This window comes from Schistocerca nitens, chromosome 1, assembly GCF_023898315.1.
Source record: "Schistocerca nitens isolate TAMUIC-IGC-003100 chromosome 1, iqSchNite1.1, whole genome shotgun sequence".
Taxonomy (NCBI): Eukaryota; Metazoa; Arthropoda; class Insecta; order Orthoptera; family Acrididae; genus Schistocerca; species Schistocerca nitens.
The window spans coordinates 877540019-877684197 of record NC_064614.1 but is presented as its reverse complement, the minus strand read 5'-3'; the positions used below and the strand labels follow the sequence as shown (position 1 = coordinate 877684197).

The following is a 144179-nucleotide window of genomic DNA, read 5'->3' as shown; positions in this document are numbered from 1 at the left end:
GGACGTATGCTCTATTTCGAATGTTTTCCGAGATAGAACACTTTTAATGTACTTCTCTCTTTATTTTCTGTATTATTCATTGTCATTGTTTATAACGTACCAGAGTAATATAGAGGAGGTTGAGACGAACATTTTAATACAGGACGTTTGAGGTCTATCAAGTCGGAAAACTACCTCAAACTGGCATACAAGAAGTACCTAAGCTAAAGCGCACGCGCGTCGCGTGAGACTTTCAATATTCCCGCGTTCTCTCGGTGCAAACTGTTAATCCTAGACAAAAAATAAATAGGACCTATTTTGTAGCAAATTTAATTTAGTTTAATTTCGTTGGAGTGCGCGGTTTTCGAGTTATTGTCCACCCCGATAGCTGAGTGGTCACCGCGGCAGAATGCCACGCAAGGGGCCCGGGTTTGATATTTTCTCCGCTCAGGTACTGGGTGTTGTGTTGTCTTCATCATCCTATCATCCCCATCGACACGCAAGTCGTTGAAGTGGCGTCTACTAAAAAGACTTGCACTGGGCGACAGGTCTACAGACATCTCATCTCTCTTCGAGATATTAAAGAAAAACGTACAAAAGTGATACTAAACGTGTTCTATCTCGGAAACCATTCGAAATAGGGCATATGTCCATATGAAGTTTTTTGTTAAGAATTACTAATACTATCGCGTCTCAAAGAATGTACCTTTCCTCCTGGCTCGCCCTGTATGTTATGCGTATGTGAAACTCGAATAAAATTGGGGAGGGACCTTATTTAAATTTTTTGAAATAAGTTTAATTAATATATAGTGCAGCAGCTTCAAAGAAACAGGAAATGATCACGAAACTGAACATAGCTCGTTCTGGTTTCTGGTGCTATGAGACTAGCAACAAGAACGTACAGGAACGTACAGTAAGGTGACGACCGATGTCAAACATCATAAAGTCGTTGTAAGAGATATTAAATAGAACGTTATCCCTAACCGACTAACGGAAACTAGTAGAAAAATACAGAGATATGACACGCCATACTGGCGATGTCCACGTCGAGACTTTCTGACGTGTTTTCCTGCTGTTTGACTTCGTTAGTCACACAACACTGTGGTATGGTTTTCAACTCTATAACGTATTTTCGGAGAAATAAATAAAACACCCCGACATATTACAATGCCGCTTCTAAAAACGAAGCAAATATTTCAGGCGACGAACACAGTACCTCTTAATTACACGATTTCGTGTACGTATACATTTTCTTCTTGACACTGACAAACGTTATATTGAGAAATTTTAACGTGTCACGGTTCTTTCCATATCGATTGGATGAAGAATATGATTTTAAACTAATTGTATCCATTGTGTATGGCGAAGTAAAATTATGGTGTAAATTAGAGGTTTGTGTAGGTATGAATGCAACCAACAGCTCTTTACATTTTACACGAATTATTGCACTATTCACTAGTTTTCAGATCACTGCAGGTTCCTCGTTAGGTGAAGGTATTATATGTACATTATTTCTGGACCACGTGCAGTTAAACGACAAGGTCGTGGCTTTGGGTAAAATGACGGACACTGAAGCATGTGTTAATGAAATATGTACGAAACGGAAATATCGTTTTCTTTTAGACTTACAATGTACATTTTAGCCAGGTGTCTAAAAAAAACGCACACACAATATTATGTGCACTTCGTTTTACAGCAAAGAAAATTGAATATAGGCGCTAGATCTTCACTAATACACTTTTCCCCCAAAGCGATATTTGACATGAGGTGCATTTAATTTAGAGGATAATGTAATTACAGCATAAATATTGGACGCAAGTGAATACTGAAATCTACAGTGAATCTACAGCTTGCACATCACATGCGTCCATTATTTATGTTTGTAAATATTGAATTCTTTAAAACTATTGCGAAACTTTCTGAAATAATCAGTCCGAAGTTCAGTTATACAATCGTCCGAGCTATAAGCCCAACGGCATACTTTACGGAAGCGCTGTGCGATTTCATCCACGTTCCAAAGTAGCATAGAGGAAAACATCTACCAAGATGCAAAATATTCCTAAAGAAAGAACGCTTAGGCTTAACGTACAGTCGATAACGAGTTCATTACAGACCGAACAGAAGTTTAGGGAAGAAAATTGACCATATCCTTTTCAGAGGAAGCATCTCGTAAGTTGCTTTAATGGATTTAGCGAAAGCACAGGGCGGCTGGTCGATGGTTTGAACGCTACCTCCCGAATGGGAGACCAGCGCCTGTCTTGTCTCGGTGGGTAAAGTGTTCTGACTACAATCGGTAGGGGTTGCTGGACTGAATCATTTATAACGCAAGAACTCCGGCAGCACCTGCGTCTCTCCATTCCCGCGATGAGAAACTGATGGTTTCCCAGATCAATATTGCAGACCGCTCCCTCCAGTTAGATGTTTATGACGGATATGTCGAATCCATGTTTCACAATTGTCCGAAACACAGCGCAAGTCACGTTCTGGAGCTATCAAGAAGAAGCGCGTCGCCTCTGTTGGCAAAGTAATTGATTTCTGCAGCTGCTAAATACAAGATCACATTAAATTGTGTATTGCTGTTTTTTGTTTCAAAAATTCGCCTTGCTGTGTGATTCGGCAATTATTCTTACATCCGATTGTATAAATTACTTGAGCTTAAATTAGCACAAAAAACTAACTCGGAACAAGATGAACTCAGAAATCTGCATTGTATAAACCTTAATATCAGATTATTTAGCCCTAATTTGGATCAGCTTTGGCCAAAACATTTCGCAGATCAAGTCATGATCAATTGCAATCATTAGTTCATTATCAGTTCACCACCTTGCTACACTAAAAAGAACGGATTTCGGTTTGCGTAAATACAACTTGAGAAGAAGTAAATAATAAATTCGTTAATACTCCCACACTGCTGAAGTTTGCAACATTTCTTCGATCTGTAAGGTTAGGTTAAGGAGAATATTAGCGATGAATGTACATAATAATCGCTCTCTAAGAATTCTCGTTGCAGATTCATAATTAATATGAGAAAGTTAAAAGTATAAATGCATTTCCTAGACTCTTACTGGAAGAGTAAGTGAGGAAAATTCGAACTATTTGCAGTGACCAGTTAAGTGTTTTAGAGTTCAATAGCAGCCAGTAAGGACTGTATACCTCTTACAAAAATACTTATAGCATTCAATAGAAGTAACTACATAATTTTTTCAATTTTTTTGACTATTCTTAAACTTCTATGACAAATGCACATGTTCATGAACAGAAATAGTATTCATTTGTAAGTCAGTCAGCTCGGTCATATTTAAAGGCAAGTAGGTAAAAGAAATTGTGTCTTGGCCGCTCAGTGGCTATGTGTTCGGACTGTAGTATTCAACTCTGGCATTCAGTATCACTTTTTACTTATCAGTTCTTTCGTTCTGACAACTTCTACATCTACATTCATCTACATTCATACTGCGCAAGCCACCTAACGGTGTGTGGCGGAGGGCACTTTACGTGCCACTGTCATTACCTCCCTTTCCTGTTCCAGTCGCGTATGGTTCGCGGGAAGAACGACTGTCTGAAAGCCTCCGTGCGCGCTCTAATCTCTCTAATTTTACATTCGTGATCTCCTCGGGAGTTATAAGTAGGGGGAAGCAATATACTCGATACCTCATCCAGAAACGCACCCTCTCGAAACCTGGTGAGCAAGCTACACCGCGATGCAGAGCGCCTCTCTTGCAGAGTCTGCCACTTGAGTTTATTAAACATCTCCGTAACCCTAGCACGGTTACCAAATAACCCTGTGACGAAACGCGCCGCTCTTCTTTGGATCTTCTCTATCTCCCCCGTCAACCCGATCTGGTACGGATCCCACACTGATGAGCAATACTCAAGTATAGGTCGAACGAGTGTTTTGTAAGCCACCTCCTTTGTTGATGGACTACATTTTCTAAGCACTCGCCCAATGAATCTCAACCTGGTACCCGCCTTACCAACAATTAATTTTATATGATCATTCCACTTCAAATCGTTCCGCACGCATACTCCCAGATATTTTACAGAAGTAACTGCTACCAGTGTTTGTTCCGCTATCATATAATCATACAATAAAGGATCCTTCTTTCTATGTATTCGCAATACATTACATTTGTCTATGTTAAGGGACAGTTGCCACTCCCTGCACCAAGTGCCTATCCGCTGCAGATCTTCCTGCATTTCGCTACAATTTTCTAATGCTGCAACTTCTCTGTATACTACAGCATCATCCGCGAAAAGCCGCATGGAACTTCCGACACTATCTACTAGGTCATTTATAAATATTGTGAAAAGCAATGGTCCCATAACACTCCCCTGTGGCACGCCAGAGGTTACTTTAACGTCTGTAGACGTCTCTCCATTGATAACAACATGCTGTGTTCTGTTTGCTAAAAACTCTTCAATCCAGCCACACAGCTGGTCTGATATTCCGTAGGCTCTTACTTTGTTTATCAGGCGACAGTGCGGAACTGTATCGAACGCCTTCCGGAAGTCAAGAAAAATAGCATCTACCTGGGAACCTGTATCTAATATTTTCTGTGTCTCATGAACAAATAACGCGAGTTGGGTCTCACACGATCGCTGTTTCCGGAATCCATGTTGATTCCTACATAGTAGATTCTGGGTTTCCAAAAACGACATGATACTCGAGCAAAAAACATGTTCTAAAATTCTACAACAGATCGACGTCAGAGATATAGGTCTATAGTTTTGCGCATCTGCTCGACGACCCTTCTTGAAGACTGGGACTACCTGTGCTCTTTTCCAGTCATTTGGAACCCTCCGTTCCTCTAGAGACTTGCGGTACACGGCTGTTAGAAGGGGGGCAAGTTCTTTCGCGTACTCTGTGTAGAATCGAATTGGTATCCCGTCAGGTCCAGCGGACTTTCCTCTGTTTAGTGATTCCAGTTGCTTTTCTATTCCTTGGACACTTATTTCGATGTCAGCCATTTTTTCGTTTGTGCGAGGATTTAGAGAAGGAACTGCAGTGCGGTCTTCCTCTGTGAAACAGCTTTGGAAAAAGGTGGTTAGTATTTCAGCTTTACATCTACATCTACATCTACATCTATACTCCGCGAGCCACCTTACGGTGTGTGGCGGTGGGTACTTATTGTACCACTATCTGATCCCCCCTTCCCTGTTCCATTCACGAATTGTGCGTGGGAAGAACGACTGCTTGTAAGTCTCCGTATTTGCTCTAATTTCTCGGATCTTTTCGTTGTGATCATTACGCGAGATATATGTGGGCGGTAGTAATATGTTGCCCATCTCTTCCCGGAATGTGCTCTCTCGTAATTTCGATAATAAACCTCTCCGTATTGCGTAACGCCTTTCTTGAAGTGTCCGCCACTGGAGCTTGTTCAGCATCTCCGTAACGCTCTCGCGCTGACTAAATGTCCCCATGACGAATCGCGCTGCTTTTCGCTGGATCATGTCTATCTCTTCTATTAATCCAACCTGGTAAGGGTCCCATACTGATGAGCAATACTCAAGAATCGGACGAACAAGCGTTTTGTAAGCTACTTCTTTCGTCGATGAGTCACATTTTCTTAGAATTCTTCCTATGAATCTCAACCTGGCGCCTGCTTTTCCCACTATTTGTTTTATGTGATCATTCCACTTCAGATCGCTCCGGATAGTAACTCCTAAGTATTTTACGGTCGTTACCGCTTCCAATGATTTACCACCTATGGCATAATCGTACTGGAATGGATTTCTGCCCCTATGTATGCGCATTATATTACATTTATCTACGTTTAGGGAAAGCTGCCAGCTGTCGCACCATTCATTAATCCTCTGCAGGTCTTCCTGGAGTACGTACGAGTCTTCTGATGTTGCTACTTTCTTGTAGACAACCGTGTCATCTGCAAATAGCCTCACGGAGCTACCGATGTTGTCAACTAAGTCATTTATGTATATTGTAAACAATAAAGGTCCTATCACGCTTCCTTGCGGTACTCCCGAAATTACCTCTACATCTGCAGATTTTGAACCGTTAAGAATGACATGTTGTGTTCTTTCTTCTAGGAAATCCTGAATCCAATCACAAACCTGGTCCGGTATTCCGTAAGCTCGTATTTTTTTCACTAAACGTAAGTGCGGAACCGTATCAAATGCCTTCCTGAAGTCCAGGAATACGGCATCAATCTGCTCGCCAGTGTCTACGGCACTGTGAATTTCTTGGACAAATAGGGCGAGCTGAGTTTCACATGATCTCTGTTTGCGGAATCCATGTTGGTTATGATGAAGGAGATTTGTATTATCTAAGAACGTCATAATACGAGAACATAAAACATGTTCCATTATTCTACAACAGATTGACGTAAGCGAAATAGGCCTATAATTATTCGCATCTGATTTATGACCCTTCTTGAAAATGGGAACGACCTGCGCTTTCTTCCAGTCGCTAGGTACTTTACGTTCTTCCAGAGATCTACGATAAATTGCTGATAGAAAGGGGGCAAGTTCTTTAGCATAATCACTGTAGAATCTTACGGGTATCTCGTCTGGTCCGGATGCTTTTCCGCTACTAAGTGATAGCAGTTGTTTTTCAATTCCGATATCGTTTATTTCAATATTTTCCATTTTGGCGTCCGTGCGACGGCTGAAGTCAGGGACCGTGTTACGATTTTCCGCAGTGAAACAGTTTCGGAACACTGAATTCAGTATTTCTGCCTTTCTTCGGTCGTCCTCTGTTTCGGTGCCATCGTGGTCAACGAGTGACTGAATAGGGGATTTAGATCCGCTTACCGATTTTACATATGACCAAAACTTTTTAGGGTTCTTGTTTAGATTGTTTGCCAATGTTTTATGTTCGAATTCGTTGAATGCTTCTCTCATTGCTCTCTTTACGCTCTTTTTCGCTTCGTTCAGCTTTTCCTTATCAGCTATGATTCGACTACTCTTAAACCTATGATGAAGCTTTCTTTGTTTCCGTAGTACCTTTCGTACATGATTGTTATACCACGGTGGATCTTTCCCCTCGCTTTGGACCTTAGTCGGTACGAACTTATCTAAGGCGTACTGGACGATGTTTCTGAATTTTTTCCATTTTTGTTCCACATCCTCTTCCTCAGAAATGAACGTTTGACGGTGGTCACTCAGATATTCTGCGATTTGTGCCCTATCACTCTTGTTAAGCAAATATATTTTCCTTCCTTTCTTGGCATTTCTTATTACACTTGTAGTCATTGATGCAACCACTGACTTATGATCACTGATACCCTCTTCTACATTCACGGAGTCGAAAAGTTCCGGTCTATTTGTTGCTATGAGGTCTAAAACGTTAGCTTCACGAGTTGGTTCTCTAACTATCTGCTCGAAGTAATTCTCGGACAAGGCAGTCAGGATAATGTCACAAGAGTCTCTGTCCCTGGCTCCAGTTCTGATTGTGTGACTATCCCATTCTATACCTGGTAGATTGAAGTCTCCCCCTATTACAATAGTATGATCACGAAACTTCTTCACGACGTTCTGCAGGTTCTCTCTGAGGCGCTCAACTACTACGGTTGCTGATGCAGGTGGTCTATAGAAGCATCCGACTATCATATCTGACCCACCTTTGATACTTAACTTAACCCAGATTATTTCACATTCGCATTCGCTAATAACTTCACTGGATATTATTGAATTCTTTACTGCTATAAATACTCCTCCACCATTGGCGTTTATCCTATCCTTGCGGTATATATTCCATTCTGTGTCTAGGATTTCGTTACTGTGCACTTCCGGTTTTAACCAACTTTCCGTTCCTAATACTATATGCGCACTATTTCCTTCAATAAGCGATACTAATTCAGGAACCTTGCCCTGGATACTCCTGCAGTTTACCAATATTACGTTAACTTTTCCTGTTTTTGGTCTCTGAGGACGGACGTTCTTTATCAACGATGCTGATGTTCTCTCTGGTAAGCCGTCAGGTATTTTATCGTTTCGCCCAAGGGGGGGGGGGGGGTCCCTCTAACCTAAAAAACCCCCGTGTGCACGCCACACGTACTCTGCTACCCTAGTAGCTGCTTCCGGTGTGTAGTGCGCGCCTGACCTGTCTAGGGGGGCCCTACAGTTCTCCACCCAATAACGGAGGTCGATGAATTTGCAACCATTATAGTCGCAGAGTCGTCTGAGCCTCTGGTTTAGACCCTCCACACGGCTCCAAACCAGAGGACCGCGATCGACTCTGGGCACTATGCTGCAGATATTAAGCTCAGCTTGCACTCCGCGTGCGATGCTGGTTGTCTTCACCAAATCAGCCAGCCGCCGGAAGGAACCAAGGATGGCCTCAGAACCCAAGCGGCAGGCGTCATTCGTTCCGACATGTGCTACTATCTGCAGCCGGTCACACCCAGTGCGTTCAATAGCTGCCGGAAGGGCCTCCTCCACATTACGGACGAGACCCCCCGGCAAGCACACCGAGTGCACACTGGCATTCTTCCCCGACCTACCCGCTATTTTCCTGAGGGGCTCCATAACCCGCCTAACGTTGGAGCTCCCTATAACTAATAGGCCCGCCCTCTGTGACTGTCGGGACCTTGCCGGAGAATCGGCCACTGGCCCAACAGGCGAGGCATCCTGTGGTGGCTCGGAAACGATGTCATCACCACTAGGAAGCACCCCGTACCTGTTGGAAAGGGGTAAGGCAGCTGCCACGCGGCCAGATCCCACCTTCGCCTTTCGGCCAGGCACACGCGAGCCCACCACTGTCCGCCATTCACCCTGGAGTGATGGCTGACCGGTAAGATGCTCACTGCCGGAAGACGCAGCGACATCAGGGGTTCCATGTGATTCCAAGGCCACCGAAGTAGGCATAGGTCTCACCACAGTTGCCCCAACGCCACTACGAGCCGACGCCTGCACCTCGAGCTCGATGAGCCTAACAGACAAAGCCTCCACCTGCCCCCGAAGAGTGGCCAATTCTCCTTGCGTCCGCTCACAACAACCACAGTCCCTACACATGACTATGTTTACCCTACTCTATACGGTGACAAATTCCCAAGATAATCTTCTGATGAGCTACTCTGATAATTAAGAAACACTCACTGAAATACGAGACGCGAAAACTACGCGTGTCATCCTCTGTTTCAATGCCATCATCATCCCGGAGTGTCTGGATATGCTGTTTCGAGCCACTTACTGATTTAACGTAAGACCAGAACTTCCTAGGATTTTCTGTCAAGTCGGTACATAGAATTTTACTTTCGAATTCACTGAACGCTTCTCGCATAGCCCTCCTTACGCTAACTTTGACATCGCTTAGCTTCTGTTTGTCTGAGAGGTTTTGGCTGCGTTTAAACTTGGAGTGAAGCTCTCTTTGCTTTCGCAGTAGTTTCCTAACTTTGTTGTTGTACCACGGTGGGTTTTTCCCGTCCCTCGCAGTTTTACTCGGCACGTACCTGTCTAAAACGCATTTTACGATTGCCTTGAACTTTTTCCATAAACACTCAACATTGTCAGTGTCGGAACAGAAATTTTCGTTTTGATCTGTTAGGTAGTCTGAAATCTGCCTTCTATTACTCTTGCTAAACAGATAAACCTTCCTCCCTTTTTTTATATTCCTATTAACTTCCATATTCAGGGATGCTGCAACGGCCTTATGATCACTGATTCCCTGTTCTGCACTTACAGAGTCGAAAAGTTCGGGTCTGTTTGTTATCAGTAGGTCCAAGATGTTATCTCCACGAGTCGGTTCTCTGTTTAATTGCTCGAGGTAATTTTCGGATAGTGCACTCAGTATAATGTCACTCGATGCTCTGTCCCTACCACCCGTCCTAAACATCTGAGTGTCCCAGTCTATATCTGGTAAATTGAAATCTCCAGCTAAGACTATAACATGCTGAGAAAATTTATGTGAAATGTATTCCAAATTTTCTCTCAGTTGCTCTGCCACTAACGCTGCTGAGTCGGGAGGTCGGTAAAAGGAGCCAATTATTAACCCAGCTCGGTTGTTGAGTGTAACCTCCACCCATAATAATTCACAGGAACTATCCACTTCTACTTCACTACAGGATAAACTACTACTAACAGCGACGAACACTCCACCACCGGTTGCATGCAATCTATCCTTCCTAAACACCGTCTGTACCTTTGTAAAAATTTCGGCAGAATTTATCTCTGGCTTAAGCCAGCTTTCTGTACCTATAACGATTTCAGCTTCGGTGCTTTCTATCAGCGCTTGAAGTTCCGGTACTTTACCAACGCAGCTTCGACAGTTGACAATTACAATACCGATTGCTGCTTGGTCCCCGCATGTCCTGACTTTGCCCCGCACCCGTTGAGGCTGTTGCCCTTTCTGTACTTGCCCAAGGCCATCTAACCTAAAAAACCGCCCAGCCCACGCCACACAACCCCTGCTACCCGTGTAGCCGCTTGTTGCGTGTAGTGGACTCCTGACCTATCCAGCGGAACCCGAAACCCCACCACCCTATGGCGCAAGTCGAGGAATCTGCAGCCCACATGGTCGCAGAACCGTCTCAGCCTCTGATTCAGACCCTCCACTCGGCTCTGTACCAAAGGTCCGCAGTCAGTCCTGTCGACGATGCTGCAGATGGTGAGCTCTGCTTTCATCCCGCTAGCGAGACTGGCAGTCTTCACCAAATCAGATAGCCGCCGGAAGCCAGAGAGGATTTCCTCCGATCCATAGCGACACACATCATTGGTGCCGACATGAGCGACCTCCTGCAGATGGGTGCACCCTGTACCCTTCATGGCATCCGGAAGGACCCTTTCCACATCTGGAATGACTCCCCCCGGTATGCACACGGAGTGCACATTGGTTTTCTTCCCCTCTCTTGCTGCCATTTCCCTAAGGGGCCCCATTACGCGCCTGACGTTGGAGCTCCCAACTACCAGTAAGCCCACCCTCTGCGACCGCCCGGATCTTGCAGACTGAGGGGCAACCTCTGGAACAGGACAAGCAGCCATGTCAGGCCGAAGATCAGTATCAGCCTGAGACAGAGCCTGAAACCGGTTCGTCAGACAAACTGGAGAGGCCTTCCGTTCAGCCCTCCGGAATGTCTTTCGCCCCCTGCCACACCTTGAGACGACCTCCCACTCTACCACAGGTGAGGGATCAGCCTCAATGCGGGCAGTATCCCGGGCAACCACAGTCGTAGTCCGATCGGGGGATGCGTGGGACGAGCTGGCCGTCCCCGACAAACCCCCATCCGGACCCCCACAGTGATGCCCATTGGCAACAGCCTCAAGCTGTGTGACCGAAGCCAACACTGCCTGAAGCTAGGAGCGAAGGGATGCCAACTCAGCCTGCATCCGAACACAGCAGTCGCAGTCCCTATCCATGCTAAAAACTGTTTTGCAAAGAACGTCTGAACTAATCTACAGAGAGCGCAAACAAATCGACAAAATTTAAACGGTTATTAAAATACAAGATTGCCTAGTAAATGCAGTAATGCTGCTACTTGCGCACTGCTGACACACTGCTCGGCAGCGGAAGGAGACTAAGCGATTTTACACTATTCAGGTACTAAAACGCGATGCTACAACTCTCAAATACTATAATACGCCCGAAATTTACGTATCAAACAATGCAAGTACCAAAAACACGCAAAGAAATTAAGAATTAAACTATGTAAGAAATGAGTGAGCTAGGAGTATACGACTTGCTGCTGCAGCTGCTTATCCAACGGCGGCAGGGAGCACACTTAATGTGAAAAATGCCGACTTCACCCGTGGTTCACAGTCCATATTAAACCGTAGATCCCCTTATATTTGGATGACTAAGTTGTTCAAAGGTCTCAAGAAGGCAAGGGTGTATCACCTCCAAAAGGAGGTGGCAGAGTCAACCTTCAGGTTGATGACAGCTCTAACTAAGCAGACAATTCTAATGTGTAGCTCTGCCACTTTCTTCGTTTATAGTTTCTTCGGGGTTCAATGACCATTGTCGTAGCGGACCCTTATCAGATAGGGGATCCACACAACAGACAAGCTAGATGGGCGGACGACCTCCCTTCAAGAGCTCAAATCGAAACATCGGCAGTGGATGTAAACAATAACGGCTTTCCGCATAAACACGTAACTAATTCGTGAAAACCTATGTGACAATGATTCACCAATTCACAAGAGTTGTGCTTCTTGTCGTTCTTGTGTTTGGAAATTAGTGCAGGTCAAGAATGCTTTTTTTATCATAATAAAGTGTGTTCAAACTTGATTGTTAGTTATTTCCTGCCAACCGCAGGACCAAACAGTTATGGGGACGAGGATGAAACTTTCATTTTCGAACGAAATGGCCTCTTCAGAGGAACTTCTTCAGTCCTTGGTGGAAATTCTAAAGCAGATTCAGGCAGCGCTCACAAGGTCAGAACTTCGCCAACACTCCCCAGCGTTGCAAAAGGTAGCTCATAGAAATGATTCCATCGCTTTTTTTTTTTTTTAAAAAAAAGGCACACTCGGTCCCCTTTACTCTCCGAGACATGGTCCAGGTGGAACTTCGCTGCTTACAGGAGTAAGGCATCCTTCATCCTGTCAACAATACTCGAGAAGCCGACCGGTTCTTTACACATCTATGGCGATTTTAAGTTCACGGAAAATTCTCAGTCTGTCGTCGATGCATATACTGTCCCATCGCTGGATGACATACTCTCACTTCTTACAGGCTCAACCATTTTCGCCAAAATTGATTTGCACTATGCTTATTTGAAGCTGCTGTTGGACAAGGAATCGCAGCAGATCCTACTCATAAATGCCCCCTGTGGCCTTTTGGCATTACCAGCGCACCCGCCATTTTCCAACGTTATTTGGTTCAAAAATGGTTCAAATGGCTCTGAGCACTATGGGACTTAACATCTGTGGTCATCAGTCCCCTAGAACTTAGAACTACTTAAACCTAACTAACCTAAAGACATCACACACATCCATGCCTGAGGCAGGATTCGAACCTGCGACCGTAGCAGTCGCGCGGTTCCGGACTCAGCGCCTGGAACCGCTGGACCACCGCGACCGGCAACGTTATTTGGAACGCATCATAAGTCAGGTGCCCGGTGCGGCAAATTATCTGGATGATGTCATCGTCGGTGGCTCGTCCGCAGTGGACATCGCGGACGAGCTGCATAGGCTGTTTCAGGTTTTTTCCCGGGGCTAACCTGCGTTGCTAGAAAGAAAAGTGCGATTTTTTTTTCATGACACGGTTATGTCGGTGATTCTAAACCTGCCTCCTCCAACCAACGTGAAGCAACTGCAATCCGTCCTCAGTCAAATCAACTAACACCGTTTTATACCCCACACCGCCGAGATTTCGGCACCTCTGATCGGGTTATTGCGCAAGGGTGCACGTTGGGTTTGGGACACGGTGTATGAGCAGGCTTTCACAAGTCTTAATTCGGCTCTCTCCCACCTCCTTGTCTCGTTGCTTACGACCCTTTCCTGCCCCTTATCGTCGCCGCCGATGCATTGGACTTTGGCCTGGGTGGGGTCCTCTCGCAAGCGATTTACGGCGTTGAGCGGCCGGTGGCTTTTGCAACCAAAAAATTTACCGACGCTCAAACCGTATATAGTCAAATTGAGAAGGAAGCTTTGGCGCTGGTTTTCGGCCTGACGAAATTCTTCAATTTTGCGTATGGTCGTCATTTCACTCAGCAGACCGACCAAAAACCTTTGGTTCTTTGTTTGACCCAGGTGCTGCAGTGCCCGCCAAGACAGCACACCGCCTCCACCGTTGGGTGCTCTTCCTGGCGATGTTCGACTTAGATGTCTATTGTACCTCTGAACGGCACGCGAACGCAGCTGCCTGCCAGGGCGGAACTTGAGTTTGACGCCTCCCCCTCGGTTTGCGTCCATGTGGAACCGGACGTGGCCGCAGCTCTGGACGTGCTTCCGTGGGATGCCGATGCGGTCCAGCGGGCCACCACTCAGTATTGGACACTGCAAGCTCTCTGCCGTCAATTCGCTGCTGGTCGACTGACCAGCTGTCGTAGCGTGAGCGATGCAGAGGTCCAGGATTTTTGGAATCTTCGACATAGTCTCTTTTCTTCCACAGTGGTGTCATTCTTTTCCATAGTGATTCAGATGTTCTCCAGGTGGTCGTGCCTCATGCATTGCGCCGCCGTGTCCTCGATCTCCTCCACGCTGGCCATAGGTGCATTGTCCTCACCAAACAGCTGGCCTGCCACCATGTTTATTGGCGCGGTTTGGATAGAGACATTGCCTCCCTCGTGTCAGCCTGCACTGTGTGCCAAACACGCCAGCCAGCACCTGCTGCGCCAGTATTTTTCGTGGCCGGAACCAGCTGCTCCATGGGAATGTCTCCATTTGGATTTTGCAGGGCCGTTTCATGGTTCCCAGTGGCTTATACTGATCGAATCTGAGTCGGGATACCCTTACATCTCCCACATGATGAACACCACTTCTGCTGAGACTATCAAAATTCTCCGGCGCCTCTTTGCTGTCGAAGGACTCTACAAAACGATCGTTATGGACAACAGTCCACAGTTTACTTCGACTGAGTTTACACAATTCTGTACTGCCAATGGGATTTCCCTCGGCCATACTGCCCGCTTTCGTCCTGCGTCAAACGACTGGGCAGAACGTTCTGTGAGGACGTTCAAGACCCAGCTCAATAAGCTGCTGAGCCATCACCCACTGGAGGAGGCTGTGCTTCTGTTGTTAGGTATATACCGCGCCGCCCCCCATGCCGGTAAAAGTCCAGCAGAAATACTTCACGGTCGACCATTCCGCTCTCCCTTATCTGTCCTTGTTCCCAAGACTTCTCACTCTACCACCCGCCCCCGGCGTACTACTTCTGCATTGGGCAAGATCTTCTCTCTGCCGTCATCACCAAGCTCTCTGGTTAAGCGATGTCGCCTCTCCGTTGGGCCGCGGTTCTGCCGCTAGCTGTATCTCAACCAGCTCTGTCCCCGTCTGGTGGACCATGACGCTCTGGGGAACTGCCAGTGCCTATCACCGGCCGCCCAGTGATGGAACCTCTGCTTCCGCTTCCGCTTCCGCCTCCGCCGCTGTCTGTGCCGCCAGCTACCCCTGCTGCGTCGCCACCTACCACCCTTGCTAGCCACGAACTCACGGACGTCGATCAGGATGCCCCTACTCCTATGGACGTTTGTGGTGCGTTCTTTTTATCATAGTAAAGTGTGTTCAAACTTCATAGTTAATTCTTTCCTGCCGATCCTACGACAGTACAACTGTGGCTTTAAAATCTGCGAAGTATTGAAACTCGTCCACACAGAAATCAGCATAAATCAATGGTCAACTATCGGTAATATGTATGTTTTCATAAACCTCAGAACTCATCTGAAAGCCTGACATATATATTTTCGTCTACAGGTTGTGTTACCAATTTGTGTTAGCAGTTAATTCGGCCGCGCCACATAAAGGCCAATGGCCAGTGGCCATGATGTATCAGGTACCAAACGATGTATTCTCTGCGATATTGGTTATAAAGATAATTATGACAACACTGAGTTTTAAAACCATACTGGCTGAAAATGCCAATAATCGTTTTCCTAATGTTCTGCATTCATAAACCTTAATCTCTGAGAATTATATTATTTCTTGCCATTTACTTTATGGATATCTCTGACTTATATTGTTTCTTGTCATTTGCTTATGGACATCTATTTCGATGTTTCTCAGCTGTGAAAAAAATTTCTTGAATAAGTTTGAGAAATTTCTTACACTGATTTTGTTCCATATTTATATCGTGAATCCTTCAATAACAAATACTGTGTACATACGGTCGAAGCACGATAGTTGTCTCGGCAGCTTATTTAGTGGTGTTGCCAACCATGTCTGTTGTTAATTTAGATTAATACTGCTGAAGCAAGTTTGGTGTTACACAATGAAGCAAATTCATGAAGCAAGTTCATTTTGCGAACTGAGATAAAAATTTATACAATTTGCCCTTCATGTTACACAATTCGTGTCATATGTTTATGAGCAAAGAATTGTTGATTACAGTAGTCTTGTTTACAAATGAAAGGGTCAGCGGATGAAACTGCTAATCTTAAGTTCGGTGAACACCTTGTCTGATGTTTCTGAATGCTTGTAACAAGCAGTTCCTTATGTACCGCTAGGAAACTCTGCGAGATGCTGGGGTGGAGACGATTTTGTACCTCTTTAATTCTGGCGAATTTTGCATGAGAAATAGACATGTACTCGACCCCCTCCTTACCTACCACCTAATTGATTATGTGCACAACAGTAACGAAAGGAACAGATGGTGGACCCTGCTAGTTGGTGAAATAAGGAGTGAAGAGTCACAATAATTTAATAAAAATCATAATCTACTCAGTAAAAAAAAGGAAATTTTACTATAATAAACGACAGTAAATGGGTTTCTGCATATATCTACGAAATGATATGCGGTTTAAATATTACAGTGAGATCTATTATAACTTTGAACATAAAGGTACTTCATTGTCGGGGAAACAGTAGACTAAAGTATAGGGTATACTGAACTATTATGAGAATAAGAGTTGGCTCGAGAACTATGTGTGATGCAATAGATTGACAATAATGACTGGAGGTCCTTATGAATCAAATATTACTCCCCCAACTATAATGCAGTATCGCGATTAGTAGTGAGAGCTCAAATGAAGAAACAAACAAGGTAGACTTGTAGCAAAACGAGCGCTCGTGCTGCTGAGGACTTAAGTATAAAAATGATAGGTCCTACAATGCCGAAGCCGCAAAATACTTTACCAGTCCTGAAACCTGCAGCACGTCGTTGGTAGGTAGCATTCTGATTATATAGGCGCTGACTCCTGCTGTGCAGCAACTCTGTTTCAACCCGTCGCCTTCAATGTTGTCCGAGAATTCTAAGTTCTGCTCACATGGCCGAAGCAGGAAAACTCCTGGATGCATGAGGATGTATCATTAGGAAGAAGCACAGCAAAACCGCCTAAACTCGCCCTGTCGGTGCATGTGCGAAAACACAGAGTAAGAATCTGGGTCTTAAGTCGCAGAATGAAACTGGAGTATGACCGAAGTCATGCTCCTAAACGATTCCAAAAAGCTGGTCGGTGTGGCCGAGCGGTTCTAGGCGCTACAGTCTGGAACCGCGCGACCGCTACGGTCGCAGGTTCGAATCCTGCCTCGGGCATGGATGTGTATGATGTCCTTAGGTTAGTTAGGTTTAAGTTGTTCTAAGTTCTAGGGGACTGATGACCTCAGAAGTCAAGTCCCATAGTGCTCAAAGCCATTTGAATCATTTGATTCCAAAAAAGTGTGAGACCGTCCGATTCCTATGAAGATCAGATCCTGAATGCCATGCAGCCGTGCGACGCAAGAGTGAAGCCAAAGTTACTCCTCCCCACTACCCTCGAAAAGCTGCGAATCCACATTCAGTGCTGATTCCAAAATTCCCCCACACTATCTCGGAACATAATCCACGCCAATAGCGATCGTTCCCTCAAGTTTTATGCTGGAATTTTACGACGTCAACTCGCCTCAGTTTAAGTTGACCAATCATGCCTCTGCTATTTAGCTGGGGGCACTGAACTTGCTGTCTGACCGGCTTCAAATACAGCATGCCTACACCACCACAAGCATTCTCAGAATCATGAACAGCGCCTGCAGTATTCGTTCCAGACGTGCCAGAACCGTAAACACATAGATTGCCGCCACACTCAGACGGATCATAGGTCGTTTCAGCCTCCTTACAATAGGCGAAATTCGACCGAGGCCAGTGGCTCCGTCAGGCGGTCAAGCCCATTGATGTACGGCCCTCTCCGTATTCGCGGAAGTGCAGCCCCCCATGAGAACGCAGTGTGTCGCATCCTGCGGTGCTTGCCTCGCAACAATCCACCTAGGGAAATAACAGAGAAAACTAAAAGCAAGAAAACATATGGTCTCCAACATACATAGCAATCAAGTGAAAAGTAATTTGAGCTGTCAGTACATATACTCTCATCAGAATAACCTTATTCGGCCCATTCCCACCGTGAAATGATATAAAACATTAATAAAATTGATGAAAATGAGAGGCGACATACAAAAAAAGGCATGGAACCTCTCAACTCTGTCTAATGTAAAAACTGTTTTGTCTCACTATTTATGTTTTTATCTTTGAATTTAATTGATAATATAACATCCAGTACCTGAAAATACGCTCTGTGTTTACAGATGCCCAGACGCGCGTACTGTTAGAGCGACTACAGCACGCATATGGGATTGCAACTCGCGCCGGACATTTTTCTACTGGTCCCCTTCAATTCCCTCCCTTCTAGTGCAACGTTACAAGAAAGGTCTGTATGTACATCAGATATCTCATGTGTCGCCACAGGGAAAAAGATCGCTCGGCATCAGATCTAACAACTGTGGAAGTCATTTTATTATCATGTCTCCTTCTAGTGCACCTGTTACCAATCGCCTATTCAGGTAGTATGTGCATGCATTTCACAGTGAAAATAACGCTCACCTCTTTTCTAATGGAGGTAGAAGGAATTGCAATCCAATTTGCTCCTTCAACCATTATCGCAGCATGACTAAGTACATATGAACGCGGAATGAAGTACTGTACTGTGAAAAATGCGACGTAACAATGCACAGACAGCGCATGCCTTTGGCAAAAAGCGGCGCCTGTCCTTCATTCGACAGTAACCTGATTCATAAATTATTATAAAACATCGTTTCATTTTTTTTAAAAAAAACTGAGCGATTCGCGGGCTAATCAGCAGCCTCCAGCCAAGAAAGACCAAAGATGAGGATCTTATCTATAGTATCATTGCCACAAATACTACTACAACGGCGCGCCAACGTAAGGTTGGCAGCCCGTCGTCTGCCGAGCACAGCGCACTCTAGCGGGCTGTGCAGCTCGACGGAACTGGAGTATGCCTCGTTCACTTCTTAGCTAGATTTCAACCTAGGCAGACACACTTTCATAATCGGCCCTCAGCCAGTTCTGTTTGCATTGAGTCTCTGAGGTGGGCCCATCAGGCTTAGTCCCTGAGAATATGTTGTATTAGTTCATGGTATTCCATGTTACGAGACTGTCAGTTCATAGCCGCAGCTACAGTCCTACAAACTACTGAAGATAAGTAATTTCATTGTACTATGTGTTTCTTGAATAATAATCCTTCTCTCTAACAGTCTGCCGTACCGCATATTATTGCAACCTGGACTCCTTCAGCTCCTATCAACTCGGACTCCTACTTATTTGCATTTACTAACGAGCTGAAAACACCCACGCGTTTTGTGCCTCTAAACAGTGAGACACAATATTATCTTCGTTGTCATTATTGGCATACACATCTGCTACAGTAAGGAAGGTTTCTATAGACTGTTTCGTCCATAGAATAATCTACTAACAGGTCCGTGGGAGCATTTTGATGGATGACGCACTGATTTTCGCAGTGAACTGTAGATGTCTCTATCATAGACTCTTCACTCGTAATGGAACGCAAACGTGTCACCTCCACGCACAACTTACTTCATGGTTGGAATGTCTCTCAACGCCGGCCGGAGTGGCCGTGCGGTTCTAGGCGCTGCAGTCTGGAGCCGAGCGACCGCTACGGTCGCAGGTTCGAATCCTGCCTCGGGCATGGATGTGTGTGATGTCCTTAGGTTAGTTAGGTTTAAGTAGTTCTAAGTTCTGGGCGACTGATGACCTCAGAAGTTAACTCGCATAGTGCTCAGAGCCATTTGAATCATTTTTTTGTCTCTCTACATTTCGAGCTACTTTTTTGTGACATCTGCAACACACTTGCTTTTATCAAATTCCAATATACAGGCACTATAATTACATTCACTGTGTCTATACCAATGCTGAGTACCACCAGATGCGAAAATTGACAAAACTTGCGAACTTCCGGCGTTTCTTTTCAGTTTCATCATACTACGTAGTGCCTTATACGCCTTACTTGGCGTTTCTTCTGGAATGACATTATTTTAATTATTAACACTCTGTGCTCTTGTTCAAGTCTGTAGCAAAACGAATATTTAACGATATTTTGGAATGCTAGTACAATTTTCCCTCCCCTGTTGGTTACTGTTGTCGACTGCCATCTTAAATGGTAAAATATGACACTTGCTCAACAGAAGGTAATGTTTTGTTTTCTTCTTATTTACATTGTTTGAATTATTGCTGTTACAAATTTTTTCCCTTTCGACGGCATTTCTTAATAGCTTTGTTAAATTACGCATATTCGTCATATCCGTATTTTACCCGTCCAGATAACCATGCGTGCTGAAGCGCCGATTCCGGTATGGGGAGGTGCTCCAGCCACAGCTCAGGGTGGTGTGCCGACCAGCCCTGGCGTGGTCTGTAGTCGGTTTCCCACATCCCACTAAGTGAATACTGGACTGGTACACAAGACCCGCCTCAATTAATGATTAGCCGGCCGAAGTGGCCGTGCGGTTAAAGGCGCTGCAGTCTGGAACCGCAAGACCGCTACGGTCGCAGGTTCGAATCCTGCCTCGGGCATGGATGTTTGTGATGTCCTTAGGTTAGTTAGGTTTAACTAGTTCTAAGTTCTAGGGGACTAATGACCTCAGCAGTTGAGTCCCATAGTGCTCAGAGCCAATTAATGATTCGCAAACATTTATAAAACTTCCGCTCACTTTCAGCTGAGCAACACTACACGTAAACATTTGGTGTACACATATTCTATCCTGGTGGGTAACAGGTGGCGACAGTAAGTGCATCTCGTCACCCCTTCAGCCAACCACACCAAATCCGTTAATAACCATAACCATGCCGACCCTGCGCCGATGCGGGACAGCGGCACAGGAAACGGAAGAAGACTTGTCGTACCCGTATTTTCATTTCTTGAAAATCACATCAGCAGTCTTTCACTGGAGATTTTCCGTTCTCTTGACGTCTTCTAACCAGAAAAATGTTTTTCTAATTGCTTTACCATCTTTCTTAGCTGGCTGGACCTCTGTGTATGTCCATATAAACTTCGTTATCCAATATTCTAAACTTGTTGATTAATTTAATGTGGTTTACCTCCCTATTCTTAAAAAATACCATACTCTACATTTACGACTTTCTGCTTGGTAAATCTAATTCGCTCTAGTTTCGTGTTAAATTAAAAACATCAAAAGACTTTTAAGTAATTATGACTAAAAAATTAATCTCTAGAGCACAGATGTGGTCATGTGAAATATGAATTACCTCTGAGTTGGTGACGACGTTGTGCTCTTTCCCCGTGAAATGGAAGAAGTGGTAGATGATCTGCAAAGAGAAAGCAGAAGAGGTAACAAACACCCATAAATCTTCCTAAACAAGAGATACATGGCGAACAGTACATACAGATATACAAAATGTCTTTCAGAACGCCTTCTTCCAGTGCTTATAGCATTTTCATCATGAAATTAGAAAAAAAAACTGTCCAGCGGTTCAGTGAGACGGCAAAGAGAAAGACCCTCAAAACACTGACATTCATACCTCGGTCCTGCAGTGCGTCTTAAGACATGCCGATTCTGTATTTCGTTCATTACACAGTAATGAATATAAAGCGTCACAAGCTACTTGGCTTCGTGCTCTGCTGTGTACCTGCTCTTACAGCTGTAAAGTAAAGCACAAATAAATCCTCGTTCTACAGCAGTAAGTTTTATGACATTCATTAACGTTCTCTATTGGCCTAGTGTAACATCAAAATAATCATTTACACTTAAAAACGAAAAAAAAAATCTATAAACACCATACCAGTCAAAATTTAATGCAGTAATTTCGTTCAACAAGGTTTCATGCCGCATATTAAGGAACATTTTTGTACGTAAATTAATTTTTTTGTTAGAACGAAGTTATTATAATACGCTATACGTTCCAAAAATTATATCTCAGATGTTTATTACGTCGTGGTTACAAATGAATTGTATTAATTAAACGAAACACTTTTTAGCCTTGTTTCACGAATTTGATTAATATTGTACGACGTAGTTTTAGGTTTATAAGTCCATTTTCTAGTACATAACTGATTCCAGAAACAAGCTCCAAACAAAGATAAACATGTCAACTTCTTAATCTATCAATTCTAGGCTTAAACTGTAAAAGTTATCTCTGTTTGTAATTTTGATACAATTGCATGTGGATTTACAAAATTTATGGGGTTGTAACACTGTCTAAAAGGGGTGAACAATTTAACTGAGTTTGTTCATTCACTAATAAATGTGAGGAAACCATCATCTCTTTCTTAATTTTGTAATATTACTGAGTGAGCTTTGCACCCTTTTCACCTGTGTGTAGAACGTCTACATCCATTATGCTTGATGTTTTTTCGTTTAAACAATGTTCAGAAAAAGATTAATCTTACTTAAACTTCGTTTTTGGACACTTAGTGACCTTCCAGGAATAATATTGTTATGTAATGAGGAAAATAACTACTGTTCCGCAATTTTTCTAGCGATCATCCGGCACATCATCTCTTCCTCTTTCCATATGGAGGCTGTGAACCTACTGCCATTTTTAACGCGAGTCGACGAAAAACTGTGAAAGTTTGCTTAATTTACCTGATGATACGCAAAAATTACGTGACTCGAAGCAATAAAGGAAAAGTCAATACACAAGCGCCACTAATAACGAAGATGGCACAACAGCGCTAAGCACAGATAAAATTTTGAAGCGCTGAGCGTTAAAGACACACACACACACACACAGAGCCATTCGGGTAGCTGCGAAATTCAGAAAGTTAGTGAACCAGGTAGTGTATTGTTCGGAGTCATGGCAAGTGGCAGAGCAACCGGTTACGAAAGCTGAGAACAAAAATTCATGTGACAGCGAAAATGTGAAACTAGGTGTTACTTTGCAGATGGTATTCTAGCCCTCTTGAAAAGCTCAATAATCAAGTTAAAGCAATTTTAAGCTTATTGCTTTTCCTAATCGAGCTTGTACGTCAGTAGAACTTTTTGTGTATAGAGGTAAAGGCAATAAGGGCAGTCAAGTGAACATATGTACAATATTTTGCATGATATGATTGTTGGTCCAGTTCTTTTTCTCTGGCCGTACTATCAAATCTGAAATGAACCTTACAACTGCTTGATTTTCTTTAATTGATTATCACCTGTTGTTAATTTTTGAAGAATACAATACATAGCTTCATTCGGTTGTAAAAGTGTATGGCTATCTTCATACAATATTTCCGGAACTATATGTTCTTCTTAGCCTCTATTCGATCCTGATGCAGCACCATTAGATTTTTTCCTATGGTGCTACATCAGAGACAAACAAAACTACTATTCAAGGTTCTAAATCCTGAAATAACGAGTATTCAAATTCATTACATCAATTCCTCCTTGGATGTTAACTTATGCGTGGAACTGAAATCGCGTATCGTTTACTTACTACAGTGTTACTTTTTTTCCCAATACACGTTAATGACAACATTACGAAACCAACCTCTCTCATGAATATGTGTGATGTCCTTAGGTTAGTTAGGTTTAAGTAGTTCTAGGAGGGCAGCGTGGAGGGTAAAAATCGTAGAGGGAGACCAAGGGATGAGTACAGTAAACAGATTCAGAAGGATGTAGGTTGCAGTAGATACTGGGAGATGAAGAAGCTTGCACAGGATAGAGTAGCATGGAGAGCTGCATCAAACCAGTCTGTGGACTGAAGACAACAACAACAACAACAAGTTCTAGGGGACTGATGACCTCAGATGTTAAGTCTCATAGTGCTCAGAGCCATTTGAACCAACCTCTCTGTAGCGTACTAGTCAAAAATAAATAACCGTAAATAAATAAACACAACTTAACCAGCCACTAAACTTTAATTGCTCTATTTAAATACGTTGTGGAGGCTTTCCTCCATCATCAGGTAACAGTTCCGCTGATAAGCTCAGTAGCATTGTTTAGAAAATCGAAGAAGTCGAAATATCTGCAGGCTCGTGTATCTGAGTTGTGTATTTGTCTCGAGAACTCTTCACATACGTTCTACGAGTCGTAATTGAATAATTAAAGTTTAGTGACTGGTTACGTTGTGGTTTATTTATCGTTCAGACGCACATTGACAGATGCAGCCTATAAATAAGTGTGTGTGTGTGTGTGTGTGTGTGTGTGTGTGTGTGTGTGTGTAGAAATGAATCAAGCTTGCAACTGAAGACACGCTTTTTCCGACATCTTGTTGCGTACTGCGCAGGACGCTAAACGCTGCTGGGAGCACAACACTCACGGTTCGGAGTAACTCACGCCGTGTCTGCCATTTCTACACAGGCTGCTGTGTGTGACCAGCAGTTTGCACATTTGGTGCTAAGCAGAAAGCAAGTTAGCCCTTACACAAGGACTCCATACACCCAGCACATCGTTAGTACGCTACAGCCAGTTCACAAGAAGCTCTTCCGGTTTGATGAGAAAGTATACGTATGTATTATTGCCAAAGAGTACAAGGCTTTAAAAAATTGAAACTCTTTTTCTATTTCTTATCACAGTTACGATCATCCAATGTACATCTACATTGTATTTCAGTGCTTGGCCGGAGGAATACGGAAAAGAGACACACTAAACAATCGGAAGACTGCAACTGTGCACAGCGATTCCATCGGCTTTCTAAAATGCGTTATTTTAAAACAAATAATATATTTTTATTATTTATATCGTTTCCGAATACAAAAACCGTAATCTTAAAATAGGAGGTTCTTCAGAAAGAAGAAAGCTAATTGAAAACTTATTTCTTACAAGCTAGAACGGGTACAACTATAACGTTCAAGGACAGAGAAGGGTTCAGATTTCAAGATTCAAACGGTTATGCATTCATTGTGTGCACTATTTGTAACACGGCAAACATAAAAATGGTAGCGCATTTCTTCCCAGAAATTATTCAGCCGGTCCGTATTTGTCGGATTCATAGCGTCAACAATTCGATGTCGCAGATTTGGAAGAGTAACTGTCGACCCATGTGGCCGAGCCGTTCTAGGCGCTTAAGTCCGGAACCGCGCTGTTGCTACGGTCGCAAGTTCGAATCCTGCCTCGGGCATGGATGTGTGTGATGTCTTTAGGTTAGTTAGGTTTAAGCAGTTCTAAGTCTAGGGGACTGCTGACCTCGGATGTTAAGTCCCATAGTGCTCAGAGCCATTTGAACCATTTTTTGAAGAGTAACTGGCACAGGTGGAGGAAAATACAGTCTTTCATGTAACCCCACAGATAAAAATCGCAAGAGGTTAGGTCTGGAGACGTGGGAGGCCACCGACGATGAAACTGATCTTCTGCTCCTTTTCCAATCCAACTTCCTGCAATGCTGTTATTCAGGTAACGTCGAACGTGACTGGAGAAGTGAGGCGGGGAGTCATATTGCTTGAAGATGTAGTTAAATGAATCACTTTGAAGTCGGGTAAACAGCCAGTTTTGTAACATGTCCAGATGCGAGATTCCCGTTATAAATTTCTCATCAAAATGAATGGTCCATAAACCTTGTTTAAAGAAATGGCGCAGATTGTGTTAACTTCAGCGAGTCGCTTTCGTAATGAATAACTACCACATGATTTTCACTCGCCCAAACCTAACATTAAGGCAATTAAGTATAGCAGTAGGATGAAAAACGCCTTCGTTCGAAAAAAAAATCAATCTTTCAGAAAAACTGTCCTCTTCCACGCCCTCTGAATTTCACTGTAAAATTCGTAGCTTTTGGCGTTGTCGTCCGGATGTAACGCTTGCGGTAACTACAGTTTGTTATGGTTTCTGACGCAGACGGTGTTACGGAACCCTCCATACTTTTGGTTGAGGGGTTTTAAGCTCATAAATTGCTCGTGTTGTAGAATTTCTTGAGCTCCTTTCGTAAATGCACAGATATGCTTGGACCATCTGAGAGGAGTTCAAACGCCAGAAAAGACTGCTGGAGTGTGGGAAAGCCTGAAGAAAAATCGACGAAATCTCAGTGCCATTTATCTGAGCTAGTGGGAATTAACAGACCGCCGTGTCGAAAAACTATCATAAAGGACTTTCACCTGCATCCTTACAAATTTAGTGATGTGCATGAGTTGCAGCATCGAGACGAACTCAGAGTGTTGAGTTCTGCCAGTCTCTGAGTGAAGTGAAATCAGGACTTTTGGATTTCCAGTTTCTCAGTTCTTCAGATACGGCCTGGTTCAGCGTGACAGGGTATGCGCTATTAGGCATCAGAAAATCTCCATGAGAACTCTGAAATTATGTTGCATGATCTCTAGATTGAAAGATCAGATAATCCTCATACAGCTCGAAGGGCTACAGCAGTATACTGAAAACGCCATTGTTGCTGCCTCTCAGGCAGAGCTGCATCGATGTTGGTGATGGCCATTTGTAGACCTTCTGTGACGTTTATTAACAAGAGCCAACCCTGTGCCAGTCTTATTGTAAATATATTCCGGGCTACTTTTGTTTTCCCCATCCTGGTATATAACACCTAGCGTGAAACACAACCCTTGCTTGGATGAACTTGCAGAAAGATGGTATTGCTGAGGCTCCATGTATGTAAGGAGAGAAAACCATCAAATATTACTTTTTCAGTACCAGGAAACTAAGCATTGCCCACGAAAGCCAAGGTTCCGGCACGTTGTTTTAATCTGCCAAGAAAGGAGTGGGGGTGAATGTAAGGGGGGGGGGGGGCGGAGTTTCTAAACAAATGAACACTGCCACCTTAGCGACCGCCCTCTTGCCTCGGCCGTTCCAACACAAAAGGTAACTCGCTTCCGCAACGCCCCTCCTTCCATTCAACTGACACACTCGTCAGCGCTGTCGTTGGCGGCGACCTCAGCGACCAGCCTGCACAATAATACAGGCGAAAACGCCCCCGAATGGACCACAGACCGTGAGTTGCGGAATAACAGCTGGAGAGCTTAGAGTAGAGGTGAAAATTCTCTCTGGCTGTAACGTTCCTAGATTTGTTCTCGTGATGTGGTGTACCACGAAGTCTCAGGCACGTCCGTTAGTTAAATACCTATTCCTAACTATGTCCGACGTATTAAGACACTGATTAGCTGCAGCGTTGTGCCAGATAATTCCCAAGATTTCAGCAGTGTATACTAAGCTGAAGACAATCACTAACTAACCAGTAAATCTCAGAGTTTCGACTGTTCACTCTAAATCGCTAAACGTCGGTGCCACAGCACGAAAATTTTTTAAGTCCAATGCGATGTGCCACACGAATAATTCAAAGTTTGATGCCACAGTCTGCTGATTTTTATCTGAAACTGGCGCTTCCGCACCGAGTCACAACTAAACGGTAACTATGACACACTAAGGGATTCCAGCCTTCCATAATCTGTCTCCGTACTTTCCTAAAAAGAAACTTTCTAACTCAAACAAAAATTGAATCTCACTCAGATAACCCTTGACATATGCACTCTACCTCATACTGCGCGCCCAGTCCCTCCCTATATACACTCCTGGAAATTGAAATAAGAACACCGTGAATTCATTGTCCCAGGAAGGGGAAACTTTATTGACACATTCCTGGGGTCAGATACATCACATGATCACACTGACAGAACCACAGGCACATAGACACAGGCAACAGAGCATGCACAATGTCGGCACTAGTACAGTGTATATCCACCTTTCGCAGCAATGCAGGCTGCTATTCTCCCATGGAGACGATCGTAGAGATGCTGGATGTAGTCCTGTGGAACGGTTCAAATGGCTCTGAGCACTATGGGACTCAACTGCTGAGGTCATTAGTCCCCTAGAACTTAGAACTAGTTAAACCTAACTAACCTAAGGACATCACACACATCCATGCCCGAGGCAGGATTCGAACCTGCGACCCTAGCGGTCTCGCGGTTCCAGACTGCAGCGCCAGAACCGCGCGGCCACTTCGGCCGGCCCTGTGGAACGGCTTGCCATGCCATTTCCACCTGGCGCCTCAGTTGGACCAGCGTTCGTGCTGGACGTGCAGACCGCGTGAGACGACGCTTCATCCAGTCCCAAACATGCTCAATGGGGGACAGATCCGGAGATCTTGCTGGCCAGGGTAGTTGACTTACACCTTCTAGAGCACGTTGCGTGGCACGGGATACATGCGGACGTGCATTGTCCTGTTGGAACAGCAAGTTCCCTTGCCGGTCTAGGGATGGTAGAACGGTGGGTTCGATGACGGTTTGGATGTACCGTGCACTACTCAGTGTCCCCTCGACGATCACCAGTGGTGTACGGCCAGTGTAGGAGATCGCTCCCCACACCATGATGCCGGGTGTTGGCCCTGTGTGCCTCGGTCGTATTAAGTCCTGATTGTGGCGCTCACCTGCACGGCGCCAAACACGCATACGACCATCATTGGCACCAAGGCAGAAGCGACTCTCATCGCTGAAGACGACACGTCTCCATTCGTCCCTCCATTCACGCCTGTCGCGACACCACTGGAGGCGGGCTGCACGATGTTGGGGCGTGAGCGGAAGACGGCCTAACGGTGTGCGGGACCGTAGCCCAGCTTCATGGAGACGGTTGCGAATGGTCCTCGCCGATACCCCAGGAGCAACAGTGTCCCTAATTTGCTGGGAAGTGGCGGTGCGGTCCCCTACGGCACTGCGTAGGATCCTACGGTCTTGGCGTGCATCCGTGCGTCGCTGCGGTCCGGTCCCAGGTCGACGGGCACGTGCACCTTCCGCCGACCACTGGCGACAACATCGATGTACTGTGGAGACCTCACGCCCCACGTGTTGAGCAATTCGGCGGTACGTCCACCCGGCCTCCCGCATGCCCACTATACGCCCTCGCTCAAAGTCCGTCAACTGCACATACGGTTCACGTCCACGCTGTCGCGGCATGCTACCAGTGTTAAAGACTGCGATGGAGCTCCGTATGCCACGGCAAACTGGCTGACACTGACGGCGGCGGTGCACAAATGCTGCGCAGCTAGCGCCATTCGACGGCCAACACCGCGGTTCCTGGTGTGTCCGCTGTGCCGCGCGTGTGATCATTGCTTGTACAGCCCTCTCGCAGTGTCAGGAGCAAGTATGGTGGGTCTGACACACCGGTGTCAATGTGTTCTTTTTTCCATTTCCAGGAGTGTAGAATGTCTCTGAAAACGTTTATCGGCAGACCTGGATCACATCTCGGTACTGCTAAACTCGTAAAATAGTCTTAATATGTGTCGCCAGCCTGGCTTTGACGCACGACACAAGGTTCAGATAAATCGCCGCTCTTGCGCCAGTCAAATAGGACTCTTTCTGAGGTCCGACCAGTATACACTGAGGTGACAAAAGTCATGGGATAGCGACAAACAAATATACAGATGTCGCCAGTATTGCGCACACAAGGTATAAAAGGGCAGTGCATCGACGCAGCTGTCATTTATAGACAGGTGATTCACGTGGAAAGGTTTCCGACGGTATTATGGCCACACGACGGGAATTAACAGACTTCGAACTCGGAAGTCGGAGCTAGACGCATATGACATTGCATTTCGGAAACCGTTAGGGAATTCAAGAGTGCGCCGAGGATATGAATTTTCAGTCATTACTTCTCACGACAGACAACGCAGTGGCCGACGGCCTTCACTTAATGACCACGAGCAGTGGTTTTTGCTTAGTCAGTGCTAACAGACAAGTAACCGTGAAACAGCGGCAGATATAAATGTGGGAAGTACGACCAACGTATCCGTTAGAAACTGCGGCGAAGTCTGGCGTTAATAAGCTATGGCAGCAGACGATAGACACAAGTGCCTTTGCTAACAACACGACGTAGCTTGCAGCGCCTCTCCTGGGCTCGTAACCACATCGGTTGGTGGTTGGGCCCCAGACGACTAGAAAACCGTGGCCTGGTCAGATGAGTTCCGATTGCACTAGGTAAGAGCTGATGGCAGGATTCGAGTGTGATGCAGACCCCACGAAGCCGTGGACCCAAGATGTCAACAAGGCACGGTGCAAGCTCGCGCTGGCTCCAGAATGGTGTACGCTGTGTTTACGTGGAATGGACTGGATTCCCTGGAGCAACTGAACCGATCATTGACTCGAAATGGTTAAGTTCGAGATCATCTGAAGCTGTTCATGGAATTCATGTACACAAACATGTCACCGGGTCACAATTCTTCACGACTGGTTTGAAGAACATTCTGGACAATTTGAGCGAATGATCTGGCCACCCACATCGCCTGACATGAATCGCATCGAACATTTATGGGACGTAATCTACAGATCAGTTCGTGCACAAAATCAAGCAGTGGCAACACTTTCGCAATTATGGATGGCTGTAGCGGCAGCATGACTCAGTATTTCTTCAGGGGACTTCCAAAGAATTGTTGATTCCATGCCGCGTCGAGTTGCTGCACTAGGCCGGACAAAAGCAGGTCCGACGCGATACCAGGAGGTATCCTGTGACTTCTGTCACCTCACTGTATTGGGAAACGTACTTTGCATAACAGTCAGTGCACCATCTCCAACTTTTAGCCTGAAACCCTACCATGACAAAAAGTACAAAAGTTCCTTAACGCTGCGTACATTGAGTGTCACACCATAATCAAAATACTGCAACAGTGCGCGAGAAACTGCTGCAGAAAGCTCTATTCAGACAGAAAAAGGATATCAGTTTGAAGCTATGTATATCAACCCAAAATCTAAATACTTCAAGTTTCCTCTGAAATAATTGCACTTAACTCACTTATTAAACACTCCGAAGTTCGTCCCTCCAGTAGACGACGCCTCCCATAGCCAGCTAATGGCTCCACAATCTAACACGTGGCCAGCAAAGACAATCACGTGCATATGCACTAAGTTTTCATTACTCTGAAGGAAACAGATCACGCCAGATTCAAATCCTCGATGAAAATAACGACTAGAAGTTTGTGGCCCTGAGCCAAAAAGGCATTGTCGGTTTCCTCTGGCAGAAAGGTTACGGACGGTTTTCTGGAGGAAAAAGGAATCATTCTTATTTACCTAATAGTATGCAAGTCTTCAGCGAACTGGATAAAAAACGCGTAATAGGAAGCCAGGATTGCAAAAGAGAAAAAAAGTTCGTATTCTTTATGAAAATACATCTCCTAAGATGATTTGACTATGAGAAAATTCCGGCATCTAAATCAGGCATTGTTGGAACATCCATCCGAAGAAATCAAGGCAGCGATACACAGCTGTTTCACGGATTTTGGTGAATTGCACTACAGGTACGGAATATACCCACCGGAAAAAAGTTGGACAAAGTGCATTGGTAGAAGAGAGGGCTACATTGAACAGTAAGTCCATATTTGTGCTGAGAAAACACAGTGCTAAATTTTCACATTGGTCTTGCTTGTAGTAATTTCTTTATTTCGATTTCTTTACTTTGAAATCTGTGCTGAAAACTTCCCACATCTCTGTAAGAGAGTAGGGGGGACGACTTGTTTCTTTGAGCGATAGCATTACTAATTACAACCGCCAATAAAAGACACTACAGTTAAATTCAGCTATCAAAAATTTTCTATCACGAGATGCCATTCACGTCGAGCTTCGGCACGATCAAAAGTACCTTAGAATTATTAATTTCTAAGATTAATAACTTTCATAGAAAAAAGTCACAGATGTTATCACGATGTCATTCGTTGACGTGCTTCAGGCTGTAACCAATGATATATGAAAAACTTGAATAATATTCAAAATTCAAAGGTTTGACACATATTTAATTATATTTAAGCAATTCATTTTGGAGTAAACTAACAACAAATCACAAAAGGAAGCTGTGTAGTACCGTAGAGAAAAGCAATACTGAACACTGAGTATCCATCAAGAACCTGGGTGATGCATTTTCCAAGAATTAATTAGATTTTGAGTCGTAGATATGATTAATTTGCATATTCTACAAAAACTAGTAAAGTTAGGGACATAAGGTCATCGCTGTTCAGAAAAAACCATTTGCGAATTAGTGGGCTCTTTCTTTGTTTTAATGATACATTTTAAATAGGACAGTAACTTAGGGAAAAAATTGAATAAACAATTTCCAGTAAATGCAGACATCGTGTTTCGTGTCGGTGGACACGACTTTGAAAGTAGCACACTGTGATGTCACTAGTATTAATTTCGGTTACAAGGTATAGTTTTTATCTTCATCTTGTATTTGGCCAGTAAAAGTAAATATGGAGGCAGGTCGATGCCTATACCGGGTGTCTCAAACGTGTTAGGTCAAACTGAAACAGGTGATCGTGGATCTGCAACCGATTGTATTGAAATAGGGAATCAATGGTCGGAAATGCATATTTATTGTGTTGTGGATATCCAAAGCTTGCACCGCTGGACAACAACGTAGCTCTCAGTGACTGTCCAAAGCGACGACAGCCACTCTCAATGCATGCAGGGACAATGGTGCATGAAGTTCTGCCGCACTATGTCAAAGATCCCTGGTGTCTGTTGTACCAGGAGACAGGGAGCTTGGACCCTACCAAGCAGATCTTCGTCAGTTTCTACAGAGGTTTCATACACCACCGCCTTGACGTAATCCCAGAGGAAAAAGTCCAGGCTTACCATGGGACAGGACATCCCCTTCCAATTTAATGGTGAGGGTACGTGTTGTTCAGATGCTCGCACACGTTAACAACGATAGGGGGTTGAAACCACATCCTTTCGCGGAAAACAAGGGGTACAGTTTCCAAGAACTGTGGCAGCGCATCTCGCACTAACACCAAGTAACGTGGACCATTCAAATGGCGAGGCAGCAAATAAGATCCTATTAGGTGATCTTGGACGATGCACGACCATACCTTGCAAGAAAATTGTTGGTCATGCCCAGAGGTGCGGGTGGCGTCCTCAGCCCAGAAAGGGCTGTTGCTGCTGTTGAAAACACCATCGCCGGCCGTTGTGGCCGAGCGGTTCTAGGCGCTTAAGTCTGGAACCGCGCGACCGCTACGGTCGCAGGCTCGAATCCTGCCTCAGGCATGGATGTGTGTGATGTCCTTAGGTTAGTTGGGTTTAAGTAGTTCTAAGTTCTAGGGGACTGATGACCTCAGGTGTTAAGTTCCATAGTGCACAGAGCCATTTGAATTTTTGAAAACACCATCATGGATGAATGAGGCCCCGTCCGTGAACAATACAAACTGTACAAAGTTCGGTGCTACAGTACTGCGGTGGATAATCCATTGACAGAAGTGAACACGGGGCTCAAAATCCGTTGGTCCCGGTGCTTGCACACGTTCTTTATGATAGGAGCGTAATACTGTTTCACCAGTACGCTCCACACTGTATTCTTCGAAGTTCGGACATAAGTTTGTTGGAACATTGGCCGACTCTCTGGGGCGTGAACGATTCCGTCTCCCGTAAGCTGGTATCCACGGAGATAAACTTCTTCCAATTACGATGACGCCTGATGGGAAAGCGTTCACCTGTACAAATGTGGTGCTTTACGGGCACTACTTCCTGCCGCACCGTACATTAAATACATGTCTGCCAACTTTAATGACGAGTACCTTCCACCTCTGACTACCTGTCATGCACTGTGCACAGTAACATAACTCACCATGGACACATCAAAAGCTATTTGATGCAGTGGACAACTGACAACAGGGATAGTGGTGTGCGTGCGGCACAGGTTTATGCCCCGGTGTGATGCATGCGGTCGTGACATGACACACGTATTATGAACTAAGTTGCGGCCGGTATGTGTGGTTTCAGGTCAGATGTATACGCTATTTATCATCCGCCACATGTACATCAGACACCCGGGGTCTTCGCGAGGGTGCAGCATAACTGTGTGCACCGTTGCAATACATGCATTAAGACTGGAGGTCATCGATTCGAGTCCGCAGCTCGTGGTCGTGCGGTAGCGTTCTCGCTTCCCACGCCCGGGTTCCCGGGTTCGATTCCCGGCGGGGTCAGGGATTTTCTCTGCCTCGTGATGACTGGGTGTTGTGTGATGTCCTTAGGTTAGTTAGGTTTAAGTAGTTCTAAGTTCTAGGGGACTGATGACCATAGATGTTAAGTCCCATAGTGCTCAGAGCCAGCCATCGATTCGAAAAACGTTATGAGGTGTACGCCGTGTATGTTCATAATACAATAAATATTAATTTCTGAAAACTGGTTCCCTAGCTCAATATAATCGTGGACCCTTTAACACCTGTTTCAGTTTGACCAAAAGGTCAGAGACATTCTATATAGGGAGGGACTGGGCGCGCAGTGCGAGGTAGAGTGCATATGTCAAGGGTTATCTGAGTGAGATTCAATTTTTGTTTGAGTTAGAAAGTTTCTTTTTAGGAAAGTACGGAGACAGATTATGGAAGGCTGGAATCCCTTAGTGTGCCATAGTTACCGTTTAGTTGTGATTCGGTGCGGAAGCGCCAGTTTCAGATAAAAATCAGCAGACTGTGGCATCAAACTTTGAATTATTCGTGTGGCACATCGCATTGGACTTAAAAAATTTTCGTGCTGTGGCACCGACGTTTAGCGATTTAGAGTGAACAGTCGAAACTCAGAGATTTACTGGTTAGTTAGTGATTGTCTTCAGCTTAGTATACACTGCTGAAATCTTGGGAATTATCTGGCACAACGCTGCAGCTCAAATCTGAAAGATTACGTCACTCTTGCAGAATCAAATGCTGGCCGGATACTGACGTGCCCGCTCTGTTCAATAGACTGCTGATATTTATTGCCGAATTCTGTTTACTAAACGGAACACCACACAAATTATCGTTTGTAGCCTAGAGTTGTTGATTTCTCAGTTCCTGTATTTTACTAATCACTTATGTCAGAAGCAGAAACTTTGAAACTGAGAGGAATGAAGTACAGCTATGTATACTCGCCATCTTAGACAATCAAGAGCCAAACAATTTAGCAGGAATAGATCATTTCAGCTGCCTTGATGCTGATAGGAAACATTTAATCCCGTCACGTCGCAGCCTGAGGTCTAGGCAAGGTCGAAAGGTGACAATTTGAAAGAAATTTGGCAAAATGATTTCGAAGGCTTCAAGTGACCGGGGTATTCTGCCTGCTCTCTTGCTGGCTCACTACCCAGTTCGAAGAGAGCTGCCACTAAGGCGAGAATTGGCTTGCGCTCTTTACTTCTGTTTTATTTCATTACGTTCTCTATTTCACTCTGATTCTGTATTCCTGATTCAACGTTAAAACCCTCCCTTCTCTAATTTTGACGACGTATTTATTACGCACAATATATGTTGGTGGAAGCAGGTAGTATGAATATTTTTGTGAATAAGACTCTCCATGACGCAGAAGTTTTTTTTGTATCAATTTTGTCTAGCATCTCTCTGAGTCTTCGCCTTGACTACACATCCCCATGATGAATGGTGCAGCTCTTCTTTGGATAATTTCCCCCTTAATTACTGGAACTCGATAAGTGTCTCAGACCGATGATAATACTTATTCGGTGAGTTTTTTGTAAGCGACCTTTTTCTTGCGTGAGTTACGTTTCTTTCAGCAAATCTGAGTCTGGCATCTGCCTTTTCCACAGTTACCCTTAGGCGGCCGTTCTATGTTAAACCGCTGCAAACGGATTATCTTACATACTAAACAGTCCGTTCGCGCACTCAACTGATATTGGATCTTCCCGTCTATTTCCGTGCATTACATTATACTTTTTTTACGTTTAGAGTTAGTTGCCAATCTTGTAGCAGGCTCTGGCTATTTAAAAGTCTCTCTGCATTTCGTAACGCAACAAGCCACTACGATTCCATCATAACTTGGGAAAAAAATGGTCTTTTTAACACTGCAATAACAACACGGTTTCCAATTGTTTTAAGTATGCCGATTGGTTAAGCTGAACTAATAGTGTAGCTACGCAATAAGTAGTTGTGCAGTAAATAATATGTACTTTACCGGAGACCACAAATTTAAAAGGGAAACAGCCGCCTGTAATCCAAATTCGAGCTGCAGCGACATAATTTCATGGCTAATCCTTACATTGCATGCTGTAATTCAGACTGTATGAACAAGAAAATTAACTACTCTCAGTTGGATGGTAGATGTTAGAGGCAAGGAAATGACTTGTTAAATAACTTTGACACAGCAGAAGAGTTTCAGCACAGTAAAACACTGAAGTGAAAACACAAGTGGAGAGGGAGACAACTCGAAAGCAGCGCCGTCACCAGAAACTTGACGCCAAGTTTGCGCAAAAGAGGACAGCCTATATTCAGTCGAGACGAGACATACACTATGAAATACAGCCAACCATTTTCTCGATCCCTCCGCTGAAAATTTCGTTGCAAGCCGACAAGTTTTTGTTATGAACATGTCATTTGTGCTTTAACTGAATTTTCTACTGGTTTTCAGTAGCTACGACAATTGTTGTTGTTGCTGCTCTGGTGTTAGTGGTGGTCTTCAATCCGATGCAGTTCTCCATGCTGCTGTTTTCTGTGCAAGCTTCATCTCCGAAGAACTATTGCAAACCACATCCACTTGAACCTGCAGACTGTACTCATTTCTCAGTCCCCCTTTGCAATTTTTATCCCCACACTTCCCTAAATGCTAAACTGACAATTCCTTGATGTCTCACAATGTGTCCTACCAACCAATTTTATTCAAGACGAGAAAAAAATTTCGTTTTCCCCAATTCTATTCTGTACTTCAGGATTAATTACATGATATACCCACCTAATCATTTCAAAAGCTTCTATTCGCATCTTGTTTACCGTACACGTATCAGTTCCATACAAGGCTGCACTCCAGATAAATGTCTAGAGAAAAGACTTCCTGACACTTAAATTTAGCCGGCCGCTGTGGCCGAGCGATTCTAGGCACTTCAGTCCGGAACCACGCGGTTGCTGCGGTCTCAGGTTCGAATCCTGCCTCGACATGGATGTGTGTGCTGTCCTTAGGTTCGTTAGGTTTAAGTTGTTCTAAGTCTAGGGGACTGATGACCTCAGATGTTAAGTCCCATAGTGCTTAGAGCCTTTTGAACTTAAATATATGTTCGCATTGGCGGCCGAAGACTTCCGGCATAAGAAGTCAGAATCATTCTGCCAACGGCCTTGTCAAAGAGGGCGGAGGAGCGGATAGAGGTTCAGGGCACTCTCTTGTCCTAGGGGTGGGAAATTGCCCCTAAAGGCGGAAGAATCAGCAATGATCAACGACATGAGGATGCAGAAGGCAATGGAAACCACTGCATTAAAGACACGTAACGTGTATCCCCAGGACATGTGGCCTGTAATTGAAGAAGTATCATGATGATCTCTCCATTGGCAAAAGATTCCGGAATAGTCCCCCATTCGGATCTCCGGGAGGGGACTGCCAAGGGGGAGGTTACAATGAGAAAAAGATTGAATAATCAACGAAAGGATAACGTTCTACGAGTCGGGGCGTGGAATGTCAGAAGCTTGAACGTGGTAGGGAAACTAGAAAATCTGAAAAGGGAAATGCAAAGGCTCAATCTAGGTATAGTAGGGGTCAGTGAAGTGAAGTGGAAGGAAGACAAGGATTTCTGGTCAGATGAGTATCGGGTAATATCAACAGCAGCAGAAAATGGTATAACAGGTGTAGGATTCGTTATGAATAGGAAGGTAGGGCAGAGGGTGTGTTACTGTGAACAGTTCAGTGACCGGGTTGTTCTAATCAGAATCACAGCAGACCAACACCGACAACGATAGTTCAGGTATACATGCCGACGTCGCAAGCTGAAGATGAACAGATAGAGAAAGTGTATGAGGATATTGAAAGGGTAATGCAGTATGTAAAGGCGGACGAAAATCTAATAGTCATGGGCGACTGGAATTCAGTTGTAGGAGAAGGAGTAGAAGAAAAGGTTACAGGAGAATATGGGCTTCGGACAAGGAATGAAAGAGGAGAAAGACTAATTGAGTTATGTAACAAGTTTCAGCTAATAATAGCGAATACCCTGTTCAAGAATCACAAGAGGAGGAGGTATACTTGGAAAAGGCCGGAAGATTTCAATTAGATTACATCATGGTCAGACAGAGATTCCGAAATCAGATACTGGATTATAAGGCGTACCCAGGAGCAGATATAGACTCAGATCACAGTATAGTAGTGCTGAAGAGTAGGCTGAAGTTCAAGACATTAGTCAGGAAGAATCAATACGCAAAGAAGTGGGATACGGAAGTACTAAGGAATGACGAGATACGTTTGAAGTTCTCTAACGCTATAGATAGAGCAATAAGGAATAGCGCAGTAGGCAGTACAGTTGAAGAGGAATGGACATCTCTAAAAAGGGCCATCACAGAAGTTGGGAAGGAAAACATAGGTACAAAGAAGGTAGCGGCGAAGAAACCATGGGTAACAGAAGAAATACTTCAGTTGATTGATGAAAGGAGGAAGTACAAACATGTTCCGGGAAAATCAGGAATACAGAAATACAAGTCGCTAAGGAATGAAATAAATAGGAAGTGCAGGGAAGCTAAGACGAAATGTCTGCAGGAAAAATGTGAAGACATCGAAAAAGTTATGATTGTCGGAAGGACAGACTCAGCATACAGGAAAGTCAAAACAACCTTTGGTGACATTGAAAGCAACGGTGGTAACATTAAGAGTGCAACGGGAATTCCACTGTTAAATGCAGAGCAGATAGGTGGATAGTATACATTGAAAGCCTCTATGAGGGTGAAGATTTGTCTGATGTGACAGAAGAAGAAACAGGAGTCGATTTAGAAGAGATAGGGGATCCAGTATTAGAATCGGAATTTAAAAGAGTTTTGGAGGACTTACGGTCAAATAAGGCAGAAGGGATAGATACATTCCATCAGAATTTCTAAAATCATTGGGGGAAGTGGCAACAAAACGACTATTCACGTTGGTGTGTAGAATATATGAGTCTGGCGACATACCATCAGACTTTCGGAAAAGCATCATCCACACAATTCCGAAGACGGCAAGAGCTGACAAGTGTGAGAATTATCGCACAATCAGCTTAACAGCTCATGCATCGAAGCTGCTTACAAGAATAATATACAGAAGAAGGGAAAAGAAAATTGAGAATGCGCTAGTTGACGATCAGTTTGGCTTTAGGAAAAGTAAAGGGACGAGAGAGGCAATTCTGACTTTACGGCTAATAATGGAAGCAAGGCTAAAGAAAAATCAAGACACTTTCATAGGATTTGTCGACCTGGAAAAAGCGTTCGACAATATAAAATGGTGCAAGCTGTTCGAGATTCTGAAAAAAGTAGGGGTAAGCTATAGGGAGAGACGGGTCATAAACAACTTGTACAACAACCAAGAGGGAATAATAAGAGTGGACGATCAAGAACGAAGTGCTCGTATTAAGAAGGGTGTAAGACAAGGCTGTAGCCTTTCGCCCCTACTCTTCAATCTGTACATCGAGGAAGCAATGATGGAAATAAAAGAAAGGTTCAGGAGTGGAATTAAAATACAAGGTGAAAGGATATCAATGATACGATTCGCTGATGACATTGCTATCCTGAGTGAAAGTGAAGAAGAATTAAATGATCTGCTGAACGGAATGAACAGTCTAATGAGTACACAGTATGGTTTGAGAGTAAATCGGAGAAAGACGAAGGTAATGAGAAGTAGTAGAAATGAGAACAGCGAGAAACTTAACATCAGGATTGATGGTCACGAAGTCAATGAAGTTAAGGAATTCTGCTACCTAGGCAGTAAAATAACCAATGACGGACGGAGCAAGGAGGACATCAAAAGCAGACTCGCTATGGCAAAAAAGGCATTTCTGGCCAAGAGAAGTCTACTAATATCAAATACCGGCCTTAATTTGAGGATTAAATTTCTGAGGATGTACGTCTGGAGTACAGCATTGTATGGTTGTGAAACATGGACTGTGGGAAAACCGGAACAGAAGAGAATCGAAGCATTTGAGATGCGGTGCTATAGACGAATGTTGAAAATTAGGTGGACTGATAAGGTAAGGAATGAGGAGGTTCTACGCAGAATCAGAGACGAAAGGAATATGTGGAAAACACTGATAAGGAGAAGGGACAGGATGATAGGACATCTGCTAAGACATGAGGGAATGACTTCCATGGTACTAGAGGGAGCTGTAGAGGGCAAAAACTGTAGAGGAAGACAGAGATTGGAATACGTCAAGCAAATAATTGAGGAGGTAGGTTGCAAGTGCTACTCTGAGATGAAGAGGTTAGCAGAGGAAAGAAATTCGTGGCGGGTCGCATGACCAAAAAATAAATAAATAAATAAATAAATATGTTCGCTGTTAACAAATTTCTCATCTACGAAAACGCTTTTCTTGCCATTGCCAGTCTATATTTTGTATCCTCTCTCCTTAGATCATCATCAGTTATTTTACTGCCCAAATTGCAAGACCCACTAATACTTCTAGTGTCTCGTTTCCTAATCTAACTCCCTCAGCATTACCTGATTTAATTCGACTATATTCCATTACCTTTGTTTTGATTTTGCTCATGGTCGTCCTATACAATCCTTTCAAGACGTTGTCCATGAGTTGTAATTGCAGTTCCAAATCCTTTGCTGCCTGACACAATTACAATGTCCTCGGCAAACACCAACGTTTTTTTTTCGTCGCTGAATTTTTCTTTGACTTACCTTACTGCTTGGTCTTTGTACAAACTGAATAACTTCAAGGATAGGCTACAACCCTGTCTCACACCCTTCTGATCTACTGCTTTCCTTTCATGCTCTTCGACTATTACGCCGCCTACTACATACGGGCGGAAGCGCGCGCGCACACTCACACACACATACACACACACACACACACACACACACACACACACACACACACACAGAGAGAGAGAGAGAGAGAGAGAGAGAGATCTCCTCGATTTAACTTTATCATAATTTTTTCACTCTTGATTCTGCAGTCCTGTTTCGGCTTTAAAAGTCTCACTTATCTAATTTCTGACGACATAGTCCTTATGCGCAGTACGTGTTAGAGAAAGTATTATAAACATATAGGAAACAAGGTTCCTGTATTTTACGCCTGCTACCCCTAGAATTTCATTGCGTTTATTGCAGTCAATAATATCAAAATCTTTAATTGTACAAGAGCTATAAACGCGGGTTTGCTTTCCTTTAACCTATCTTCTAAGGTAAGTTGTAGGGTCAGTATTGCCTAGAGTGTTGCAACAATTCTCCAAGATGTGTCTGCACTTCACAACCAATACCTGTAAATATTACGGATCCGTCAGATTAATAACTGTCAGCATCTGTCTTCTTTCGAAATGGTATAATAACGTTCTTCTTGAGATGTGAGGGCGTTTCGCCGCTCGTATTTATCTTGCATGTCAGGTGGAATAAATTTGTCATGTCCCCCGAAAGATTTCAGTAATTCAGAGGGTGGTTCTTCTATTTCGACTTAGGTCCTTCGTGATCTGTCAAAATCTTCTCGAAGTATCGTAATTATTTATTTGCAATATTAGGCTCATTAGGCCCTCTCTTATATGTATTTAGGAATTCTAAATACTTCACATTACATTCATTACGACAAAGATATTATTACAACTTATATATAAAAATGGATTTTTTTGTATCTATTTAAAATTAATAGGCTACAACATCGATTGACAGATCAACATAAAAGTTGGCACTAACCTGTATTTTTTATGGACAAAATTATTATTCTATACACTTTACTGTAACTTCCCACTTGATAGTGCTGCAGCATATCAACTTCTATACAGTTCAGTCGATCGCAAAAATCATCAACAACAGTCCTCAATAATAACAGATACTTAGTTCAAATGGTTCAAATGGCTCTGAGCGCTATGGGACTTAACTTCTGAGGTCATCAGTCCCCTAGAACTTAGAACTACTGAAACCTAACTAACCTAAGGACATCACACACATCCATGCCCGAGGCAGGATTCAAACCTGCGACCGTAGCGGTCGCGCGGTTCCAGACTGTAGCGCCTAGAACCGCACGGCCACTCTGGCCGGAAGATACTTATTGTGATTATGATTAATAATTGCTAACTGAGTTTCAAATAGAATAATAATATCGTTTTGTTTAGTGCTGGACGTCGATAGCGAAAGAAATTTGTGTCACATATAACTAAACTATGTTTGGACGCCTCATTTGTAAGCAAACGGTAAGTACTGGAAACTTTTGTTAAGTCATCCGAAAAAATCAAACATTGGGAGGACTACAAGACATGTGTGGCAACTGTCAGTCGCTAGAGATGCTGAAACGTCTATAGGGGCAATATGCCGCGATGTCCCATAACAAAATCCGCATTCTTTCAACCGAAATTGGTCGCGAAAGAAATGTATTGCATTACTTATTTAACATGACTCGTAACTAAGGTGTCACCAGCAAATTCAAAGATTTTATTTCTTCTCCGTACAGTTTAGTTCAATTTTCTAAATTTTTGGTTTCTTTCATAGCTTATTGAAAGTACAGACAACCTTGTCTCACTTCCTTCTCAAACACTGCTTTTCTTTCATGTCCAACGACTCTTACAATTGTAATTCTTTCCCTGTACAAGCTGTACATAACATTTCGATTCCCGTATTTTATCCCTGCTACCAGCAGAATTTCAAAGAGTGTAGTCCGATCAATACTGTCACAAGCTTTCTCTAAATCTACGGATGTGGTAGTGTACTGAGCTTAAGCTGAGCCCTCCGACCAGTTTGAGGCTCCGGCTGGCGACACTTCCCTTCTGTATCTCTTGTACAGGCAGTGCTGCCCCAATCCAAAAAGATCGTGACTATTGCTGTATCGCTGAATGTGATCCCTGCGTTCCTGCACATAGACAGTAGCTCGCCAGCCACCATCATTGATTGGACAACCTACCGGAAATTGGGAGCGCCACAGTTACGTCCTTTTGACACCCCTCTCCGAAATTTCAGTAATGATTTAATATCGGTCTTAGGCTTTCTGTATCTCAGAGTGCAATCGGAGCTACAACCCTACGGCCAGGACAGAGCAGGGTAGTACACTGGACTCGCATTCGGAAGGACGACGCTTCAAACCCGCGTCCGGCCATCTGGATTTAGGTTTTCGTGATTTCCCTTAATCGCTTAAGACAGATTCTAGGATGGATCCTTTGAAAGAGCACAGCCGCTCTCCTTCTCTATCCTTCCCTAATCCGACCATGTGCTCCATCTCTAATGACCTCGCTCTCAACGGGACGTTAAACACTAACTTCCTCCTCCTCCTCCTCCTACGGCCAGGATTTTGGTTTCTATTGTCCCAGAAGCCTGCAACGTATTAAGTTTGTTTTCTTAAATATATTTGAACGGGAAATTCACGACTCCACAGAGTCAACATTGTCAAAGAGTTTCCCTAAATCTTCATTGGACAAATATATTATACTAGAACTGACATGTGATTACATTTTCACGCAATCTGGGTGCATAGGTCCTGAGAAATCAGTACCCAGTACAACCACCTCTGACCGTAATAACGGCCTTGATACACCTGGGCATTGAGTCAAACAGAGCTTGGATGGAGTGTACAGGTACAGCTGCTCATGCAGCTTCAACACGATACCACAGTTCATCAAGAGTAGTGACTGGCGTATTGTGACGAGCCAGTTAGTCGGCCACCATTGACCAGACGTTTTCAATTGGTGAGATATCTGGAGAATGTGCTGGCCAGGGAACAGTCAAATATTTTCTGTATCCAGAAAGGCCCGTACAGGAAATGCAACATGCGGTCGTTCATTATCCTGCTGAAATGTAGGGTTTCGCAGGGAGAGAATGAAGGGTAGAGCCAAGGGCCATAACGCATCTGAAATGTAACGTCCACTGTTCAAAGTGCCGTCAATGCGAACAAGAGGTGACTGAGACGTGTAAACAATGGCACCCCATACCATCACACCGGGTGATGTGCCAGTATGACGATAACGAATACACGCTTCCAATGTGCGTTCACCGCGCTGTCGTCAAACACGGATGCGACCGTCATGATGCTGTAAACAGAACCTGGATTCATCCGAAGAAATGATATTTTGCCATTCGTTCACCCAGGTTCCTCGTTGAGTATACCATCGCAGGCGCTCCTGTCTGTGATGCAGCGTCAAGGGTAACCGCAGCCATGGTCTCCGAGCTGATAGTCCATGTTGCTGCGAACGCCGTCGAACTGTTCGTGCAGATGGTTGTTGTCTTGCAAACGTCCTCCTCTGTTGACTCAGGGATCGAGACGTGGATCGTGCAGCCATGCGGATAAGATGCCTGTCATCTCGACTGCTAGTGATACGAGGCCGTTGGGATCCAGCATGGCGTTCCGTATTACCCTCCTGAACCCACCGATTCCATATTCTGCTAACAGTCTTTGGATCTCGACCAACGCGAGCAGCAATGTCGCGATACGATAAACCATAATCGCGATAGGCTACAATACGACCTTTATCCAAGTCTGAAACGTGATGGTACGCATTTCTCCTCCTTACACGAGGCATCACAACAACGTTTCACCAGGCAACGCCGGTCAACTGCTGTTTGTGTATGAAAAATCGGTTGGAAACTTCCCTCATGTCAGCACGTTGTAGGTGTCTCCACCGGCGCCAACCTTGTGTGAATGCTCTGAAAAGCTAATCATTTCCATATCACAGCATCTTCTTCCTGTCGGCTAAATTTCGTGTCTGTCGCACGTCATCTTCGTGGTGTAGCAATTTTAATGGCCAGTAACGTACAAATGCTGTAAACATAGGTTCGCCTTTCTTCTGTCCAAGGTCAGTGCCAGTGTTGTTGCTACACTTCTGCGGATCTGAGACTGATCTTCCCCGAGTTCTACGTTTTACGTTACGCCTGTGGAGCGAGGTGGGACCGCGGAGTGCCGGGTGGTGAGGCTTGGCCCACACGCGGCCGCGGTTCGGGGCAGGTCCCGCACGCGTGCACGCACTCACGCACGCACGCAGCCCGGTAGAGCTGGCATCCCTGGCGGCGGCCACACGCGGCGCACACAGCCGCTCCTCTCTCCTCTCTGCTCTCCGCCCAGACACAGCCGGGGGCAGGTAGGCCTCCCAGATGAGATGGTAATCGCCGGCCCAGCCTCGGGCCGCTAAACGGGAACAAAGCGTACGGTCGCCGCGTCCATGCCTGTCCCAGCATGCGTCGCTTTCCCGTTACGTACACCGTGTCACACGGCTGACCTGCAGTTCACAAGACTTCGCGCAAGCGTGATGTCATTCTGACGACACGCTCAGTATGGAAGAAGAAAAGAGCTCTCTATCGACTGCCGTTTAGCGCACGAGACAAACATGAGGGTCAAGTTTACCTCAAGTAGAGAGAGCTTGAGGTTACGCTTTTTCTTTGGCTCTGAGCACTATGGGACTTAACATCTATGGTCATCAGTCCCCTAGAACTTAGAACTACTTAAACCTAACTAACCTAAGGACAGCACACAACACCCAGCCATCACGAGGCAGAGAAAATCCCTGACCCCGCCGGGAATCGAACCCGGGAACCCGGGCGTGGGAAGCGAGAACGCTACCGCACGACCACGAGATGCGGGCTACGCTTTTTCTTTACTGCAGAGTACGTTACCCTGAAGTTTACAAATGTGTAAAGTTCTGCAGTTATGTAGACTGGGTTGTGGATAAGGGAGATATTAAAGTGTTTGCGGGAATTAACTCCGAAACTTACTGAAAATATTTTGCCGGCCGAAGTGGCCGTGCGGTTAAAGGCGCTGCAGTCTGGAACCGCAAGACCGCTACGGTCGCAGGTTCGAATCCTGCCTCGGGCATGGATGTTTGTGATGTCCTTAGGTTAGTTAGGTTTAACTAGTTCTAAGTTCTAGGGGACTAATAACCTCAGCAGTTGAGTCCCATAGTGCTCAGAGCCATTTGAACCATTTTTGAAAATATTTTACTAACCATTTTTCCTAATACGCCATCATCAACAACGAAAATGTGACGGCTTTCTGATTTACAAGCGCCGGCCGAGGTGGCCGATCGGTTCTAGGCGCTACAGTCTGGAACCGCGCGACCGCTACGGTCGCAGGTTCGAATCCTGCCTCGGGCATGGATGTGTGTGATGTCCTTAGGTTAGTTAGGTTTAAGTAGTTCTCAGATCTAGGGGACTGATGACCTCAGAAGTTAAGCCCCATAGTGCTCAGAGCCATTTGAACCGTTTTTAACTCTGGTGCAAATGTGACAGCCTTTTCTGTGTTTTTTTATTCTGAATTGTAGTTTCCTTGACCAGATGATCAACGTGTGAATATTTATTCGCATTTGCGTGTTTCATGATTAATTAGGAAATTATGTACAATGACGCCTCACACCTGAGGGGGAGGGGGAGGGGGAGAGACAGAGAAAGAGAGAGAGAGCGCACTCTGTACACAACATCAAGTATTACAGAAGCAACATACTTCTATTACTTTTAGAAATGCGAAGGCGGAAAAAAAATTCGAATACGTCAGAACGCGAACCACCCTACCATTCAGCACTCAACGGTTCTAAACGCTACACCACGATGAATTGACAGACTTTCATCCTTTGTACTGTAACTTACACCTCATGAAAGCTTTAACAGCCGATACCTCATTATATGACGTTTCAGTATAAGAAATAGTACCAACAATGATGTCAATTTATAAATATTCAGTGCCAAATTGCCTTGAAACGGCATGCTTTCATAACACGGAAGTTAAGACACGAAATTACGGTACCCAATGTGGTGTTCCCAAGCAACTAGCATCGAATGTTAAGGAAAGTCGATAGCAGTTCCTGCGCTGTTCGATAAGTGGGTGAGGCGTCAAAATGACATCATGTTTGCAAGAAATATTGTGAACTGTATGTTACCCGTGTCACACATAGAGCTTACAATCTAAACAAGATGATTCTCGTGTCAGACACGTGCACCTGTAGGGTTACCGATTCAGCACTTCAGGCTGGTGTAGAGAAAAGGCATTTCAGGTATGTCCGCGCATATGCGGGTGACGCTTTAAAGAGAACGCTTTCGGCGCAAGCGTATTTCGTCGTTCTTGGCTTCCACAAGGCACCGCCGCCTAATGAACAATATACGAGCGTACGGAATATCAGACCAAATGGGTGATTGGACTGAAGAGTTTGTAGCAAACAAAACACAGCATGGCATTCTCAGTGGAGAGAAGTCTTCAACGTAAAACTGGCTTCGAGTTCACCCCAATGGTTATAGGTCAACAATTTTTCACAATAAAGGGTGTTGGAGAGAGAATACACATATACATTAATAAATATATTATTAAACTGTGAGGCATACAGCCATGAAGCGTGGGATACATATTTACAAATCTCACTAGTTTAAATTCTTCATTTGTGTGGCTATAGTGTCCGTAGTTGCATTATAATTCTTGAGAGTATTTTTGGTCTGTCGGTGCAACTACAAAAATTCGTACCGAGCGAGGTGGCGCAGTGGTTAGCACACTGGACTCGCATTCGGGAGGACGACGGTCCAATCCCGTCTCCGGCCGTCCTGATTTAGGTTTTCCGTGATTTCCCTAAATCGTTTCAGGCAAATGCCGGGATGGTTCCTTTGAAAGGGCACGGCCGATTTCCTTCCCAATCCTTCCCTAACCTGAGCTTGCGCTCCGTCTCTAATGACCTCGTTGTCGACGGGACGTTGAACACTAACCACCACCACCTACAAAAATTCGTAATTTTTTCACCAGACGCGTTTCGCTTTATTGAGGTAAAGCGTCATCAGTGGTCTGTAATTAAGTTATTTACATTTTGATTTGCTTTTTAGATCGAAAAACAGTTAAGAATAGGTTGATTTGTACTTACGGTGATTTTTCGGCTGATTTCTCGCTTACATCGGGAAATGCGGTCGTTAGCACATAGATGTTTTTCTGTTTTTGACACTGATAATTTTCGTCTAATTTTTAGATGTTCTGCAGCACTATGAATTTCGCACACCACACTTCTATGCACACCACTGTATTCTATTTCTTTTTGTACTTCAAGTATGTGTTGTTGTTTGTGTTTTGTAGTGTTGCCAACATAACCTTTCCACTACTCTGTCTTTGACCTACAACGTTTTTTAAAAATTTAGATTGATGTATGTGTGTAATTCTATTTAATTATGTTCCTGTGTATTTATATACTGTGTAAGAGTAAAGAAGCAATAGCGATGTAGAGGTTTTTTTTTGGGGGGGGGGGGGAGGGGGAAACTAGGACATACGCATATAGCAGCGTGACAGAGTGTGAGTTAGAGGAGAAGGTGAGGAGCGAGAAGTGAAATGAAACTGTCAGTGGGGATGGGGGTTGTGGAAGAGTGGGAGGGGGTGAAGGATGGAAACGGCTCTTTTTAATTTTAATAATCAACAGCCTCAGTTGCACGGTTTACCTAGAATTTACCTAGGTTTCAGTAGGGATAACCCAACCTTCTTCAGAATAACAGTAACATCGTCAGGATAAAACTACAAATCCATAAATTATCGTCAGACTGTAAAAACTTATCTGAAACTGCCTCGGCCCCACTTCGCGACCGCGATGCGGCACCCACTAGTGCTGTACTGGAACTTTTCATGTAATTTCATCAATTATTCTATATAGAGTCTGGTTTCCAATATTTATATGGTCATTGATCAACCGTTTATTTTGTGTTCATGTTTTTTGTATGTGGAAATTTGCTTGGAAAGAGAGGAGGTGACTGTCTTAACTGATTTTTATGATATTCATATCGTTTCCAATATTGCTTAGTCTATGGTGTTGTCCTTTTAGATGATACGCAAATGTTGAATAATTTGTACCGTATTTGAATGCTCTTATATGTTAGCCAGGGAGTCACACCTAGTGATTACGTGGCTTACGACCACGGGGCCCCGAGCTGAGATCTGGCATTGCTTCCACTTACTTATGCCAGGCTCCTCACTTTTATCTTTCCTATCTGGCCACCCTCGGCCAGCTCTTGTTCTTTTCCGCCCCTGACGCTATTAGGTTTCGAGGGCTAGGCGTCTGTATCACATGTTAGGGGCGGCCTCCAGAACTGCGGAAGGCAACGGAATACCACCGCAGATTATCTTCCCTGCATAATGCAGTCACCATTTTATGCACAAAAATGACTTCCTGTCATGTTAAATCAGTGTCCGGAGGTAAAATAGTCCCCCATTCGGAACTACGGGGGAGGGGGGGGGGGGACAAATTGAAAGGAGGCAAAAAATCAAAACGAGAATTGGTACCTGGAATGTCAGAACTCTGCTACAAGCAGGAAAACTAGAAAACCTTAAAAGAGAGATGGAAAAGAATCATATGGTCCTCGTAGGAGTTGGTGAGGTAAGATGGAATGGACATGAAGAGTTGCAGCCACATGAATATGTGTTGTACTACTCAGGGAGAGAAGTAAAAGGAATGAATGGATTAGGAATGATTATGACAAAGGAATTGGCTAAATGTGTGGAATATGTAGACTATGCAAATGACCAGGTTATTGGTGTAAGGCAGAAAGGAGCACAAAAAGATTTACTGATTGTCCAGGTGTATGTGCCAACTTCAGAACATGATGACCAAATTGTAGAGGAAACGTATAATGTAATAGAAAGAATAATGGACGAAAATAAAAAATGCTGTAAAATAGTAATGGGAGACTGGAACGCCATTGTGGGAAAAGGGAAAGAGGGTAACATAGTAGGCAGTCGTGGTCTTGGAAAGAGAAATGATAGAGGTGAATGGCTAATTGACTTCTGCTGGGTAAGGCAGCTGATAGCGGCAAACACATGGTTCAAGAACCGCAAGAGGAGGCTCTACGTTTGGAAATTTCCAGGGGATAAATGCAGAAACCAAATCGACTTTATACTGGTAGAAGAAAGATACAGGAATGGAATCAAGAAGGTGCACACATTACCAGGTGCAGATATTAATAGTGACCACAACTTACTTATGGCAGAAATAGAAATCAGAATGAAAAAACTGAAGAAGGCGACCATGGTGAAGAAGTGGGATCTAAAGAAGATAAGATCCAACAAAGAACAAATTACAGAAATGCTGTCTCGGGAGTTTCTCAACACATTACGAGACAAAGGACCCCCTGATAATGCCAACGAGTACTGGAATGTGCTGAAAGAAGGAATCATTAAAGCAGGACAGCAAAATATAGGATATGTAAAAGGGAAAAGGTAAAAAAAACCATGGGTCACACAAGAAATGATTTCCAAGATGGAGGAGAGAAGAAAATTGAAAAACAAGACCACTGAAAATGCAAGAAAGACATACCGAAGGTTAAATAATGAACTGCGAAGAGAAACAGAGCAGGCTAGGAAAAAATGGCTAAAAGAGGAATGTGATGAAATTGAAGAACTGGACAGGAAGTTACGACCTACTATACAACAGAGTCTTGTCTTGTGACAGCCAGAGCGAGAGCACCAGCAGCAGCGAGTACTGTTTGTATAAAGCGTTTATTTTGCATTTTGTTTACGACCTTCCACTAAGGAAGGGATTCTATTAGTGTTTATCTGCTCTGCATAGTAACTAACAGTTCTTGATAAAACTTTACGTAGTTTTCGTGTTAGATTTCTTAGTGTTTTCTTGATCGTTTAGAACAGAAAGCGCCCAAAAACCGTCTTTTGTTTGTTACGCGGCCGTTAGCCACTAGTCACTTGAATCAGCAGTTGTCTTGTGACAGCCAGAGCGAGAGCACCAGCAGCAGCGAGTACTGTTTGTATAAAGCGTTTATTTTGCATTTTGTTTACGACCTTCCACTAAGGAAGGGATTCTATTTGTGTTTATCTGCTCTGCATAGAAACTAACAGTTCTTGATCGTTAGGAGAGAAATTTATTTTGTACTTATTTGCTGCGCTTAGCTTTTAAATAGTTTTTCTGGGAAAACCTAGCGTAGTTTTCGCGTCTCGTATTTCAGTGAGTGTTTCTTGATTATCAGAGTAGCTCATCAGAAGATTATCTTGGGAATTTGTCACCGTATAGAGTAGGGTAAACATAGTCATGTGTAGGGACTGTGGTTGTTGTGAGCGGACGCAAGGAGAATTGGCCACTCTTCGGGGGCAGGTGGAGGCTTTGTCTGTTAGGCTCATCGAGCTCGAGGCGCAGGCGTCGGCTCGTAGTGGCGTTGGGGCAACTGTGGTGAGACCTATGCCTACTTCGGTGGCCTTGGAATCACATGGAACCCCTGATGTCGCTGCGTCTTCCGGCAGTGAGCATCTTACCGGGCAGCCATCACTCCAGGGTGAATGGCGGACAGTGGTGGGCTCGCGCGTGCCTGGCCGAAAGGCGAAGGTGGGATCTGGCCGCGTGGCGGCTGCCTTACCCCTTTCCAACAGGTACGGGGTGCTTCCTAGTGGTGATGACATCGTTTCCGAGCCACCACAGGATGCCTCGCCTGTTGGGCCAGTGGCCGATTCTCCGGCAAGGTCCCGACAGTCACAGAGGGCGGGCCTATTAGTTATAGGGAGCTCCAACGTTAGGCGGGTTATGGAGCCCCTCAGGAAAATGCGGGTAGGTCGGGGAAGAATGCCAGTGTGCACTCGGTGTGCTTGCCGGGGGGTCTCGTCCGTAATGTGGAGGAGGCCCTTCCGGCAGCTATTGAACGCACTGGGTGTGACCGGCTGCAGATAGTAGCACATGTCGGAACGAATGACGCCTGCCGCTTGGGTTCTGAGGCCATCCTTGGTTCCTTCCGGCGGCTGGCCGATTTGGTGAAGACAACCAGCATCGCACGCGGAGTGCAAGCTGAGCTTAATATCTGCAGCATAGTGCCCAGAGTCGATCGCGGTCCTCTGGTTTGGAGCCGTGTGGAGGGTCTAAACCAGAGGCTCAGACGACTCTGCGACTATAATGGTTGCAAATTCATCGACCTCCGTTATTGGGTGGAGAACTGTAGGGCCCCCCTAGACAGGTCAGGCGTGCACTACACACCGGAAGCAGCTACTAGGGTAGCAGAGTACGTGTGGCGTGCACACGGGGGTTTTTTAGGTTAGAGGGACCCCCCCTTGGGCGAAACGATAAAATACCTGACGGCTTACCAGAGAGAACATCAGCATCGTTGATAAAGAACGTCCGTCCTCAGAGACCAAAAACAGGAAAAGTTAACGTAATATTGGTAAACTGCAGGAGTATCCAGGGCAAGGTTCCTGAATTAGTATCGCTTATTGAAGGAAATAGTGCGCATATAGTATTAGGAACGGAAAGTTGGTTAAAACCGGAAGTGCACAGTAACGAAATCCTAGACACAGAATGGAATATATACCGCAAGGATAGGATAAACGCCAATGGTGGAGGAGTATTTATAGCAGTAAAGAATTCAATAATATCCAGTGAAGTTATTAGCGAATGCGAATGTGAAATAATCTGGGTTAAGTTAAGTATCAAAGGTGGGTCAGATATGATAGTCGGATGCTTCTATAGACCACCTGCATCAGCAACCGTAGTAGTTGAGCGCCTCAGAGAGAACCTGCAGAACGTCGTGAAGAAGTTTCGTGATCATACTATTGTAATAGGGGGAGACTTCAATCTACCAGGTATAGAATGGGATAGTCACACAATCAGAACTGGAGCCAGGGACAGAGACTCTTGTGACATTATCCTGACTGCCTTGTCCGAGAATTACTTCGAGCAGATAGTTAGAGAACCAACTCGTGAAGCTAACGTTTTAGACCTCATAGCAACAAATAGACCGGAACTTTTCGACTCCGTGAATGTAGAAGAGGGTATCAGTGATCATAAGTCAGTGGTTGCATCAATGACTACAAGTGTAATAAGAAATGCCAAGAAAGGAAGGAAAATATATTTGCTTAACAAGAGTGATAGGGCACAAATCGCAGAATATCTGAGTGACCACCATCAAACGTTCATTTCTGAGGAAGAGGATGTGGAACAAAAATGGAAAAAATTCAGAAACATCGTCCAGTACGCCTTAGATAAGTTCGTACCGACTAAGGTCCAAAGCGAGGGGAAAGATCCACCGTGGTATAACAATCATGTACGAAAGGTACCACGGAAACAAAGAAAGCTTCATCATAGGTTTAAGAGTAGTCGAATCATAGCTGATAAGGAAAAGCTGAACGAAGCGAAAAAGAGCGTAAAGAGAGCAATGAGAGAAGCATTCAACGAATTCGAACATAAAACATTGGCAAACAATCTAAACAAGAACCCTAAAAAGTTTTGGTCATATGTAAAATCGGTAAGCGGATCTAAATCCCCTATTCAGTCACTCGTTGACCACGATGGCACCGAAACAGAGGACGACCGAAGAAAGGCAGAAATACTGAATTCAGTGTTCCGAAACTGTTTCACTGCGGAAAATCGTAACACGGTCCCTGACTTCAGCCGTCGCACGGACGCCAAAATGGAAAATATTGAAATAAACGATATCGGAATTGAAAAACAACTGCTATCACTTAGTAGCGGAAAAGCATCCGGACCAGACGAGATACCCGTAAGATTCTACAGTGATTATGCTAAAGAACTTGCCCCCTTTCTATCAGCAATTTATCGTAGATCTCTGGAAGAACGTAAAGTACCTAGCGACTGGAAGAAAGCGCAGGTCGTTCCCATTTTCAAGAAGGGTCATAAATCAGATGCGAATAATTATAGGCCTATTTCGCTTTCGTCAATCTGTTGTAGAATAATGGAACATGTTTTATGTTCTCGTATTATGACGTTCTTAGATAATACAAATCTCCTTCATCATAACCAACATGGATTCCGCAAACAGAGATCATGTGAAACTCAGCTCGCCCTATTTGTCCAAGAAATTCACAGTGCCGTAGACACTGGCGAGCAGATTGATGCCGTATTCCTGGACTTCAGGAAGGCATTTGATACGGTTCCGCACTTACGTTTAGTGAAAAAAATACGAGCTTACGGAATATCGGACCAGGTTTGTGATTGGATTCAGGATTTCCTAGAAGAAAGAACACAACATGTCATTCTTAACGGTTCAAAATCTGCAGATGTAGAGGTAATTTCGGGAGTACCGCAAGGAAGCGTGATAGGACCTTTATTGTTTACAATATACATAAATGACTTAGTTGACAACATCGGTAGCTCCGTGAGGCTATTTGCAGATGACACGGTTGTCTACAAGAAAGTAGCAACATCAGAAGACTCGTACGTACTCCAGGAAGACCTGCAGAGGATTAATGAATGGTGCGACAGCTGGCAGCTTTCCCTAAACGTAGATAAATGTAATATAATGCGCATACATAGGGGCAGAAATCCATTCCAGTACGATTATGCCATAGGTGGTAAATCATTGGAAGCGGTAACGACCGTAAAATACTTAGGAGTTACTATCCGGAGCGATCTGAAGTGGAATGATCACATAAAACAAATAGTGGGAAAAGCAGGCGCCAGGTTGAGATTCATAGGAAGAATTCTAAGAAAATGTGACTCATCGACGAAAGAAGTAGCTTACAAAACGCTTGTTCGTCCGATTCTTGAGTATTGCTCATCAGTATGGGACCCTTACCAGGTTGGATTAATAGAAGAGATAGACATGATCCAGCGAAAAGCAGCGCGATTCGTCATGGGGACATTTAGTCAGCGCGAGAGCGTTACGGAGATGCTGAACAAGCTCCAGTGGCGGACACTTCAAGAAAGGCGTTACGCAATACGGAGAGGTTTATTATCGAAATTACGAGAGAGCACATTCCGGGAAGAGATGGGCAACATATTACTACCGCCCACATATATCACGCGTAATGATCACAACGAAAAGATCCGAGAAATTAGAGCAAATACGGAGACTTACAAGCAGTCGTTCTTCCCACGCACAATTCGTGAATGGAACAGGGAAGGGGGGATCAGATAGTGGTACAATAAGTACCCTCCGCCACACACCGTAAGGTGGCTCGCGGAGTATAGATGTAGATGTAGATGTAGACTATGACATGGGAACAAAACAGAGCAGGAAGTGCTACCATGGAAATTTTGAGTAAAGACGATGAGGTAGTGTACAAAGATCGTGACGATGTCCTCCAGAGATGGGAAGAATATCTAAAAGAGCTATATGACAAAAATAGCAAACCAGAAACTCTGGAACTTGAATCACACAATAGTGTAAGTGATGACGAGAAAGGACCGACCATCATAATAGAAGAATTAAAGTCTGCCATAGCTGCAATGAAAAATGACAAAGCGGTAGGTACAGATACGATACCGGGAGAAATATTAAAATGCTTGAACCAAGATGGAATAAGAGAAATATTGAGATTATGTAATAAAATATATGACAGTGGTGAATGGCCTGAGGACTTTCTGACAAAAGTAATGATTCCATTACCGAAAAAACAAGGAACCAAGGAATGCAGCGAGCACAGGACAATCAGCCTCATTTCACATGCAGCCAAAGTGATGCTACGAATAATTAATAAAAGACTTCAAAAAGTAATGGAGGAGAATCTTGGCGAGGAGCAGTTTGGCTTTAGACGGAATACGGGCACCAGAGATGCAATAGGGCTCCTACGAATCTTGGGAGAAAGGTTTACTGAAAAAGGAAGAGAGCTATAAATGTGCTTCATCGATCTAGAAAAGGCATTTGTCAATGTGGTTTGGGACAAGCTGGCGATTATAATGAGGGAAAAGAGAGTGGACTGGAAAATCAGAAGACTTGTAGACTCATTATATCTTAATCAAGAAGTTTCAATTAAAGTGAGAGGAGAAAGTACAAACTGGATCGGACTAGGAAAAGGAGTAAGACAAAGATGCTGTCTATCACCTACTCTTTTCAACCTCTACTTGGAAAATATGGTTGACCAATGCTCATTAGATGACAAAGGCGAAGAAATCGGAGGAAGAAGAGTAGGATGTTTGAGGTTTGCTGATGACATGGTCCTTCTAGCCACAGGGGAAAAAGAATTACAGGATTTGGTGGACACCATTGAAACTAACGGAAAAAATATGGAATGAAAATTAACACAAATAAGGAAATAAAAATTATGCTGAATGGAGAAATACTAAACAGGTGCAAAATTTTAAGTATCTTGGAAGCAGGATAGACACCGACTGGAAGTGCACCACAGAAATTAAAACAAGGATAGCAATGGCAAAAGAGGCGTTTTATAAGAAGAGGAGAATTTTCTGCAGCGGTCTGTACAGACAACTCAGGAAGAGACTCATAAAATGTCTTGTGTGGAGTGTTCTTCTATATGGCGCTGAAACATAGACTATGAGGAAGAAAGACAAAGAAAGGCTGGAGGCTTTTGAGATCTGGACTTGATGGAGGATGGAAAGAATAAGTTGGATGGACAGAGTAAAAAATGAAGAGGTGTTGAGAAGAGTGGGAGAGAAAAGACAGTTACTAGATCTAATAAAGAGAAGAAAAAGAAATTGGATTGGGCATATATTAAGAAAGAATGACGGACTGATAAAAACAGTTTTAGAAGGTTATGTAGAAGAGAAAAGGAAGCGAGGAAGGAAGAGATTCCAGATACTGGATGACATGATGGACGGTACAACATACAGCAGCCTTAAGAAGGAAGCAATGGATCGTAGAAAAAGGACAGGCAAAGGACCTGCTAATATAGCAGGTAACTGATGATGATGATATCTTGTGTCAAATGTCCTGCCAGTCATTCCAATGTATATCTTCTCACAATCTCTGCAACTGAGCTGATAGACACAACATTTGGTGATGAAGAGACTTGCACAGGATAGAACAGCATGGAGAGTTGTATCAAACCAGTCTTCGGAATGAAAATCACAACATTTATAATTCCTCCAATACTCGGGTAAGGACGTCCATCGTCACTGACTTTATAGCAGTAAGAATCCTGTTTTTCGACGCTTCTAGATTCTGTGATAGTGTTTGTGCATAACCGTTGTGCTGTGACAACGATCTGTAGACCAGTGCGGATAACTGGTCGAAAGCACAGGCGGCTGCTTTCTATGACGAGGATATGAGAAAGTTGATACAACACTTCGACAAAACTCGAAGCTGGAGCGGCGACTATGTAGAGAAGTAGGTGGAAGGTGTACCAACTGATGCAAATGAAACGTTTCTGGTTTTCACTGTGGTTTCCAATTCGCGACCGATCGGAACTTACTTTCTGGACAACCCTCGTATATTCTCCTCAAAGCGTAACTAGGACAGATGAGTATGACGCCGGAAATTTGAGGTAACATGCCGGGCCTAGATACAAGGAACAACTCAACGTGATCTATTGCAAGGAAAACATCTACCCATGACAATAAAGTAAAGCTACAGCCTTAATAATTAACAGTCGCTACTAAACGTGACACACTTTAACGTCACGTTCGTTGTGTTTTTGCCAGTAGGTCAAGATAAGTTCATTCCAGTTACATCCAAACTTCCGCAGTACAGCGGCGGGGTCACCCATCTGCGCATGCGTTAAGGAAGCCGCGCACGCTCGTAGGCAATTAACGCGACTCGAACAACTTTCCGTTCACCTTGAGGCGGGTTCATCCCACAATCACCTTCCCACAATCACCTCCGGCGTTCCCGTTACATCCTGTTCCTACATCAAAGTCGGGAAAAAGGAAAACACAGAAGAAACGATTACGCCTCAGCGTTACTCGGGAAAGACAAATGAGAGACGCTTTTCGATTGGAACCGATGTTTATTGCCTTTTCATCTTTTTCTTTTAAGGGGGATTTCTTTTAAAAATGCCGTTATTCGTCAGATTGAAAACGAAAGGTGCAAAAAGTCAGAACGTGATCTGAAAGCCAAGATAGAAAACACAGAAAGAATACCGCGTTTCCCTAGATGTCCTAAAGAAGGTTTACAGCACCATACTGCAACTCCTCAGAAATCTGAAGACCAAGGACAGCGTGTGGATGTCGGACAGTTCATTACAACCTCGGTTTACTGTGCTATGACCTACGGTGTGAATACACTGTGGCAGGAGAAAGACAATGAGGCGTGAAAGCACGATCAAAATAGGATGACATGTTTATCTACGAAAACTATTGGTAATAGATTGAAATTTGGCACTATACTCCGCGTTTCTTGTCCGACATCAGTATTTTGCGAAGAAAAATAAGGTTCAGTAAGATCATGTACTTATTTTGTCTAACATCAAAGAGACTTTGGAAGTATTTTTGGTGCACCATCTGCCACCTTTCGTTTGGTTCCAAATACATAGTTCGCTGGTAATGGTTACTGTAGGGCTGCCAGTCTCCTGATGATAACTAAAAGCATGGAATTGGGCTTTATCTTTTTCTACAGGCTAACGTACTGCAAGCGTAAAGCGACTAAAAACAGCCTTGCAAAACCGAAGTAAGGAAGGCTGATACCATCTCTCGCAAATACAATACAAGCTTCTTTATCACTGACCCATGTCATTCCGTCTTGAGTCCACACTGTTTTATTATAACAGATAAATACCAGAGCATTCCAAAAGAGCAGCAATCAAAACGGCTACCTCTAAACACTATATAAACAGTGGCATTTCCTAACAGAAGTTAGCACAGAAGAACACCTTAATAACATGGACGCAAATAAACAGCAATAACTTTATATTAATGGACAATGCGTAAGTCCTGACCCTGACGACAGTCTCAAGTATCTGCGGTAACGCTCGACTGAACGTTGTTCTATAGAGCCTTTCTATAAGGACTGAAGCAGAAATTGAGCAGCTGTATTCCTATTTTAGGTTATGGTAAAATAATCACCCCTGAATACAAGGCAACACCTCTGGGACACTTTGACAGAGTAACACGTGGAAAGAGCTGAATTTCAGCAACAATAAAACATCTTCGATCGGAACAGTGCACCTTCTTACACAGTGCTAAAAGAATGGTTGTTGTTCGAACCCTATTCAGCGGATTTGGTACCATATCACTATCACCTACACCCACATGGACAAAAATCTGCAGTGAGAAAACTTTTTGAATGTAATAGAGAACTACGGTCGCAGGTTCGAATCCTGCCTCGCGCATGGCTGAGTGTGATGTCCTTAGGTTAGTTAGGTTTAAGCAGTTCTAAGTTCTATGGGACTGATGACCTCTGATGTTAAGTCCCATAGTGCTTAGAGCCATTTTGTAATGGAGAGGTTATGGCAGGCGTAGACAGGAATTTCGCAGAATTGACTGGACTGCATTTCAAGGATGAAATCTATTCGCCAGATAGACGTCCCATAGAGGAAGTTATCGTAAAATGAGACTGCGACGGAAAACAAGCGCATTTTTGTGGTTTTGAAATTGATCTTTACTGCATTGTGCAATTTCACAAGAATAAGGCTGGTCTGGCTGGCGAAAATTAATGCTCTAGTCCAGAACTCATGCATGTATGTTGCTGATAAATCTTCCGGCTTATATGACCGTACTCTTTGAAACTTTTTCGTTCCTGAGGGTTCATCCTGGGCTGCGTCGGACATCTTCAGAAGTGCTCCTGGTCTCGTTGAGTCTTGTCGACTGACGGATCGAACATTAGTGAATAACATAAATACCACGAAAAATGAGGGAGGTGGGCGAGTGGGGGGGGGGGGGGGGGGAGAAAGAAGTACACACTTGATCAACAGAGATAATACTTAGCAAAGATAAAACTTAACTATCGAACTGTCCACTATCAAAGATAAAATACGCTTATCGGTTCTGTAAAGCTACTGCCTATATATCACAAAGTCACATGGCTTCTTTTCTGTTAAAATTGTCTCCATGTTTGTAAAATTCGATGGCGTCTCTAAGTAGCCGTGGAACACCACTGTACATAAAACTTTGGTTTCGGAAAACTTCACAAATGGTCTCATGAGTTAAGGGCATACTCTGTTACAGGTCAGTTTTCTACTTTCCCTAGTCAGCAAAGATTTTCGTATCCTTTAGTTCAGTTTTATCTTTTGCAAGAATAATATGTTCTGACCACGCATGCTCTTCTACCATGTTGCGTTTGCGCAGTACTTACGTCGCTTTCCGACGTCCGGCTTGTCAGTCGGCGGACCAGGAACGCGTAGAGCTCTGGATGAAACATCAAGAACTAAAATGTTTCATAGACTACAACCGCAAAACCCGAAATCTCCACCAGTAACTATGGCAATCAGCAGTGAAAACCTTCATAGAGTATCTTTGTTTTACTATACGGTTTTAAATAATTTATTTTATGCTTTGCGACATACGTGTATGAACGCATTTGTGATTCCGAAAATTAAATAAACAAAGTGGAGGCCTAAGATGTGCTGTCCAGTAAATATTGTACATTAAATTGTCGAAGAGGTCTGTAGGGCAGATTACAGTCACTTAAGAAGAAATAATTTGCCCATATGAAAACCGACAGCCGTGCAAACTGATAGTTTCATCAACATATTGCTATGAGGTGGCTTTAGGTAACATAGTACACTGGAGCAAGTAATGATTTGTCGGTGGCGTGAAATCACTATCGGCAGGCTCAGAAGCCGCTCTCTGCAATTTAGGTGAAAGTGTGTTCTCAGTCTCAAAGCTGGTTGAGCGCTGCCCGCTAGCAACGACTAGGTTGCCCAGTAACGATCCATTCATCCGCTCACTGCAGGTATTATGACCAGTTTGTCGGCAGTCCTAGTTTTTAAGCCAGCGATAAACCAACAGAGACAAAGTGAACCGGCATTTAACTCGGACTGCGGTCGAGAATTTATTTGCCGCGTTAGGGCGGAGAGAGCGAAAACCTCGTGACAGATGTACCGTAAGAACAGCTGTGACCCAGTTTCGTGGTTACGTAAATTTCTCGATTGAATTCACCGGACCCTGTAATTTATGGCTCTTTCTTGCAGACAAGTACGTACCTTGTGTTGCCCAAAGTAGGTAATTTTTTTGTTAACACATCACACTTGTTTCGCCACAGGCTCCATCTGTCGAAGGTCCAATGTGGCCATGTATGTAACGGCTGCGTTCTTGTAAGGGGCTAATGTTCCATCAGCAGCGATATGTCGAAGATTTCGGAAATACTAAATCAAGTGTAATCGTACGCAGACATTCTGCCCGATTAATAGCGGGAAATAAGCTTGCTAAATCGTAGTTATTACTGAAGTCTTTCGAACATGATTTCAGTTAAGTAATTAATTGGGCAAAGAAGTATTTAAAACAAATTACTTCTTTGGTTTCCACGACATGGCTCCTCGACGCGGCATCGAGCAGCAGCCGAATTCGACCGGCCACCGATCATCCTCTGCCATACACTGACGGAAAAAGGATCGCAACACCAAGAAGGAATTGTGCAAAATAAACGAAATTTGGTACGCGAGAAAGATGACGTCTACTCAAAAATCGCGCCGCTCGCACAAGAGGGGCGCTAGTAGCGCCTCTATGAGGTTGCATATGAGGTTTGCTTTAAATACGTGCTGTAACAACCGTGAGCATTAGTTACCTTTGAGATTGGATGTAGTGAGGTGATGTTAGTCAAGAATGCCTTTTAGACAACAAAGGCTCCATTATCTGAGTTAGAACGACGTCGTGCAGCAGGGCTACGAGAAGCTGAATGTTCCTTCTGCGATATTGCAGGAAGATTTGGCAGCAATATAGCCACTGTACACGACTGCTGGCAGCGACGGTCACGAGAATGCACGGTTGCAAAAAGACCGGGCTCCGGATGGTTGGTTCAAATGGCTCTGAGCACTATGGGACTTAACATCTGAGCTCATCAGTCCCCTAGAACTTAGAACTACTTAAACCTAACTAGCCTAAGGACATCACACACATCCATGCCCGAGGCAGAATTCCAACCTGCGACCGCAGCGGACGCGCGGTTCCAGACTGTAGCGCCTAGAACCGCTCGTCCACTCAGGACGGCGGCTCCGGATGGCCACGTGACACTAGCGAGAGGGAAAACCATCGTGTTAGGCGTATGACTCTGACGCATCGTACTGTGTCTGCAGCAGCAATTTGAGCAGCAGTTGGCACCACAGTGACACTATGAACTGTTACAAAACGGTTACTTCAAGGACGTCTCCGAGCCAGACGCCTCGTAGCGTGCATCCCACTGACGCCAAACCACCACCGCCATTTGCGACTTCAACGGTGTCAAGCATTGGAGGTCTGTTTTTTTTTTTATGAAATCTAGTTCTGCCTCGGTGCCAGTGACGGCCATGTTCTGTTTAGAACGAGGCCAATTGAGAGCTCGCAACCAACCTGTCTGTGTGCTAGACACAGTGAACCTACACCTGGAGTTATGGTCTGGGGTACCATTTCTTATGACAGCAGGAGCACTGGCGTGGTTACCCAGGAACTCTGACTGAAAATTTGTAAGTAAGTCTGGTGATTCGACCTGTTGTGATGTCATGCATGAACAGTATTCCAGGGAGTGTTCTCCAACACATATCGCTGTTATAAAGGTGGAGGGGTAAAATACAGGGATCGAAAGGCTATTTACAATTTGTGCAGAAACCAGAGTCGAGGGGCACCAAAGGGAAGCAGTGGTTGGGAAGGGAGTGAGACAGCGTTGTAGTCTCTCCCCGATGTTATTCAATCTGTATATTCAGCAAGCAGTAAAGGAAACAAAAGAAAAATTCGGAGTAGGTATTACAATCCATGCAGAAGAAATAAAAACTATGAGGTTCACCGATGACATTGTAATTCTATCAGAGACAGCAAAGGACTTGGAAGAGCAGTTGCACGGAATGGACAGTGTCTTGAAAGGAGGGTATAAGATGAACGTCAACAAAAGCAAAACGCGGATAATGGAATGTAGTCGAATTAAGTCGGATGATGCTGAGGGAATTAGATTAGGAAATGAGACACTTAAAGTAGTAAAGGAGTTTTGCTATTTGGGGAGCAAAATAACTGATGATGGTCGAAGTAGAGAGGACATAAAATGTAGACTGGCAATGGCAAGGAAAGGGTTTGTGGAGAAGAGAAATTTGTTAACATCGAGTGTAGATTTAAATGTCAGGAAGTCGTTTCTGAAAGTAGTTGTATGGAGGGTAGCCATGTATGTAAGTGAAACATGGACGATAAATAGTGTGGACAAGAAGAGAATAGAAGCTTTCGAAATGTGGTGCTACAGAAGAATGCTGAAGATTAGATGGGTAGATCACATAACTAATGAGGAGGTATTGAATAGAATTGGGGAGAAGAGTAGTTTGTGGCACAACTTGACAAGAAGAAGGGACCGGTTGGTAGGACATGTTCTGAGGCATCAAGGTATCACAAATTTAACATTGGAGAGCAGCGTGGAGGGTAAAAATCGTAGAGGGAGACCAAGAGATGAATACACTAAGCAGATTCAGAAGGATGTAGGTTGCAGTAAGTACTGGTAGATGAAGAAGCTTGCACAGGATAGAGTAGCATGGAAGGCTGCATCAAACCAGTCTCCGGACTGAAGACCACAACTGGCCGGCCGGGGTAGCCGAGCGATTCTAGGCGCTACAGTCTGGAACCGCGCGACTGCTACGGTCGCAGGTTCGAATCCTGACTCGGGCATGGATGCGTGTGATGTCCTTAGGTTAGTTAGGTTTAAGTAGTTCTAAGTTCTAGGGGACTGATGACCTCAGAAGTTAAGTCCCATAGTGCTCAGAGCCATTTGAACCATTTTTGATCGACAGCTGAAGTGACCGGAATACCCGATCATTGTGTTAAACCGGACTGTGGTTTGTGGTATTTGTACGTCATCCAGAATTAAGAAAATTTGTCTGAACTATTCTTGGAAAAAAAACGCACACACACAGATAGTTCAATTTTATGCGTGTTGCATACTATCATCGTCTTTACAGAAGTGAAATACTGTCGCAGACTGTGGGCATAGTCTTACGGGAACACAATGATCACCTTACAAATGATACTCTGTAATTATATTTTTCTCACTCGGGTCACAAAAATGGTAACATAACAGACTTTCAGCTCTTAGCAAGGAAGCACCATATGATCTACTTACAAGGAATATAATAAGGACTACAGTACATCTATAGCCGATGGCCTTGCTGCATTGGTAACACCGGTTTCCGTCAGTTCAGCAAAGTTAAGCGCTGTCGGGCTTGACAAGCACTCGGATGGGTCTGCGGAGCGCCCAAGAGGGATGCACTCACCCCTTGTGAGACAAATTGAGGAGCTACGTGGCTGAGAAGTAGTGGCTCCGCTCACGGAAACTGACAACGGCCGGGAGAGCAGCTTGTTGAGTCCATGCACCTCCATATCCGTATACAGTGTCGCCTAACGGCTGTGGATGATAAGGTGGTCGGTCAATATCGTTGAGCCCTCTAAGGCCTATTCGGACGGAGAGAGAGAGAGAGAGATATAGTATGTGGTAGTCAAAAGAAAGCTGAAGAGCGGAAAATAAGTAAGTAGTGTTCATTATTTCGAAAGCAAACCCCATAACTGTTAACACATTTATCCCTCAGAAAAGACACTCAGTGCCTTCATTCAAGAATATTTGTGGTTGCATACGAAGTACCCTGGCAAATCGACGGCCACGAATGTCTTTTTTCAGGGCACTAAAATATGGAAATCAAACGGGGAGAAATAAAGACTATAGGGAGGATGTGAAGGGGTCACCAACAAAACTTACGCAACGCAGTCGAAACAAACATGGCAACATGTGGGCGGGCATTTTGTTGGAACGTTGCTTCAGCTACGTTGCACAGGTGCACGCCTGGGTACAATCATGGCGACAGCAGTTATTTTTCCATGCATGCATTGACCGCCTTGCCTCAGAGTGGGCCGGCCGCGGTGGTCTCGCGGTTCTAGGCGCGCAGTCCGGAACCGTGCGACTGCTACGGTCGCAGGTTCGAATCCTGCCTCGGGCATGGATGTGTGTACTGTCCTTAGGTTAGTTGGGTTTAAGTAGTTCTAAGTTCTAGGGGACTGATGAGCACAGCAGTTGAGTCCCACAGTGCTCAGAGCCATTTGAACCATTTTGAAGCCTCAGAGTGGGATAAACTTATTAACGGTTACGGCGATTACTCTTGAAATAATAAACCAGTACTCACTTTTTTCCCATCTGTCTTGATTTCATTTGACTGCCCAACAGAAAACCTATAACGGCGTTGTATGTAATCCCATCGGGTGAATATATTTCTGTGAGATGTCCTAGTGGTATTCCAAGGGGCACAGGCGGAGTTAACGCTTTCGGCTTCCGCAGTTCGTTGCATGATGGATTCTTTCCGATAGATACAAAGTGGGGTTCTCAAAAAAAAGAAAAAAAATGTGTGTGTGAAATCTTATGGGACTTAACTACTTAACTCCTAAGGTCATCAGTCCCTAAGCTTACACACTACTTAAATTATCCTAAGGACAAACACACACACACCCATGCCCGAGGGAGGACTCGAACCTCCGCCGGGACCAGCCTCACAGTCCATGAGTGCAGCGCCTGAGACCGCTCGGCTAATCCCGCGCGGCGTGGGGTTCTCCAATTCCTTTGTGCATTAGGGGAGCCTGTTCAGCAAATGTATCGTAGAATGAAAGAGGTGTACAGAGAGCAGTATCTTGCATGGTGCGCGACGTGTAAACGTCAAGGTATGCCACGCTCTGGGCAGGCGCACGTAGTCACCACTGTTGCCACGGTTTCACCTGTGGAGGAGACGATACGAACGAGAGATTACTACGGAACTATCGACAGCCTAGGAATTGTGCATCGCATAATCCACGAGAAGCTACGTTACATGAAACTTTGCGCACAGTGGGTGCCCAAGCATCTTTCAGCATATCAGAAGACAGCGAGAATGGGTGTTTGCCTGATACGCGAAGCATAGAACCGATTTCATTGTTCAGATTATTACGACGAACGAAACGTGTGTTATCACTTCGATCCTGCCTCCAAATGGATGAGCATGTATTGGTGGCCTCCCGGCTCCCCACGTGCAAAAGATAAGCACGCTCTACACCAGTAGCCGGAAAAGTGATGTATAGTTCTTTTTCCGGCGAAGAGGGATCTTTTCTCATCGACTGACTACCACGGGGTGCAACAGTTAACGACGAGCAGTACTGCAACATGTTGCTCGGGCTTAAACAGGCCAACCAGAACAAGCGAGGGGGCAATCTCTCGAATGGGATACTGCTTCTCCAGAACAATGCTAGGCCACATGTGGTCAGGAAGACCGCCGAGTTCCGAGATAGTGGAGCATCCTACTTACCGCCGCGTTACCTCCCGATGTGACTCGTATGTCTTCCGGCCCCTAAAACAATCCCTGGCAGGTGAGAGGGTCACCTGTGACAAGGGGAAGTGCAAGACACCGTGGAGAACAGTATCCGTCAGCATAGCTTTCTACAATGAAACGGCTCACTTCCTTCCTATGTACTGGGATCGGCGTATCAATGTTAATGGAAATTGTGGTATTTGTATTGTTCCATATGAAGTTTAATTACAATATTGTTATTGAAATTTCTTTACATATAGCTGTAGTCTCCTTTTTAGTTGTCCACACATTATATTTCCTGGTACTATCTGCTGATAAATGCACATTGTGACGCTAGGTGCAAGCGGCGAGACTCTAGACGTGACTTCACGCTGAATGGAGCTGTGTGCCCGCTTTAAGCTGGCACTGGAAAATAAATGGTCATTAGCGAACTACTTGCCTGACATCAAGCAGAAGAAGGATCTACTACTTGTTTTGAAGGCTCTCTACAGAGTCGGGCCTTAACTATGGCGGATGAATACATTTGAATGACGTACAGCAGACGTATTAATATACGAGGGTTGTTAAATAAGTAATGCAACACTTTTTTTCTCGGGCAGTTTCTGTTGAAATAATGCGGAATTTGTTGTGGGACTTCGTGGGACATTTCCGTGTCAGCCCCTATAGTTTCATGAAGTTAAATATTTATGGCGGCGCTATACATAGCCTTCAAAATGGCGTCTTTAACGGAAGTGCCTTCCAAGCAGAGAGCTGTCATTGAGTTTCTGTCGGAGAAAAACTGGAGCATCGCAGATATTCATTTGCGCTCTCAGAATATGTATGGAGACCTGGAAATGAACAGAAGCATGGTGCGTCGTTGGGCGAAGCGTCTATCATCATTGCAAGAAGGTCGCAAAAACCAATCCGATCTCCCGTGTGCTGCAATGTTAGACCGTGCGGACACTCTCATTCGAGGTGATCGAGTGACCACAATCAAATATCTCGCTGCACAACTGGACGTTCTGTTGGTAGTGCTCACACACTCGTCGGCCAGTTGGATTACTGAGAGGCGTGTGCCCGCGGGTTCCTTGCCGCGCTATCAGCTCGGATTTCGCTCGTTACGATTTCCAACGATTTGACCCTATGAAAGACGCACTGGGTGGGAAGCAATGCGTATATGATGTGGATGCTATTGATGCAGCAAGACGTTTGCACCGATGTCGACCAGCAGAGTGGTATCATGCGGTCTCCCTGTAAGGTGGCGTATGGCTGTCGCATGGAACACAGATTATGTCGAAAAATACGGTTTTGTAGCCGCGAGAGTGGAGAATAATATAGTGTATCGAAATCCTGTTTAAATGCAACCTGCTTTCACAAGAAACCGCCTCTCGTAGTCCGTTCTGTGCACCCTGCCTCTACAGCGTGTACGTGTCGCCACACTGGATACAGGTCTTGTCTTGTGGCACCCTCTGTGTGTGTGTGTGTGTGTGTGTGTGCGTGGCTATCTACTGGCGGACAGAGCGTGTTACAAAGCTGTCCTAACAGCGTGAAAAAGGGTCGCAACCTTGTGAAGGTCAGGAGACCGACACTCAAGCTACCAATAAAGGGAGCTGGGCGCCATAGATCTCCCAGCGTGAGAAACAGCAGCAGAGAGAGCGACGGCCGCAAAACACCGAGCGAGACGAGAATGAAGGAGCAGCGAGTATGGTAAGGAAGAACTGCTTATTCCATTCTGGGGTTAGCATGACGGTCACAGGATGTCAGTGAACGCTGACGAGCCCGCATTCTCAGAGCCCGCCTCCGGAAATGTTCGCGAGAGTGAAACCGGCACCGTCGCCATGCGACGAAACCGGCGCCTGGGCTTATTTTATGCGTCGTCAGATTTCTTCCCAGACGTGCAAGTCAGCGCCGGCAAAGGCGGACCAGCCCAGGGCAGGACGTGACGGGACGCGGTGCGCGGCCGGCATATTGTTCTGCAGAACGGGTTCCGCGCCCAACATGGACTCCTCACAGCCGCGCGTTCGCTCACCTCCGCGTCCGACCGACCGTTCTTTCGCGTCGACTCAGCGCCGCGCATCTCCCTGCACACAGATTCATATTAAAACACAGCGGGTCCCAGAATGTTTACGCTGATTTGAAGTGGTCACAACTCTATAATTAACGTCGACACAGTCGTGCATACAGTCGTAAAGCTTCCAGTCATATGTAACATCTACATCTATTTCCACCTACATCCGCCGCGGGCATGGATGTGTGTGACGTCAGGTTAGTTAGATTTAAGTAGTCCTAAGTTGCCCAATGTTGACTGGAATACTCTCTTTCAAATTCTGAAGGTGGCAGGGGTAAAATACAGGGAGCGAAAGGCTATTTACAATTTGTACAGAAACCAGATGACCGTTATAAGAGTCGAGGGACATGAAAGGGAAGCAGTGGTTGGGAGCGGACTGAGACAGGGTTGTAGCCTCTCCCCGATGTTATTCAATCTGTATAATGAGCAAACAGTAAAGGAAACAAAAGAAAAATTCGGAGTAGGTATTACAATCCATGGAGAAGAAATAAAAACTTTAGGTTCGTCGATGACATTGTAATTCCGTCAGAGACAGCAAAGGACTTGGAAGAGCAGTTGAACGGAATGGACAGTGCCTTGAAAGGAGGATATAAGATGAACATCAACAAAAGCAAAACGAGGATAATTGAATGTAGTCGAATTAAGTCGGGTGATGCGGAGGGAATTAGATTAGGAAATGAGACACTTAAAGTAGTAAAGGAGTTCTGCTATTTTGGGAGCAAAATAACTGATTATGGTCGAAGTAGAGAGGATATAAAATGTAGACTGGCAATGGCAAGGAAAGCGTTTCTGAAGAAGAGAAATTTGTTAACATCGAGTGTAGATTTAAGTTGGTTCAAATGGCTCTGAGCACTATGGGACTTAACATCTGTGGTCATCAGTCCCCTAGAACTTAGAACTACTTAAACCTAACTAACCTAAGGACGTCACACACATCCATGCCCGAGGCAGGATTCGAACCTGCAACCGTAGCAGTCGCGCGGTTCCGGAGTGAGCGCCTAGAACCGCGAGACCACCGCGGCCGGCGTAGATTTAAGTATCAGGAAGTCGTTTCTGAAAGTATTTGTATGGAGTGTAGCCATGTATGGAAGTGAAACATGGACGATAAATAGTTTAGACAAGAAGAGAATAGAAGCTTTCGAAATGTGGTGCTACAGAAGAATGCTGAAGATTAGATGGGTAGATCACATAACTAACGAGGAGGTATTAAATAGAATTGGGGAGAAGAGGAGTTTGTGGCACAACTTGACAAGAAGAAGGGATCGGTTGGTAGGACATGTTCTGAGGCATCAAGGGATCACCAATTTAGTACTGGAGAACAGCGTGGAGGGTAAAAATCGTAGAGGGAGACCAAGAGATGAATACACTAAGCAGATTCAGAAGGATGTAGTTTGCAATAAGTACTGGGAGATGAAGAAGCTTGCACAGGATAGAGTATAGAGTAGCATGGAGAGCTGCATCAGACCAGTCTCAGGACTGAAGACCACAACAACAACAACAACAAGTTCTAGGGGACTGATGACCTCAGATGTTAAGTCCCATAATGCTCAGAGCCATTTGAACCATTTTCCATCTACATCCATACTCTACAAACCACTGTGAAGTACATGGTAGGGGACACTTCCCATTGTACCAGTTATTTTTCTCGTTGCCGGTCGCTGTGGCGGAGCGGTTCTAGGCGGTTCAGTCTGGAACCGCGCGACCGCTACGGTCGCAGGTTCGAATCCTGCCTCGGGCATCGATGTGTATGATGTCCTTAGGTTAGTTAGGTTTAAGTAGTTCTAAGTCTAGTGGACTGATGACCTCAGATGTTAAGTCCCATAGTGCTTAGAGCCATTTGAACCATTTTTTTTATCGTTCCATTCACGTATGGAGCGCGGGAAGAACGTCTGTTTAAATGCCTCTGTGCATGCTGTAATTAATCTAACCTTTTCCTGAAGATTCCTTTAAGGGAGATATGTAGGTGGTTGTAGTATACAAGGTGTTACAAAAAGGTACGGCCAAACTTTCAGGAAACATTCCTCACACACAAATAAATAAAAGATGTTATTTGGACATGTGTCTGGAAACGCTTGATTTCCATGTTAGACCTCATTTTAGTTTCGTCAGTATGTACTGTACTTCCTCGATTCACCGCCAGTTGGCCTAATTGAAGGAAGGTAATGTTGACTTCGGTGCTTGTGTTGGCATGCGACTCATTGCTCTACAGTACTAGCATCAAGCACTTCAGTACCTAGCATCAACAGGTTATTGTTCATCACGAACGTGGTTTTGCAGTCAGTGCAATGTTTACAAATGCGGAGTTGGCAGATGCCCATTTGATGTATGGATTAGTACGGGGCAATAGCCGTGGCGCGGTACGTTTGTATCGAGACAGATTTCCAGAACGAAGGTGTCCCGACAGGAAGACGTTCAAAGCGATTGATTGGCGTCTTAGGGAGCACGGAACATTCCAGCCTATGACTCGCGACTGGGGAAGACCTAGAACGACGAGGACACATGCAATGGACGAGGCAATTCTTCGTGCAGTCGACGATAACCTTAATGTCAGCGTCAGAGACGTTACTGCTGTACAAGGTGACGTTGACCACGTCACTGTATGGAGAGTGCTACGGGAGAACCAGTTGTTTCCGTACCATGTACTGCGTGTGCAGGCACTATCAGCAGCTGATTGGCCTCCACGGGTACACAACAATGCGTCAATCCTCATTTCAGTGCAAATGTTCTCTTTACGGATGAGGCTTCATTCCAACGTGACCAAATAGTAAATTTTCAAAATCACCATGTGTGGGCTGACGAGAATCCGCACGCAATTGTGCAATCACGTCATCAACATAAATTTTCTGTGAACGTTTGGACAGGCATTGTTGGTGAGGTCTTGATTGGGCCCCATGTTCTTCCACCTACGCTCAATGGAGCACGTTATCATGATTTCATACGGGATACTCTACCTCTGCTGCTAGAACATGTGCCTTTACAAGTACGACACAACATGTGGTTCATGCACGATGGAGCTCCTGCACATTTCAGTCGAAGTGTTCGTACGCTTCTCCACAACAGATTCGGTGACCGATGGATTGGTAGAGGCGGACCTATTCCATGGCCTCCACGCTCTCCTTACCTCATTTATGGGGGCATTTGAAAGCTCTTGTCTACGCAACCCCGGTACCAAATGTAGAGATTCTTCGTGCTCGTATTGTGGACGGCTGTGATATAATACGCCATTCTCCAGGGCTGCATCAGCGCATCAGGGATTCCATGCGACGGAGGGTGGATGCATCTATCCTCGCTAACGGAGGACATTTTGAACATTTCCTGTAACAAATTGTTTGAAGTCACGCTGGTACGTTCTGTTGCTGTGTGTTTCCATTCCATGATTAATGTGATTTGAAGAGAAGTAATAAAATGAGCTCTAACATGGAAAGTAAGCGTTTCCTGACACATGTCCACATAACATATTTTCTTTCTTTGTGTGTGAGGAATGTTTCCTGAAAGTTTGGCCGTACCTTTTTGTAACACCCTGTATTCCTAAGCATCATTTAAGACTGGTTGTTCAAACTTCTTAAGAGACTTTCTCGGGGCACTTTAGGTTCATCTTCAAGAGTCTGACAGTTCGATTCCTCCAACATCTCTGTGACCCTCTCCCGCGAGTCAAAGTTATAGCCATTCGGTTTACCCTTCTCTGTATACGTTCAATGTCCCATATCAGTCGTATCTCGTATAAGTCGCACACACCTGAGTAATAATTTGGGATGGGCCACACGAGTGGTTTGTACGTAATCTCCTTTATAGACCGACTGCATTTCCCTACCAATACACCGAAGTCCGCTTCCGGCTTTACACACGACAAAGCCTATGTGAACGTTCAATTTCACGTCTCGACAAAGTGTTACAGACAGGTATATCTATGCGTTTATCGGTTCCAGTTATGGCTCACTGATATTTCAGTCACAGCAAAATACGTATTTTCGTTGCGTAAAGCGCACAATTTTACATTTCTGAATATTTAAAGCAAGCTGCCGATCTTTGCACCACTTTGAAATGTTATCAAGATCCGACTGAACATCTGTACAGCCTCTTTCAGACTGTAATTCGTTATAGATAACTGCGTCACCTGCGAAAAGTCTGTAGTTACTAGTAATATTGTCTGCAAGATCACTTGTATACAACATGAACAGCAAGGAACCCAACACATTTCCCTGGGGTACTCCCGAAGCTACTTCTGCGTCAGCCGATGAATCTCCATCCAGGATAACTTGCAGCGTCCTTCCTACCAAGAAATCCGCAGTCTAGTCACAGATTTCGTCTGATAACCCATACGATCATACTTTCAATAATAAAGTGTGGTACTGAGTCAAATGCCAATGAAATGGAGAAATACTGCCACTACCTGCCTTTCATTGTTGGCTTTCAGCATCTCATGTGAGAAAAGTGCGAGGTAGGTTTCACGCAATAGGCTTTTTCGAAATCGATGCTGCTTGGCATGGAGAAGGCAGTTCTATTCGAGATACCACATTATTTTTGAGTTCGGATTATGTTCTAAGGCCGTACAACAAACAGATGACAAAGGACCGGACGGTAGTTCTGTGGGTCACTTCTGCAAGCCTTCCTGTAGACGGTTGTGACCTGTGCCTTCTTCCAGTTACTAGGTACGGTTTCTTGTTCGAGGAATCCACGACAGATTATACACTCCTGGAAATGGAAAAAAGAACACATTGACACCGGTGTGTCAGACCCACCATACTTGCTCCGGACACTGCGAGAGGGCTGTACAAGCAATGATCACACGCACGGCACAGCGGACACACCAGGAACCGCGGTGTTGGCCGTCGAATGGCGCTAGCTGCGCAGCATTTGTGCACCGCCGCCGTCAGTGTCAGCCAGTTTGCCGTGGCATACGGAGCTCCATCGCAGTCTTTAACACTGGTAGCATGCCGCGACAGCGTGGACGTGAACCGTATGTGCAGTTGACGGACTTTGAGCGAGGGCGTATAGTGGGCATGCGGGAGGCCGGGTGGACGTACCGCCGAATTGCTCAACACGTGGGGCGTGAGGTCTCCACAGTACATCGATGTTGTCGCCAGTGGTCAGCGGAAGGTGCACGTGCCTGTCGACCTGGGACCGGACCGCAGCGACGCACGGATGCACGCCAAGACCGTAGGATCCTACGCAGTGCCGTAGGGGACCGCACCGCCACTTCCCAGCAAATTAGGGACACTGTTGCTCCTGGGGTATCGGCGAGGACCATTCGCAACCGTCTCCATGAAGCTGGGCTACGGTCCCGCACACCGTTAGGCCGTCTTCCGCTCACGCCCCAACATCGTGCAGCCCGCCTCCAGTGGTGTCGCGACAGGCGTGAATGGAGGGACGAATGGAGACGTGTCGTCTTCAGCGATGAGAGTCGCTTCTGCCTTGGTGCCAATGATGGTCGTATGCGTGTTTGGCGCCGTGCAGGTGAGCGCCACAATCAGGACTGCATACGACCGAGGCACACAGGGCCAACACCCGGCATCATGGTGTGGGGAGCGATCTCCTACACTGGCCGTACACCACTGGTGATCGTCGAGGGGACACTGAATAGTGCACAGTACATCCAAACCGTCATCGAACCCATCGTTCTACCATTCCTACACCAGCAAGGGAACTTGCTGTTCCAACAGGACAATGCACGTCCGCATGTATCCCGTGCCACCCAACGTGCTCTAGAAAGTGTAAGTCAACTACCCTGGCCAGCAAGATCTCCGGATTTGTCCCCCATTGAGCATGTTTGGGACTGGATGAAGCGTCGTCTCACGCGGTCTGCACGTCCAGCACGAACGCTGGTCCAACTGAGGCGCCAGGTGGAAATGGCATGGCAAGCCGTTCCACAAGACTACATCCAGCATCTCTACGATCGTCTCCATGGGAGAATAGCAGCCTGCATTGCTGCGAAAGGTGGATATACACTGTACTAGTGCCGACATTGTGCATGCTCTGTTGTCTGTGTCTATGTGCCTGTGGTTCTGTCAGTGTGATCATGTGATGTATCTGACCCCAGGAATGTGTCAATAAAGTTTCCCCTTCCTGGGACAATGAATTCACGGTGTTCTTATTTCAATTTCCAGGAGTGTAGTTAACAGAGGGCTAACTCAACCGAAAACTGGGCAAAGCATCTCATGTGTGTTCCATTGGGCCCTGGAGCTTTCTGCTATTTTAACGATTTCAGTTGCTTCTCACCGCCACAGACACAAATATTTATCTAACTCATCTTTCCAGTAGTAGGGGAATTAAACTGGGGCAGTACATCTGGGTATTATTTTGTAAAGTATCATTTTAAAATAGAAGTATGCATTTATACTTTTTCTGTCCTACTCTCAGTTTCATTTCCTGTCTTCTCCGTGAGCGGCTGGACTCTAACTTTGGTGCCGCTACCAGCCTTTACATCATTTAATGCACTCAATATGAGCACCTGTTGGAGTCACCCAAAATATTCTTATCTCACGGCACACATTTTATAGTATGTGACGGATGACACTTTCAGCTGTTCGAATGATGCGTTCCGCAATGTGATCCGGTATAGGTGTAGCATACATCTTCGTATTAAAAAGAAAGGAACAATAGAATGAGGTAAGGTCTCGTCATTGTGGTGACCATGGAATTGCACCATCCCTTCCAATTCTTCATCCAAAGACTCCGGGACGCATGTTGTCCAATGAGGTGGTGTTGCATCTAGTTGAAACATTACATCGGATATTCAGTAGCTCCGCTGATGTAATGTTCGTCTCGCTGATTTCGATGGTTATCGTTAAATACTGTCCGACTGTTTTCGACAGTCTCTCCAGACGCAGAAAGTCGCACACTGCTTTCCAACTTATCAACTATGCACATATTGTTTTTTTTAAAATTGCATTCATTTCTCGTAAGTTGTTCCGAACCGTTGTTGCTTCGTTACTGGAGAGTTCGACTCACCCAGTCACACAATACATTGTCCTTTTCCTGCACTAATGCCGCCATTTTACACTTTATTCGATGAAGTTTTGCTGCAACACGAAAACGCTCGGCCCCAGACAAATCTGAGGACTGCTGAACAAATCGCAAAACGGGTTTGGACAGTGTTACCCCATCCACCCGACAGCCCTGACCTTGTCCCCTCGGACTTCCACTTGATTGGGCCATTAAAGGATGACATTCGTGGAAGACATTTTGAGGACGGTGAGGAGGTGATTTATACAGTGAAGCACTGGCTCCGCCACAAGAAAAGGGCACACACGCTCTTGTTTCGCGCTGAAGGAAGGCCATAGAACGGGAAGGAGATTACGTGGAAAATAGGGTGCATAAAGAAAACACCATTCTTTCGTGTGTTTAACTCTCATTACGTTCAACACAGAATTGTTGAAGAAAAATAATACGGTGCATTACTTTCTGGTCAAGCTTCGTATCTTCACATAACTGCAAGTACCTTTTTGACAAAATAGCTAAGTAAGCGCCAACATAAATACTACAGAAAAGTAAATTATTTGATTTTTTAAACATAAAAAGAAGATAGACTGAATGGCAAAAGAACTTTTAAGAAAATATTAAAATACAGCGGTGTTCAACCCAAAGTCTGGAGCTAGCGCAACTAATCTTAAAATTATACTATTATAGTGCAACACACCATGCTTAGAGCACGGAAAGATTAGGTGATATTATTGCCTATATCAAGGTCATAACTATTATGTGGCATGCCAACAGAAAGCGGTCATAAATGGCTCCAACCTGCCCCTTAGACTGAGCACATGGACGTCTGTAGCTGAATAATACTGAACAAAACACAAAATGTGATCCTGAACCACAACCATTCATTCATTTCATTACATGATTATAAATCATGAACTAATATATAATGATGCCTAGGAATATTGTCATGTAGCCAACTGTCTGTCTTCACCCATCAACCTACATAAAGGCAATCCAGTGTGGATGGAACTCTGAATAACTCACAGCATACGACAGAGAGCCAGCAAGGGCTCCAATAATTAATACTAGACTACTTGGAGGCTACTTTTAATAAATCGTTCTATTACACCATTTTAGCTCTGGCTCAAATAATTAATGCTAGACTACTTGGAGGCTACTTTTAATAAATCGTTCTATTACACCATTTTAGCTCTAAGTCCACATGCATCAGTATATAGTCGCTGGTACTAAAGAGCTAACCACACCAAATACCCGGCGCCTTGCTGCATCTAAAAAGCAGGCTGTAACCGTTTTTGACCGCTTTCTGTAATTATGATCTTGATATTGGCAATAACATCGCCTAATCTTTAAGTGTCCTAAGCAGGGTGTGTTGCACCATAATAGCATAATTTTAAGATTAATTGCTCTAGCTCCAGACTTTGGGTTGAACAGCGCTGAATTTTAATAATTTCATAAAAGTTTTTTTGACATTCAGTCTACCTTCCTTTTATAATTTTATAAAAATAAAAAATTTAGTTTTCTTTAGTATTTATGTTGGCACTTACTTAGCTATTTTGTTATAAAAGTACTTGCAGTTTTGTGATGATATAATGCATTTATCGTACATATGATGCATACCATGTCTTAACTATGTTTTGTCAGGACGAAATCATCAAGAAGTTTTTTTAGCATTTTAGAACTATTGGAATTATGGTTGGTTTTAAATTCCGTATTTGACTTTTAATGGTAGTAACTATGCACTACAGCGAACTGACATTTCGAAGACATGATTTTATGCGAATTTCACTGAAACGAAAAGAACTGATACCATGGACTCGGTCTGATACAATTCGGAAATTACGTTAACTGATTAAAATTGTAAATTTCAATCATAAATTGATTTCACTGAACCCAAATACTATGATCAGATTCACAATAATATATTTTATACATCTTTTGTACAGGTAATTATTTAATGATATTTTCATAAATATGAAGGAAATTACGATTATTAACAAAGCATTATGTTAATAGACAGCATATTTACTGCACAGGACAACTGAGCAATATACTCAAAGTCATTACGAATTTACACGCCAGGAAACAGATGTACTTCAGAACATCATTTTCAAACTTTTGTAATTGAGCGGAGTTTGGTTTTTTACAATCTGTTTAGAAGCTACATTTCTAGAATGTTTAGGAAGTATTCCCATTAGCAGTTTCATTCAATCGATCAATGCACACCACTGATCTTTAAAATCGTATAATAAATTTCAATGTGTAATGTTTCTGCTTGCAGATCTGTTGCTCCAAAGGTCAGACTGAGTTTAATATCAAATTGAAGAACAAATTAATTCTTTTTTTATGTGTCAAAGCAAGGTTATATGACTACTCAGACTAAACGCACGAACAAGGACGATAGGAAAAAAGTATTGAACAGATATTGGAAAGTAAACGCTCTGATTTAAATGACCAAAGAGAACCAAGTCCAGCCACGAAAACAAAAGTTACACCGTGACAAATGACAACGACAATACCAACGGAATTACTCTAGATGTTAGACAGGTCGAAAAATTACCTTTTTAAAATTATATGTTTAATTATCTATGAGAATGTCTTCCTTCATTTTATGACTACGTTTTCACTTTGCAAAAAAAGTATCAAGTTGAACTTTTGCAAACTTTACAGCAGACTGAAGGAAAATGGGGAAAATCACCTCAGATGACACCATTTACTAGTTGTGTATCTAGTTTAGAGAACTGGATTGGAAAAGCAAGTCAAAATACCAAACTTACGACGTAAATAATTAGGTAAGATGCTTAGAGTGTGTCCACAAACCACTAAAGCGATAAAATTAAAAAAATTGCAAAGAAAAGATACTCTACAAAGGTAAAAAAATAATCCCATTGTTTATGTATAAGTGTGTGGTATAGCTACGTGCTAATATTATGTAAAAGACTGATATAAAGGACGTTTCTGAAACTCTACATCAATAGACCAGATTAGTATACAAGAGCAACGTCGAAGCAAGATGAACTAGGGAAAAAGAGACTGGAAACGTACGCAATATGCTTTTCAAGGGGATCCTGAAAATATTATAAACAGTATAATTTGTTAAAATTCATTAATTGCAGGCACCTAGAAGTAACAGACGAGCAAAGAAGTCAAGTGAACGCTTTACCAAAACTGTTTGTGAGACAGATGTCAAGCGTCCAAGAATCACAGCCAAGTACAGTTAATTTTACACTGGAATGGAGGGAAAAGTTGACACACAACGCAGAATATGTAGTATCTCTTTGTTTTTATTTAGACAGTAACCTACAGTACATGGGACGTGGGTAGTCTCAAGAATAATACTTGTGATAAAAATACTATGTGCTTTAAGAAGCTCTGCGGTAATAAAACTGGTATGCACGAGCAGCTTGCGCGGTTGAGTTGAGAGAAGAGTACACACTCTCGTAAAACTCGGGATAAAATTTTTAATCCACCGAGCCTTGAAATAGCGTCTCTTACCACGTGATGCTGGATGATGTACTAAAGCGGAGATGTACTATGTTTAGAAGAGCTTGCTGGAAACGCTTGTTGATTTATGAGATGGTGAGAAGTAATGAAACATCAGAGCGCAGCATCAACAACCCGCTAGGCACAAAAGTGAACACTGAGTGTACATGAATGGTAAATGATCACATAAACCTGCAACACGCCTATCAAGAATGTGTTGTTCCTGGGAGACAATATGCTAGGAGGAAATTTTAACTGAACAATGTGGTGGTTACGGAATTGCAGCCGTACTCGAGAGCCGGCCTGGTTGGCCGAGCGGTTCTAGGCGCTACAGTCTGGAACCTCACGACTGCTACGATCGCAGGTTCGAATCCTGCCTCGGGCATGGATGTGTGTGATGTCCTTAGGTAGTTAGGTTTAAGTAGTTCTAAGTTCTAGGGAACTGATGACCTCAGCAGTTACGTCTCATAGTGCTCAGAGCCATTCGTACTCGGGAGGAGCAGCGTTTAGATCTACGTCCAGAGAACCTGATTTCGGTTTGCCACGATTTTTCTAAATCATAAATGACAGGATGGTAGCTTAAAAATCATCCGAGGCCAATCCTTTCCGATCTTCTCCCATCTGCCCATTAATGCCTAGAGTATCAATGTGGTCTAAGGGTTGAATCTTTGACTAGTAATCAACCAATGTTTAAATTAGTATAAAATTCATCAGAAATGGCGGTCGAAGAGTTCCGGTAGACGGGATAATCCTCGTTCTGTCAAAGATCTTGTGGAAGAGGACGGACGAGCGGACTGTGGTTCGGGACATCCTCTGCCGTGGGGTGAAAATATGTCTCTAAAAGGCGGACGAATTAGCAATCATCAATGGCATGAGGATGCAGAAGGCACTGTAAACCATTAAAGACGCAAAATTTGTATCGACAGGACATCTGAAAGACAGTTAAAAAATAATGGACTCGCAGAATGCTAAACATATCCTTAACATCGGTTTGCTGCAGAATTCTTGAACACAGTGTGTGTTCGAAGGTAATATATTTGCTTGAGACAGAAAAGCTTCTGTCCACAAACGAGCACGAATTTAGAAAGCATCCTCATGCGAAGCTCTCCTTGCCCTTCTCTCACAAGATACCCTGCAAACCATGGATAAAGGACAAACAGATTCCACATTCGTACAGTTTCGAAAAGTCTTTGACACGTCGCCCCACTGCGGACAGTTGAAGGCCCCAGCATACAGATTAGATTACCAGATACGTAAGTGGCTCAAAGAGTTCTGTCCGCAGCTCGTGGTCTCGCGGTCGCGTTCTCGCTTCTCGAGCACGGGGTCCCGGGTTCGATTCCCGGCGGTGTTGGGGATTTTCACCTGCCTCGAGATGACTGGGTGTTTATGTTGTCCTCATCATTTCATCATCATTCATGAAAATGGCGAGTTTGGACTGAACAAAGGTTGGGACTTTGTACGGACGCTGATAACCGCGCAGTTGAGCGCCCCAAAAACCAAACATCATCATCATCATCATCATCATCATCGAAGAGTTCTTAAGTTGTAGAACTCAGTACTTTGCCTCCGACGGCGAGTGTTTATCAGAAACATGGGTGTCGCCAAGAATGCACCAAGGAAATGTGACAGGACCGCACTTGTTCTCTGGATATATAAATCATCTGACGGACAGGGTGAGCAGCAGTTTACGTCTATTTGATGATGACGCTATGGTGTACGATAAGGTTTCGTTGTTGGGTGATTGCAGGAGGAGACAAGACGTTTAAGAATTTCTATTTGCTGTGATGAGTGGTAGCTTGCTCTAAATATAGAAGGATGCGAGTCACTGCGGATGAGTAGGAAAAGCATTTAGTACAGTTTGAATACAGCATTAGTAGTGTGCTGAGTGGTACAGTCAGTGCCAGAAGAAACGTTGCAAAGTGATATGAACTGGAACGAGCACCTAAGGGCGGTGCTAGGAAAGACGAATGGTCGACTTCAGTTCCCAGAGAAAATTTTGGAAAAGTGTAAAGGAGACGGTGTACAGAACACTTGTGCGACCCATTCTCGAGCACTGATAGATTCTTTGGGATCCCCACCAGGTCGGATTAATGGAAGACATCGAAGCAATTCAGAGGCGTGCAGCTAGACTTCTTTGTAGGTTCGATTAGCACGCAGGTTTACGGAGTTGCTTCGTGAACACAATTGGGAATCCGTGGAGGAAAGACGTTCTTTTCGCGACGCAGTATTGAGGAAATTTATAGAACCGACATTTAATGCCGACTGCAAAACGACTCTACGATTCTACTGTCGCCAACTTACATTTCGCCTCAGGACCAAGAAGATAAGATGAGAGAAATTAGGGTTCATGCGGCGGCTTATAGACGATCGGTTTTCCCTCGTCCTGTTTGCGAGTGAAATAGGAAAGAAAATGGCTAGTGGCAGTATGTGGTAGCCTTCGACGTGCACAGTACGGTGGCTGGTAGAATATGTCTGTAGATGTAGATGTAGAAAAAGTATCGTGATGATGTCTCCAATGGCAAAAGATTCCAGATTAGTCTTCCATTCGGATTTCCGGGAGGAGGTTCTCAAGGAGGAGGGGACCATAATAATAAGATCGAATAACCAACGAAACAGTAGCACCTGCGAGTCGGAGCATGCAGTGTCAGAAAGTATGAATATGGCATGGAAAGTAGAAAATCTGCTAAGCAAAATGTAAAGAGACGGTCACGATATAGGGGGAGGGCGCAGGGGGGAGGGGGGGGGATGAAAAGAAGATACGGATTTCTGATCATACGAATACAGGATAATATCAACAGCAGCGGCAAATGGTATAAAGGGAGTATGATTCGTTATGAACAGGAAGGTAGAGCACAGAGTGTGTTGCTGTCATACGATTATTCTCATCATGCCCGACAGGCAAACCAACGCCAACAATAGTTCAGATATACACTGAGATGAAAAACTCATAGAATATCGATATGCACGTATACAGATGGCGTTACTATCATCTACACAAGGCAGTGCATGGGCGGCGCTGTCATTTGTACTCAAGTGTTACGTGTGAAAATGTTTCTGACGTGGTTACAGCTGCACGAGTGGAATTTACAGACTTTAAACGCGGAATGTTAGTTGGAGCTAGACGCACAGACATTAAATTTCGGAAATTGTTAGGGAATTCAATATTCAGAGATCACACAGGGTCAAGAGTGTGCCGAGAATACCACATTTCAGGCATTGCCTCTCACACGGACAACGCTGTGGCCGACGGACTTCACATAACGACCGAGAGCAGCGGCCTTTGCGTACAGTTGTCAGTCATAACATACAAGCAACACTGCGCGAAACAACCTCAGAAATCAGTATGGGACGTACGGCCCACGTATCAGTTAGAATGGTACTTCGAAACTTGGCGTTAATGGTCTATTGCAGCAGACGACTGACGCGAGTGCCTTTGCTGACAGTACGACATAGACTTCAGCGCCTCTCCTGGGCTCGAGACCATATCGGATGGACATTAAACGACTGGAAAACTATGGCCTGGTCAGATGAGTCCCGATTCCAGTTGGTAAGAGCTCATGATAGCGTTCCAATGTGGCGCAGACCCCAGAAGCCATGGACCTAAGTTTTCAACAGGGCACTATGCAACCTGGTGGTGGCTCCATAAGGGTGTGTGCTGTGTTTATATGGAATGGACTCGGTCCTCTGGTCCAATTGATCCGATTATTGACCGCAAATGGTTGGGTTGGGCTACTAGGAGACCATCTGCAGCCATTCATGGACTTAATTTCTATAGATGACAATGCGCCATGTTCCCGGGCCACAACTGTTCGTGATTGGCCAGTTCGAGCGAAATATTTTGCCACCCAGGTTGCCCAACATGAATCCCATTGAACATTTACGGGTCATAATCTAGAGGTCAGTTCGTACACAAAATTCTGTACCAGCAACACTTCCGCAATTATGAACGGCTATAGATGGCTGAATATTTCAGCAGGGGACTTCCAGCGACTTGCTGAATTCATGTCACGTCAAGTTGCTGCACTATGCTGGGTAAAAGAAGATTCGACACGATATCGTATGACCTTCGTCACCTTTGTGTACATGCGGTCGTCACAAGCAGAGGATGAAGAGATACAAAAATGTACGAGGATGTTGTAGTTATAATCCGGAATGTAAAGGGAGATGATAATCTAATTATCATGAGTGATTAGAACCGAATCGAAGGCAGAGTTACGGATGAATATGGGCTTGGCAGTAGGAATGAGAAAGGAAAAAGAATAATTCAGTTTTGTAATAAATTACAGCTAGTAATAGAGAATACACTCCTACAAAATCACAAAAGGAAGAGGTACCTGCGGAAAAGTCAGGAGACACGGGAAGGTTCCAGCTAGATTACATCGTGGTCAGACAGAGACTCCGAAATCAGGTTTTGGATTATAAGACGAATTCAGGAGAGTACACTGAAGAATAATCCGGTAGAATTTCCTGTAATACACGCGGAAATCTACAAAGATTGAAAAAGTTTGGTTCTCTCAGTTTCAGGATACATAAAATCAAAATACGAAATTAAATAGGCAAATGCTTTTCACGAAAAATAATAAGTGGTTGAAGACTATTCGTACGCTTAATCGAAGATTTGAGGATCAGGAATAGTGACTGCTAATGCTGAAAACTTAGGGTGAAGAACTCTATTTTCGTGTTAATTTGTCCGTTTTCAAGGGCTACAAGCAGATAAGGGCATGTTACGCACACATAGGTAACAGATCAGCTACTTTCAATTTTTATTGTTGAGTTATAAGTTCTATCGTTACGTGATGTCGCAAATTTGTTGTGGCTTCTCCCATCCTTGATCTTTCAAAGGAAATGGGGCATCATAGATCACTTGTACTGAACTTCGTAAAATACTTCCAGGCAGAGGATGGTGCTATTCTGTAATATGTCCGACAACGACAGCATGATACGACCATACAGACCAGATGGCGCATGTACACGCATAGCATCCAATAGACCATGCCACACCATAACAGGTTCAGTATCGTCATAGCAATGCTGCACCAATTCTTATGCCAAGTGTTTGTAGCTCGTTTCCGTGGGCACTGTTATTAAAATAGACCCGATCGCTTTCCCCATTTTCTATAAGAGCAGAGGGACAATAAAGGTAAAGCTATTGTCAACCTGAAGGTATGTTCGAACAGCACAGTGCTTTGCTAGGCACGGTCCCATTGGAGACAGCACTGTCTTGCCGTCCTCAGAACTTTGACCTTTAAATTGTCTTACCCCGTCAGTTGCGAGCGGTATCAACATTTCAATGTGGGCTCCGAATCATGGTTCAATTCTGCGTTTTTTCGGATTAACAGGGATTGTCAGAGATGAAAGGAGTGATAAGCGACCATAGAAGTCGTAGGCTGACCGGGAATCGAAACCGAGACTTTTGGATTCCTTTTCTAATAGTACACCATTCAGTCATCGACCTGAGTATGTATAAGTTTAAACATTTAGCAATCATTCGTAAATACACTTCAAAATGTTTCATAATATTAATGAATGTGTACTAAAAATTCTGTTCATGTTTGGCAAATTGTACATTAGACCGTAATATAGTAAACATGATCGATGGAAGACGCCTCTGAATTCCTTAGACGTCTTTTTACGACCCCTCCGTAGGAATCGTAACACACCTGCAATACTTACAAATAGTTAATACAAATGTCTTGTACGCTGTACCTCATTAACGAACATTCCCATTATGTACATGTTTCCAGTTCACTCTCATGCCGCGCCGGGTAACCGCGTGGTCCCGGACGCCTTGCCGCGGTTCGCGCGGCTCCGCTTGTCGGAGGTTCGAGTCTTCCCTCGGGCATGGGTGTGTGTGTTGTCCTTAGCGTAAGTTAGTTTAAGTTAGATTAAGTAGTATGTAAGCTTCGGGCCGATGTCCTCAGCAGTTTGGTCCCATAAGACCTTACCACTAATTTCCAAAAAAAAATTTCTTTCTCATGTTTGAGTATTATCTCTTAAACTTTCATTGATGCTACTGAGTCGGAAAGTGTAAACAACAAAAGTGTTAGTGTTTATGTCATATCAAATGAAGTTCTACCCTACACTCTCATGGACTTTCGTAAGTGAACAGTAATATCGTCGTATTATTCCACTGTCTCTTTGCTAGTTTGTGTATGGATCTTGGATGATATCCGTCATTCTCTTTGTTTCCTGCTTACGATATATCCTTCGGGTCATTCATTCTCGCAATGACTTCGTTATTTTTCAAGAGACTAGGTAGTCTTTTAAATTCGGACGACCCTGTCATTCACTCCAAATAGCACGCACTGGTTCCAGCCTTAGACAACAAATAACACACAGTCGTTATATGGTACACTGGCTGACACTAATCATACAAAGACTACAATGGATCGTTTGTCATATTCGTCATGCAGTTACTCAGCATTGCAACCCAATAATCGATCACCGCAATTGTATTAGCGAGTCGTCCTTGATATCAGCTTCATGAAAATTCACGCCGACTGGTTTGCAGCTGAACGTGCCATTCTGTGCTCGCCACATCACTTATCTCTGACAGTAGGTAAAAAACAGAGGACACTAAACCGCGAGGGGAAAGAATAAATTTGCAGAAGCAAACAGTACCTCTCACTTCGGCAAAAAAAAAAATAAACATTTGGATACGACTTAATGAGCGGAAGTAAGGTCGAGAGCGCTTATTGTTGTTGTGCCACGGATTTCGTCAAGCACTGTAAGCTACCATGCGGAAAATTTGTCGGTACCTTTGCTTGTGCGTCACGGCTGGAGTGCGTACTCATTTACCGGCAGATAGACTGTAATAAAGAACATTTTTAGCCACAGGATAACGGTGAAAATGAAGATTAATACGACGAAATTACTCTCGTAGCATGACCGTGACATGCTGCGAAAGAAAAACTTCGTTTGCCACGGGACCTGTGTACGCCGGACAACGCATCGTGTCTATTTTTGTTACCCGAAATGAGCGGCGGAGCGTAGGGATCTTGAACTAGGACGCCGCTCTCAGTAACCGAAGGTGAAGTGGTTCGCACAGCGTAACTAATTGCGGGGCCTAACACTTCATACCCTGTTGGCGGCTATATTCTCCAGCCAATGGAAGTATATCCTATCGGACAGTGTATCCACTTTGCTACAGGAAGAAAGCAATATTATTGTGAATTAATATTTACGTTCCTGTCTTTTTCCAATAAAGACCATTATTTGTTAACAGACTTGCAGTTTAGTTTCACGAAGAGATCATCAGCTGCGGAATTATTCACACCAATTTTCGTCAAACAATAATAGATTCTGATGAATAATGATGAGACTACTCGGTATTTTTTTTACTTAACAACATATTTTACGAAACAATAAAAACTGCTATATACAATAAACTATTGTCATTAGGGGAATACATACTGTTTCACTGTTAATTAAGTAAAAAGTAATTAGACAGTAGCTTTACACTCCGATGTAGCCTATATCAGGAAACTGACTTTCGTCTAACTGGGTCACCATACTTTATAATGTTCCTCACTGTTCCATTCCGACACCACTTTTTTTCTGAATAAACGAGTACGTAAATATCTTCGGGTCTTTTCCTCAGAATTTACCCCGATATTTCATTGAACTAAAATATATTTGAGAATACCGCTTTGAGTCAAACACAACTGTTTCGGCTCATATGACAAGCATAGCGCACAGCTACAACTGATCTTTACAGTGATGGAATTGTAATAACGTAAAAATTCAGCGAAAAGAGAACAAAAGCACATTTTACTAAAAATGGAAAAATATAGACAAACAAAAATGTCTAAAAAGAAGTTAACATAATTGTAATAGCAATTTGAAAGTAACGTTGCAGTTGGGATACTGTATGAAAATATCACCTTTAATAAAGAAGTTAAACTGTAACAAGGGCAACCAAATATGCTGCTACGTAAGGTAACGAGAAACCCACACATGTTGGTGTAAGAGCTTAGAAAAGTATTAGAAATTATGAACAGCAAGATATGTTGTGCTCAAGGTGGAATCGTCAGATATATTTCATACAGCGAGGAGTTACCGCTGAATATCCCAGATAGCTCCAAAGCTCTTATATTTGAAATTTAGACAGTCACAGTGCCTACAAATTCTCATCAAGCATTCGATAATAAGGCACTAAACAAAATGACTCGCGATTACAATAAAATCAACGTAAACAACTGTGATAGTAGTGACACTGTACTCCTGTATAATAGAGGCACTGAAAGTGGAACAGAAAATTTCTTGTAATGAATTCTACTCTCGTAGGATAAACGTACTGATTGTATTCTGCTGAATCTGATTGCAGTTACCTTTAATTACGTCTTCACGTGCGATATACTTACGTTGGTTTAGTTTGCACACTTTCATCCCTTGTTATCATACTGTGTAGTATCTGGATACACTTTTTTTCCAGAAGCGTGAGATTTGGACAATATGCAGTCCATTATTCATGAACCTCATGCTGGCTAATATTTAACAAGTGAGCAATTGTTGCAATGACATAGCACCTGCACACATCTCATGAACCCGAGACATGGAAAAATCTCTGCATTCGAGGAGCATGACATCATTTGTCCATGGGAAAAGTGTGCGTTACTCTGCAGCACAAATATTCAACACAGGTCCACATTCAAGTTCCGTGGCAAAATCTTTGCTATTTTCGCAGGAAATAATACAATCCAATTAATTGTTATTGTTGTCTTCTTAACTAAACTAAAATCGTTGTCTTCTTAACTAAACTAAAATCAACGTAGTTTGTGATATATGGCTCTGAGCACTATGGGACTTAACTGCTGAGGTCATCAGTCCCCTAGAACTTAGAACTACTTAAACCTAACTAACCTAAGGACATCACACACATCCATGCCCGAGGCAGGATTCGAACCTGCGACCGTAGCGGTCGCGCGGTTCCAGACTGTAGCGTCTAGAACCGCTCGGCCACTCCGGCCGGCCGTTTGTGATATATTTTATCTGTGTAGTGTATGATGTTTCTGCCCTGTTGCGAGATCCAGTAATTCTGATTTGAACCTCCCCCCCCCCCCCCCCAAAAAAAACCCATTTCTACTCAATCTCGAAATCGTTCACAAGAATAGGCCACGGCGTTAATTTCCCGTTCCCTGATCATCTTTACCAATTGATGCGTAAGATTCACACAAGCGCGTTGTTCTCATTATTATTAAACGTATTTAACTATTATTCGCTTATCGTAGTGACATGTTTCACGATCACGTCGAAGTATTACCAAAGTCTTGTGGAATCAGAAATTATACAAATAAAAGTTTGCCACACCTGAAAAGCTCTCTCGCGCTCCTTTAGTTCTTAGCCACTTCTACGCTCGGCATTAGCTGCTGTAAATGTCGCCCCACGCTATTAGTGCTGACTCATATAAAACTCACCGCCTGTTGTCGCCACAAGCTGGATAAGGAGTCCTGACCTTCGAAGAAAGCTGCAAGACGACCTTCGGAAATGGGCGTACTTCCAGCGCAGTATCTTAAATCAAAATGAGCAATGCATGGTGGCGTCAAACAAGGCTACAGAACAGGCTGAGAAGAAAACAAACCTTTTTTCATGTGGGATAGGAACCACTGTTACATTCTATACAAAAGTATTTTCTCACAATTTTCCTTTTTAAGTACGTTTCTTTTCTCAAGGATTAGTTCATTCAAGATATTATGCTTCTCCCGCATCTGGGAGGCAGGGGATATAATTCCGCCCAGCTTTTTTGACTACCCGCAGTGTCCATAACTCGATTAAAGTGATTGCTGGGATGGTTCCTGTAAAGAGCACACGGTTCACTTCCATCTTCATCTTTTTGTCTTGTTCGAACTAGTGCACCATCGCTGATAACCCCGTCGCAGATGGAACATTAAAACACTGTCTTCAAAAATGGTTCAAATGGCTCTGAGCACTATGGGACTCAACTGCTGAGGTCATTAGTCCCCTAGAACTTAGAACTAGTTAAACCTAACTAACCTAAGGACATCACAAACATCCATGCCCGAGGCAGGATTCGAACCTGCGACCGTAGTGGTCTTGCGGTTCCAGACTGCAGCGCCTTTAACCGCACGGCCACTTCGGCCGGCAAAACACTGTCTTCCTTTCTTTTATTGGCGAAATTAATATGTAGAACAAATACACATAAACACTGCAGTTAACAACGTACATTTTAACACCAGTTTATAATGGGTAGTACCACAGTGTTTATTTACATTTTGGTGTATTCTGAACAACGTCCAGCGTTCTCCATAGCTAGAGACTGTTATCTAGAAATCTATTCTCCTCGCAGCCGAAGCCGCAGGTTTTTCCTCCTTCTCCCTTTAACTAAGGCGTGACTGTTACAGAGCTTAGCTGTATCTCCAGACTAAATTCCATTAAATGAGACGACATACAGTATCCAAGCGATTATTTTAATACTCTGATATTTCACCTCGAACAATGCATTCTGTGAAAATCATGTATGCTTGGGGTACCGCAACTTGTTATTTGTTAAAAGACATCCTGCTGCACAAGAGGATTGGTATGCAAAATATTTAATTCTCAGATAAATTTTCGTACATACAACCCGTCGTCAGTGGCAATATATTGTGCATGTCAACATCAAATGACGAATGCGTCGTTTATGAAGTCTTTATTATGTCAAAATTGATTGGGTGTAGAAAACATAGAACTCCGTCGACATTTAAAAACTAATTATAACCATGTGTGTGTGATCGCAATAGGACCCATCGTCCATCCCAGCTCTGTGGGACACAGATCCACAGATCATTGTGCGTATACGTTACAGCTGCCAAAAGGTAAACGGCCATCCTTCGTGGTCTCATTGGGTGCCACTGGCAACAATAGTAGTGGAGCTGCTGTTCGACGTCTTAAGCATACGCACTAATGCGTATCTCACAGAACTTGTAAGCTACAGCTAGTGAGTCTGCAAAATAATCCACTTAATAGTTCGTCAATACGACCAATAATTCGACAAATACAGATGTCCAATGTCAGTAGGTTCCCACTAGAGCACCAAAACAAAACTAGTGGCGTAAATAATGGATCAAATAAAGCAACCTCCTCATCTCAGAGTAGCACTTGCTACCTACGTCCTCAATTATTTGCTGAACTTATTCCAATCTGTGTCTTCCCCAACACTTTTTGCCCTCTATAGTTCGCTCTAGTACCATGGAACTCATTCCCTCATGTCTTAACAGATGTCTCATCATCCTGTCCCCTCTCCTTGACAGTGTTTTCCACATATTCCTTCCCGATTCTGCGCAGAAACTCCTCATTCCTTATCTTTTCAGTCCACCTAATTTCCAGCATTTGCCTGTAGCACCACATCTCAAATGCTTCCATTCTGTTCCGTTCCGGTTTTCCCAAAGTCCATATTTTCCTACCTTACAATGCTGTGCTCCAGACGTACATTCTCAGAAGTTTCTTCCCCAAATTAAGGCCTCTCTTTGATACTAGTAAACTCTTCTTCGCCAGAAATGCTCTTTTTGCCAGTGGTAGTTTGCTTTTGATTTTCTACTTGCTCCGTCCGTCCTTGATTATTTTGCTGCCTAAGGAACAGAATTTCTTAACTTCATCTACTTTGCGACTATCAATACTGATGTTAAGTTCATCTCTTTCTCATTTCTTCTGCTTCTCATTCCTTTTCTCTTCCCTCGATTTACTCTCAATCCATATTCTCTTCATATTTTGTACTTATTAGATTGTTCATTCCATTCAGCATATCATGTAATTCTTCTTCACTTTCACTCATGATAGCAATGACATCAGCGAATCATATCACTGGTATCCTTTCACCTTGAATTTTAATTCCACTCTTAAACCTTTATTTTATATTCATCATCGCTTCTTCGATGTACAGATTGAACAGCAGGGGGGGGGGGGGAGGGGGGAAAGACAACACCCCTTTTTAATCCGAGCACTTCCTTCTTGGTCGTCCACTCTTATTATTCCCTCACTGCTCTTGTACATATTGTATATTACCCTTCTCTCCCTATAGCTCACCATGTTTTTCTCAGGATTTCGAACTTTTTGCACCATTTTACATTGCCGAACGCTTTTTACAGGTCGACAAATCCTACGAACGTGTCTTGATTTTTCTTCTTTAGTCTTGCTTCCATTATCAACCGAAACGCGAGAACTGTCTCTCTGGTACCTTTACCTTTTCTAAAGCCAAACTGACCGTCATTTAACGTATCCTCAATTTTCTTTTCCATTCTTCTATATATTATACTTGCCAGCAACTTGGGTGATTGCCGGCCTGTGTGGCCGAGCGGTTCTAGGCGCTTCAGTCTGGAACCGCGCGACCACTGCGGTCGTAGGTTCGAATCCTGCCTCGGACATGGGTGTGTGTGTGATGTCCTTAGGTTAGTTAGGTTTAAGTAGTTCTAAGTTCTAGGGGACTGATGACCTCAGATGTTAAGTCCCATAGTGCTCAGAGCCATTAAGGAACTTGGGTGATTGTCCGATAATTCTCGCACTTGTCAGCTCTTGCAGTCTTCGGAATTACATGGCTGATATTTTTCCGAAAGTCAGATGGTATGTCGCCAGATTCATTCATTCTACACACCAACGTGAAGAGACGTTTTGTTGCCACTTTCCCCAATGACTTTAGAAATTCTGATGGAATGTTATCTACCCCTTCTGCCTTATTTGATTTTACGTCCTCCAAAGCTCTCTTAAATTCTGATTCTAATACTGGATCCGCTATCTCTTCTAAATCGACTCCTGTTTCTTCTTCTGTCACGTCAGACAAACCTTTCCCCTCATAGAGACCTTCAATGTACTCTTTCCGCCTACCCGCTCTCTCCTCTACATTTAACAGTGAAATACCTGTTGCACTCTTTACGCTACCATCCTTGCTTTTAATGTTGCCGAAGGCTGTTTTGAGTTTCTGATATGCTGAGTCAGTCCTTCCGACAGTCATTTCTTTTTCGATTTCTTCACATTTTTCTCGCAGCCATTTCGTCTTAGCTTTTCAGTAATTCCTATTAATTGCATTTCTGTATTCCTGAATTTCCTTGAACATTTTTGTACTTCCATCTTTCACCGATCAGCTGAAGTATTTCTTCTGTTACCCATGATTTCTTCGCAGTTACCTTCTTTGTACGTATGTTTGTCTCTCCAACTTCCATGATTACACTTTTTCGACATGTCCATTCCTCTTCAACTGCACCGCCTACTGAGCTATTCCTTATTGCTGTATTTATAGCCTACCATATCCCACTTCTTTGCATATTGATTATTGCTTACTAATCTCTATATTGTGAACTGAGTCTATATCTGTTCCTGTGTACGCCCTACAATGCAGTATCTGATTTCGAAATCTCTGTCTGACCATGATGTAATCTAGCTGAAATCTTCCCGTATCATCTGGTCTTTTCCACGTATACCGCCTCCTCTTCTGATTCTTGAACAGAGTATTCCCTATTACTAGCCGAAATTCATTACAAAACTCAATTAGTCTTTCTGCTCCCTCGTTCCTTGTTCCAAGCACACGTTCTTCTGTAACGTTTTCTTCTACTCCTTCCCCTACAACTGCATTCCAGTCCTCCATGACTACTAGATTTTCATCTCCCTTTATGTACTCTATTACCATTTCAATATCCTCATATACTTTCTCTATTTCTTCATCTTCAGCTTGCGATGCCGGCATGTATACCTGAACTATCGTTGTCGGTGTTGGTTGTTGTCGATTCTGGTAAGAACAACCCTATCACTGAAGTGTTCACTGTAACACACTCTTTGCACTATCTTTCTATTCATAAAGAATCCTTTTCCCGTTATACCATTTTCTGCTGCTGTTGATATTACTCTATTATCATCTGACTAGAAATCCTTGTCTTCTTTCCATTTCACTTCATTGACCCCTACTATATCTAGATTGAGCCTTTGCATTTCCTTTTCAGATTTTCTACCTTGCTGCGATACTGACAATGTAAAATAGAAAAAAAAATGTGTCTGTGGGACGTTGTGTGTCATTCCCCAACAATCTATTCGGCAATCTTACCTAAGTGCAAAATGTTCTTCTTCTTCTCGTCTTTCCTAAAGTAATGAAGCCCCCACTTTTTCATTATCTTTTCTATACGATAGGAGTAGTTACTACAGCCCTGTAAAATACACTTTTTAATGAGATTTTTGAATCCTCGCTTGCCCCTTCCGACATAAATGTAATGCCGTTGCATATAATCACACGTGACTAATTGTGAAGAACTTTCATCTACATCTTCACAAATCGGGGTGATAAAAATCATGGGATACCACCTAATATCGTCTCGAACCTCCTATTGTCCGACGTGGTGCAGGAACTCGACGTGGCATGGACTCAACAAGTCGTTGAAAGTCCGCTGCAGAAATATTAAGCCACGCTGCCTCTATAGCCGTCCATAACTGCAAAAGTGTGCCGGTGTAGGATTTTGTGCGCGAATTACGCCCCATAAAGGTCCGATAGGACATGGAGATCTTGGCGGCCAAAGTGTAAGTTTGAAACGTCCGGGACGTTCTTCAAAACCAATCTCGAACAGCTGTGGCCCGGTGAGACGGCCCATTATCATCCTTAAAACTTCCATAATTGTTTGGAAACATGAAGTACATGAATAATTGCGTATCGTCTCCAAGAAGCCAAAGATAACCATTTCCAGTCAACTGACCCTGTCCATTCCATACACACAGCCCCCACCATTATGGAGCCACCACCACCTTGCACAGTGTCTTGTTGACAATTTTGGCCCATGCCTTCGTGGGGTCTGCCCTACCATCAGCTCTTACCAACAGAAATCAGGATTCACCTGACCAGGTTACAGTTCTCCAATCGTCTACGACCCAACATATATGGTCACGAGCCCAGGAGCGGCGCTGCAGGTGATGTCGTGCTGTTAGCAAACACACTCGCGTCGGTCGTCTGCTGCCATAGCCCATTAATGCTAAATTTCGCAGCACTGGCGTAGCGGATACGTTCGACGTACGACCCACACTAAGTTCTGCGGTTATTCCACGCAGTGTTACCTGTCTGTTAACACTGACAACTTTGTGCAAATGCGGCTGCTCTCGGTCGTTAAGTGATTGCCGTCGGCTACTGCGTTGTGCATGGTGAGATGTAATGCCTGAAATGTCGTATTTTCGGCACGCTCTTGACACTGTGGATCTCGGAATATTGAATTCCCTAACGATTCCCAAATGGAATGTCTCATGCGTCTAGCTCTTACGAGTTTCCACGTTGAAAGTCTGTCAATTCGCGTCGTGTGGCCATAGCCACGTTCACATGAATCACCCGGGTAGAAATGATAGGGTAGGAATGACAGCTACACCAATGCACTGCCCTGTTATTCACGATACTACCACCATCTGTATATCTGCCTATCGCTATCGCATGACGTTTGCAACCTCAGTGTACACATTCCACAAGGCCCCGTATGGTGCTTGGTGGAGGTTACCATGTACCAGTATTAGTCATTTCCTTACCTGTTGCATTCGCAAATAGAGCGAGGGAATCCACGATCTATATGGCATCGAATGAGCCGTAATTTCTAAAAATGGTTCAAATGGCTCTGAACACTATGGGACTTAACTTCTGAGGTCATCAGTCCCCTAGAACTTAGAATTACTTAAACCTAACTAACCTAAGGACATCACACACATCCATGCCCGAGGCAGGATTCGAACCTGCGACCTTAGCGGTCGCGCGGTTCCAGACTGTAGCGCCTAGAACCGCTCGGCCACTCCGGCCCGTAATTTCTCGTATCTTATCTTCGCAGTTCTTACAGGAAATGTATGTTAGCGGAAATAGAACTGATATGCAGTCAGCTTCCAGAGACGGTTCTCAATAGTGTTCCTCGAAAAGAACGTCGCCTTCCCTCCAGGAATTTCCATTCGATCCCCAAAGTGTTACCACTTGCGTGCTGTTCAAACCTACCGGTAACAAATCTAGCAGCCCGTTTTTCAATTGCTTCGATATGTTCCTTTAATCTGGTCAGGTACGGATTCCAGACAATCGAGGAGTATTCAATGATAGGTCGCACTAGGTCCTATATACGATCTGCTTTACAGATGAATCACATCGTCCCAAAGTTCTACTAATAAACCTAAGTCGACCACCCGCCTTCCTTGCCACAATCGTCAAACGCTCGTCCCATTTACCTAGACCTACAGTACGTAATGATTGTGTTGCTACGCAGTAAAAGGATAGCAACACAGGTCAACAGGCGACAGATAACTGAGGCGGCCACCCCTTCGGGACAAAGGGATGGTCCACCTTGCGCTTAGAACGAGAATGGTTTTTTGAGCATGCGTTGTTTTGTGCGAGCTCTTATTTTATTTTTTTTCTAGCTGAATCAAAATTTCGAGATTAACTGTGAGAATCCGGCCAAGATCAACAAGTGGTACGCCATTTTCTGCTGGCCGTCTACCACTTCTTGCATTCGACGTCAGCCACCTGTCAGACGAGAATGAGCGAGTGTAAACGACGTTAGCACGTCCGTCGCGCCAGCCTTCTCGCTTGCTGCAGCAAATCACTGGCACCGGAGACAGGTACGACCGGACACTGTTACGACTTATGGCCAGCGTGGGGCGGGGTGCGGCCGCAGCGTCGTAGAAAGCCGCTGCAGTGAAGGCACGGCCCGGCCCGGCCCGCGCCAAGGACGCGTCGTGCCGACCGGTCACTCAAGGATGTGCCCAGCGCCTGTCATTAATGCCGCCTTATACGGCGGCGCGCGAAACACAAGCGGCGGGCCGGTGATGCTGCGCGGTGATCTGCGTGGCTCACCGCGTCCGGTGTTGTGGTCAGGGCAGGGCCTGAACGAACATACTGGCCCGAAACACCGGCGGCTGAAACAGACGCCGAAAACTGTCAAAAAGACAAGACCGCGTTCACTTACAGGTTTTCCAGCGTTTTTTTTGCAAAGAAGGACAATTATTAGGTAAATATTCGATAGACTCTGATTAGAAGCTTATTTATTTATCTCACGATGAAACACACACACACACACACTCCTCAACAAAAGTTCGCAATACTGTCGTAAAATTTAGTCTCATTGACTTCATGCATTGCCCAGTTGGAGCCCATATAATGGAATGCTTTGTGGCTGTTTCCCAGTCACGTAAACATGCCGCTGACGTAGTGACACACCGCGAGCAATGCAATATCAACAACAACAGGTTCATTCAGTTTGTGTTCAGCGAAGGAGTAACATGCTGCAACGAGTCAGGATAGTGGCTTTGCTTTCAGCAGGTCGTACACAGCAAGATATTGCCGATCGCTTACAATGTCACTCGAAGTGGTGTGTCTGAGATATGGAGAAAGTACAGAGAGAGACGGGAATTGTGAACGATAGACCTCGAAGCGATAGTCCTCGTATGACAACGCCAATTCAGGATCGTTTCCTTCAACTGTTGGCTCCCAGGCGCCCTACATCAGCTGCCAGAAATACTGGAAATGACTTTGCCCGGGAAACAGAGATTCGTATATCAGACCAAACACTGTGTACGAGATTGCATCAGTGTGATCTTAATTCTAGAAGACCAATGAGAAGTTTTCCACTGAACCAACGGAACCGACGCAGTCGAAGGGCCTTGGCCCTTGCGCATCAACATTGGGCCATTGCAGAATTGAGTAATGTCATGTTTGCTGACAAGATCAAGATTGGATTGCGACCGCACATTAGACATGATAGTGTTAGCAGAATCGGTAGATGACACCAGGAACGCCAATACGCTCAGGAAGTCCATCCGTTTACAAATGGTTCAAATGGCTCTGAGCACTATGGGACTCAACTGCTGAGGTCATAAGTCCCCTAGAACTTAGAGCTACTTAAACCTAACTAACCTAAGGCCATCACACACATCCATGCCCGAGGCAGGATTCGAACCTGCGCTCGTAGCCATCCGTTTACAGGTGGAAGTGTAATTTTCTGGGCGGCAATAACGATGGGACGCCGGGCCCCTATAATTCCAATCTGCGGCAATTTGACTGATCCCCGATACCTCCAAGCGGTACTACAAACGACTGTAAGGCCCTGCAGACGTAAATCGGTGACAACTCCATCCTAGTCGATGACAGTGCAAGACCGCACTGAACTCTGGCAGTGTCACGGTATCTTCAGAGATGCAACACCAACCGAATGCTTTGGCCAGCACAGTCCGCAGTCATGAACGCAATTGAGCATGCATGGGACTAGTTGAAGGTGGCCAGTGAACAGCGTCCGAATCCACTTGACAATCTTCAGGACTTCAATGAAGCTGCCATTGAGGAGAGGGACTTCATATCCAAAGATAAACTTGATGGTCTCATCCATAGCATGCCTCGCAAAGTGGAAGAACGATCCGTGTGCGGGGAGGACACATTTTCTACTGAAGACTGATAATCATCATTTTGAGATAAAGATTTTCACTGTTTTGGTTTTCAAGATGTACAAGAGTGCCTGCTTTGTTTTGTATTTTTGTAACTAAGCAAAATCGTTCTTGTTTTCAGAAGGAATTATGTTTATTTTGTTAATATGGTGTTGTAAAAACCTCAATGGATGTACTATAAGAAGTCATTATAGTTGTAAGGTGCCAGGACATAGACACTTACACGTTTGCTTACCAACATTAGTATTAATAATAAAGGGACTGGCAAGGGCATCAGATCATTACTCTATTGAATCATGATAAATATGAGGCACTCTCGAGCAGTATTCCCTGCATGTCTGCATGATTAAGTCACTAACTTCAATCGTTGGTGAAAAGTGTCGGAAGTTGGGAATTGTGGAATGTAAAGTCTGCAGATAGCCTTAGCTCGCCTGGCCGCCGTGGGCGGCAGGTAGACGTCACCGGAAACGCGGGGCAATACGGCGCTTTTGGGGGTACCCCGGCATCCGGAGCCACCTGTGCCTGGCAACACGTGGCGAAGACGGGAATTTCGTTTGCCTAGCGGCGTTATGACCTGCTCGATCATTGGGTAAATCTCAGAAATCCCGTTGGAGGGATTCCGGCGATGATAGAGCGTTCGACATTGGCCGAAACTGAGTATTCTTCCGCCGAGTTTTCGTATGCGTGGGAGACGGGAGAATTGTGGGGAGGGAGGACTTCGCCTTCAGCCATCGAGCGGTACGGACTTGGAGACGGCGTCTTGGCCATCGTCTTCGAAGGGAGATATACGGTCTGTATGGCACCACTGCACCAACGGGTGGTCCGTTCAGAGTTCTGCGGTTAGAGCTCTTTGTGTGCTCAGAAGCGAGATTTTCACCAACGCTTAACCATTTCCAAAAACTTACCTAATATTCTTGATCTGGTAATTATCCTTGCGAGGTGCCAAGTATTTATCAACGTAGCTGCCGGTAATAGGGGCGCGTAATTTCCAATTGTTAATGTGCCATTCTCAGGAGCGTGTGGGTGGACAAAGAAATTCACATTTTTGTAAATTTTGTCAGTTGTGGGGGATATCAAATTAAATGCCAGTATTAGAAATCTAATTATCGACTTGATTGTAGCTAGCATTTACCCTGTCCTAGTAAGCTTTACATGTACTCTAGTTACTGCACAGCTAGCCCAGACGGGAAGAAAAGAAGTTTTGCGGTCTTCTAGGTCAGCGACGGACAAATAAGCTTACATAATAAACTCTATGATATTTCAAACTTTTGTTGAGGCGTCTATATACAACATTTATGAACAAATGAGCACAGTCACAAGCTCATACAATTTTACTCCCACAGGTCTAGTTCCCGATATGGTAGATTCACCGCAAGGTTGGTTCAAATGACTCTGAGCACTATGGGAATTAACATCTGAGGTCATCAGTCCCCTAGAACTGAGAACTACTTAAACCTACGTAACCTAAGGACATCACACACATTCATGCCCGAGGCAGGATTCGCACTGCGACTGTAGCAGTCGCGCGGTTCCAGACTGAAGCACCTAGAACTGCTCGGCCACACCGGCCGGCTTCACTGTATGGAGGCAGCACAATTTGCAGAACTGGAATGCTACGCAAGTCGCACCAGAACACAAGAAAGGAAATAGAAGTAATCCGCTAAATTACACACCCATATCACTAACGTCGATTTGCAGTAGAGTTTCGGAACATCGAACGCTATGAATTACATCGAAGAAAATCATTTCTTGACAAATAGCACGGATTCAGAAAATATCGTTCTTGTGAGACACTTGTTACGAAGAAATGTGTGTTATCGCCAGGGAATGTCAAATTGATTCCATATTTTCCAGAAGGCTTTCGACACCATTCCTCTCATAAGAGACGTCTAATGAAATTACGAGGTGCATTCAAGTTCTAAGGCCTCCGATTTTTTTTCCAATTAACTACTCACCCGAAATCGATGAAACGCGTTACTTCTCGACGTAATCGCCCTGCAGACGTACACATTTTTCACAACTCTGACGCCATGATTCCATGGCAGCGGCGAAGGCTTCTTTAGGAGTCTGTTTTGACCACTGGAAAATCGCTGAGGCAATAGCAGCACGGCTGGTGAATGTGCGGCCACGGAGAGTGTCTTTCATTGTTGGAAAAAGCCAAAAGTCACTAGGAGCCAGGTCAGGTGAGTAGGGAGCATGAGGAATCACTTCAAAGTTGTTATCACGAAGAAACTGTCGCGTAACGTTAGCTCGATGTGCGGGTGCGTTGTCTCGGTGAAACAGCACACGCACAGCCCTTCCCGGACGTTTTTGTTGCAGTGCAGGAAGGAATTTGTTCTTCAAAACATTTTCGTAGGATGCACCTGTTACCGTAGTGCCCTTTGGAACGCAATGGGTAAGGATTACGCCCTCGCTGTCCCAGAACAGGGACACCATCATTTTTTCAGCACTGGCGGTTACCCGAAATTTTTTTGGTGGTGGTGAATTTGTGTGCTTCCATTGAGCTGACTGGCGCTTCGTTTCTGGATTGAAAAATGGCATCAACGTCTCATCCATTGTCACAACCGACGAAAAGAAAGTCCCATTCATGCTGTGGTTGCGCGTCAACATTGCTCGGCAACATGCCACACGGGCAGCCGTGTGGTCGTCCGTCAGCATTCGTGGCACCCACCTGGATGAAACTTTTCGCATTTTCAGGTCGTCATGCACGATTGTGTGAACAGAACCCACAGAAATGCCAACTCTGGAGGCGATCCGACAGTCATTCGGCGATCCCCCAAAACAATTCTCTCCACTTTCTCGATCGTGTCGTCAGACCGGCTTGTGCGTGCCCGAGGTTGTTTCGGTTTGTTGTCACACGATGTTCTGCCTTCATTAAACTGTCGCACCCACGAACGCACTTTCGACACATCCGTAACTCCGTCACCACATGTCTCTTTCAACTGTCAATGAATTTCAATTGGTTTCACACCACGCAAATTCAGAAAACGAATGATTGCACGCTGTTCAAGTAAGGGAAACGTCGCCATTTTAAGTATTTAAAACAGTTCTCATTCTCGCCGCTGGCGGTAAAATTCCATCTGCCGTACGGTGCTGCCACGTCTGGGACGTATTGACAATGAACGCGGCCTCATTTTAAAACAATGCGCATGTTTCTATCTCTTTCCAGTCCGGAGAAAAAAAATCGGAGGCCTTAGAACTTCAATGCACCTCGTACGTGCCTATGGAGTATCGCCTGAGTTGTGCGACTAGATTCATGAATTCCTGTCATAAAGGTCACAGTTCATAGTAATTGACGAAAAGTCATCGAGTAAAACAGAAGTAACATCAGTCGTTTCCCAAGGAAATGGTATAGGTCATCAGCTACTCCTGATCTACATAAACGACACGGGAGACAATCTGAGCAGCCCTCTCAGATCGTTGACAGGTGCTGCTATCACTTACCGTCTTGTAAAGTCATCAATAGATCAAAACCAATCGCAAAGCGATTTAGACAAGATATCTGGATAGTGCGAAAAGTGGCAGTTGACTCTAAATAACAAAAAAGTGCGAAGTCATCTACATGAATACTAAAAGAAACCCACTACATTTCAGTAACACAATAGATCACTCAAATCTAAAGGTTGTAAATTCAATTAAGTACTTAGGGATTATAATTATGAATAACTAAAATTGGAAAATCTCATAGATAATGTTGTGTGGGAGGCAAACCAAAGACCGTGATTTATTGGCAGAATACTTAGAAAATACAACAGAGCTACTAAAGAGACCTCCGACTATCTTCTGGAGTTTTGCTGTGCAGTTTGGCATCCACATCATTTAGGATTGTCGGAGAACATCGAAAAAGTCCAAAGAAGGGCAGCTCGCTTTTTAGTATCGTGCAATAGCGGAGATGGTGCCCCGGATATAATAAGATAATTGGGATGGCAACCATTAAAACAAAGGCGTTTTCGTTACGGTAGGAAATTTCAGTTGCTAAATTTCTCCTACAGTTGCGAAAATATTCTGTTAGTGCCATCTAAACAGGGAGAAATGATCGTTATGACCAAATAAGAGAAATCATAGCCCTCACGGAAAGGTTTCAGTGTTCGTTTTTCCCGCGCCCCGTTCGCGAGTGCAACGGTAAAGAAATAGCTTGAAGGCGTTTCGATGAACCCTCTGCCAGGCACATAATTGTGAATTGTGGTGTAATCATGTAAATGCAGATGTAGCCCGTCCCCACTAGTGCATTAGGTAACCATATCTGGCTTGTCTGGTACGAATCCGGTTCATGATTCTCCAGTGACGTCTGCAGAGATCGCATCCTTGCATCCACATTGAAGGAGCCTCAACTAGATGTTTGTTGACTGGTGATGTCTCCTCCTACTGGGTTTTCCGTGAATCGTTGTCACTGACACTGAAGAGGATCCAATAAGACTGTTTGCTGCATGCCACAACGGTCTTCTTGATTTCAAGAGTTGATGTTCTGCTAGTGCAACATGTCGATGAATGGGTAGCATGTAACTGAGGTTTCTTTTGAGTGTTGTACCGACCTCCAGGAGAGCTTGTGAACTTCTTACAGCTGGGTTTGGAATATTACTAAAACAGGAAGTCGCAGTGTATTTGTACTCCGAATATATCCCTTAATTATTCGAACTGCTTGATGTAGTTCCAAGTCTAACTTCACAGTGTGAGCACTATTGATCCAGGTCGAACAGCTGCATTCAGCAACAGAGTATGATAGAGATAATGCTGTGAATCTCAAAACAGGAAGATTATCTCCCCAAGGGGTATAAGAACGTTGTTTCTCGTTTTGATTTTAGCGCCCACGCTTGAAAGATGCTGCTTATAAATTAGACTTCTGTTTAATGTTATTTCTTGGTTTTTGGTGTACTGCAGTACGGCAAGACTTGTCCTCTGAATCTGACTTGTGCGTAACTTGCCTTCTGCTACATAGGTGAAATGCAGATATAACTGTTTTCTGAGACTTAGGTGGAGGCACCATTTCTTGAAGTGCACATCCACGACATCCATATCAATTGATTATGTGGTTTCAGCATTAGAAAAGTTGGATCTCTGGGCCACTAAACCAATGTCATCAGCATAAATGAATTTCCTTGATGATGTTTCCGATAATTCGTCTTTGTACGGACCGAAAAGGAGGGGAGCCAGAACAGATCTTTGATGTAAACCATCATATTCTGCTTCTGTTATTGTCAGAATAGATGTAAAAGTATCTACAGTTTAAATGGGTCCGTAACGTTACGTCATGGGTTAACACTCATGAATTTTATAATAAGGCCTTCTTGTCAGTGTCATAACCACCTGATAGATCCAAAAAGGCAGTTACAGTTCCTGACTTCTTCTCTTTCGATACAAGTGGTGAGAGAGAGTACCTGATAGTTACTTCTCCCTGATCTGAATTGTGCTTGTTCTACTGGAATATGTTTGTGCATTACTTCAAAAATTCTGATGTGGATCAGATGCGCGATGAGTTTGTATGCGACACTTAGAAGTGTTATCGGACGATAGTTTTCCACGTTTGTGGGACCTTTTTTTGATATGGTTAGTACTTTTGTTTTTTCATGAGAGGTGAAAGAGTCCGGTCTGTAGGATATTTGAGAAGAAGTTGCCATGCTATTTTACTGTAGCTGGTCCCAAGTGAACTAGAACTTGAGGGTATATTCCGTCAAATGCAGCTCTTTTCTACGTTCCCTACTTTTGACTGCATCTTTGGATTCCCCTTCTTCAAATGAATGGAGAATCTGCCGGGACACTCTCTTCTTTTGCTATTCAATTATAATTTGACTATAAAAAGAAGAACTGTCTTACGGATTTCTGAAGTGACGGAATATACCTACATTGGTTCATGTCCGTAGGTTAACTTTTAAATATCCTAAATGTGATCCTACATGTGGTCCCCGTGTGGTGCTAAGAAAGCAACAGAGATGTGACCGACTTCTCGATCAAAGACTCCTCGGTCAAAGGACATACAAGAAGTCAGACAGTTCTTTTCAGGATACACAATTTCTTAGAATTGATTCGTAGTGACTACGCGGTCTTCTTTTCTTATTATTTTTCCTGGTCTTATCCCGTATTTTCACGGGGTCGGCATGTTAATTTGCATTTGGAGGTGGCAGGGCGCGCCTCTCGTCGCCAAAGGAATTTTGTATACGCAGACTACATGCGTCCAGTGTTATCTCAAGTGAAAGTGTGATAAAGTTTTCGAAATTGTTACGAATCGTGTGTCTGGGTACCATCCCGCATTCACCTACTCAGTTGTGGGAAACCGCTTAAAGCCCACATCCACACTGGCCTACGTAGTAAAGTCGCCGGACAAATGCGATCTAGGCCTGGCGCGCGCCTCCCCGGATTGCGGAAGCGGTGTGCTAAGGTTGGCTCTGAGCACTATGGGACTGAACATCTATGGTCATCAGTCCCCGGTGTGCTAAGGCTCGTGGCTATACGGGAGGGCTGTACTGAATACTTGATAACAGCTGAAAATTTGTGCCACACCGAAGTGTGAAACATATACAGGTTGTTTCAAAAATGACCGGTATATTTGAAACGGCAATAAAAACTAAACGAGCAGCGATAGAAATACACCGTTTGTTGCAATATGCTTGGGACAACAGTACATTTTCAGGAGGACAAACTTTCGAAATTACAGTAGTTATAATTTTCAACAACAGATGGCGCTGCAAGTGATGTGAAAGATATAGAAGACAACGCAGTCTGTGGGTGCGCCATTCTGTACGTCGTCTTTCTGCTGTAAGCGTGTGCTGTTCACAACGTGCAAGTGTGCTGTAGACAACATGGTTTATTCCTTGGAACAGAGGATTTTTCTGGTGTTGGAATTCCACCGCCTAGAACACAGTGTTGTTGCAACAAGACGAAGTTTTCAACGGAGGTTTAATGTAACCAAAGGACCGAAAAGCGATACAATAAAGGATCTGTTTGAAAAATTTCAACGGACTGGGAACGTGACGGATGAACGTGCTGGAAAGGTAGGGCGACCGCGTACGGCAACCACAGAGGGCAACGCGCAGCTAGTGCAGCAGGTGATCCAACAGCGGCCTCGGGTTTCCGTTCGCCGTGTTGCAGCTGCGGTCCAAATGACGCCAACGTCCACGTATCGTCTCATGCGCCAGAGTTTACACCTCTATCCATACAAAATTCAAACGCGGCAACCCCTCAGCGCCGCTACCATTGCTGCACGAGAGACATTCGCTAACGATATAGTGCACAGGATTGATGACGGCGATATGCATGAGGGCAGCATTTGGTTTACTGACGAAGCTTATCTTTACCTGGACGGCTTCGTCAATAAACAGAACTGGCGCATATGGGGAACCGAAAAGCCCCATGTTGCAGTCCCATCGTCCCTGCATCCTCAAAAAGTACTGGTCTGGGCCGCCATTTCTTCCAAAGGAATCATTGGCCCATTTTTCAGATCCGAAACGATTACTGCATCACGCTATCTGGACATTCTTCGTGAATTTGTGGCGGTACAAACTGCCTTAGACGACACTGCGAACACCTCGTGGTTTATGTAAGATGGTGCCCGGCCACATCGCACGGCCGACGTCTTTAATTTCCTGAATGAATATTTCGATGATCGTGTGATTGCTTTGGGCTATCCGAAACATACAGGAGGCGGCGTGGATTGGCCTCCCTATTCGCCAGACATGGCCGGCCGCTGGTGGCCGAGCGGTTCTGGCGCTACAGTCTGGAACCGCGCGACCGCTACGGTCGCAGGTTCGAATCCTGCCTCGGGCATGGATGTTTGTGTTGTCCTTAGGTTAGTTAGGTTTAAGTAGTTCTAAGTTCTAGGGGACTTATGACCTCAGCAGTTGAGTCCCATAATGCTCAGAACCATTTGAACCATTTTTTTTCGCCAGACATGAACCCCTGTGACTTCTTTCTGTGGGGACACTTGAAAGACCAGGTGTACCGCCAGAATCCAGAAACAATTGAACAGCTGAAGCAGTGCATCTCATCTACATGTGAAGCCATTCCGCCAAACACGTTGTCAAAGGTTTCGGGTAATTTCATTCAGAGACTACGCCATATTCTTGCTACGCATGGTGGATATGTGGAAAATATCGTACTATAGAGTTTCCCAGACCGCAGCGCCATCTGTTGTTGAAAATTGTAACTACTGTAATTTCGAAAGTTTGTCTGCCTGAAAATGTACTGTTGTCCCAAGCATATTGCAACAAACGGTGTATTTCTATCGCTGCTCGTTTAGTTTTTATTGCCGTTTCAAATATACCGGTCATTTTTGAAACACCCTGTACTTTCCTCATTATTAGCGGTAGTGAGTCCCACGTATTGCGCTCAGAATCAAGGTCTACAGCGCCCTGGCGGAAGGCAGTGGTGTGGCAATTCAATTTGGAATTATTTCCACATCGCACAGTTCAACCTTGCAACTTCAACTGTTACCATTAATGCTATTATAGGCACGGTGACTTTCGTCACTACATGCTCTTGTTCTTGTGGTCTTCAGCGTTAAGAGTGGTTTCATACAGCTCTCCATACTACTCTATCCTGTGCAGGGCTCTTCATCTCTCTTCTTGTGTTTACCTCCTGGTCTTCCTCCACACTTTTTACCCCATATACTTCCCTCCAGTACTAAATTGGTAATCCTTGATGTCTCAGAACGTGTCCTATCAACCGATTCCTTCTTCTAGTCAGGTTGTGCCACGAATTTCTTTTCTCTCGAATTCTGTTCAGTAACCCCTCTTTAGTTAAGTGATATAGCCCTCTGATCTTTAGTATTCTTCTGTAGCACCACATTTCAAAGCTTCTATTCTTGTCTAAACTGTTTATCGTCCAAGTTTCGCTTCCATGCATGGCTACACTCAATCTGTATTCGATGTTAACAAACTCCTCTTCTCCACAAAAGATTTCTTGCCATTGACAATCTACATTTTATATCCCCCCTACTTCGGCCGTCATCAGTTATTTTGCTCCCCAAACAGTAAAACTCATCTACTACTTATAGTGTCTCGCTTCGTAATCTAATTCCTTCTGCATCACCTGATTTAATTCGACTACATTCCATTATCTTTGTTTTGCTTTAGTTGATATTCGTCTTACAGGGGATGGGCAAAATAATGTGAACACCTGTACTTCTTTGGAATGATTTATTAATAAGGGGTTGGGCCCCCAGTTGCCCGTAATACAGCTGAGATTCTTCTTGGAATTCTGGCATATACCGATTGTATAGTCTCCAGTGGAATGTTATGCTACTCCTCGATCAGAACCCCTTCTAACTCCTTTAGTGACGAGAGACGCGGAACTCTGCTCCAGAGTCTTCGCTACATTACTGTCCACAAGGGTTCGATAATGTTCAAGCCTGGGGACTGTGCTGGCCAGGGAAGACGCAGCAGTTCAGCTGCATGCTCCTCATACACAATTGTACTGTCCTGGCTGTGTGAATGGGAGAATTATCGTCCTGAAATATGGCATAATTGTCAAGGAACAACATTTGCATCATGGGGTGCCCTGATCACATAAAATGTTCACATAAGCGTTGACTGTAGCACGGCCTTTGAGAGTAATGATTGGACCAGCAGAGTACCACTTTATGACTGGCCATACGACCATACTTCCACTTCCAAGCTTAACCGTTGGAAATAAGCAATGAGGACTGTAGGCTTATTTTGGCGTTCTCCAGATGGAAATAATGAAAACGTGGACTCGTTGGACCATTGTTTCCACTGATCAGCCGTCCAGGATTTATGTTCCTGACACCATATTTTACGCTTCTTGGTGTTGATTCTCGTCACTAACGGTTTCGGTATAGCAGCTTGTCCGTGAATACTCGCTTTATGGAGTTCTCGGCGGACAGTGTCGATAGATGCGGGGTTTCGAAGATGACTATTGAGCTCTGCTGTCACTTTAGCCGCCGTAGTTTTGTCTTGTTTTGACACAATTTGTGTTAGCGCACCACGATCTCTGACATTTAGTTTTGATTTGCGCCCACTGTTACGTTTACGCGATGATGTCTTTCCATGTTTTGCGTAGGCCGTCATGACTGTTGAAATAGTTGCTCTTGAAAGATTCAATAAGTTGGCTGTCTTGGTTACTGATGCCCCAGCTAATCGGGCAACGTGCCCTCTTTGGAGCTCCGTTACGTCTTTCATTGCACGTCGACCTCGGCATCTGAATGCAAATACGAAGTGTGCACTACCAGTAAACAACCTGCACTGATGCTTAGTCCGTACTGACACGTGGCGTACCTGCGTTATTCACCGTCAAACACAACCATCCCATTACTACCGCTCTTCACATTATTTTGCCCATTCCTTGTATGTCCTCCTTCCAAGATACTGTCCCTTTCGTTCAACTGCTCTTCGAAGTCCTTTGCTGACTGACAGAGTTACAATGTCACCGACAAGCCCTAACATTTTTATTTATTCTTCCTGAACTTAATTCCTAATTCAAATTATTCTTTTGTTTCCTTGACAGCTTGTCTAATGTACAGATTGAATAACATAGCCGCTGGCTACAACCCTGCCTGACTCCCTTCTCAACTATCGCTTCCCTTTCATGTCCCTCGACTTTTCTAACTGCCGTCTGTTTTCCGATCGCTCCCTGTATTTTACGCCTACTAACATCAGAATTTCAAAGAGATTATATACAGTCAACACTGTCAAAAGCTTCCTCTAAGCTTAGAAATGTTATGAACTTAGGTTTGCCTTTTCTTAACCTATCTTAAGAAAAGTCGTAGTGTCAGTATTGCCTCGTGTGTTTCTACATTTCTCTCGTATCTAAACTGATTTTCCCCGAGGTCATTTTTCTTTCTTCTGTAAAGAAATCGTGTTAGTATTTTGCAACCATGACTTATTAGGCTGACAATTCGGTAATATTCATACCTGCCAGCAACTTTTTTTTTTTGGAATAGGAATTATTACATTATTTTTTAAGTTTGGCGGTGTTTCGCCTGTCTCATACATCTTGCACAGCAGAAGGAAGAGTTTTGACATGGCTGGCTCTCCCAAGGCTGTCAGTAGTTCTTGGGGGAATGTCGTCTACTCACGAGGCCTTGTTTAGGCTTATGTCTTTCAGTGCTCTGTCAAATTCTTCCTTTATATCTCCCATCTTCATCTGCGTCCTCTTCCACTTCTATAATATTACCTTCAAGTTCATTTCCCTTGTACAGACCCCCTATATAAATGTTTCATCTTCAAGTTTTCCCTTTTTTGCTGGGGACTAGTTTTCCATCTCTATGGGCGGCATCTATCTTTCCGTCACTGACAAATGCCATTTTGCATTTCCTGTCAATCTCATTTGTTAGACGTTTTTATTTACTCTGGCTTGCTTCATTTGCTGCATTTTTATATTTACTCTTCTCATCAATCAAATTCAATATCTCCTGTGTTATCTAAAGATTTCTATTAGACCTTGTCTTTTTACCTATTTGATCCTTTGCTGTCCTCATTATTTATAAGAGAAAAATCTGTTCAGGGAACACATCCACTCTAACGGTGAACTCCCGAGCACGGTTATACTGACTATTGCTTGGATAACAAACAAATATTTACGACGTTTATGACGTTCAGTAACGAGGCTCGGATACTTTGTACACTGCTGGAAAAAAGTTAGTACACCTGGAAACGCGAAGTTTATTTTGATCCGATGACGGCATATGCCATCTGGGGGATAGTAGATGTATTGGTAATGGTTTAAACGCCTTCCGCCGACAGACAGCACAGTGGCATAGATACCAGAGCGCCACCTGTGTCTACGCTTTAATAGGAAATGCTCACCGCCAGAAGGCTCAGTGTGGTGCAGACGTGCGAATCAAGCAGACAACCACACCGCGGAGACGCACTCGTTCTTACTACAGGCCACTGAGCGAGTTTGAAACGGGTCAAACTGTGGCTTTCCGAGTGGTGGGATGGTCTTTTCGGAGAATTGCCATACAAGTTCTGCTTGATGCGTCAGCTGTGCAACGGTTCTGGTATAAGTGACGACGTGAACATTCTCACACCCTTAGATGCGGTTCTGGACATCCACACAGCAGAGACGCCCGCCATGATCGTTGTACTGTAAGGGCGGCAGTGGCAGATGCTACAGCTGCTACAGCACAGATAAGGAGGCTTGCGAGCCCAGACGTGTCAACATGAGCTGTTGCGAACCACTTATTAGCAGTGGGAATATGGGTACACACACCCCTACGCCACCTTCCACTCGTGCCCCAGCAACGACATGCACATCTCAACTCACGGTGCCATAGAGCATCACTTGGAATGGTGCGCCGTGGTCTTCAGCGGTGAAAGCAGATTCTGCTTGCACGCTTGCACCTACATCTCAGACCGAGCGAGTGCTGTCTCGTAGAGTGCACTGTTGTTGTTTTTGGGGAAGGAGACCAGACAGCGAGGTCATCGGTCTCATCGGATTAGGGAAGGATGGGGAAGGAAGTCGGCCGTGCCCTTGGAAAGGAACCATCCCGGCATTTGCCTGGAGCGATTTAGGGAAATCACGGAAAACCTAAATCAGGATGGTCGGACGCGGGATTGAACCGTCGTCCTCCCGAATGCGAGTCCAGTGTCTAACCACTGCACCACCTCGCTCGGTAGAGTGCATTCGTATACGCTGGCCCCATCCCAGGCATTATGATCTGGGGTGCGATAAGCTACAAGTGTCGTTCACCTTCGGTGTTTCTGTTTCGGTACGTTCAGAACGTTGTTGTAATGTGACGTGTTGTTCCAACAGGATATTGCTCGCGCACACACAGCCCTCGAAACTCAAAGTGCTTTGCAAGACGTTCAGCAACTTCCCTGGCCAGAAAGATCCCCGGCCTTGTCTCCGGTCGAGCACGTGTGGGACATGATGGGACGAGAAGTGACTCGAGCGACTCGTCAACCAACAACTCTTACAGAACTACGAGAACAGGTGGAACAGACGTGACAGAACGTATCCCAGGACAGTGATCGCCATATGGATGTCGTGGAGGCTACACCACGTACTAACATGGGTGTTTCAGCATAGGTCGATGCCTCGTACCTCGTAAACGCTTGTTCTATTGATCCGTAACTGTAATTGTTTGATGCAATCCACAAGCACTATTCGAACAATAAATCTTGATGCTTCGTACCTCACAACCGCTTGTGCTATTGATCCGTAACTGTAATTGTTTGATGCACTCCACAAGCACCATTCGAACAACAAATCTTGAGTAAGATAATTAAAAAACAGTCTTGATCGCAAATTTCTTTTAATCGGAGTGACCGGTTTCAATCCTTAAGGATCATCTTCAGACTCCAGAATCGCAGGTGGACTTCCATGGAGCAGGCTGCGCCGATCCACGACGCACTCCAACCTCCGAAAGGGTTAACTAATTTTTCCCGTCAGTGTAACAGCTATATTTCTCGACGATACAAAATACATGCGGTACAGAATTTATGCCACAACTTCTATTTTGGGAGTACCTGTTGACACGACGCACGGCACCTGTTGCAGGGGAGCGCGCCGCGCCGTGCCGCTACGCCTTGCGCAACCGCGGTGCGTGTGTGCACTTGCCGCTGCACGCGCCGGCGCGGCCCCCCAGGTGGTCGGGTCACGGCTGCGAGATCTCGGGGGGCCAAGGATTCTGCGCGCGGTTCGTGACTCGCGCCGCTGTCTGCCTTTTCAGGAGAGAGTGCCGCGGCCCACGCAATAGCGATATGCATCGGCAAACGTGTGCCTCCGCACAACACTAATAATATCCGGAAACTTTTATTTTATACCTCAGCTAAGGTAAGCAGCTATCCAGGAGAAGGGGCTTAGGCGGGTTATTCCAATCATTTCGATCGATGCGGCAGCCAGCAGATGTGGGGCAGTAATTCGGATCCTTCATTCGTATTTGGGAGGAAAGTGTTAGCGTTACAGACGTTTGCGAGTCAACGGGGAGAATTGACCCCAAACGGGCCATGACTGAACGGGTATTTTGTCACAGAATTTCACAGCCTGTACATATTCTATCTGATCAAAAGTATTCGGACCGCCCCTGCGTAACGTGGAACTAACCAGTAGATGACACGAGAGGCGGGCCCGCCGTTACGAAAGGAAGCACGCAGTATTGACAGCAGAGCGGCGTCACTCAGGAGAGCTGAGTGATTTCGAACGTGGATCAGTCACTGCACGTCACCTGAGTAACGGACCCATCTGCTGTGTGCTACTTCGTACACAACGTTAAGGAGGGGCGGGCTACAGAGTGGTGCAGCAGCTGTCATCGTAGGGAAGCCAGAAATGATTAGCGAGCCGGCCGGGGTGGTAGAGCGGTTCTAGGCGCTATAGTCTGGAACCGCGCGACCGCTACGGTCGCAGGTCCGAATCCTACATCGGGCATGGATGTGCGTCATGTCCTTAGGTTAGTCAGGTTTAAGTAGTTCTAAGTTCTAGGGGACTGATGACCTCACAAGTTAAGTCCAATAGTGCTCAGAGCCATTTGAACCATTTTTTTGATTAGCGAACACATAAATACAGTAAACAGAAGTTTTAATTAACTTTTAGCGTTCTCCAAGCGTTGTGAATAAACTTGATAAAAGAACAAACAGCAGTAAAGTCCAGCTATTTAGAAGAAGCAAAAGAGTGTAGTGCATTGTGGGGCTCCCGCTACTAATGCATGAGCGAATTGTCGAAGGCTGACTTAGACTGAAGTCCCTCGAAGACTACGACCGAGACTGGGCCGTTTAGCTGCCGCCGGCCATCCTGCATCGCGGTGGCAAAGGGCGCTCGTTGTCGGAGCCACTGTAGACGTGGCACCGCTGGCGTACATCATTGGATCCAGCGGGTACCCGTGCGACTGCTATCGGCGTCTGTCGGAAAGGTGAGACGCCGATGACGGTGGTATCGATGTATGAAACCACTCCATCACGCACATCTCAGCCCTTCTAAAGATGTCCGGAAAGAATCATCCACGAGTTTCATAGTGTTACCAGCAGTCCACCTTGGACAATGACTCTGGATTTTTTAAGTCACCACTCTTCTGACTGGTCTGATGTGGTCCGCCACGAATTCCTCTCAGAGTAGCACTTACACTCTATGTCCTTGTTTATTAGCTGGATGTATTCCAATCTGTTCTTCCTCTACAGTTTTTACCCTCTACAGCTCCAGTACCATGTATGTTATTGCCTGATAACACACGACTGATTTATGTAGTTGTATTCGTGTACTTTTATAGCTGTTTATTCGCTGTTACTTTCCGATTATCTATTTTTGTCTATCCAACATCAGTAATTGCTCTTTTCAGAGACGTCCACGGTTTTCTAACTGAACTGCCAACTGTGGTATTCACTAAGCAGTGTCCACACCTTCAGCGAACTTCGAAAGCGTCTCATCACTCCTCAGAACTGCAGTTTCCCACTTCCTTGCACACATTATTCCGTATGATTCTGTTAAACTTCTGTCACCTCTTCAGCATTACTACACTACTGGCCATTAAAACTGCTACACCAAGAAGAAATGCAGATCATAAACAGGTATTCATTGGACAAATACATTATACTAGAACTGACACGTGACTAAATTTTCACGCAATTTGCGTACATAGATCCTGAGAAATCACTACCAATAACAACCACCTCTGGTCGTAATAACGGCCTTGATACGCCTGGGCATTGAGTCAAACAGAGCTTGGATGGCGTGTACAGGTACATCTACCCATGCAGCTTCAACACGATACCACAGTTCATCAAGAGCAGTGACTGGCGTATTGTGACGAGTCAGTTGGTCGGCCACCATTGACCAGACGTTTTCAATTGGTGAGAGATCTGGAGAATGTGCTGGGCAGGGCAGCAGTCGAATATTTTCTGTATCCAGAAAGGCCAGTACAGGACCTGCAACATGCGGTCGTGCATTATCCTGCTGAAATGTAGGGTTTCTCAGGGACTGAATGAGGGGTAGAGCCACGGGTCGTAACACATCTGATATGTAACGTCCACTGTTCAAAGTGCCGTCAATGCGAACAAGAGGTGACCGAGACGTGTAACCAATGGCACCCCACACCATCACGCCGGGTGATACGCCAGTATGGCGATGACGAATACACGCTTCCAATGTGCGTTCACCGCGATGTCGCCACACACGGATGCGACCATCATGATTCTGTAAACAGAACCTGGATTCATCAGAAAAAATGACGTTTTGCCATTTTTGCACCCAAGTTCGTCGTTGAGTACACCATAGCGTCAAGGGTAACCGCAGCCATGGTCTCCAAGCTGATAGTCCATGCTGCTGCAAACGTCGTCGAACTGTTCGTGCAGATGGTTGTTGTCTTGCAAACGTCCCCATCGTTTGACTCAGGGATCGAGACGTGACTGCACGATCCGTTACAGCCATGCGAATAAGATGCCTGTCATCTCGACTGCTAGTGATAGGAGGCCGTTGGGGTCCAGCACGGTGTTACGTATTACCCTCCTGAACCCACCGATTCCATATTCTGCTAACAGTCATTGGATCTCGACCAACGCGAGCAGCAGTGTCGCGATACGATAAACCGCAATCGCGCTAGGCTACAATCCGACCTTTATCAAAGTCGGAAACGTGATGGTACGCATTTCTCCTCGTTACACGAGGCATCACAACAACGTTTCACCAGGCAACGCCGGTGAACTGCTGTTTGTGTATGAGAAATCGGTTGGAAACTTTCTTCATGTCAGCACGTTGTAGGTGTCGCCACCGGCGCCAACCTTGTGTGAATGCTCTGAAAAGCTAATCATTTGCATATCACAGCATCTTCTTGCTGTCGGTTAAATTTCGCGTCTGTAGCACGTCATCTTCGTGGTGTAGCAATTTTAATGGCCAGTAGTGTAAATTGTTTATATATGAACATGAGTACGCTGAGCCGTGACTTCCTGCTATGCTCTTGGCAGGATAGTTTCTCTGCCGAAGTCAGGCGCTTTGCGGCGTCCTGGTTGGCTAGCGCCCTGTATTTAGGACGGCCCCGGCTCGCGAGGTGGAGAGCCGGTCGGGGCAGTGACGGAGGCATGTCTGGCGTCGGTGACAGAGGGAAGACAGCGCACGGAAAATAGCGAGTAGTCAATCGGCGCTTGGTGTGCAGCGAGGACGCACGGTGTTGACATTCCGGCGCCTGTGTCTCGTGGCGAGCGGAACTGGAGTGCGCAAGCAGTCATCGGTCAACATAGACTCTGTTTAAGAGTTGTGTCTATCTCGAATCCTGAGGAGAGCACGGGAGTGTACCCTGGGGTGCATGTTAACGGCGAGCTACTGGACTCACTTTAAATGGTGACGCATTTTTTCGTGGAAGTTTCGGATGTCATTGCTCCGTGTAGCCACTTTGATTTTCGCTATTCATTCCTTAAACCACTTGGACGTGGGTCCGGGATACTTGGTATTGCAGGTCCATGTAACTGCGCTGTGCCCTCATTCTGTTGCATTACAAGTGTGGCCGATATTCGGCGATTCCTTTTTTTATAATTTGTTAAGTGGTCAGTTTTATGAATCAAAGTTTATTCTCTGTTAAAACTTCAGTCGCTAATTTAAATTGGAATTGTCTTCATCCTTTTGGTTGGCAACTCTGATAGTAACAATTTTGCGGCGTCAAACAGTGCTTTGGTATTTAAGGTTGTGTGCGGATTGTCTGGTCATTATCACCTTGAACTAGTTTCAGTTTATAAATTTATCAAGAGAAATATCACGTCATTGGAGAATGTTTAATTAACTATTGCTTTAATAATAACTGCGGTTGTCATACTATAACATTTAACATCTCTTTCTGCTTTTGGCGCTACCCATTGCTTACCTCTTGGTTTTAGTACTTTAGTGAACCGTGTAATAACACTGGCTTTGTGTATTCTAGAAGCCGTTATTGGTCCGCGCAGGCTCTCCTGCCTGTTACTGTCACTTGAGCTCTCGAGCACGGAATTCAGACGCGCGCCCGATGTGAACGCCAAACGTCGAGAATGCGCTGATTGCTGTGCAGATCTTTCAGGCTATCATAACATCATATTGCCGAATGTTTTCCATAATAGTTAATTCACGTATTTATGAGATTTTGCTATTTGAATATTTTTGAAACCTAATAGAATTTAGGTATGAGTGGCCAAGTAAGTGGTCCCGACAGTCGGGATACCAGTTACTTTGGAATAAGGCTGGGCATCTCGGACATATTCCGTGTCGTGGTCACCTTTGTGCTCATATGGCAAAGACTACCAAATCCACCGGTTAGTCCCTCAGCCGTTAGGGGTAAAACCCAATGGGACTCGGGGCAAGTAAGGCTAGCAACCTGCTTCCCTGGTACTTTAAATATGATGCTGGCAACAATCAGAGCAAAATGCCTCGGACCTTTGGAGGTGACGGAGTCCCACCTCTAACTGACAAACCAGGGACACCTAAGATACGACTTGGCAAACAAATGGTAATGAGATGGGGAGCTATTAATATCAATGGGGGCTACTCTGGGAAGAAGGTAGAGCTGGCAGAGGCTGCAAGTAAGATGGGGCTGGACGTTTTAGCTGTTAGTGACATTCGGATAAGGGGTGAGAAAGAAGAGGAAGTGGGAGAATACAAGGTCTACTTGTCAGGAGTCAAAGCAGGAATAGCACAATGGGGTGTAGGGCTTTACATCAGGAAAGAAATGGAACCCAGCGTAGTTGCAATAAGGTATGTAAACGAACGACTGATGTGGATAGATTTGACAGTGTCTAGCAAGAAAATTAGGATTGTGTCAGTATATTCGCATTGTGAAGGGACAGATCAAGATAAGATGGATAGGTTTTATGAGGCACTCAGTGATGTAGTTGTTAGAGTAAAGGACAAGGACAGTGTTCTGCTCATGGGTGATTTTAATGCCAGGATTGGAAATCGAACAGAAGGGTATGAAAAGGTTATGGGTAAATTTGGAGAGGATATGGAGGCCAACAGGAACGGGAAGCAACTCTTGGATTTCTGTGCCAGTATGGGCTTAGTAATCACAAACTCCTTTTTTAAGCATAAGAACATTCACCGGTATACTTGGGAAAGCAGGGGAACCAGATCTGTCATTGACTATATAATAACAGATCAGGAATTCAGGAAGGCTGTGAGGGACACACGTGTATTCAGGGGATTCTTTGATGACACTGATCATTATTTAATCTGTAGTGAAATTGGTATTGTGAGGCCGAAAGTGCAGGAGGTCAGGTCCATATGTAGGAGGATAAGAGTGGAGAAACTTCAGGATAAGGAAATCAGGCACAAGTACATAACAGCGATCTCAGAAACGTACCAGTTAGTTGAATGTAGTCAATTACAGTCATTGGAAAAGGAATGGACAAGGTACAGGGACAGTACTAGAAGTGGCTAAAGAATGTCTTGGAACAGTAGTGTGTAAAAGTAGGAGGAAGCAAACAGCTTGGTGGAATGACACAGTCAAGGCAGCCTGTAAAAGGAAAAAGAAGGCGTATAAAAAATGGCTACATACTAGAACTCAGGTAGACAGAGAAAGTTATGTTGAAGAAAGAAACAAAGCCAAACAGATAATTGCAGCATCCAAGAAGAAATCTTGGGAAGACTTTGGAAACAGGTTGGAGACATTGGGTCAAGCTGCTGAAAAACCATTCTGGAGTGTAATTAGCAGTCTTCGAAAGGGAGGTAAGAAGGAAATGACAAGTATTTTGGACAGGTCAGGAAAACTGCTGGTGAATCCTGTGGATGCCTTGGGCAGATGGAGGGAATATTTTGAAGAGTTGCTCAATGTAGGTGAAAATACGATCAGTAATGTTTCAGATTTCGAGGTAGAATGGGATAGGAATGATGATGTAAATAGGATCACGTTTGAGGAAGTGGAGAAAATGGTCAATAGATTGCAGTGCAATAAAGCAGCTGGGGTGGATGAAATTAAGTCGAAACTCATCAAATACAGTGGAATGTCAGGTCTTAAATGGCTACACAGGATAATTGAAATGGCCTGGGAGTCGGGACAGGTTCCATCAGACTGGACAAAAGCAGTAATCACACCAATCTTTAAACATGGAAACAGAAAAGATTGTAACAACTACAGAGGTATCTCTTTAACCAGCGTAGTGGGTAAAATCTTCTCAGGTATTGTTGAAAGGAAAGTGCGAGTATTGGTTGAGGAGCAATTGGATGAAAATCAGTGTGGGTTTAGGCCTCTTAGAGGTTGTCAGGACTAGATCTTTTGCTTACGGCAAATAATGGAAAAGTTTTATGAGTGGAACAGGGAATTGTATCTATGCTTTATAGATCTAGAAAAGGCATATGACCGGGTTCCTAGGAGGAAGTTATTGTCTGTTCTACGAGATTATGGAATAGGAGGCAAACTTTTGCAAGCAATTAAAGGTCTTTACATGGATAGTCAGGCAGCAGTTAGAGTTGACGGTAAATTGAGTTCATGGTTCAGAGTAGTTTCAGGGGTAAGACAAGGCTGCAACCTGTCTCCACTGTTGTTCGTATTATTTATGGATCATATGTTGAAAACAATAGACTGGCTGGGTGAGATTAAGATATGTGAACACAAAATAAGCAGTCTTGCATATGCGGATGACTTAATTGTGATGGCAGATTCGATTGAAAGTTTGCAGAGTAATATTTCAGAGCTAGATCAGAAATGTAAGGACTATGGTATGAAGATTAGCATCTCCAAAATGAAAGTAATGTCAGTGGGAAAGAAATATAAACGGATTGAGTGCCAAATAGGAGGAACAAAGTTAGAACAGGTGGACGGTTTCAAGTACTTAGGATGCATATTCTCACAGGATGGCAACATAGTGAAAGAACTGGAAGCGAGGTGTAGCAAGGCTAATGCAGTGAGCGCTCAGCTACGATCTAGTCTCTTCTGCAAGAAGGAAGTCAGTACCAAGACTAAGTTATCTGTGCACCGTTCAATCTTTCGACCAACTTTGTTGTATGGGAGCGAAAGCTGGGTGGATTCAGGTTACCTTATCAATAAGGTTGAGGTTACGGATATGAAAGTAGCTAGGATGATTGCAGGTACTAGTAGATGGGAACAATGGCAGGAGGGTGTCCACAATGAGGAAATCAAAGAAAAACTGGGAATGAACTCTATAGATGTAGCAGTCAGGGCGAACAGGCTTAGATGGTGGGGTCATGTTACACGCATGGGAGAAGCAAGGTTACCCAAGAGACTCATGGGTTCAGCAGTAGAGGGTAGGAGGAGTCGGGGCAGACCAAGGAGAAGATACCTGGATTCGGTTAAGAATGATTTTGAAGTAATAGGTTTAACATCAGAAGAGGCACCAATGTTAGCACTGAATAGGGGATCATGGAGGAATTTTATAAGGGGGGCTATGCTCCAGACTGAACGCTGAAAGGCACAATCAGTCTTAAATGATGATGATGATGATGATGATGATGATGAATAGAATTTACAAATGGTTATTTTTCATATTCACAAGGCCTGATAATTGACTAGTGAGCCCAGCTCTGTAGTTATTTTAAAGTTATATTTGTGTAAAGTAATTTTTTTTATTAATTTAAGTTTGGGACACAAGGCTGTTTTCCCTTCAAATTTTTTTTGAATTTTTCTCATTGCTTTTAAACAATCGAATAATTGGTGCAGATCGCCGCCATTTGCAAATATTATGTAATCATTGTGTTGAAACTTCCTGACACATTAAAACTGTGTACCGGACCGAGACTCGAACTCGGGAACTTTGCCTTTCGCGGGCAAGTGCTCTAACAACTGGGCTACCCAAGCACGACTCACGACCCGTCCTCACAGCTTCAATTCTGCCAGTACCTCGCCTCCTACCTTCCAGACTTCACACAAGCTCTTCTGCGAACCTTGCAAAACTAGCACTCGTGGAAGAAAGGATTGACTAGTGAGCCCAGATCTGTAGTTGAGTTCGAGTCTCGGTCCGGCACACAGTTTTAATGTGTCAAGAAGTTTCGTGTCAATGCACACTCCGCTGCAGAGTGAAAATCTCATTCTGTAATCATTGTGTTGTTACCAATGCTCTATTTTAATTAATGTGGTGAAAATAAATTTTTGTATCCCCAAATGGGGTCAGCATTCCACTCCAGCAGCCCTTGTGCCATGCTTACAAATCTCATACCTTACCATATGCCTTAGAATCCAATATCTGATTTTTTAATCACCGTTTGACCATGATGCAATGCAGACCCCATAATATGCGGTGGCATATTATGGGTGTAAGAGTATTTCAACTCAAAATCTTATGTGTATTACATCACTTGTAGTGTGTTACATCATATCACATACACCGAGGAGACAGCCATGGGATAGCGACATGTACATACACAGATGGCAGTGTATCGTCTACACAATGTACAAAAGGGCGGTGCATTGGCGGAGCTGTCATTTGTAGTCAGGTGATCTATGTGAAAAGGTTTCCGACGCGGTTATGACCGCAAGACGGGAATTAACTGACTTTAAACGCAGAATGGCAGTTGCAACTAGACGCATGGGACATTGCACTTCGGAAATCGTTAGGGAATTCCTTATTCCGAGATCCACAGTCTGAATCGTATGCCGACAATATCACAGTTCAAGCATTAACTCTCACCAAGGACGACGCAGTTGCACACGGCCTTCGCCTAACGACCGAGAGCAGCGGGGTTTGCGTTATCATTGTTAACAGACAAGCAACACTGCGCGAAATAACCGCAGAAATCAATGTGGGACGTACAACGATCATATCCATTAGGACAGTACGGCAAAATTTGGCGTTAATGGGCTTTGGCAGCAGACGACGGAAGCGAGTGCCTTTGCCAACAGCAGGACATCGATTGCAGCACCTCTCCTGGGCTCGGTATCATATCGATTGACCCTAGGCGCCTAGAAAACCGCGTCCTGGTCAGATGAGTACCGATTTCACTTGGTAAGAGCTGGTGGTAGGACTCGAGTGTGGCGCAGAGGCCACGAAGCCCTGGACCCAAGGCACTGTGCAAGCTGGTGGTGGCTCCATAACGGAGTGAGCTGTGTTTCCATGGAATAGTCTGTGTCCTCTGGTCCAACTGAACCGATCACTGACTATAAAAGGTTATGTTCGGCTACTTGCTGATCATTTGCAGCCATTCATGGACTTCACGTTCCCAAACAACGATGGAATGTTTATGGACGACAATGCGCTTTGTTACAGTGCCACAACAGTTCGCGATTGGTTTGCTAACCATTGTAGACAATTCGAGCGAATGATCTGGCCACTCATCGAACGTTTATGGGACATAATCGAGATATCAGTTCGTCCAAAGAATTCTGCACTGGCAACACTTTCACAAGTGTGGATAGCTATAAAGCAGCATGGATCAGTATTTCTGCAGTGGCTTCCAACGACTTGTTGAGTCCATGCCACTTGGTATCACAAGACTTTTGCCATCTCAGTGTCCAACTAAGGAAGGCATAGCCAGAGTCCTGGTCCTGTTTGTTCTTGATGGACTGTTTTGTTTTTGGCATCTATATGTAACCTATTGAACACCTATCCATATGTGATGTACTGCATTTCCATTTTCGAGATAAAACATATAATTTATGCTTCAGCATATTGTGGGGTCCATGGGTCCTCCCTTCATTCTGCAGATTTATTCTGCCAAAAACCAAGACGCACATACACTATGTGATCAAAAGTATCCGAACATCCCCCCAAAACATACGTTTTTCATATTAGGTGCATGTACTCCATAACAACGACCTCAGTGGAAACGTGAAGGGGCACATACAGCACAAAAGCGTACAGGCCGACCTCGTCGATTGACTGACAGAGACCGCCGACTTGTGAAGGGGGTCGTAATGTGTAGTAGGCATACATCTATCCAGACCATCACAAAGGAATTCCAAACTGCATCAGGATCCACTGAAAGTACTATGACAGTTCGGCGGGACGTGAGAAAACTTGCATTTCATGGTCGAGCGGCTGCTCATAAGCCACACATCGCGCCCATAAATGCCAAACGATGCCTCACTTGGTGTAAGTAGCGTTAAGATTGGACGATTGAACAGTGGAAAAACGTTGTGTGGAGAGACGAATCACGGTACACAATACGGCGATCCGATGGCAGGGTGTAGGTGTAGCGAATGTCCAGTGAACGTCATCTGCCAGCGCGTGTAGTGCCAACAGTAAAATTCGGAGTCGGTGGTGTTATGGTGCGGTCGTGTTTTTCATGGAGGGGCTTGCACCCCTTGTTGTGTTCCGTGGCACTATCACAGCACAGGCCCATATTGATGTTTTAAGCACCTCGTTACTTCCCACTGTTAAAGAGCAATTATGGGATGGCGACTGCACCTTTCAACACGATCGAGCACTTGTTCATAATGCACGGCCTATGGCGGAGTGGTTACGCGACAGTAACATCCCTGTAATGGACTGGCCTGCACAGAGTCCTGACCTGAATCCTATAGAACACCTTTGGGATGTTTTGGAACGCCGACGTCGTGCCAGGCCTCACCAACTGACATCGATACCTCTCCTCAGTGCAGCACTCCGTGAAGAATGGGCTGCCATTCTGGAAAAAAACTTCTAGCACCTGATTGAACGTATGCCTGCGAGAGTGGAAGCTGTCACCAAGGCTAAGGGTGGGCCAACACCATATTGAATTCCAGCATTACCGATGGAGGGCGCCACGAACTTGTAAGTCATTTTCAGCCAGGTGTCCGGATACTTTTGATCACATAGTGTATATCTGTTAGGTAGAGCACTGATCTGTATTATCTTTGGAACTACGTGACCTTCACCAAGTTCTTACTTATCCTCTGGTGGTGAACAGCAGTTATATTCGCGCCATTTTCGTTTAGCTAATATATGGTGGTGTGCAGGGGTGTTGTGGATGGCGCAAAAGGCTTTTCTTGAAAACACGGTAGAGAATAAAGTGCTTCCACAACTCTGACAACAGTCAGGAATAAGGCCTAGTTTGGGTTCGCAAGAAACGGCTCCTGTTCACAACGCAAAAGGCAATGAATCGCTGCTCGTCCAAAAGGAAATGGATTTGCTGTGGTGAGGGGCTCAAACCGCCGACATGAAACCCACTAAACATCTCTCGGACCACTCTGAATGTCGTTTGCCTACCATGTCAGTTTCTCGGTACAACCACTCAGCATTCTTCAGGAAGATTACAACAAATTTCGCTTTGTGCATTCAGAAAGCTTCAAAATGGTTCAAATGGCTCTGAGCACTATGGGACTCAACTGCTGAGGTCATAAGTCCCCTAGAACTTAGAGCTACTTAAACCTAACTAACCTAAGGCCATCACACACATCCATGCCCGAGGCAGGATTCGAACCTGCGACCGTAGCAGTCGCACGGTTCCGGACTGCGCACCTAGAACCGCGAGACCAACGCGGCCGGCTCAGAAAGCTTCCCCCGAAGTTTAAAATTAAGTTCAAAAATGGCTCTGAGCACTATGGGACTTAACTTCTGAGGTCATCAGTCCCCTAGAACTTAGAACTACTTAAACCTAACTAACCTAAGGACATCACAAACATCCATGCCCGCGGCAGGATTCGAACCTGCGACCGTAGCGGTCTCGCGGTTCCAGACTGTAGCGCCTAGAGCCGCTCGGCCACTCTGGCTGGCTTAAAATTAAGTCCTACACTATTACTAACATGTATGGTGTCTTTGAAATCGACAGCAATGAGCATTGGGAGACTTCGCACCACATAGTGAATGACTGTTATTTAGTAGTACCCGTGCAGTGAGTTACTATTCTGTAGGTCGTGGAGCTTCGTACTAAACACCACGTTATTGTTGCTTTGCGAGTATGTGCAGCAATGGAAATACGCCGGAAAAGGCAGGAAGACATGTGTACTAGCATAACGCCGTGTCAGCCTCTAGCATTTGAGCCACCATAACTGTCATATTCGTCCACTTTCCACTGTCGTCCAAGCAGAAGCTGGTGCAGGGGCACCAAGCACTCACCATCCGTCCGTACTCGAGCCTTGTGGAGACACCCAGGCACTTTGCGCCGGATGGTTTCTGCTCTCACGATCCGCTCAGCCGTTCATGTTCTACAAATATTTGTTCAGTTTCGCTCTGAGAAAGAGGCACACCTCTTTCCTCATCTTAAGAGTAAACCCGTGTACACTTTCGTACGAGCGCCTCGCACCTGTCCACCTGGACAAACACAGCGCAGTGCTTTTATAAACTCAGCGGAACCAGAGTAGTCACACTGAGACGAGAATCTTCGTCTCTAGGGGTACCTTGCATCCAGTGAGAGTGCAAGTGCCTCTGAAGACGATATGTACAGCGTAGCCAAAATAAAACTGGCTCAGAAAAAAAACGACGCTCGACGAAGGAATTTTCCGAATGGGACGGAAATCGGTAGGTGTAATGTTTATGTACAGACAAATAAATGATTACAATTTCAGAAAATTGGTTGATTTATTCATGACAAAGAGCTTCACAAACTGAAAGAGTCAAAAATGTTTTGGTCCACCTCTTGCTCTTATGCAAGTAGTTATTCGGCTTGACACGGATTGAGAACTTGCCAAATTCTGTCCATTTGGCGCGTTAGATCGTCAAAATCCCCGCCTGGTTGGGGGGGCCTTCTCCATGATGCTCCAAACGTTCGCAGTTGGGGAGAGATTCGGGCACTTTCGGCCCAAGGTAGGGTTTGGCAAACACGAAACAAACAGTAGAAACACTCACAGTCTTCAAGCGAGCATTATTTTGATGAAATGTATGCCCACGATGGCCTGCCATGAAGGGCAACAAAATGGGGCGTAGAATATAGCCTATGTACCGCTGTGCTATAAGGTTGAGGCGGATGAGAACCAAAGTGATCTTGCAATGTAATGAAACGGCACGACAGACCATAACTCGAGGTTGTCGGCCGTACGGCAGGTGACAGTCAGGTTGGTGTCCCTCCATTTTCCGAAACGTTTACAGAAACGTCTTCACTGGTCATCGGGGCTCGGTTGGAAGCGGGTCTCATCACTGAAGACAATTCTACTCCGTCAATGAGATTTTAGGGCCCGATGACCAGCAAAAGAGTATTTGGAGAAGACCGGGAGAGCGGTATGATACGAACTTGTCTGTCACTCGCCATACGACCCAACAATTAGGAGTGATGGTCTGGGGTACCATTTCTCTACTGATGGCAGAACCCCTGTCATCCGCATCACCCTAACGACACAGCGGTAAGACTATGATATTCTACGCCCCATTTTGTTGCCCTTCATGGTAAGCCATTTCGGGGCTACATTTCAACAAGATAATGGCCGCCTGCACACGACAAAGGTCTTCACTGCTTGCCTTCGTCCATACCAAAACCTAGCTTGGGCTACCTTTGCCAGGTCACCGGATCTCTCCGAAATGAAGAATGGAGTATTATAGCAGGACCCTCCAACCACCTCGGAATTTTGACGGTCTATTCCATCAATTGGACAGAATTTGGTACTTCCGTGTCGAGACGAGTAACTGGTTGCACAGGTGGACCAACGCGTTATTGAGTTGTTCAATTTGTAAAGCTCTTTCTCTTGAAAAAATCATCCAATTTTTTCAGAAATCATTTGTTTTTCTGCACAAGTACATCACATCTACCGATTTCCATACCATTCGGATTATTCCTTCGTGGTACTTTTTGTGTGTGTGTGTGTGTGTCTTACAGTGTATTTCATGTACATTAAAATAGGCAAACCAAATTACATCCAAACCCACAGTTGCAGATGACGTAAGTTAGGCCGCCGGTCTTAAGGCACATGAAATATTCCCTGTGCCAGTTTTATTTTGTGCATCGTGCGCGTCAGATGGATACAAAACATCCGAAGAAACGCACGTGAAGTTGATGGTCGAAATTAGTAAAGAAATTAAAATCCGATCTTGTTGGAACACTGTAATAAAAAATAACTGGGCTCAAATTTTGCATATGGCGCATGGTTGAGGTATGTGGTACATGCATGATGGGGCACCGGGACATTTGGCTTCTAACGTGCCAATATGGTCAATTATGGATAGGTAGAGCACAGCTTGTGCCTTGACTGTAGCCCTTAGACATTTCTTTCTGATGTCATCTCAGAAATGATGTGTACAGTGGTCCCGATAACACTGAAGAACTGGTGCAGCGAACTGTATAGTCGTATCAACATTTGCGATATGTTCCAGGGTGTTTGAAATAACTCGAGACTTACTTCAGAGAAGAGTGTAATTTTGCATCGAAATGCGAGGAGACATGTGGAAAACTTCCTTTAACAGGTACATTAAACTGTAACACGTAACGTGCTAAAGTAGTACTGCATTTCTTGTTAAGGTAGGCCATGGATGAAATTTGAGCCCAATTAGATGGGACTTAATCGAAAACTCCGCTTTTCAGGTACATTTGTACTGACTCGGGCAATATTTCATGCTGAAGTCAATGGCGGCTCGTAACCACACATAAGCAGTTATCTCGCAAACGCCTTATTTTCGCTTCTATCAGCGCATGCTTTCACCCGTGACACTTTTCACGCAGTCTGCAAAATTTGCCCCATCTGGTCTATACGATAATTTCTCGCCGTCGTCGCCAGACACCGGTTGATTGCAGAATGGCACCAACCCTAGTCTAGGAATGGTTTTACGAAGTGATGTAAAAATGAAGTACAATACTTAATTTTACTTTAAAAGGTCAATACCTTGCTTACCATTTCTATGAAATAACACACTGAAGAGCCAAAGAAACTACTACAATGCCTAATATCGTTTAGGGCACTGCGAACACGCAGAAGTGCCGCAACACGACGTGGCAAGGACTCGGCTAATGTCTGAAGTAATTATGGGGAGGAACTGACACCATGAATCCTGGAGGTCTCTCCATAAATCCGTAAGAGTAGGAGGGGGTGGAGATCTCTTTTGAACAGCATGGTGCAAAGCATCCCAGTTATACTCAATAATGTTCATGTCTAGAGAGTTTGGTGGCCATCGAAAGTGTTTAAATTCAGAAGAGTGTTCCCAAAGGCACTCTGTAGCAATTTAGGACGTTTGGGGTGTCGCATTGTCCTGCTGGAAATGCCCGCGTCCGCCGTAATGCATAATGGACATGAATGGGTGCAGCTAATCAGACAGGACGCTTACGTACGTGTCACCTGTCAGAGTCGTATTAGACCTATCAGGGGCCCCTATCACTCCAATTGCACACGCCCTACACCATTATACAGCCTCCACCAGCTTGAACAGCCCCCTCTTAAATGTAGGGTCATGGATTCAAGAGGTTTTCTCCATGCCCGTACACGTCCATCTGCCCGATGAAATTTGAAACGAGACTCGTCCGACGAGGCAACACGTTTCCAGTCATCAACAGTCCAATGTCGGTGTTGACGGACCCTGGCCAGGCGTAAAGCTTTGTGTCGTGCAAATGTTCCGTTGAATGGTTCGCACGCTCACACTTGTTGATGGCCCAGCAATGAAATCTGCAGCAGTTCGCGGAAAGGCTGCACTTCTGTCACGCTTAACGATTCTCTTCAGTCATTGTTGGTCCCGTTCTTTCAGCATCTTTTTTCGGCCGCAGTGATGTCGGAGATTTATGTTTTACCGGATTCCTGATATTCATCTACATCTACATCTTCATCGATAATCCGCAAATCACATTTAAGTGCCTGGCAGAGGGTTCATCGAACCACCTTCACAATTCTCTATTATTCCAATCTCGTATAGCGCGCGGAAAGAACGAACACCTATTTCTTTCCATACGAGCTTTGCTCTCCCTTATTTTATCGCGGTGGTCGTTTCTCCCTATGTAGGTCGGTGTCAGCAAAATATTTTCGCACTCGGAGGAACAAGTTGGTGATGGGAATTTCGTGAGAAGATTCCATCCCAATGAAAAACGCCTTTCTTTTAATGATGTCCAGCCCAAATCCTGTATTGTTTCAGTGACACTCTCTCCCATATTTCGCGATAATACAAAACGTGTACACTCATGAAATGGTCCTACGGGAAAGTCCCCACTTTACCGCTACCTCGGAGATGCTGTGTACCATCGCTCGTGCTACGATTATAACACCACGTTCAAACTTAAATCTTGATAACCTGCCATTGTAGCAGCAGTAACCGATCTAACAACTGCGTTAGACACTTGCTGTCTTATATAGGCGCTGCCGACGGCAGCGCCTTATTCTGTATTTGAAGACGCACGCCTATACCAGTTTCTTTGGCACTTCAGTGTAAAAGAGTAAGGAAATAATGGTAACAGTAATAAATGAACAACTTAACGATTCATTCATAGTATACAATAAAAACAGTTAGTAGCTGATCTGTTGCCTATGTGTACATAATATGCCTTCCTCTGCTTGTAACCTTTGAAAACTGACAAATAAACACGAAAACAGACTTCTTCAAAATTCGATTTCATCCTTTAGCACTGATAATTCGTACTGCCCAAATAGTGGCATTATCCCCGATTAGAATGTGATTTTTAAGCAGAGTTTCAAAAAATTAGAATTAATAGAAGAATACTGGTGATTTTTTTGTAGTATTCATCTACTTACCACTTTTCGAGAAAAGCAGCGAAAAGTGGCCCGACTAACTTTTCTTTCATTTGATATTTTTATGTAATATTTGGCTTGTATGTTTCTTGAAACTGAGGCAGGCAAAATTTTTCAATTTTTGTTCGATTCCGGTGTTTATTACAGGAAATAACAGGAATAAAATACCGAAAATCGGTTATTTCAGAAACAAGTTTTTTGAGAGGTAACAGTAAGGTTAACTGGCGTTGAAAAAAACAGCAGTATAACCGAAGATCGTTATTTCATCGTTAAGTACCATCCCTACTAGGTGATGTGTAAACGGTAAACGCTTAGGGTTATCAGATCGAGGACTTGGGTTTCGCGTATTTGCTCTACAACGTAGAAAGGCTTTTGATTCAGTCAAAAGAAGAAACGTAATTGAAAAGTAAGTCGTACACTGTCTCGTATCTCACAGCGTCGACTTCATTACAAAAGGGGCACTTCAGTTCGACACTCGTATTGTAGGTCGGGTGACGCATAGAAGTGGCAGAGTACTACAGTGAAATCACATTAAAGCTGTGCACATATTTACTGAGCGCGATAAAGTTTTCAAGCGGTGTCAGCTCTAGTTAATGTAAATATTTAGAGGCAGACTACAGAAATAAGCGTCACTGCAACATCATACACGTCCGGATGACTTTTCAGACAGTCATGACGAAGTAATGCCATGTTCTCCCTAAAACCCTGGTCCAAAATCTGCAACTAGTCCGAAGCCTTCAACTCTTCTACCTTTTACGGAATTGTGAGTTGTTGGTGTTGCGATCTTCTGTCCGAAGACTGGTTTGATGCAGCTCTCCATGCCAGTCCATCATGCGCAAAAACTTCTTTATAATTCCAGAATGAGATTTTCACTCTGCAGCGGAGTGTGCGCTGATATGAAACTTCCTGGCAGATTAAAACTGTGTGCCCGACCGAGACTCGAACTCGGGACCTTTGCCTTTCGCGGGCAAGTGCTCTACCATCTGAGCTACCTTCTGTCAAGTTTGGAAGGTAGGAGACGAGATACTGGCAGAAGTAAAGCTGTGAGTACCGGGCGTGAGTCGTGCTTCGGTAGCTCAGATGGTAGAGCACTTGCCCGCGAAAGGCAAAGGTCCCGAGTTCGAGTCTCGGTCGGGCACACAGTTTTAATCTGCCAGGAAGTTTCTTTATAATTGTTGAAACCGACATCCATTTGAACCTGCATGCCGTATTCAAGACTTGGACTCCCTCTAGAACCCCCTCCCTGCCATTCCCGCCAAACATACTTCCATTACCAAATGGATAATTTCTTGATGCCTCACGTTGTGTCCCATCAAACGATTCCTGTATACAAGTTGTGTCCAAAATTTTTTCCCCAATTCTATTCAGCACTTCCTCATTTGTTATTCGATCCACCACCTAATCTTCTTCATCCTTCTACAACACATTTCAAAAACTTCTATCTGCTTTTTGTCTGATTTGCCTATCGTCCACGTTTCACTTCCGTACAAGTTGACACTCCAGACAAATAACTTCAGAGAAGACTTCCTAACGGTTAAATTTACATTAGATGATGAGAAAATTCCTTATTTTCAAAAATGCTTTTCTGTCTACTGCCCGTCTGTATTTTATATCTTCCCTACACGGCCATCATCAGTTATTGTGCTGCCCAAATAAAGCAACTTTTAGTGTCTCATCGCCTGACTTATTTCGACTATATTCCATTACCATGGTCTTATTGTTATTAATGTTCATCTGATAACCTCTTTTTCAAGACACAATCACTTTCGTTCAACTGCTCTTCGGACTCAGCCATTTCTGACAGAATTACAGTGTTAGATGTTTTTTCTTTTGTGGGTGATGTTTCAGTGATTGATGTATTGGGAGATGCCAAGTCTTTAATCGTTCCCATGTACTAACAGTTACTGTCTTTTCTGAATTTCCCAGTCGTAGTCTTGTTTTCTCTTGATTTTGTGGTCCTGTTATGCACTGTTATGTACTGTCATGCAGTGCCACGTATTTAACAGCTGACGTCGTTTCCGATTGGAGAGGGGAGAGGACTATAAGGTGGCTTCTACATTTAAGTAACTCACTATGAAAGCACAAAATATTGCTTCTCACTTAACTCGAGATAGCGTGGCATAGACTTTATATAAAAACACTCATTTTTCTTTTGTGCTTGACTATTGTTGTCAGGTCCCTTTCTTCTTTGGAGTCCACAGCACCCCCAAAGCACGACTGCAAAGCGCAAGTGACCCCTCTCTGGCCAGTCCAAATTACACATCTGTCGTCAATTTCTGCACTGAGCCCGCATTTTTCTTTCTCTTATCTGCACATAAATTCCAACAATCCCTGGCACATAACATGCTCTTTCCTCTACTGCTAATGAAAGTCACGTTCTTTACACGTACACTTTTCATTGGTCCAGTGAAAGAAAAGTGAGACGTGTTTCTATGCTTTATAGCAACATGCACCACTACAAGTGCCATTAACAAATTTCAATAATTTTATTCCTTCAACCCAAACTCTGATTATCTTTCCAAATTTTTCCTTGGTTTCCTTCACAGCTTACTCAATTTACAGATTGAATAACACCGAGGACAGTCTACAAACGAGACTATGAGGCGCATATGAAATTAAACTAGATAGACACAATTATCGCGACGAAACGGAAGTACAGCCGGTCACTGCCATTCATTGCCATTAGAACAGTACTCTCAGAGCTACCGAACCCTTGAAGTTCCCGACGTCTCGGAACGAATTTAATTCTATGAACAGATTTCAACACGTTCTTATCCAACGAGTTTGGTAGAACACAGAATTTCATGAGTGATGTCTGTAGAACCGTAGCCCCGTGGACGTTTCAGCAACAAAGAGTTGATTGAAGATCGAAACAATAATTCGGTACAAGAGTTTATTTTTGCACACTACACTTCGGACAGAAGCATACGTCTATTGTTACGAAGGAAGTGCACCACTACGAATGGCGAAGTCTAGTAAGCAGTTGTAACATCGCATATTTTATCGAAAAATGTAATTGGTTGCTGTCATTTGTCATAGTTCTCCAGACGAAGAAAGGGTGGAATAAAGTAGTATTAAGAAGTAGTAAAGACGGAGAAAGTACTACATCGCAAGATGCCAAATTAAAGATGCCTGTACAGGACTGGTGTAGTCACAAAGCTCCCTAGATGACAAGTGGTTTTCTCTTTAACGTTTCGAGCACGGTTGTGAGAGCTGCCGTGTGAGGCTCGTACGGGGCATTGCAATGGCTTCAGATTCATCAAAATGCAGACATTTTGTACCCTGGAACCATCATCTCCATGGCAGCCCAGAGGGCATTGTTCCTATAAAACTAGCAACTTTAGTGTAATGAGTAAGTACAAGTAGTGAATAGGGGAAAGCTGTGCCACACTGAGATTCGAGCGCACATTTCTTGTGCTTCGCACGCAGTCGCCTTGGCCATTTGCCTTTCTAAATAAGCCTCCAACCCAGACCCAAACTTTTATTTTCACCATCGTTTCGTCCTATTACTTCCGGACAAATACAGATGGTTAGTCATTTCGGAATGGTACCACCAGAGTACGTATATACTGACAGTGGATGTGATGGAGGATCCAAGCTTACCACGAAGGACATATACCAAATGAATTAATTTGACTGACGTGAAATTCATGGCTTCGACGAGGATGATTAGAATTAAATGCAATGACGTGTAATATTAGAGCGGACGCGCTGGAGAACCACTTTGACATTCACCGGAAAGTCGGTTTTATTCAGTGACCGATGTTTTACAAAATGACGCGGCGACATACCTAGAAAATATCTATGTTAAAAGCAGATCGCATAAAATTTTCTGCCTAAAGAGCTGCAGAACACAGTTCGGGGAATTCAAAGGTGTTTCTCCAAAGACCATGACGATACTTGCAGCCAAAGGGAGTAAATGTTACACAGACCATGGTCTAAATATCTACAAACCATATTTTAGCAAAAAAATGAAAGAATCATATTGTACTTTTTTGATATGAGGCGCCATTTGCTCTGCCCCGTATTACAGCTATTATTGAAAAGGTTCTGCAAACAAATTGTCACCTATGAAATTAAAAAAGGACCAGATTATTTTATTAAATATATACGATGGTCGTGATACTGGAGTAGTATATTACTTCTTGACTGCAATTTCATAATTAATGACGAAAAGCAAACAAATTGTATTTTATATACTAAGATGGTATTGGTTCTTTCGGACATGTCCGAAAGAACAGATACCATATAGTTAAGGCTCATCGGCCACTTGACCATCTTCTTCTGTGCGAATGCACAAACAGTGCCCGAACTCTTACGGGAATCGGTAACGCGCCGCGAGTAATGAGTATAATGGGCGGGGGCACTACGAATGTAGTGCGGGACAATACGTTGAGAATGAGGGTTTCGCGGGAGGCGTGCCAGAGATAAATCCCTGTCCTCGGTGGCTCAGATGGACAGCCGGCACGGTAGCTCAGCGTGTTCGGTCAAAGAGTTTGCTGCCCTCTGCAATAAAAAACTGAGTTAATCGATCAACAACGAACTTAAACGGATGTCTTACGACGTCCACCCCGAGCAGACGCAACGAACCAAAGCGAACGCCGGCACGGTAGCTCAGCGTGTTCGGTCAGAGAGCTGGTTGGCCTCTGTAATAAAAAAACTGAGTGGAAGGATCAACAGAACGAACTTAAGCGTATGTCATGTGATGACCGCAACGACCAAACACAACGTAAAAAAAAGGGGGGGATGGAGCATCTGCCATATAAGCAGGAGATCCCGGGTTCGAGTCCCGGTCGGGGCACAAATTTTCATTTGTCCCCGTTGACGTATGTCAATACCTTTAAGCAGCTAACGGTTTTCATCTCATTGTAAATTGTATTTTGTTCCACCAGCATTATTAATGAACAAAGACACAATTATTTTTCACCCAGCATCCAAATGAAGACGTTAAATGACAATATGTCCCTAATATGTCAACGGGTGTTTAAACAGAGTTTGTACTCCCCCCCCCCCCCCCTCTCTCTCTCTCTCTCTCTCTCTCTCTCTCTCGCTCTCGCTCTCCCCCCTCTGTCTCCTTCCGTAAGTACGACTCACTGCGTGCGCTCACGCACGTTAGTCACGGCAGTGTCGTGAACTATCTTTCCACGAGTATGTGATGCACCGGAACAGGAAATCTCGCTATAAACACGAGGCAGCTGTGGTATCGTCACCACACTCAATGTGTCACCCTTGTTTGTGTGTGTCGTCAGCTTAGAAGATCTTATTGTTTGTCACATAAAACGTCACTCACGTAACCACGGAGTATTTCTTGAAAAACACAGGAAAAGTAATGGCAGCGCTTGTGCAGATGCGTCCAGGTTGTCCAGTTAAATACTGCAACAAGCAGACACCTTAGCATTCTGTCGGATTTGAACCAGACTAAACTGGTCCCTAGAAGAGTGAAAAATGAAATAGTGAAGCAGTCTGAAACTCTTAATAAATGTAGCCGCAAAGTTTTTCACGCTTTATTATCTTCCCATACAACAGGAAGGTGGGACGGGTCGAGTCTGGCAATAATAGTACACTACAACGTCAGTGCATCAGTAATTTGAGTACCATGAGCTGATTTCCTAGCCCGCTGATTTGTCCGACATCGAGCGCCTGCAGGAAGCTCATATAGTACGTATTAATAATTTATATTAATTGCATCTCTTGAGTATAAATAACTCTTGCATCTGTGGCCCGTCAAGGTATATGTAATGCAGAAGTACAGACCTTTTTCCTGTCAGGCATTTACCAAGCAAAATTCAAGGTGAAAGGATATCAGTGATAAGATACACTGAGGACATATTATCTTCACTGAAAGTGAAGATGACTTACAGTATCTGCTGAATGGATGGAACAGTCTAATGAGTACAGAATGAGAGGCAATCGGAGAAAGACGACAGTAATGGGACGTAACAGAAATGAGAACAGGGAAAAACTTAACATCACATTTTGGTACCACGAAGTACACGAAATTAAGGAATTCTGCTACCCAGGTAGCAAAATAACCCACGACAAACGTAGCAAGGACATAAAAAAAGCAGTCTAGCACTGGCAAAGAGAGCATTCCTGGCAAGAAAGTCTGCCAGTACCAAACATAGACAACCTAATGATACCATGGACCCTGCATGTCAGCAGGGAACTGATCAACCTGGTGGAGACTCTGTAATGGTGTGGGGCTTGTGCATTTCGAGTGACTTGGGACCCATGATACGTCTACATACGACTCTGACAGGTGGCACGTACGTAAGCATCCTGTCTGATCGCCTGCATCCATTCACTTCGATCGTGCATTCCGACGGACTTGGGCAATTCCAGCAGGACAATGCGACACCCCACACGTCCATAATTGCTACATTGTGGCTCCAGGAACACTCTCCTGAGGTTAAAGACTTCCGCTGGCCACCAAACTCCCCCGACATGCATATTATTGGGCATACCTCTGACGCCTTGCAACGTACTGTTCCAAAGAGACCTCTACCACCTCGTACTCTTACGCATTTATGGACAGCCGCGCAGGATTCATGGTGTCAGTTCCCTCTAACACTACTTCAGACATTATTCAAGTCCCAGCCACGTCGTGTTGCAGCACTTCTAAGTATATCCATTATCTGGTCGTGGTGCACAGGACACTCCATGGAGTCGCCAATCAATTCACGAAATTGTCAGGTAACGTTCACATAAACGTTAATTTTACAATTTGTGTGCTCGGCTAAGGTAGTGGCGTAATAAAGCAAGTCAATGAAGATCACAGGAGGTCGATTGTAGAAAATAATTCGTGCTGTCGCAAACTCTTGTACAATGGCAGGAGGGAGTACGGCCTCCAGCGAAACAGTACCACAGTACAAAATTTAATTACAAAAAGGTCCCGTTCATTTTTTCTATAGGACTAATAATTTGTGCTTAGTGAGCAAGAGAATATGAAAACCTCACGCTTGGTTTTTGAACGCCAGATATAATAGTGCAGGTTTCATAAAACGACATCGGTAGGGGCAGCTGGATCACCCTGTACGTACCGCGTTTGTTGTTGACCGTCTATAGTTGGGCATTCAAGAATTCACGCTACTTCCGTTTGAAATCCATACCACAGCAGCTGATGAGGTGAATCGCGCAACAAGGCAACGTAGGGAAAAAAAGAGAGCTTTTAAGCGATATGACTGAAGAAAGTAGTTATCATAAGGAAGCTGAGAAATCAACGATTCAATAATATTTCCAACTGTTTCACTATGAAAATACATTTTCGTTTTTAGGAGAAACACTCAACGAATGAATCTGCAGTTAGATCAAGTTACCATACTGCTTTTCAGCCTGCAAAGAGTTGCGAGGTTTCATTGAGATGGTTCAAATGGCTCTGAGCACTATGGGACTTAACAGCTGAGGTCATCAGTCCCCTAGAACTTAGAACTACTTAAACCTAACTAACCTACGGACATCACACACATCCATGCCCGAGGCAGAATTCGAACCTGCTACCGTAGCGGTCGCGCGGTTCCAGACTGAAGCGCCTAGAACCGCTCCGCCACTCCGGCCGGCGTTTCACTGAGATCCAGGTTATGCTGACAGTGTGGAAACTCCGCTACAGTTAGAACTTACACACCTATTGTCTGACGTTTGCGATATTAGTTTAACAGCGAAATTAATCTCGGAAACTTCTGCTTCTTCAATGTAAATTTTCACGATTTTACAAGTCTGCAGTTACGATTATGTAGATGTTTAAATTTTTTATGTACATGCTGCTTTTTTCGCAATGAAGAGGACCAAATCCATCCACAGAAGTCTACTGTTAGACTTCAACTTACGAGCGTTTTCTCCGAGTTAGCATTAATTGAAAGGTGGTACCAGACATTGATCCTCTAGTGAAAAGCGTAGGTAGTATTCATTGACATTCTGTGTTTTTATGTTAGACTTATTAGTGCGCCTGTACTGTGAAAAGCCAGTTTGCCTGGCAAGTGTCCCAGGCTCCGTGTAACTGTCACTGCGTGCAAGTGTTCCAACCACGCTCGAGTCGTACCTCTTACGCGAGAATTACTATATTTGGTAGGATAATTTAAATAACACAATTTGTTTTGCGAATGCTAAACCTTTATTTTTTAAGCTATCAACCAGCTTCCACACAAATGCAAAAATCTTTTCTTAAAACGAGTTTTCAATCCTTTTGAAATCTATACTTTCAGTACGAACAAGGCATCCGGTTTCCTAATTCGTACCAGGAATAAGGTGTCGGTGACGGCTTACTAAACCTTTGGAATAATTTATCAAAACGTCACAATAACAAATTAGAAGCAAGGAACTTAACGTTACTGCTATTGTTCCACGTAATGAAATCACGCGTAAGAAACCAAATATAAATTCTTAACAAAGTGCTAAACTGGCATGTGGAAAAACGGTTGGTCTGAACACAGGTATCAGTGAAATATTTCTTCAGTTCGCTTTCCACACCAGCGCATAGGTCATGTACATCAACCATTACATTTCATAATGTCTTCCTCTCGATCGTTCTTACACATTTGACAAACCAATTCACATTGTACTTTAATTTTTATTCAACTTAAGGTTTTCATCTTACTCTCTTTTTTACAGGTTTGTGCACAGGTATCTTCGTTTTATTTGCCCTTTCTTTGGCTTCTACTTCCTTTCTGTAAGGAAGTGATAATAATTTAAATGTTGGTTTTGATCGTTTCGTACTTTGCTTGATAACTATTGTTATACACGCAACAGGAGATAAAGTGTTCTAGCAAGGCGTTATTTGTTGACTGTTAATTTCGGAAACAGTTGCAATATTGTTTTCGGGTCCACATTCTTGAAACATTGTAGAAACTCCAGACTGATCATTGAGTGTTACAGTGGCAGGCGGCCTTCCACATTTCTGCGTTGTTAGCCGATTATTGGTGTGATTGATCAAGAATATGTACAGTAATGTCTACAAAGTCCTCTTCTTTAACGACATTTCTATCATAAGGCCTGTTGTCTTAAAACCTTTTAGTGCTGCGTCCATAAAAACTGATATGGGATATGGATTATACAGCAGTTCTGCATTATCAGCTTGTTTCATTACACTGCCAGGATTTGCACGTAGTCATGAAGATGCCGCTTTATTGTAGTTGTTTTTAGTGTTTTAAACAACGATCTGTTCAAAGTTCTAGATGATGAGCTATGTGAGCAGGAAATTATAGCATGATTACATCATAATGACGAGCCAGATGAATTGCCTCTAGATTTCTGCTATGTGTGCTACGTCCTTCCAGTAAAACGTTCCTGTATTTTATGAACTGTTCTGGCCACGGGACAAATAGATCTGATATTATCCATCCATTTGTTGAGAATCCAAATAGTGTGTTTGGTGGAGATCCTCTTTTGCAGACATAATTCATTCTGCTGCGCTTAAATATCGCCTGCTGCATTAACTGCATATGTGCATGTCGTTGTACGACCCATTTCTCCGCTTGTGATTGCGTCCACATGTGTTGGCTTTTTCAGGCAATTACTTTAGACGGTTTGTGAACTGTGAGTAATGCACTTTCATCCGCGTCATATATTTGGTCAACAGTAAACTAATATTTCCTCATATTTGTCAAAAAACTCATTAACACGCTCTTTATTAAACCCCTTGCTTCGTGCCACCTATATTGCTTCGGGAACTCGCAAGGACAAAGAGGGTACGATCATTCATAAATCTTTAATACCATATTTTACTGGATATCTATTTTTTCTTTATTGAAGCAATGTGGTAGATGTAGTTTCTCAGCAAGCTGGTAGGCAAACTTCCTTAATTCAGTAACAGTTACTCCGAAGAAACTGCACTCTAAATTAATTACATGCTCTGCTAATTCATCTTCCATCTCTGCTGTCACATCATTAAGTCTTCCGAATTTTGATGTTCTATTTAAACTCTTCAAATCAAGACACAGTGTAGGCTTTATACATGATTCATTACATCCAATTTCACCATTCCAATGTTTCAGAATAGCTTCGTCCATATCCTACTGCTTCCGCTTATACAGGCTGACAGAATAATGGGAATGTTTGAAATGAGTAGTGGCAGCCATGGGCAGGTGGCAGCACTGCGGGTTCGTGATAGCGAGTAAACAGTCGGCCATTTCAGTAATCATGGATCAGTGGAACGGACAACAGCGTGCGTCGGCCACAAAAAATATTTTATAAAAAGAAGTTTCGACGTTTTCATAATTTAGGACGTCATGATACCGTACCGTCGAAACACGCGATAAAATGTTGGATTGATAACTTTGAAGTGACTTTATCTGCCCTCAAGAAGAAACCAACATGACGATCAAGAAGTGTGAGTTCTCCAGCGAACATTAATGTTGTATGCGAGTCTGTCTTACGGAGCCCACGGCGTTCAGTTCGTAAGCAAGCAGCAGTGGTTGGAATGTCCTGGGAAAGTGTTCGCAGAATTCTTCATCTTGATTTAAAATTGCATCTGTACAAACGACAGATAGTGCAACAATTGAAGGACTATGAATACCGGTTACGATTAGGATTCTGTCAACAAATGATAACAAAAGTAGCCAGCGGCTGTGGCCGAGCGGTTCTAGGCGCTTCAGTCTAGAACCGCGCAACCGCTACGGTCGCAGGTTCGAATCCTGCCTCGGGCATCGATGTTTGTGATGTCCTTAGGTTAGTTAGGTTTAAGTAGTTCTAAGTTCTAGGGGACTGGTGACCTCAGATGTTAAGTCCCATCGTGCTCAGAGCCATTTGAACCATTTGGTAACAAAAATAAACAATGGTGATAAATTTCTAAACAAGATGTGAATGTCAGATGAGACACATTTTCATCTCAGAGGTTATGTGAATAAACATAACTACCCTTACTGGGCAAACAAAAATCCTAATGACGTTCATGAGCGTTCTTTACACGCTAATAATGTGACAGTATGGTGTGATGTTTCATCACATGGGATTATAGGACCGTATTTTTTCGCGAATGAACAGGGAAACACAGTAACTGTCAATGCCGATCGTTACGTGGAGATGTTACGAACTTTCGTTACACCCGCATTGAACAACTTTCCAAACGTTCAAGAAGCCTGGTTTCAACAGGACGGAGCGACATCACACACTGCACGGCAATCAGTGACATATGTGCGAGAATTGTTCGGCAACCGTGTGACCTCACGATTCGGTAACATTCCCTGGCCCTCTAGATCCGCAGATTTATCCATTTGTGATTTTTTCTTCTGGGGCTACCTCAAGAAGAAAGTCTACACGATTCGACCACGACCCCTGGATGAGGTAAAACAGAGAATTTGGGATGCAATTCACAGTATCCCAGCTGAGATGTTGCAGCGGTCGATGAGGAATCTCAACAGCAGATTTCACAAATGTATTCCTAAAGGAGGACGCCATCTAAAGCACTAGTTTTTAAATGCCATCAATGTTTCGTAAATCGCAAAGCTGTAAAGTTTTAATTACTATGAATGCAATTTCTTTCCTTCATCACTTCTAGTTTTATTGGACTGTCGGAAATGTTCCCGTTTTTCTGTGTCACCCTGTAGTACGCTTTCTTTGTCATATGTATCAACTGAAACAAACAATTTTTAGTTGGTATGTAATATTCTTCAACGCCTAAGTCGTACTGGCACGATTAACGAATTCTTCATAGGGATGGCTTAGGCAGTGAGAATTTTAATATTTAAAACCAGAGCTACAGGCATAACCTCAAAGTTTTCTACCGTTTGGTCGTGCTTTCCGGTAAATAAATGGCAGTGTACCACGAAAATATACATGATAGAAAACAATTACTTCATAATCGTATTCTCCTCTGAAACTGCGTACAAATGAGTGAAAGCATGTAAGAAAAACAGTAAAATAAACTTACAAGTTAATTATTTTTCTGTCACGACAGCTAGGGTTCGCTCACTTGTCTTTGCTTACTCGCACGACTACTTGGTTCAGTTTTAAACCACTCGATGTCGCATTTTATACGTTCGGAATCAGATATTACCGGAGTACGACTTACGCAACTTTACCCTGTGTAATCTCCCCAAGGAAAATTACCCTCTACCACGCAATAATTAATAATGGTCAATCAAATCATCCACAATTATTCACTTTTGAAAAGTATCTGATCGGATTTTCTAGTAATATATGCGCCGACAGCTCGTCGACACCAAGGTATTTTTCTAGTACGTTATTCTTTGGAATAATAGAGATACAGAGATGTATGCTCCATGGTTATTATAGAGGGATAAGGGAACAGCTTCGGAAGTATTGGTTGGAAGAGTGTCGGGTTGCTAAAAGAGACATATTTACTCTTCTTCTCGCTAAACCGAGCTATTAACGTTTGTGCCGCTAGCGTGATAGATAAAGAGAAAGAAAAACCTGTAAAAGCAAATTACATGAGACTTGGAATCATCAGAAAACGGAACATGTAATGGAAATGGATTGAATATACAATTTTCCTCAGAAATAAGGTTTGTGACCATTTTATTCTAGAGTGAGTGACGAATGAGTTCTCTGTCTGAATCATTGATGATTGTCTTGGCCCTGTAATTAGTGGGGAAGTTTCAGCTGTGACGAAGAGAGCCTGCAATCTCCGAGTTTTTTCAAATCATCCAAAAAGGCTTCGTCCACATCTGAAATTCTAAATATGTCGTAAACTGAACGAATTGTTCGATCGATTTTCCCAACTGAATGCAGCGCTTAATAAAAATAACAAATGTAAAGATCTTTTCCAGAAAGCCAGCCGCTGAATATTAAGACGAAGGGCTCCACCAGAGATTCTACTAGGCTGATTTCACGTAAATAATATATTTAAACTGTACACAGATAAAGGACAGAGAGAGAGAGCGAATGAAATTCGAGAAATTACTCAGAATCCTCCATTAGCATAATTGTTTGTCTGTCTTTTCACGGATCAGCCTAAACATAAAACCGAAGGCCCTGACTTTATTATACCGATTTATGTGTGAGAGTGAAGGAGTAATAAAGGCGACAGATACACCTCTGTACAGACAAAACATTACACCAAGTTAGCGGCAAGCTGCATTCACATACTTTCATCATTTACAGTAGGAGAATTCATTATAATGGCCAATCCGTGACAGGACACGTTTTTGGACGTTGTTAACCCTTAAATGCATGATTTTTTATTTCAAGCTGTAAAAATTACCATGTTTAGTTTATAGTGCCTACATTTCGAAAAAAATATTGAAAATTTTTTAAATTAAATTAACAAAGCACTATTGTTGAAAATCGCTTTGTAGCTGATCAGCTACATTTTGAGTTAACACCTTACGAGCCACAATAAATGTGCTTATTTTGCTCCCTCAATTTTGACCAAATCTCTCGTAATTTAATTGTTGATTATGATTAAATACTTTGTATAGGAAGGGAAAAATCCTAAAATAATAAATAGGACATTAATGTTGTAAATATTGAGCATTTATTGTATATTTTATACACTTTTATATATGAACAATAAGGTATCTAGTTCCAACAGGTTTGTACCCAAGCATGCGATAATCACTTTACATGAAAAGTTTGAAAACAGTTCTTTTGTTTGTGCAAACACAATGCAACTGCACATTTATTACACTGAACCCAGGAAAATCCCTTGCATCCTGGCATTTTGCACCTCTGTCTCACTTGCAAGTACGAAGGCAGGTGACCTACTTGATCCAGCCTTACATCTTGTGGAGGTACATGTGCTGTGGGCCCCTTTGTCTTCTTAGCTTGTATTTGGTTTTCGAGTTCATTACTTGGCCTTCCACGTTTTGCTGAAGTTTGACCTGAGCGACACAAACAGTGAGCAATTTCCATTCGAAATTCGGAGAGTTTCATAGTTCTCCTAATCCCTTTGGTTTCTGCTACTCTCCTATACAACAGCCAGGAATTGACTACTCCCATGTCCAGGAGATGGTAAAACAATCTTATACACCATTTTCGACTTTTCACAAGAATTTTATGTCGACCCATTATGCTGTCAAGAAGGTCAACACCTCCCATATGTTTATTGTAGAGCTTAATTATTTGTGGACAAGGTATTGTTATTCTTGACTTTGTTTTTTTGTCATACCTCCCTGCTTCATGAATAGGCTGCTGTCCAGCAAGTGTAGAAAGCAACATCACACTCTTGTTATCTTTCCACACTACATTTGATATGTCGACACCATCCACTGTTGCGACGCGCTCTACTGATGCACCTCGTGCCATTTTCTTCAGCTCAGCTTCTGAAGGGAGCTTGCAGTCTGGCACTCTGTTTCTTCTGACTGTCCCAAGTGAGTAAATTCCTTGTTTATGTAACCATACAAGCAGTGGCAGACTTGTGTAATAATTGTCACAGTACAGTTTGTGGTTCATATTTCTTGGTAGTATCCTACTGAGTCGAACTACAACATTTGCACTTGCTCCCAAGTCTTCCTCCCCAGTCACTCTTTTTTCTGGTTCATTTTCATCTCCAGTGAAAATCTCAAAATCGTAGGCATAACCAGATATGCCACTAATAACAAATAATTTGTATCCATATTTATGAGGCTTGTTTGGCATGTATTGTTTCAAATAACTTCTAGCCTTTGTTGAACATATCTGTTCATCAACAGAAACACACTCCTCAACAGGTATTGTTTGAAACCGAGATCTCATCAATTCTATTATGGGTCTTATCTTGAAGAGTCTATCATGACCTTTTTCACCCCTGGGTATCATTGCACTGTTGTCATTGAAGTGAAGAAACTTACGTATTTGCTCATACTGATTCACTGTCATTGTTGTCTTGATCAGATGAGTACCAGTAACTTCTCCCCAGTAATCCCTCGTATTAGGTACATGAACTATTGACATTACGAGATAGATGCCTATAAATTTTTTTATGTCATCACAGGATAAATCTATTGGTCTATCAGGATTACACTGCACACTGTATCTATGAGACTCTTCGACAATTAGATCAAACAATTTAGATGGAAATATATGTTTGAAGAATAGGTATGGAGTATCTAAGTTTATTACTTCTTCTGGTAACGAAGTATTGCCACGAAATTTTGACTGCAGTTCGGGGCTGTTTATCTTTCCAAACCACACTCCTGCTGTTTTTGGTAACATTTTTGCTGCTGCATGGCAGTTTCAGAGCATTATCAGACAACTGTGACGTCGATTCCTTCATTATAACATCAGATTGTCTTGTTCCAGAAACATCTTCAGTCCTAATTACTGGTACTTGACTTTCTTCGTCACTACTGTCACTATCACAATCAACAGATTCTGGAGCAACATATGTCTCATCTTGAATGGAATCGTCAGAGAAACACTCAAGATCGTCATCACTGCTTAGTGGAATCTCTAACCATTCCATAAGCATTTCTTCTTGACTCTTTCGAGACATTTTTACGTCAGCGCCTGAAATGCAGTAAATGAAAAATGTAGCTGATAAGCTACATACACAAAAACAGGCCTCATTTCAAATCTATCGCAAAGACACTCGAATTAACTGTTTACACCATATCTACTTACGTTTTCAAAATGAAAAAGTAATTTTCAAACCCAGAAATCAGTGCACAAACACCAAAAACACCTCAACTTTCCGCCAAAACACACACTTGGCAGTATGTCCACACAGCTCACTGTCGAACTGCTTCAGCTCGTCCTGCCATCTATGATCGCCATGAAGAACTACTAGAAACTGCAGCGGAGTGTATACACTTAGCTACATAACGAATTTGATCGAAAATGTTTCTCCATATGGAATAAATCGAAGAAATGAGGTCTGTAGCTTATCAGCTACAGTATGCATTAAAGGGTTAAAATAATTTTGTTCTCTGTTTCATGTGAACTACGACGAGACAACTTAACTTGGAAAAGAGAAGAAATACTCGCAGTCAAATTAAGTGGATCTACAAATAAAAACGGCACGCTGGGCGCAGAGAAAGGGCCAGATCTATAATTTTTTATTATAGCTTGCTAGTATTGATGAAGATACGCTTTTCTGTTTAGTAATAGTGGACATTTGAACATTCACCAATTGAGTTCATACTACATGTAGTTTGATTGACCTGCCTTAGTTGCATTTATCTGTATAAGTACAGTAAGAAAGTAGACACAGAAGTATTCTTGTGTGAAGGGAGATATATATATATATATGTATTATATATATTATTGTATAGTATTGATGAAGTATACGCTTTTCTGTTTAGTAATAGTGGACATTTGAACATTCACCAATTGAGTTCATACTACATGTAGTTTGATTGACCTGCCTTAGTTGCATTTATCTGTATAAGTACAGTAAGAAAGTAGACACAGAAGTATTCTTGTGTGAAGGGAGATATATATATATATATATATATTGACGGTAGAACATTTATATGGTTTTAACTAGGGCAATGTTTAAGATGAGTCAAGCAGAGCAGAGCAGCACGCAACAGCCTTCAGCTGTTAGCACTGATAATAATGATGTAGTAAGAAGTGTTGTAGAACCGATCGCTACAGAGAGCGCAATAGAACGCCCTGTAGACACGGCTGGAGATGTAACAGCAAGTATGCAACATGGATTAGATCCATTAGTAATTATCATGAGACAGATGCAAATGATAACCGAGAGCATGAATAATATGAAAACCGACATTAACGCGAAATTAGCCTCAGTTACTGAGGGGCAAGAAAATTTGAAAACCGACATTAACGCGAAATTAGCCTCAGTTACTGAAGGGCAGGAAAATTTGAAAACCGACATTAACGCGAAGTTCGCCTCAGTTAATGAAGGGCAAAATGATTTGAATACGAAGTTAGCCTCAGTTACGGAAGGGCAGGAAAATCTGAAAGCTGAGATTAAACAGCAGTTACACGACAGTTTTTCCGAATTAGAGCAGCGGATAGAGGCGAAGACAAAGGAACTTAAAGATCAGGTCGAAGAGACGGAACGAAAATTAACTGCTCAAATAGAATTGGTGAAAGCTCAATGTGAGGAATCTACTCACCGCGTACGTGTAGAAATGAAGGAGTATGTGGCTATTAAGATAGATACCGTACGGGAACAGGTGGAAATGGTTCCGCAATTAGTACAAAAGCAAGATGCCATGTCATGTGCAATTGCGCAACTTCCGGAATTGGCACGTACGCAGACTAACCTAAAGGAAAGTGTTGAACATCTGACAGAGCGTCAAGACGTTATAGACCGCCAAATTAATGTATTAACGGGTAAATTTTCCGAAATCACATTAGAAAACAAAAGGCTAATGTGTGAAAACGTTGAGCAAAATGTTAAAGCAGCATTCCAGAGTCTATGTGGCAAACAGGAAGAGAATTTGTTTGCGAAAGGACTTGAGGAAGTGTGACAGCAGTTAGGTGCTGATTTCGAGCATTGGAAACAAACGATAGAAGAGTCGATACGCGTTTCACAACAAGGCTCAGAACAAATGAATACAGGCCAGCAGCAGAAGTTGCCAACGACTATAGAGCCAGTTACTGCACATTCGCACACGA

The 144179-nt window shown here is 44.0% G+C and overlaps 1 protein-coding gene across 1 annotated transcript; it reads right to left on the bottom strand.

Annotated features, from left to right (window-relative positions):
- Positions 1-67381: 67381 nt before the first annotated feature.
- Positions 67382-141542, bottom strand: LOC126210304 (piggyBac transposable element-derived protein 4-like). Its single transcript, XM_049939541.1, has 2 exons — positions 140779-141542; positions 67382-67595 (listed from the first exon to the last, which is right to left on the bottom strand). Exons 1-2 carry the CDS (start codon positions 141540-141542, stop codon positions 67382-67384), a joined length of 978 nt encoding a protein of 325 aa, XP_049795498.1.
- Positions 141543-144179: the final 2637 nt, after the last annotated feature.

Excerpts from the sequence above, each read along its gene's own strand:
- LOC126210304 (XM_049939541.1), bottom strand. The coding sequence starts at position 141,542 with ATGTCAATAGTTCATGTACCTAATACGAGGGATTACTGGGGAGAAGTT. Across the intron at positions 67,596-140,778 it reads CCTATTCATGAAGCAGGGAG|GGAGATGCGCGGCGCTGAGT; the intron begins GTATGACAAAAA and ends ATCTGTGTGCAG.